At 42.0% G+C, this 144179-nt stretch overlaps 1 protein-coding gene across 5 annotated transcripts; it reads right to left on the bottom strand.

The window, feature by feature from the left end:
* Positions 1-28896: 28896 nt before the first annotated feature.
* Positions 28897-92691, bottom strand: VEGFC (vascular endothelial growth factor C). 5 transcript variants are annotated; one of them, XM_077302383.1, is made up of 7 exons: positions 91832-92691; positions 51384-51603; positions 48742-48932; positions 42820-42971; positions 40468-40577; positions 39705-40038; positions 28897-29405 (listed from the first exon to the last, which is right to left on the bottom strand). In XM_077302383.1, the coding sequence occupies exons 1-7, from the start codon at positions 91979-91981 to the stop codon at positions 29291-29293; spliced, it is 1272 nt and encodes a 423-aa protein (XP_077158498.1). In that variant the 5' UTR covers positions 91982-92691; the 3' UTR covers positions 28897-29290. The 5 variants fall into 5 exon arrangements, with proteins under 5 accessions (XP_077158498.1, XP_077158497.1, XP_077158500.1 ...); XM_077302382.1 differs by having other exon boundaries at positions 51384-51606; positions 91832-92690; XM_077302385.1 differs by lacking the exon at positions 91832-92691 and adding an exon at positions 91550-91682 and having other exon boundaries at positions 51384-51606.
* Positions 92692-144179: the final 51488 nt, after the last annotated feature.

The raw sequence follows: 144179 nt of genomic DNA, 5'->3' as shown, positions 1-144179 counted from the left end.
ACTCTGCAGCTGTATTTTTCTGGAGGGACTAAGTCTAGTCCAAAAGTCCCAATAATAAGAAGAAAAAGAGTTGGTTTTCATACCCTGCTTTTTTGCAATGAGCCCAAGTTCACCCATCTGGCCACATGTGCAGGAGTGGGGAGTCAGACCCAGTTTGCCAGATTAGAAGCTGTTGCTCTTACCCACGACACCAAGCTGGCTCTTAACCACTATACACAAAGGCATAAGGACCCACAAAAGGAAACAAAGAGCAATGGAAAGTACAGAAATTAGGCTCGTTTGAAATATTAGCTTTTTTTTTTGCCAAAACTTGACTGGCTTCACCATTTTATTAAAGGTATGCATATAAGTTTGGACGATCCTTTAGAATTTCAGAGTTTGGTGGTCAAATCTGTTATTTTTATTTTTAACTAAAATATAATTAATGTGGAAAAGTTGTTTAGTATAAAAATACTCCTAAATTCTCCTAAGTTCCATGAAATATAGCTATGTTTTATTTACAGTTCTTAAGGTTACTCCAGTTTTATTTATGAAGGTAAAGGTCAGAACATGCTATATATATATATATATATATATACACACACACACACACACATACATACACACACACACACAAGTTGTTCTAAGATAAACTATCTATGAACTGGTGATCAGGGTGCATAAAAGTAAATTCAATGTATAAGAAGGATTCTGATGAACTATCCCACTATAGTCTTGTGCCCTTACAAATTCTTGAGCTTTAGAGCTGCCAAATCCTTCTCTGATCCATGGATTTGCAGACAGATTTTGAAGCAATGTCAGATGATGACATACAAAATGGAAGGTTGGTTATTGAAAAAAAAAATACTAAACCTTTAAAATTTTAGGATATGTTTTACACTGCAATATTAAAGCTAACTTTTAGTGCCACCTCTCATTTGATGCTTGATTTTGTTTTCTCTCTTGTTTTCAAAAAAATGTTTCCCCAGGCTTATTTTGTATGTGTGTGTGTAATGTACTCATACATGGCAAAAATATCAGCATCCTTCTTATTGCACAGTCACTTTCAACTTTTGTATTTGGCTTTCTTCAATTGATTAATTGCCTGTTTTGCTTGGTGTCCTGCCATGTGCCATACAAGAACCAACTCTTCTTCTTTCTGTAAAGAATATTTGAAAAGTTGGCCAATGTAGAAATATCACAACATAGTCCTTCTTCCCTGAGTGATGGAAAATTCATAGCAGCCTTCATCAGAGTAAGTATTCCCTAGATTCAAGACCAGTCAGAGTTATCTTTTTTTTAATCAACAGGTGTAATTAAATTCCATGGACACACATTATTGACTTAATCCAACCAAACTATTTAAAACTCTTATACTAGCAGGGGAGTTGGACATCACTCAGGTGCTTGGATGGTGCCATGGTTTCTATTGTTCCTTGTGGCCATACCAAAGGTGGCACAGAAGGAGAACCGTTTTTTCCAGTCTATATGATTTCCTTCTCTTCTATGTGGAGGTGTTTTGTACTGGGAGGGTGGTTGTAATAGTGGAAGAGGAAAAGTCTGAGAGTATGTGTGTTTCTTTTCTGTAATTTTCTGTGGGGTTTTATAGGTGTGCTGCTGTGGGTTAGAATGTAGACCTCTAGCGTAAGAAAGAAGGGGCTGAATGAGTGATTGAAGTTTGTTATGACTAGATGGTAGCTGTACCCTAGGGCAGCTGTCCCCAACCCCCAGTCCAGAGACTGGTACCAGTCCATGGAACAGTCGGTACCGGGCCGCAGCTCCTCCTTGTCCTCATCCCCAGCTGCTGCCTTGGGGGCTGCCCTGCTGATCTGCTGGCGGGTCACCTTTGGTGTTCTCCGATAGCTGCCATGGCTGGGGCTCCCCCTTGCCATGGCACTGCGATGCTGCTGTTGGCAGCACCCCCCAGTGGGCAGCAGGAAGTCAGGGGCACCAGCGGGAAAGCAAGCAGAGCAGGGGCTCAGGCGGTAGCAATGGTCCTTGGCAAAAGACTACCCCCGACCGGGGCCTCAGCAAAATTGCCAAGCGTTAACTGGTCCCTGGTGATAAAAAGGTTGGGGACCACTGCCCTAGAGGGCAGAGTTGACTGGTTTTTAGAGAGAGCATTTAGTTCAATGTGTGTATGGAAGAAAACTGAGTGCATATGAAGAGCTTTAGTGAAGTGCTATGTGGAAGCTATGTGGGAACTTGCCTAAGTGGCAAATAAGGAAATAAGTCCTTGTGACTACATCTATTTAATGGACTTTAGAGAAAGAGAAACAGCACCTATCTGAAACCATCACACTTATGAATGCTACCAAAACAGGTGTCCTGCTAGACTTCTAAACAAATGCTACATTTAAGAGAAAAAGCTGTTTTATTTAGAGTATAAGGGATCCCATTTTATCACAGAACCACCCGCCAATGTTGACTGCTTTATCATTCTACCAAATATAACATAGCCATCCTGTTCTTTGGGCTTACAAGGCAAGAACCTTTGGTGGCTCAAAGTAAGAAGTGCTAAAGAAGGCAAAGAGGCAACATAACCCATGTCACCTCAGAATTTAACAGAGGCTTTCAGAAAAGGCCAGAACATTCACATATATTTAATGCTGATTGGTCTATGCATGTGGATCAAAAAATCCACTAAATGTGGCCAGGTACAGAAACAAGGAAATGTTTAATTTAAATGAAAATTGGATTGAGGTTACTCTTGTGGAGAAGTTATACACATGCCTGTGCATGTAGTGTAGCTGGGGGGAAAAATGAACGCTAAGATTTCTGTTTAGAGATATAAGATTCCCGTCTGCTTTATTACTCTCACTGCTATCAGAACTCTTTAACTTGTCAAACAAATTATTACTAAATAAATAAAGTACAATAGATAATGCTGGGGTACTGTTGATATTTAAAACCAGAATTTCAAAAGACTGGAATTATATGAGTAACATGGTGGTATTATTTGTTATAAAGTTAAGAAGGAAAAAACTCTGGATCAAATGGGCACAGTATTTTCTTAATAGTTACAATTACTTTGCAAATTGTGGTTGCTTTCTTACATTTTCAGCATATTATTATTATTATTATTATTATTATTATTATTATTATTATTATTATTATTATTATTATTATTATTATTATTATTATTATTATTATTATTATATTTAGATTTATAGGCCACCTTCCTCCAAGGACTCAAGGCGGTTTACATAAAACAATCCCCATAAAAACCCTACTCCCTGAACCAACTCTATCCTCGACATACCAAGATTGTAAAAACCCTCTGACCTCCCACAGAGGGGTTTGCCTGGTGATACAGTGAAGCCTGGGGGGGGGCATTGATCTTAACCTGGCCTCACCAAAGACCTAGTGGAAGAGCTCTGTTTTACAGGCCCTAGAGAACTCAGCTCTCTTGGAAGCTCATTCCAGGTCAGGGCCAGGTCAGGGCCAGGACCGAAAATGCCCTGGCTCAGGTTGAGGCCAGGCATACTTCTCTGAGGCTAGGGACCTCTAACAGATTAGTACCCACCGAGTGAAGAGCCCGGCGGGGAGCATAAGGAGACAAGCAGTCCCTCAGATAGTCTTGACACAAGTTGCAAATGGCTGGGTCCAAATCATGAATGTGGAGAAAACTTTGTTTTTCTTCATGGTAATTTCATGAGTAAGGAATTTTATAAATGTTTGCAATGTCATGAGGAGAAAGATGATACTTTTAAAACAAGTTTTCTAATTTGGAGATTAACAGAACTTAGAGGGCCTTTGGGAAATAGAAAAAGCTCCACAAGAATTTCATAATGACTGTCTGCATATTTTTTCACAACTTGACATGTTCAGGGTAGCCACACTTATGTAACTCTGTTAACGTTCCCAAAGAAAGAAAATGTAATGGACCTAGTCCAGAAACATAGACATTAAAATATTTCCCTGTATCATGTGCATGCTAGCCAAAAACTTGTCCCAATCTTCAGACCCATCAAAGCAAAAACTGAGGTATAAGTAGCACCTGCTAGAGAAACTTGCCAGCATATTTGATATATTTTGTGGAATAAAGGATTAGACTGCAGTGAATTTGCAAACATGAATGCAAATTATCAGAATGGTTAAAAGTTATCCTCTTGTCTGCTTAGGACTGATTAAAATGGTTTCTACAAAGAGAGACTCTTCTTTCTGGATACATCAGTTCCATTTACAATAGATGGCATTAAATGGATATCTGGTAAATCTGAAAACGAGAGAGCAGAGGACAATCTAGCAATGCACTAGGTGGTGCTGTAATCCTAAAAGGACTCTTGCAAATTGAAATTTAATATCTAATGCACATTTGGAAAGACACCTGCTTGTGTTGCATTATTCCAGTGCTGTATTTCAGTATAATAATGGGTAGTATAATTTCAGGAGCAATAAGTGTCTGTCAGGAATCATTGCCTTTGCATTACCTCCTTTACTATCATCTTCATTTATATAGATTATGTTTGAAAGTATCTGAAATAAATAAATATTTTGTGCATGTGTTCACCGGGGACCCATTTTGGTTGAAAATAGAGGTAATATATAAGAAATAACAATGTTGTCATCATGATTGGAAGTCTTGCTTTCTTCTGGCTTGACAATTTGTAAGAAATACAGATCCCATAACGTCTAGAAACAAAATCAGCAAGCAGCCCTAACATTTTGTGCTCAGATGTTTCTTTCTTTCTTTCTTTCTTTCTTTCTTTCTTTCTTTCTTTCTTTCTTTCTTTCTTTCTTTCTTTCTTTCTTTCTTTCTTTCTTTCTTTCTTTCTTTCTTCTTTCTTTCTTTCTTTCTTTCTTTCTTTCTTTCTTTCGCTACAGTTTTTAGCATGGTGTAGCATTTAAGAGCAACGGCTTCTAATCTGGCAAGCTGGCTTTGATTTCCTGCTTCTGCTTCTGACCTAGGATTCATCAAAACACTAATAGTGCTGTTTTGACTAAGCAGTCCTGACAGAAGGTCTCACAGCCTCACCCACCTCCCAGGTACCTTTTCTGCACGGGGAAATCTGCTTGGGCTGGCATTCAGCTGGCTGCGTGGCTAGTCCCCGCTTCCAGATGATATTGGTGCCGGCCTGGAGCTGGCCCAATTCAGGCCCTCATTTTCCCTGCAGCAAGGGAATGTGGATTCTTCCACATTCCTTTCTATGCTGTGGACACCATCAGGGCCTATGTCAGGCCAGGTTCATCTGGCAAGGAAGAGTCTGGCCATCCAGGCCTGGCTCCTCCCCCCAACCTGGGCTGACCACAGGGTCCTGAAAAAAAACACAAAATGCCCTAGGTGGATCCATGGCACTGTGTGTTTAGGAATGTGGTATTGCTACTGCTTTCCTAAAAAGAAGAAATGTCACGCACCCCTCTACCCACAAGTGGCATAACCTTTCTACCCTGGCTGCCTTGTCAGGAGGTAGAAATCCAGGACGGATAGGGTGTGCTGCTGAAAACAATTCCCCGTGGGGATGCAGAAAGCAACAGGGCAAACTGCCCTGGCACAAGTATCTGGCAGCAGCTCGGTGTGGTGCCATTTGTGCAGAATAGCTCAGGGTGTCTGTTGTGGGGAGAGGAAGGGAAGGTGATTGTAAGCCGCTTTGGGACTCCTTTGGACAGTGAAAAGTGGGGTATAAAATCAACTCTTTTTCTAATTTATTTATACCTTGCCTTCCCCAATGGGGACACAAAGTAGCTCATATACATAGTTCTTTCCTCTCTGATTTATCCTCGTAACTACCTTGTGAGTCAGGTTACAGAAAGAGTGTGTGTCCTAATGTCACCCATTCATGGTAGAGTGGAAAATTGAACCTGCATCTCCCCCAGATCACAGTCTGACACTCTTACCACTATAACACATGAGCATTTCTGCAGCAGCTGCTGTTGAAGATTAGTGAAACACCAGGTAGTCCCTGCTGGGCCTGTTGTACACATTGTATAGTAGTGAGTCACCTGGTGGTTGCTGCCAATGAGTCCTCCTACCAGGGCAGATGAAAAAGAAGCACAGGTGTTCTGCAAGGCCTAAACTGCCCTAGAAAGGGCAGCCTAGAAAGGGCAGTTTACTGCCAGTATTGAAGGCTGGCAGTAATATTTTGCTTGCCTTGGACTGTCACAATAGCCCAGCCTTTTCCAACTGTTTGACCGTGGAGTAACCTTGGAAATATTCTTCAAGCTTTGAGTAACCCCAAAAGCAAAATGGGTTACCTGCATGTTGATATGCTAGAAGGAAAAGTGGGCTAGGCTATGCCAGGAGGTGGTTCTGACTTACCGAGGTGGGGTCGGGGGCAGCTTCATCCTCTGCTCACAGAGAATGTGTACATTGTGTGGTGATGCCCTAGAAAAGTGTTTAGAAACTAGATCTGGTGCACAATTGCTTCAACTAGGATGTTGACTGGAGTGTGTCATAGGGGCCATATCATTCCTCTCTTGACTCACATAGACTGGCTCCCAGTTTGTTTGCAGCACAATTCATAGTATTGGTATTAATCTTCCAAACTCTATATGGCTTAGGACCAACATACTTGACAGACAATCTATTCCTTTATAAACCTACGTGACCACCTTCAGAAGTCATGCTTTGAGTGTCCCTGCCCTCTGAGTTTAGACAGAGGGCAGTCTGGGGAAAGACCTTCCCAGCAGTGGCACCAAAACTCTGGAACTCTCTTCTGAGAGAGATTTGCCTGTCTTCTTCTATTGCTGTGATCTGCTAGTAGGTGAAAAAATTGTGTTTTGCTTCATATTCCTTCAGTGATCCAGGATCCTTCCCCCCCCCCCCCGGCATTCTAATTGCTTTTTGTACTTACTCTCTGGTTTAAACTTCTTTTAATGATGCATCTCTGTGTTGGTTTTAATGGCTTTTAAGATGAGATTTTTATTTGCATGTTTTAATTTGTTAGCCCGAAGAAGAAGAGTTGGTTCTTATATGCTGCTTTTCTCTACCAGAGGGAGTCTCAAAGCAGCTTATAGTCGCCTTCTCTTTCCTTTCCCCACAACAGACACCCTGTGAGGTGGGTGAGGCTGAGAGAGCCCTGATAATACTGCTCGGTCACAGCTTTATCAGTGCTGTGGTGAGGCCAAGGTCACCCAGCTGGCAGCATGTGGAGGAGGAATGGGGAATCAAACCTGGCTTGCCAGGGCTGAATCTGCACAGAGCTTTTATTCCAATCCCAAGTAGATTCAATCTCTGCCATCTACATTGAATATGATTTCCATTTTGATTTTAGGTGATTTAAATTTTCCCTCTGCAACAAGCATGATTGATCTGGAGTGATCCTACCTTTCCCCCGTGATATCCTGAAGTGGATAAAACCCTCAATATTTGAAAAATTGGCATGACTAAGTCTGTCTGTTTTCCCTGAAATAACTTGCTGCCAAGCCTCCAACACTGTAGAAAAGCCCTGATTGGCCAGGGCATCAGTTCAAAGGCTTCCTCATTTGCAGATTGCAAGGCTTCCCTTAAAGGGGAAGCCCTAACTTCTCTCAGCAGAAGCTCCAGAAGCCTTAACTTCTCTCGGCAGAGATTTGCCTCTTGGATTTATTCCCCCTCGTCTGCTGTCTCCAACCCTCCCCCTTCAAGAAAAGAAAGCAGAAGAAGAAGAGTTGGTTCTTATATGCTGCTTTTCTCTCCCTGAAGGAGTCTCAAAGCAGCTTACATTTCTGTTTCAATGGGGGACAGGGGGACAGAATTCAAATCTATCTTAATTTAGCAGGATCCAAAATGGAATAAAGAAAGTAAGTGCAGAATCAGCCCAGGTTAGAAGTCCATGCTCCTAACCACTACACCAAGCCGGCTCTATGAAGATAGGAAGGCAGGGTAAAAATCTTTACAACAATGATAACAACAAATGTGCCCCTTGTGCTGCCGGCCAATCTTGTCAGTACAGCACAGAATGCAGAGGTAAGCTATAGCTAGCCAGTATTAGCAGGCAAGCTGAAAAGAAACAATCCTTCTTGCTTCCCTTCAGCTCAAAGTAGAGAGCATTGGCTTTAGAGAACATTATTGTTTAGATATGCATCATTTAAGGTCAGACTTCCTTCCTGAAACTCTATAAACTACAAGAGGAACTTCCCCTTTCTAGTTGAGACGGGAGCTATGTTGGCTGAGTCTATGGAAATACAGCTCACTTGGCCTCATTCAACATGGCGACTCTTGGTCCTCTTATACACAGGTTCTGCAGAACTTCTAAACAACAGAGCTTTTTACCAAGCAGCGCTCTTTACCAAGTGTCCCAAGTAGTGCTGCCAACTTCCAAGTAGGGCCTAAATTTCTCTTAGAATTACTGCTGATTTCCAGAATTCATAGATCAGTTCCCCTGGAGAAAATGACAGCGTTGGAGGCTAAACTCTGTCATTATACTCCTCTGAAGTTTCTCCTCTCCCTAAATCTTCCCCTCCCCAGTATTCACCTCCAGATCTCCAGGAATTTCCCAACCCAGAATTAGCAACCCTGTCTCCCAAACCACCTCAGCAGGGAGCTGCCTAGTTCACCAAGGAAACAAGGAAGTCCACTAGGTGGTTATTACAGAATAGCTATGTTAGCCTGTGGCTGCAAAACACAGACACACACACACACACAAAGAGAGAGAGAGAGAGAGAGAGAGAGAGATCCAGGAGTCTTCTGACATTTTGATGAGTACAAAATTTGTATCCTATCACAAGCTTTTGTGGACTAGAATCTACTTTATCACAAACACCAGACAGAGTGGGTTGTAGTCTGCACAGGCTTCTGCTAAGATTAAAACTTTTTAGTCATCCATGTGCCAGAAGATTTCTGTTTGCCATAACTGTTTAGCAGTTCTTTAAACCTGCAAAGGGACTACTTCTGACCTTCAAGGGGAATATGATTTGCTACTTTCCCATGTTAGATTTTATACTTTCTGAGTACTTTTGCTTTGAGGAATATCATTAGCTCACATATTCTGGAAATTATATTTGCAATATTAGATTTAATTGAATAAGCCTTCTAGCATACCAGCAGCATGTGGGAATAGATCTTTTCAATGGAAACTGTATTTGTTGGTTTTACAAGCCTGCAGTGCTTATTGCTCAGAGACAACTGAAAAAGCAGAAAGACACTGGAAGCCAATGAGGATCTTTCCTTCTTAATTCAACATTAAGACAAATGTAGAGTGAGGACGATTCCAACAGGAATTTGTCAAATCCAATTGGTGAAACATTTTGTAAACTGGTCTTTGAAAAGTAACAATTGGCTGCAGCTCATCACTTTTTGGAATCTGTTTTACAATAGCTCACAATGTGGAGACAAACGGAATGCCAGAAATGATGGGCCAAGTGTGACTATTTCTATATAAATGGATCAGGGTTTATAACAACTGGTCTTTTTATTGTGCCTCATGGAATTATCTTGCTCACCCCACCTGATCTATTTGGCATGTGATGGAAACATTCCCACTCAAGTGAAACATGTTTTCATCATGTGTATCCTGTAGCAGGCTCCTTATCACAGACCTCTTTGTCACATTAAGTGCTCCAGCAGCTGTGTTTATACATGGGCATGTGACCAGCTAATAGAGGATACCCTGTTCTTTTTATTGGTTTCCATCCTCAGCTTCATGTAGGTGAAAGGAATCTCAAAGAGAATGGGGAGCTATTCCAGAATATGGTGGTATGAGGCAGAATGGAGGAACATTGGAGTTCAAAGAGCATGGAAACATTCTAATAAATTTATTTGAGGCCCTCAGTCCTCTCACAGGAAAGAGTTATTTTGATCGGAGAGGGGAACGATCTTCTGTTTCCATATTAACTCTGATGGATGTGAAATGTCTACTCTGTAAAACTATATAAAGAGAAAAATTAGATATTATGCAGAAGGGCCAAGAGAGGAAGAGTGAATTAGTCATAATTCTTTTTCTTTTCTTTTTTCTTTTGCTCTCCTGGAGTGACATGTAAATGGTACAACACTATACAAAGACATGTGAGCTGAATCCACAGTTGTAACATATACAGTTCTCTCTTGAAGAGAAGCACTAGTTCTCTTTTGGGAGAAGACTTTAAAAGCATGAAGAAAACAAGCACTTCCTCTGTTGGTGCTTCTGTGTAATATCTTAAGTCACTCAAAAATTCGCAGACAAGCATTAATCTTTGTGGATCACAGGAAATAGTGCTAAATGCTACTGTATACTTATAACTTTCCTGCATAGCTATTGTAGCTTTTTGTATGGTTAGCTATTTTTAATGGGTATTTGCCAAGCAGCAGTATTACTTTCAAGATGGACCTTGTTGACAGATCTCATGCCCTCTGCTTCTTCTCCTCTTGTTTTTTTTTTTTAGCTTTTACCTCTTCTTAGCTATCAAGGTGACTAATTTTGTCTTTGTTGGAATATGTAACATCTGTAACATGAATGATTCAAAAGCATAGAAAGAATATTCACTGGGGACATTGAGAGATGTAGTTAGCATAGAATAGGAAATTCTGGATATTTTTCAAATAATCTCCTCCAGCATACTGACTGGCTCTTTTGAGTACACCAGGGGTAGTCAAACTGTGGCCCTCCAGATGTCCATGGACTACAATTCCCATGAGCCCCTGCCAGCAAATGGGAATTGTAGTCCATGGACATCTAGAGGGCCGCAGTTTGACTACCCCTAGAGTATACTTCTTTCCTACGTGCCTACGGAGCAGAAGAATGACTGCAGATAACAGTTAGACAGTTAGATCTTTCCTTGCAATCCAAAGTTGTTTTTCTTCACAATCAAACTATTTTACTCTTTAAGCAGTCTGGTGCTTTAATCCTCTTTGCATATTCAAACTCTGCTAACAGTCCTTACATTTAGCATCAGTTGCATTGTATTTTAATCCTTTTTATTAGGAATGCTATTTCCCAATATAGTATTTAAAATGAATTTGCATTGACATAGTGTTTGGCCTTCACTGAGGTGATTTCCTGCAGCATTCAGCCATTCTGAATACATATTGATGACTGTAGCATCTTTCTTCTCCCCTTCCCTTAATTTTATTGGAATATCCAGAAACAAAGGAAACACTTCTAACACTTTCTTGAATTAATGTACCAGTTCTTAAAGCCTGACTAATCTGACCACTTTTGTATAATGCCCTGCTTGCCTGTGAAGCCAGACTTCTTGTTGTTTCAGCAGTCTTCAAGAGTGTGATAAATACATTTCCACTGGGTTGGCACTTCCTCTTTTTTACTTCCTTGAGGCAGGACTTGATTGTTCTTTGGAACTCTCTTGAGATTTCTGTAAGCTTTCTCAGAATGACTAAAACGGTCAGAAGATTCAGTCATCAGATTTCTCATGCCATTTTCACACAGAAAAGCCCAGTGAACACATTTTATAGAACAATAGATTTAAGACAGAGCATTGTGATCAAATGTAGTCTCAGGTATAAAGGAGGGAGAGGTAGAATAAATTCTGAATGTTGTCAGGCATGTGCTTATTCTGGGACTTATCACCTTACCTTTTAGAACTGTTTGTGAATTCATAAGGATGGCTTTGGCCGTCAGTGGGTGAGGGGTGGATAATGAAGGGATCTGGGCTGCTTTGGAAAGAGGGGACCCAGTGTTTGGAAAGGGTTCAGGGTTTCCACCTATTGAAGGGAGAGGGGATGGCTGGCAAAAGGGTGACTGCTCTGACCTGCCAGTATACCTAACAGGTTTAACATACTGTAATGCAAGAAAGGTTACAAAGGTAGAAGACTTTGCATTGCCGTAAAAAGGGGTGCTGTCTACAATAAGGATTGCAATGGCCTACAGCACTATCCTTATACTATGGTTCTGATCCTTTCATATGAATCCTTCTTCAACTTTTCTGCTTTGTACATTCTGTAAAATGAAAGGTGCTCAAGGGGCTTTCTTGGTAACTTCAGGCAGGCTGTTCCATAATGTGGAAGCCATCACTGAGAACACACATTAATGTCAGTTGCTGATTTTACCTGCTTGCATAGCAGCCCATTCAAAAGGTTCTGCTCAGATTAGCACAGCTGCCATGCTGGAACATGGCAAGAGAGGTGGTCTTGCAGGTACGTCAGCTCAAAGGCATGAAATGCTTTTTTTGGCAATAGACAGAATCTTGAGTTGAACCCAGATGAAATGAAATCAGTAGCTTATCATTAGGAAATGGAATGAGGATAATATGTTTATGATCTGGTAAGTTGTCTTTAAAAGCTGACCTATGTAGAATATATTAATCTAGCCTCAGGGTAACCATTGCATTGATCCATTGATCAGCCAAATCAAGAACAGGGGGCATCTTCCAAATAATGCCTTTTTCACAGTTGCTTTTGCTTGGTTATCCAGTAGTAGAGATGGATCTATTCATACATCTTGGCTGTTAACTCAGTGTCCATGGATCCTATGAAAACTGGGAACACAACATTCTTCAGGATCTTGACCCCCCCCCCCACAGTATCTCCATCTTCTTAGAATTCAGTTTCAGCTTTCAACCTTGGCCATTTAACCACAACAGTAAGGTATTCATTCAGGACCTTTATAGCTTCACCAATTTGGATAAAGAAATGCTGAGCTGGGTGTCATCACCATATGGATGACAGCCTAATGATTTCTTTTATAGCAGGGGTAGTCAACCTGTGGTCCTCCAGATGTCCATAGATTACAATTCCCATGAGCCCCTGCCAGCGTTTGCTTTACACAGAGATTGAATAAGACTGGATAATGCAGGTCCAATACTGATGCCAGCTGGTCTCCAAAGCAATCATCTGAGTATTGTCCATGACCAATTCTGCATGGGGGGAAAAGGCTGGACCGGCATTCATATGGCAGTAGAGCTAATCCCCGCTTCCACATGATGTTTGTGCCATCCTGGCCCCATCCCATCCCTGGCCTGCTTTAGGCTCTCAGTTTCCCCACAGCAAGGGAATATAGATATCTCTATATTCCCTTTTTCACTGCAGGTGCCAATGGGGCCTATCCCAGGACAGGCCTGTGTGGAAGGGGAAGAGTCAGGCCTTCCAGGCCCAGCTCCTCCCCCTCCTAATAAATTCCGGAAGGGACAAAAATGCTCCAGTTGGCTCCATGGTGCTTCATGGCAGCACAGGACCAACTGGAGCATTTTTTAATTTGCACGAAGGTGAGATTGTGTTGTAATGGAATTCCACTTTCCTGCAAATAAGCAAACACACCCTGCGGCCGCAAAGCATGGCAGAACCCCTCCTCCCCAGCTGCCTCATGTAGGGGCAGTAATCTGGAGCAGATAGGATCCAGTAGGGAAAATCTTCCCCTGTGAAGCCCCAGGAAGCGATGGGGCTAATGTTGCTAACTCCCAGCAGTGGCCTGGTATGGCTGCCGCCATGCAGAATTGGTTCATGAGAAACGATTTAAGCCAATCCAAAGCTTAAAATGTTTCAATAGGTTGGCAGCATCCACGGTCCCAGAGGTTGCTGATAAATTTAGCCAGAACAACAGAGGGGCAGAGCCCTTAGCTACGTTCAGACAGAACCTAGCCACTACCAGCATTGGTTATGTATAAATTAATATTTAAACAGTTTAATGTATACAATTTAAATTTTAAAAGGTACTAATTAAAATCCTACATTGAAAATTGATCCAGCATAACGACTTAGACCATAAACACAGACATGTGACAGGTTAAAATAACAGTTTCTAGACTGTTAAATGGCTTTAGCCCAGCCTGAAACAAGACTGAAAGGGGTCTATAGAAAATGAGTTATCCATGAGGACCTGGAATTGTTCTGCTACTGCTTTTCCTTTCACCTCCCCCTGGAAGGGCAATTTAGAAACATGGCAATAACAGGTCATACAATTCTTCTTCTCTAGGAATCGTTAAGTAGTGGATAGACCATCATTTATTTTAGGGACCTAAGAAAGGGGCTCAAAATCTGTGATTGACTAATATTGGATATTAGGAGCCCGTTGATGTGATACTTAGGTGCTTTCAGTAACCAGGATGACCAAATATCCCAAGAGGTGGCATTCACCGAATGTAAGACCCTTTCACCATCCATCATAATCACTTGATCAAAGTGAAGCACAAACAGACTGGACAGCACAATGGGATTTTCTAGAACCTCAGGAGGGGTGATTGCTTGCAGCTTTTTGTAACATCTACTTTCATCCAAATCAATTCAACAACAATCAGTTACAAGAACCTATATAAAGCTGTCCATGCTACAGTAGCTTCTTGCACTTTGGAGTCCAGCAGATATAGGTAGCATAATCCTGGGACTGGCATGACTATGTGTGTGTGTTAATTTTGCAACAGTGCTGGTAAGTAAGACAGCTTTTGATGTCAGCAACTAAGAAAAGATGAAATTAATATTGTGATATTTCACTCTGAGTACGTAAGGTCCACTAAAGTAAATAACAAAACTGCTGGATTTGAATTTATAGCCTCATCAGGCCAAAACAATTAGAAGACATGCCAAAAAGTGTCCTTCCTTGAGAGAGGCTAGTGGCAGAAGAAATGTTGAGTACTGCCTGCAGAATAAAATTAATTGCACAAACACAAGCAAGATGGAAAGCATTACAGAAAGCGCATCTGCTTGCTCATATGAATCAGTTCTTCCAAAACCTTTTAATTGCTGAAAAATTCTATTTCTCTCTCTCTCTCTCTGCATGTACGTCCATATGCATGCAGAATTTGTACAGTGATATTCCTTGTCTGGAATAATGGTGTGGTTTAATAGGGCAGAATATAGGAAATATAGGAAATACAGATTCAGATTCAATTCAGATTCAGATTCAATACAGATTCAAGTACCAGTCATAGTACTTGTGGGTTGGCCTTGGGCAAATTGCTGACTCTCAGCCTGATTTATATTACAGAGCTGTGAAACAAAAATGCTGCTCTGAGTTTGTTCATGGAAACAAGCATAATAACAAAGAAATAACCCGTGGTTGAATTAAATAATCCAGTTGAAACAGGGGAGAGATTGCATTCAACACGGAAAGAAAGCATAATGGCAGAAACAATTTTAGTTGTGTGTAAGAATGCAGCAGAGCAGCTAAACACACAGAGTGGTATAATATAGCTATCTTTCCTTTGTCTATTGTCTAGAAACCAGAAAACCTTGGGCCAACCTTGGCTTGAAAACACACTCCTGAATTCATACTTATTGCTGCACCAGGAATCCAGGTGCTTGGGGGTAGGGTGACATGCCCTAAGCATTAACAGACGGGTTTTTATGAAGGATTTGCTGTTTTATTGTTTTATTGCTCATTATGTATTGTTTTTAAATGTTGTAAACCACCCCAGGCTAACAGGGATTGTAAACAGGGTTTACAAACATTTATTTATGATTTTATTTATTATATAAAACTCCAGGAGACATGGCTTAATTTGCACAACCACCGATGGTTCAGAGCCAGGGCTTTTTGCCTGTCAGTGATCATCCTTCTGGCTCAAAGTTTTTTATCCTACTTAATGTCTAACTGCTGATAAGTAAATAACCAGTTGCTCTTGCAAGTCACTTCTATTATGGGTATTTATAGAAGTGTAGCTGGGTAGAAGCAAGGAAGAGACAACAAATCAAAGGGCACCTGCATGAAAGCCAAAGACACTGATCATCATTTAGATACAGGAAACACTTCAAGTGCAGAAGCCAAGGGATCTGCTGAGCACACTCCACTCCATTCTGAGGCCACTGCAAAGTCAAGTCATTCATGGGTCTACTTTCTACTTTAGTTAGTAACTAGTCATATTTGTGAATCAGTAAGTATTCAGTGCATGATGGTTGGGCATTTCAATTTCACACAGAGGAAATATTATTCATGGCATAATAAAAGTATGAATTTATTTTCAAAAGAATGTGTACTTTACTATGAAACAATGAAGGCTTTGTCTTAAACCAAAGCATTTGAAATACCTCTTTGACTTTCTTCCAGAAATATTGGGTTTTTTTTCGTTCAGTTTATATATGGCAATAACCAGCTCTGCCCATCCAGATAATTTTGAAGTAGAGCAATAGCTGACTTAATGTTAAGAGTTAGTGTGCAGAAAAGAAACCTGAAAAATGCATTTTGTGCTGTTTGACACTCAGTCTTTTTTTTTTTTTTGAGTTGTGCAATTGGAATGCAATTTGTAATAACTCTTGCCTTTTTAAGTGCATAATTCGTATGACTGACTGGAAGTAAAAACATATATTTCTCTACGCTGAAAGCATGATCATTATTTCCCAAGGGAGGAGATGCGCACGCGTGTGTGTGTGCATGTATGTATACATAGAAGAATTTATTGAACTAGTTCCTTCAGAAGAATAAAACAAATACAATCCAATTACTGGGATAAAAATGAAAACATCTGGCTTCTTTCAAGTATCTAGAAATGACAGCATTTTTGTATCTTCTTCTAATAACAGGAAATGTGAAGTTTGTGAATGCATTCGAACAAGACACAAAATAAGACATGAGATCACATAACACATTATCAGACCAACTGGGTAATAAGTATTATTTGTGCTGCTTGTTTCAATCTATCTTTACACATTAAAGGTTCTGGAACCAGACCACATAACATCTCAGCACCCCATCAAAGCATAAATAATTTTAAGAAATTGGGTTTTGCCAGTACTTACCACCAAGTAATATTTGAGATTCCACAGTCATTTCCTGCTTCCTAGTATGTGGTGTATTTTATTGGGATGTGTGGTAAAGCCTGATAAACTTTGCCATGAATACATTGACCACTAACTGCATTGAATGGAGACAGAAAGTCCATTTTCATAACATGGGGATTATTCTGATTATTCTCCATATAAAAAGAGGGAAAATGTGTATTTTGTAATCAGTACATAATGATGAAAGTATTTTTGAGCTACAGATTCACCAGCAAGGGAGTTAATTCAATGTGGTTTTGTACATTGTGGCCAAAGAGGCACTCCAATGCATGATTTTTGCATTTCTTTTCTTTTGTTTTACACAGCAACCAGTCTTTTGGGGAGCAATAATGTGTGAAGAATCCTTGACTTTAATGGATGCAATGATATCACTGGGACTGAATATCTTAGATACAGCAGTATCTTAAAGACTAACAAAATGTTATGAGTCAAAGCTCAAATTTCAGAGACCATTTATGTTATACAAGAATAGGTCAATGATAATCATAATTGGCAACAGAAGAGAAGTCCTTCTGGATCTGACCAATGATCCATCTTGCCAAGGATCCTGTTTCCCACAATGGCCAGCTAGATATTCTGGAAGGTTCACAACCTAAGCCTGGAAGTTAAATCCTTTCCTGTTGCCCACACAATAACTGGACTTAAGAAGTAGATTGTCTGTGATCATGGAAGTTCAACCATTTAGGCTAATAGAAACTGATGAATCTAATATGAGGCATGGAAATATAGATGCCATGTCTAACCCTGTTGCTAATAATTTCTTAATATGTCTTCAGAAATAGAAGCTGCAAGTGCATGTGGGAAACAGGCATGTATGCATGTCGCAGATATATCATATAAGGCAGCTGAAAACCAAGGCTGGCCCTTGAACAGATTGTTCCATTCCAAAATGGCACATGTGAAGTGCTGTTAACCTGTCTGTGCAGTCAGCTTCTTCTCCCCCCCCCCCAAACGAGCAGAGCATGATAAGTGGAAACAGCCCTGAGTCAACCAAGGATGGATGAATCTGATGAGCCTGGGAAAAGGGCAACAAAGACATCAACAAGAAACATCTGGTACTGAGCAAGAACTGGGCTCACCCACATTTGGGAGAATGAGGGAGAAAGATTAAGGAGGCGAAGAAGAGGAAATTCGGCATGATATAATCAGCCCTATAAAACAAAAACGGGTCCAGGCAGTGCTCTCCTGCTTGAGTGGTCTGAAAACTAGTCTTGGGTACCACATCAGGTCTAGCTAATATAGTTCAGCGAAGTGGTAAGTGTGAATGAAGTTAACATTTCACAGGCATTATCTATAACATTTAACTGAAATGTTAATGAACTTAGCAGTCATCTCTCTGTGCAATGGGTTCTATAAACTCATTCTGTCATTTAATTTGCATCTTTTTAAGAGCCCCTCGTAGGGCCATCCTAAGAATATATTCCTGGGAATGAGTCTCAGTCACTAGGACAATTCTAATGAGATCTCCTAATTGCATTGTATCTAACCTTATACATTTCAGTTAATGACCCTACATTTGTGAATTGCTTCTTTCAGAACCTGGCAATGCCTCGGCCCAATTTTGTTGTTTAATTATTATATTACATCTTGTGCTTCTTGCAAAGGGCTCACTGTAGGGGTGCTTCATTGAGTTTGGCTCACATCCTGTTCACTGGTTATGATTTATTAATGAGTGTTTGGCAGGTTGTTTCTCTGTAGTCCTTCCGAGTCATTCAGTACTGTGCTATTGGCGTTTTGTGCCTTCTCTTGTAGCCTGATTGAGTTTTACTACCCCGCATGCTTTTGTGCATAACTGTACTACTGAGCAGGGACGTTTTTAAACAGACAGTTAGTTCACTCACAAATCATTTAAACAACTCATCAATTAATGCTGTGTTTCAATAAAACCAGACCCTTCAGTATTTCTCTAAGTAGTCCTTAGTGATGCTAACATCTGTCAATTAGTTTGAGCTTGTGGCTATGCATGCACAGTTTTGGGAAACTGGTTCAGCAGACATTTATAGGTACTTGGCGTGAACTGAACAAACAAAGTGCTTGGATCACGTCCCATTGCCACCTTCAAACATGTTATGTTTGAAAGCTGATTGTGTTCACAATGAAATCCATAGCTCAGAGTGACATTTTAGTCCTGTAACCCTATGAACTAGTGAGATGTAGTGACTTGCCCAAAGACACCCAGAAAACTTCAGGACAGAACAGGAATCTGAGTATGGGCTTTCCCACATGCTGGGTCAACACTCTAATCACTGCACATTGCTGGCTTCACAACAGGACCAGAGATCAGAATAATTAACAGGAACAGGCTTCTATGTCTATTTGTATTAATTTACACTAAATTACTATTATAGTAAATATGTAAGTCACATGGAAAGCTTTAAAAATATTAGCAATGTTAAAATTTGAAATAATTGTATTAGAATTACATTTTCAATTCTATAGGAGGGTATTGTCGTGGCCCTCAATTCTCTCTCTGTTTCTGGGTTTACAGATAAAGACTAACTGAATGAGGAATGGCTTTTAAAAACTTTAAATATAAATAGCCTCACTCTAGAGACAGTCTGGAACAAGCTAAGGTCATGTGATCTTATAGCAAATCCACAAATTTACAAGGACTTCAACTCTAAAATCTAAGAAAATGTATTTGAATTTCCTTATGTGGGGTGCCGGTCTGCTGACATGCTGTCATCTTCAAGCAGTCATTTTCTGCTTCTCTCTGTTTTGGACATTTTTCTCAGGGTTTTCTCCTCTGCTTTATTTCTCTGTTTTGGGCACTTTTCCAACTGCCCTTTTCAAGCCTCTCTTTTCCAAATATGTCACAAAGGTCTCCCCACCCTATTAGCTCTCAGTATGTTCTTGTGTTGGTTTAGACCAAAATAATCTTCAGGTCAATAAAGCACCATTAGTTTATTCTGTTTTTTTTTTAAGGAGAAGGATAGAGTGTGGGAAAGGGAAAGAAGAAGAAAAAGAAGGTGAATTCAGATATCATGTCACATTATAGTTGGGGAGTATACAAACAAACCCACTCACTCCTGTCATCCTTGGAGATCCTGGCCAGCTTGCTCCAGCCATCTGATGCTAGACAGGTAGCAACTGGAGAAAGGGCCTTCTCCATTGGGGCACCAAAGCACTGGAAATACCTCCCCAAAGAGGTACTGTCTCCCTCTATCAGTGTCTCCCACTATCAGTGTCTTTTGCAAGCAGGTGAAGACTTTTTTGTTCTGTCTGGCAGACCCCCAGTAATTGTTACTGGTCCTCCTTCTTGTGTTATGTGACTTTGAATTTTATAATGTTAACTGTGTTTTTAATTGTTTAAATGCTTTAACATTTTTAGGTTTTCCACCTTGCGAACTCTGATTGGATGGGAAGATGGCACAAATATGTAAAAAATGCATAAGCCTCAAGTCTAAACACTCCTTTCACTTCCCTCCCACTAATACACAGTGATTCTTTACCTCCCTTCAAGTGGTTTCAGTTATATCAAAATACAGTTTATGGTGGGTCTCCTAACTGGCACTAGGTAAATTTTCCCCACAGGCCCAACCTGCAAATGAATCAATATGTATAATTTTCAACATGGCATTGCAACAGAAGTGTAAAATCTTACTAGGGCTCAAGTTCCACCTAGCGCATCTGGGATCTTGGACTCCAGGGGATTGCAGTACAATAGCTCATACCTTTCCAGTCCATGTTAGACCATCCTGCCAGAGAATTCATTTTGGATAAAAGACAAATCTGTTTTTGGCCACACCACCTATTTGTCATGGAAGTTCAGGGCCACTATCATATGTTTGAAGGAGTGGGGCTGTCATTTTATAAGCCTCTGCTTATAGTAGCCTCTGGCATCCTAGATGGAGCTTTGCATTGGCATTGGCTAAATCAGCTCATCATCCTTACAGATCTAAGGCTGGCTTAGATCTTCTTACACTGACCATAAATCACTGGACATTTGGGCTTTTCCCTTGTCTTCAGCAGAAACTGGTGCCCACAGTAGGTTCGGCAGGGGTTAAAGACTCCTCCAACATTCTTTACTACAAAGCACTTTGTACATGCTCCAGAGAACTTGCTACAGCCTAGGTAAAGTGTACTTAGTTGAGTTTATTCAACTATGTTGCTTTTTATTTTCGCATTCTCTGTGTTGTGTTTTTGTGTGATTTCTCCCTACTTCAATTTGTTTTGCCCCTTTCCTATTCCTTTCTTGAACCCAACCACCATGGCCCATATTCCCTCTGTCTTTCATAATAAACTAAAAAAAAACCTTTTGGGATCTAGTTTAAAATAATTCATTTCTCTGGGATATTTCTCTGAATTTCTTCTCTATGGGCTAGAATGCTCTGACAATACATAGCTGGTTACCGGGTTTCTACCCTAGCAGTTCATTATTGTTCTAGTAATGCACAAGAAGGATACCTTCTTGGCAGGTCAGTCTAGAATATTCTCAGGAGATGTTGAAGTAGTAGCAGCCAGTTACCAGGGTTATTTCTACGGAACCCTTGTATGAGCATCTCACCCTGTCCCCCCCCCTCATGCACATGATCTTCCCATTTCTCGCTTCTTCCTTCCTTCCTTCCTTCCTTCCTTCCTTCCTTCCTTCCTTCCTTCCTTCCTTCCTTCCTTCCTTCCTTCCTTCCTTCCTTCCTTCCTTCCTTCCTTCCTTCCTTCCTTCCTTCCTTCCTAATCTATTTTTTCATATTCGTTGATCTATGGCTGTTCCACCCTGTCATTATTTAGGCAATTTAAGGCATATTTGATGTACATCTAGGCCTGAAGCCTGATTGAAATGTGTTGAGAGCGGGGCAGAGTCTGCACTTACTTTGTTTATTCCATTGTCAATCCTGTTGAATTCAGATTGCTTTGAACTCGGGTCTTCCTCTCCCCCCCTCCTCCCCATTGAAACAGGAAATTCTTCTGCACGTGGTTAGGGAGGCTCAGAAGGTGGGGGGGAGCCAACCTCTTTCTTTCTTTTCTTGAAGGAGGGGGGGGAGAGGAGCCAGGCAGGGAGCCTCTTTATTTTCTTGGAGGGGAGGGGGAGAGGATCGAAAAAGGCAGAGGAGGGAGAAAAATCCAGGACTGACAGAAGTTGAGAAAAATTAGGGGCTTCTCCTTTAAGGCAAGCGTGTCACATGACCAGGTGTAGCCTATCAGAGGTTCTCTACCACAGAGCTTTCTTTCCCAATCTGGATATTGAGGATTAAAAGCACTCTAAGATATCGCACAATAAAGGTAGGGTCACTCCGGATCAATCCTTCTTGCTGCAGAAGGAAAATTTAAATCACCCAAAATCCAAACGGAAATTGCATTCTGTGTAGAGGGCAGAGACTGAATCAATCTGGGGTTGGAATAAAAGCATGCAGTTTACACCCAGATGTGCCACCCAGGAACCTCTGGAACTTTTCCATCCCAGAAAATATAAATTGGAATGCATCCTATAATTGATAATCCGGAGTTATGGGCTGGGTTGTCACCAATATGTGGACACCCTCTCCCCCAAAACATCTGCCTGATGTTTGGAAGCAGTGGCTGGATGGCTCAAGCAGAGCCACCTGAAACTCAACCCCTCCAAGACGGAGGTCCTGTGGCTGGGAAGACGAGGGCAGGACCAGGAAGTGTGTCTCCTATGCCTGGAAGGGGTGCAATTGACACCTGTACCAACTGCCAGGAATTTGGGGGTGATCTTCAATGCCTCCCTTTCCATGGAGGCTCAGGTCACAAAGGTAGCCTGAACTGTGTTTTTAAATCTGTACCAAGCATGGCTACTAGCACCCTACCTGTTCTCTAAACATCTGGCTACAGTTATCCATGCAACAGTCACTTCAAGGTGGAACTAGCAAGTAATATGAGTAACTCACTCTATGTGGGCCTACCTTTAGCTCTGACCCAGAAATTACAGCTGGTACAAAATGCGACTGCGAGCATCCTCATAGCTACATCTTGGAGGATCCACATCCAGCTGGTGTTACATCATCTGCACTGGTTACCAATCTGTTTCCGATCAAGTTTAAAGCATTGGTTTTAACCTTTAAGGATATACATGGCTTGGGCCCTGCATATCTGTGGGACTACTTGTCTGACTATGCCACCCACAGGGCACTCCACTCTGTGGGTATGAATCTGCTGGTTGTCCTGGGCCCCCAGGACATTCACCTGGCCTCAACCAGGGCCAGGGCTTTTTTGGACCTGGCCCCAGCCTGGTCGAATGAGCTCATGGAAGAGCTAAGGGCCCAGCCGGAGTTGTCAGCTTTCTGCAGGGCCTGCAAGATGGAGCTCTTCCACCAGGCATATGGTTGAGGCTGGCCTGTGGTCCTGGAGTTACCATCAGGGGAGCCCCTAGAACTAGTGAGATCAGGACCCTTGCTCCTAATGAAAGAGCTCCTGACTGCAGCTGGATGGGGGGGGGGGAGGGAGATGGGGAGTTAATTCTAATGAATAGCTATTTTTAATATACTGGGGGATTTTTTAAAGGTTATGTTGTTTTTATTTTTTTATTGTAAACCACTGCAAGTCTTTGAGAGTGGTGGTATATAAGTTAAAATATTAAATAAATAAATAAAATAAATCTCATTCTTAGCCAATAAAGGCATTTAAAGCAAAGGTCTAATAATTGAGGCCAGAATGGAAATCGAGTGATTTTTGATGAAAATATTGTTAGGTGTCATCTCAATCTGGATTTCCAAGTGAAGTTGCATGAACCAGGGAGGGGCAAGCAACCATGTGACAATTTCTTCCGTTCCATTAATCTGTAGTTTCAATGATCGCTGGGCACCTTCATTTCAGTCTTGCTGGACTGGATAGCAAATTATGTACTGGCAGGCAGTCTTCAATTACTGCCAGGTGTTGACTGGACTGCAGGATTTGTTCATTTAAAAATGCCAGCAAGATGGCTGAAGATACTTTTCGACTGGCTTTTCTTTTTCCTCTGATCAAAATTACTCTCTCTAATAACAGATGAACCTGCTTTATGCAGTCAGTCATCTAAACCATAATTTATAGCTCATGAATTCTTTAAGGAGATTCAGAAACAAAAATGGTGTGTTATAATGGTGTTCAACAATTATAAACAGTTATGACCTTGGATAATAATATCCCTCAAAATAATCTCGACTAATGAGACTTATTTCTAATGATATATTGACTTGGCACTGTATTGTATACATCTATAACTTAAAATGGGACAGGAATGTGTAACTTTTCATGTCTGCAACCTACTAGATACTCAGGAAAGCCTTTGTGTCTTTCAACTATTCTACTCTTACTCATATTTTCTCCTATGCTCTACCGTAAACATTTCAGAGGATGATTAAGTATACCGCTTGGTTTAGTAGTATTTGTAAATAATATGGAATGGGTAGCATCAGACTAAGCTCTTGGGAGCCCAGGCTCTGATCCCCACTGTGCCCTGAGTGTTTCCTGAGTGACGTTGGGCAAGTCACTCATGTTCAGCTTAACCGGCCACTCAGGATGGTTGTTATGATGATAAAGTGGGTGGAAGGAAGAATGGATGTGTATAGACCACTAGGATACTTCTTGGGGAGAAAAGTGGGGTGCCAATAAATTTTAAAAATCACCTGCTAGTAGAAAAGATGAGAGTGGCATATAAATGTGAGTGTTGGTTTATAGAAGTGGCCTATTCTTCCTCTTGAAGAAATGAAAGAGCCTCTTGTGGCGCAGAGTGGTAAGGCAGACGTCTGAAAACTTTGCCCATGAGGCTGGGAGTTCAATCCCAGCAGCCGGCTCAAGGTTGACTCAGCCTTCCATCCTTCCGAGGTCGGTAAAATAAGTACCCAGCATGCTGGGGGGTAAACGGGGAAGACTGCGGAAGGCACTGGCAAACCACCCCGTATTGAGTCTGCCATGAAAACGCTAGAGGGCGTCACCCCAAGGGTCAGACATGACTCGGTGCTTGCACAGGGGATACCTTTATTCTTCCTCTATCGTATTCATCTTCCTTTTCAGTGCATTTTAAAATTCTGCAACAAGTTATTTGACCTTGAAATATTCTGAAGCTAACAGATATTAAGAAACCGATGAGCTTTTTAGTGTTTTGCTTCCTTTGGACTTCATGTGTTTTTACTGTTTAGCTTGCTTTCCTTGCTATTGTCTCTGTTTGGCCAATGCCTGTTTTTCCTTTGGTTCTCTCATTGGGCTTCCAGGTTTCTTTCTCCATTATTGCTTCTGTTCCATGTAAATATACATAAATCTGATGTGTTTGTTCCAGTGTGATCCTAATTGTTGCTCAGCATTGCCAGCTGCCCCATTTCCCCCTCATGTTTTGCTTATGCATCACAAGACAGTATGACAGAAGTCTAAATATTTTTTTTTGCATGCAGAAAAATAAGATGCTGCATACACATGAAGGCTGTCTTGTGAATAATATTTAATAGACATTTAAATTAAAGACATGTGACATTACATGTATATTTGGTAATATTACAAAAACCTGCTAGATTTCAGTGGAAGGCAAGGAATTGACAGACAGCTTGAACCTTGCTTTCCAAGAACATGAAACTGAATTATTAAACAGTAAGTAAAATATAAATAACAAACCAAATAATAAGCGCCACCAGGGAGGCTACAGGAATTCCTTCTTGAAGCTGATGGACTTAGTTTGGAGTAACTTTGCATAGGATTGCACTGTTCAAGCAGAGTTTGGCAATAAAATACAAATTAAACATACCCTCTTACGTCAATAATTCATTGCTGAGGATTTTGTAATCCCTTTTAAAACATGAGCCTGGTTCTTTTCTTCCAGGCATCTGACCATCATTGCTGCTGTGACTTCTGCTCACTAGAGACAATGTGGACCTCTATGACGAACCAGCTATAACTTCCAGTCTCATGGTCTGGAATGCAAATTGAGTGGGTGATAATGTATGTGTGAAGAGAGAAATGGAGGGAAAGAATGAAGGGCAGAGCGATTGGGTTGTCCGCAGGCAGGATCCAAGGGGGTGGGAGAGAGAGAGTGACAGGGGTGGTAGAAGGAGAAAGAGAACAACAGAAGATTGACAGTAGGCATGGAGAGAGAAGAGAAAGACATAAATAAGAAAGAGGCACAAGAGAATGAATGGGAGAGAGGCTGAGAGAAGGAATAAGCACAGGAAGGGAAATGGGGATCTGCTGTCACAGCTTCCTTGCAGTCCACACTTGCCTATATACTAATAGTAATGTGCAACCCCCACCAGCAAATACCTAAATCTGTAGATTGGGGCCAGATGGACACTTAACAGGCTTGAAGGAAAATCTTAAATCAAAAATGCCCCCAAGACACTTAGGTGGCCACTTTGCTTTAGGCTGGCTGTGGCAGATGTTCCAACCTGCTTACAGTGAAAGATGGCACCTGCTTCAGGTTATCTGCTGTGAGCCCAGTTGCTGCAGAGGAGGAGGCTGGCTGCTGCTCCAGGGCCATGTGTAGTGAACGCAGATGCTGGCAGCAGCTCTAGGCATAGACACAGCGATAGTGGATGTCGGCAGCTGCTGAACGAGGCAGACCTTGTCAACCCAGGTATGGCAGACGGGAATCCTGACAGATGGACTTTATGATATGTGGTGGGACTCGGAGATTCACCAGGCTCAGCAATGGGAGAGATATGGGATTCCCTTCCACAAGTCTTGTGGCTCCCCACATTATTTTGTTAATCAAGAAAAAGAGACAATGAAGATTCTTGACTTACCTTTTTCAAGATTATATGATGATACATAGGGAGAACTCCATTAGAATGTTGTAAAGGCTTTTTTGTTTTCAGTGAAATCACAATGCCTTTCAGGGAACTCACAAACCTACTTGAAGTTATGAATAGCATTTCAGGTAATGTTGTTCTGAATTCCTGAAAGACAACCCACATCATAAAACAAGGAGTTAATATTTGACACTTACATTTCCCCATCATAACTGAGATTCCTTTTCAGTAAAACTGCAAAGGAATTTCAGGAACAGAATGGGATACTGTTGGAACACCCAGGGTTTAATAGAGATATTGGGTTCTTATCTCACTTAATTTGCTAAATCACTCAGTTCTCACACCCAGAATTAAACTTTGTTAATCTTAAAGGTGTCACCAGACTCAAATTTAGACCTCACATCTGTTCTTAAATCTTTTATTATCTATATGCTAATTTTCTGCTATTCACAGACTACAGAATTAGGCTTGAGTCCAGTGGCACCCTTAAGACCAACAGTATCTTATTCATGGTATAAGCTATTGTGTGCAAGCACACTTCTTCTGATACGGTGAAACAGAATTTCCTCAACTCTTACATGTATGTAGAGGGGGGCATTAGTTGGCAAGAAGGGCTTGATAGAATCATGATGTATAAGTAACTGGCAAAAAAAACAACAACACAAGAGTTCACAAGCAGGTGTGACCATGAAGTTTGAGTCAAGTGACAACTCTGAGTGTCAGAACTGAGAGACTTAGAATTTGTAGATACACACGCCTACAAATATATTGAAGGAGGTTTCCTCAAATGTGACATATAGATAGGGGAGGTTGGTTGCCAGGAAGGGCTAATTAGAGTCAAGATGCATAAGTAACTGATCAATAAATACAGCTAAGATTGGAGTAACATATTTGGTAAGACATGTGAGTGTGAATAGCAAGAAATTGGCATACAGAAAGTAAAGAACAACAGATGTGAGAATTGAGTTTGAATCTAGTGGCACCTTTAAGATTAACAAAGTTTAGGTTTTGGATATAAGTATGAACTGAATGACTTAGCACCTGCAATGAGATAAGAAGCCAATACCTCTGTTAAATCCAGGAGTTTCCATTGTCCTGAATGTTGTAATAAATTATAATTCAGCAATTTCCTGATAGTGTGTTTCTGAAATTCCTTTGCAATAAAGCACCTACTTTGACTTCTCCCATAGAGTGGCCTGGAAGGTTGAAATGTTCTCCTAAAGGTTTCTCAGGTTTGTGTTGCTTGATGTCAGATTTCCTCTAGTGTAAGATATCCTCTAGTGTAAGAGCCTCTTGTGGCGCAGAGTGGTAAGGCAGCAGACATGCAGTCTGAAAGCTCTGCCTGTGAGGCTGGGAGTTCAATCCCAGCAGCCAGCTCAAGGTTGACTCAGCCTTCCATCCTTCCAAGGTCGGTTAAATAAGTACCCAGCTTGCTGGGGGGGGGGTAGACGGTAATGACTGGGGAAGGCACTGGCAAACCACCCCATATTGAGTCTGCCATGAAAATGCTAGAGGGCATCACACCAAGGGTCAAACATGACCTGGTACTTGCACAGGGGATACCTTTACCTTTATCCTCTAGTGTAGGGTTCAACTTGTTTGACCTAAGTAAAGAACTAAAGAGCACTGTTGGCCTTTAATAGCATATACAATGGTAGAAGATAAGAGAATACACCTGAGATGGTGCAATTGATGTTGTCTGGGTGTATGTGATAGCAAAGTTGGTACCTGGATTCACTGCAAGCTGTGGTACCAGTGTTCATGCTCAGATTTATTGTTGTATTATTTTGGGTATTTGTTTCAGACTGTGTCTATGTGCAAGAAAAGGTTTGTAGCCCAGTACTTGTGAAAGAGAACTGTTGAACTGTTTTGAGTTGACAGCTGTATGTGACAATACAATCACTGCTGTTAACATGTCTTACTAAATGTGTTATCCCAATCTTAGCTATATTTACTGCTCAGTTACTTATACATCTTGACTCCAATTAGCCCTTGCCTTGTTCTGAGGTTGGCTGTGAATCAAGCTCCAACCTCATCTGCGTAATAGAAAAGTAAGATTTGATTTACACTATGAAAGTTGCTTTTTTATCGGTGAAGAATGGGGAGGAAATTGTTCCTACTTTAATACATTTAATTGTTTTTAATCTTTTCTTAAGGGAAGTCTGTACAAATTTGCAGAACTTGAGAAGACCCATTTATTAATTATTATTTTTTAAAATTTTCTGCATACTTGGAGAGTTCCCTAAAAATCCAGAGATGTCATCAGTTCTGCTTTTCATCTGCACAGGGCTGATACGTTTGCTATTAGAGGGAACACTGTGGATTAATTACATTGATATCCACCTATCTGACATCATAGATCTCAAAGTAGCCAGCCTCTGAACTGCCTAGTCTTAGCAATGATTCTTCACCACACACCATCCAACAATACCCTGAGAATACTGAGCTCTCTGTCAAATGGAATTGTGATGATTCATTGGGTATACCTTAACTTTTTTGAGGGTCTAAGAACATATTTGTTACAAAAAAAGTGTTGCTCTCTCCCATTAACTTCCTTTCATCCAGTCACTTGTTTTCACTGACTAACAAACCTATCTGAGTTTCTGGAAGAATACTGTATAATCATTATTCTTTTGCTTGAACTCTACAGACTGGGTAATGAGACAGGTCACTGAACAGTCTTAGCAGCATATAATACAATTTCATTTTATTTTAAACATACTTTGCATGATATAAAAATATTGATCACAGTGAGATTTAACAATTGTTACTGCTATAAACAGGAACGCAGAACAATATTTTTATGGAAATAAATTATATAGTCATTATCTTAAAAAAAAATCACAAGGAAGAAAACCTAGGTTGTTTGGTCATTGGCAAAAATCAAGTCCATAGTGAATTCTTTATATGAAGAAAGTCCATTTTTCCTACATTTGCTTTTTGTGGGTCTCAGAAAGAGTACAAATAAGTCTGTCTCTTATAAGTCCATAGTGTCTGTGGTGCACAGGAAGTTCAAAGTGTTAGAAGTCTTTTTTTTTAAGGAAAAAATTTCACCAGACAGCAGGTAATGGTTTCTTCACTAATTGATAAGTGGTCTTTTCCAATATATGGGGACACAACGACATACTTCTTCGCTGTAATAAAATCCAGATTCACAACGTTTCATTCGGACTGTACATGGTGGTCTATAGCAACTGAAAAAGATAGGAAAAGAAGAATGAGAAAGGTTATAGACATTACTAGAGCTTGGCAGTGAGATCACCACAGGATAAACTTTGTACATAGAGGGAAAAGATGATAAACCTTCTCAAGAATGCTCTGCAAGAACTCTGTAAAGTAGTATGGCTTCTGCAACTGGACACACTGGATGTAATAAGAGTAAGTCTGAAATTCTTTTTAGTATTGCATTGCAGGTGGGCAGGGTTGGACTGAAGGAGCACTCAGACACAGATATGGGGTGAAACAAAGCCACAGCTTTATTTATTTACATAAGCAGGGCACAGCGTGGGGAGGAGCTGCCTTCCTGCAGTCAAATAGGCCGCTTGGGCCATCAGTTCCCAGAGGCCTTCCTGCAGCCAAGGATCATACTCAGGCTGTGGAGCGCCCTCTGAGAACCACCATGTTGTGGGAAGGAAGGGTGGCAGCTGTTGGGTGCCAACATGTGCAGGCCTCTGAGTGGCAACCTCCACGTCGGTGCTAAGTCCCCAGGCTGTCCACACTGGAGCAGGCCTTGCTCAGCATGTGCCCAACCTCCCATTCCAGATAGTCAGTGGGCTGGCCAGCAGAAAGAGGGGATCTTCCATGCTGGACGACCTCACTTGTCACTTCTTTGGCCACAGGTGCCTTCGACAGGCTTCCAGTGGCCTCCTGCATGCCTGCTCTCTTTGGCCCTGCCCATCACATCTGTAATAAATTGGGGCCCTCCTTCTTACAGTGTCCTACCTTTCACTGGGCTATTTTAAAACACCTCTGTTATGTTAACGTGTGTTTAGGAATTGTGAGCTGGGACTATGGTACTGTAGTGAGAGTGCTTCATTAAAGGAATGAAAGCAAAACATAATTTAAAAGCCAAGTGAGCAGTTTTACAAAATTTGTTTTACTGACTTGCATCATTTCACAACTGCAAATGACAGCAGGGCACCAGACATGACTAGAGGTGTGGAATTCAACTCTACAACTAAGAACCACAACTAAGAACTATCAGCTCTCAGGGGATTTGGGCCCTGAGATGCTGATGGAGGGGGGAAGTGGAAGAGGGAGTTTCATTCTTCTCATTGCTGGAGCAGGTTGTTATTTGGTTTTTATGGTTGTTAATGTTTTTATCTATTGGGGTTTTATTCTTGATTGCAACCTGCCACGAGTCAGCTCTGAGAGCGGCAGGTAAGAAATGATGATGATAATAATAATATATCCAGGAAAAAGAACCTGAATCAATGCTGATTTAGAGGGGTTTTGTTGTTGCTGTAAAGTCAAACTCAATTTTCCTATTTGATTCCCATGCCAAATTGCTAAACCTGAATCAATTTGACTTTTGATTCAGCAAGATTCAGGATTCCTGAATATATATGTGACTTTGTTATAGAAGAAGAAGAAGAAGAAGAAGAAGAAGAAGAAGAGTTGGTTCTTATATGCCGCTTTTCTCAACCAGAAGGAGGCTCAAAGCGTCTTACAGTTGCCTTCCCATTCCTCTCCCCACAATAGACACCCTGTGGGGTGGGTGAGGCTGAGAGAGCCCTGATATTACTGCTCGGTCAGAATAGTTTTATCAGTGCCATGGTGAGCCCAAGGTCACCCAGCTGGCTGCATGTGGGGGAGTGCAGAATTGAACCCGGCATGCCAGATTAGAAGTCCACTCTCCTAACCACTACACCAAACTGGCTCTCTGAGTTTGAGTTTATACCATATGGAGTCATCAAAGTCAATGGGAAATCTAGCCTAAGTCTAATCAGTGGTCTGGTAATGGCAGCAAGACAGATATAAGACCAAAGAGATATTGAGTTTTGCAGACAGGGTACCACAGAGAGTGTGTTAGGCTGTTATGGCAGAAAGATACTATTTAACTGCTTAAACAAACTGTACAGAAAAGTCATTATCTAATTGGCCATGTGTGCAGGGGTGGTGGTGGTGGTGGTGGTGGTGGTGGTGGTTGTTTGAGCATATAAATTGAAGTGAATAATTATAACTAATCACCAATATAACTGAGAAAGATGTGCAAGTCTCCTCCTTGATTTAACTAAATACTACAATGACTTGACATTTAGCCAATGCTGCTTCAATGCTGAGTTTTAATCATGACACATTTTATATTTATGATCTTAAAGACCATTTTTGTACAATAAATGATTGTCCAGTAGCACCTTTAAGACCAACAAAGATTTATTCAAGGCATGAGCTTTCGAGTGCAAGCACTCTTCGTCAAACTAAGAACTGACCATCATAACAGTAGGAATATATAAGCAAAAGATAATCCTGTTACATTAGTAACTGTGTCACAGCATCCACACACAGCCACATGATAATTCCCTGCCAAACCAGCCAATCGGACCCCTTGAACCCATTTGTAGTTCACAAAGACATATCAGGAAAAAAAACTGTCAAAGCCAGTGATCCACGGCTCACACCCTACTATTTACTGCAGGCCCCATCTGTCTCCATACCAGTGTGAAACTTTCTTACAAGCAGAAGCTAAGCTGGCAGCTATGTTGTCCTGGGACCAGAAAGTAGAATTCAAACTTGCATTATATATTACTAACTGTCACATAATCCCAATTAAAATAAATTGTGAGGAATGTGGATACACAAGTTACATAAGGTTTGCATGCATAGTGAGATTAAAAAAAAACAACAACCTTTGTCCTTGTTGAGTCCAGGGTATGTCAAAGTATTGAGTGTTGTAATAACTTGCATTTCTTCAATCTCCCTTTCTAGCCTGTTCTTGAAGTTTCTTTGTAATACAAAGAATACTTTTAGGCCCCTTATAGCAGCAGTCCGCAACCTTCCGGCTGCTATGGACCGCTGTGCCGGAGTGAGGGGAGAGGACGGTCCGCGGCAGCCCCAGCACAAAAGCACATGCGCAGACTTGCCGCGCATGTGTGTTTGTGCCCCTACCGGGCACAAACGCACATGCGTGGCAGTCTGCGCATGCGCGTTTGCACCGCTGCCATGCCGGCGGCAGCGGCTCCCTCTTTCCACCCCTCCGGGCCGCCAGCTAATTGGCTGCCAAAGCGGCCGATTAGCTTGTCGCCCGGCAAGCTTCTCTTCCCCCCCTCCCAAAACAACAAGCTTGCCGGGCCGCAAGCTAATCGGCCGCTTCGGTGGCCGATTTGCTTGCGGCCTGGTGAGCTTCTCGCTTTGGGGGGGTGGGAAGAGGGAGCTGCGGCCCAGCACTGAAGCCTTCGAGGCCCGGTGCCGAGGCCTTCGCGGCACGGCACTGGGCTGTGGCCCGCGGGTTGGGGACCACTGCCTTATAGAATGTCCTGGAAGGTTGAAGTGTTCCCCTAAAGGTTTTTCAGTCTTGTGGCTTTTGATGTCAGACTAGTGTCCATTAATTCTTTGGCAGAGGGTTTGACCTGTAGGGTCAAACAACACTCAATACTTTGACAGAAAGTTTCTTTTGCTTATATATTCCTACTATTATGATGGTCAGTTCTTAGTCTCATGAAGAGTGCTTGCACTCGAAAGCTCATGCCTTGAATAAATCTTTGTTGCTCTTAAAGGTGCTACTGGACTCTGATTTTATTGTGCTACTTCAGACCAACATGGCTACTCATTTGGATCTACCATTTTTGAACTTAATTTTTATATTCATCTGCTATTTTAATTGTGTATTTAAACTTTTGTCTAAATGACTGTAAATAAAATTTGACTTTGACTTATATACCGCCCTTCCACAGAGGTTCAGGACAGTTTAAAAGTAAAGGTATCCTGATTTGGTCCTTAATGTGGAGCCAGTGCATCTGGGTTCCAGTAAACATGTTCATATTATAGGCAAATGTCCATAAAAACGTACCCAGATTGACAACATAGCATTTATTTCTTTGGTATTTGTGATTCTCTTTTCACAGTCTGCTAGTGGGAAGAGTCTGCTGGTATGTACACACATACACACATATGAATCTAGAATCGTAGAGTTGGAAGGGACCTCATAGGTCATCTAGTCCAACCCCCTGCACTATGCAGCACACTCATACCCTATCGCTCATCTATTGTAGCCTGTCACCCCCTTGAACCTTCACAGAATCAGCCTCTCCGTCAGATGGCTATCTAGCCTCTGTTTAAAAATTTCCAAAGATGGAGAATCCACCACCTCTTGAGGAAGTCTGTTCCACTGAGAAACTTCTTCCGGATGTTTAGATGGAATTTCTTTTGAATTAATTTCATCTCATTGGTTCTGGTCCATCCCTCTGGGGCAAGAGAGAACAACTCTGCTCCATCCTCTATATGACACCCTTTTAAATACTTGAAGATGGTTATCAGATCCCCGCTCAGTCATCTCCTCTCTAGGCTAAACAGACCAAGCTCCCCCAACCTTTCTTCATACTTCTTGGTCACCAAACCCCTCACCATCTTTGTTGCCCTCCTCTGGACTCGCTCCAGTTTGTCTACATCCTTCTTCAACTGGGGTGCCCAAAACTGAACACAGTACTCCAAGTGAGGCCGAACCAGAGCAGAGTACAAAGAAGTTATTTTCTTTTTTTAAATTTTCAAATAATTTTCTCTTGAAAAATCTTAGTTCTGTAATAAGGCCCTGAGCCTGTACTAAATACACATATTTTTCCTCATGCCGTGTTTCTGTGACATCAACAAGAGCATGTTTAGAATTGAATGGGTGTGTACTTTCAGAGCTTATATGCATGACAACTTGAAAAGGATGAAAAGAAAGCAGTAATTTATAGCACATCAGTCAAGAAAGTAATGAAATATTTCATTAGCCAGCATGCTTACAATATAAATATTTTGCATCAGTGGATAGTTTGTTTCTACAAGGATTGCAGAACAACAGCAATAAACAAATACGTCATACTCTGATAATTTCTTGTGGTTGTTTTTGAAACGGAGTGACCTCACGTAACCTCCCAGTAACAATGCCAAATAGCCTCTGGTGTGTAACATAGACAAAGTAATATTCTTTGTTTTTTTTCAAACACTGGCAGTGAATCAAGAGCAAAAAATACACATTTCAAGTTTCAACACAGTAATATTTTAAATTTCTATTTAAATTTGTCTCCCTGTTTTTATAAAGCATAGTATTATGTTGATGCTCTAGTGACATCCCTCATCCATTTACAAACAACGCATTTCAAGTGTGAACGTGCAAAGAAATGCAGGAGGGCGGGGGGGGGGGGCGGAAAAAGAGAGAGCAGAGCCTGGATAAAAGGGAGGATCTCCAGTGCTTTTTTATTCCTCCCGCTTTCAGCCTCTATCTTAATTGCAATTGAGAGGCAGTGAACCAGATCTACACCTTGAAAGATGTCTCTTGCCTATGGATCTTTCTGCCTTGCAGTTAAGTTAAAACAATTGAGGGGGGAGCTCAGGGGCTACTGACACACATCCTGAGGTTATCTATTTGCTTTTCTTCAGCCTAATTCTCAGCTCACTTAACTGAGACCCTGAGCCTGCTCCATGATCTCTAGTGCCAATGTCCAAAGACAGATAGAAGGCAGGATGAATGTGAAGTTCTTGACCTTCATTGTTTTGGGGGGAAGATTTTTATTAAACATTAGATATATGGGGGTGGACTCCTGGCTTGTCCTGTCTTTAGTTTCTTACTCAGCATGTCTGCACGCAGGATATTCACTTGACTAATATATGCAGCGATATTGTCTTAATCATAAAATAGGGAGTGATACTGGTTTACATCAATAGAAGAAAACACTCTTCAGCAATTTAAAAACATCATAAAAATGAAAAACGCCTACTACCAAATGAAGCCCCACCCACCTCCACCCATCTTCAATCTAGCCTGAAGGAATTGGCTGTAGACCAGATAACATACGTCCACACAAGAAGGGGGGAGAACCTAAAGGGACTGAAGAGGAGGAAGGCCCACATGATGTTAGGCCACCATGGCCTCAACCATAGGCCTGGCAGAAGAGTGTCATTTTACAGCCCCTAAGGAACTGTGATAGCTCTGTCAGGGCTCTAATCTCAGTCAGCAGCTCATTCCACCAGGCTGGAGCCAGAGCTGAAAAAGCCAGTGTTCTGGTTGAGATCAGGCAGATGTCCTTGGGGTCAGGGACCATCAACAAACTAGCATTTGCAGAATGAAGTGGTCTCCAGGGGGCATCTTGGGAGAGGCAGTCCCATAGATAAGCAGGGCTCAAACTGTGTAGGTCAATACTAAAACTTTGAACCTGATCTAGAACTTAACCAGCAGCTGCTAGAGGGCAGTTTGACTATGTGCCCTCCATAGAATTTTGTACCAACTGCAATTTCCAGGTCAGGCCCAAGGGGAGCCCTTTGTAGAGCGAGTTACTGTAGTCCAATCTGGAGGTGACCATTGCATGCATCACCTGGCACAGATAGTAAAATGCCTGGTGAGCTACCTTTGTGATCTGGTCCTCCATAGAAATGGAAGCATCAAAGATCATCCCCAGGTTCCTGATGTTACACAAATTGTCAGTTGCACACCATCTAGCCAGGGGATGTGCACTTCCTTTCCTGGTCCCTTCTTTCCTAGCTGTAAGGCTAACCCCCATATCCCCACATCAGCAAGGCAATGAGCTAAAAACTCATGGTTAACTATGTCAAACATGGCTTTGAGATCTAACAACACTAGCAGCGCTGACCCGTCTAGATCTAACTGCCTTTGAAGGTCATCTATGAGAGCGACCAGTGACATTTCTAACTCTTAGTTAGGCCAGAAACCAGACTCGAGTGGGTCCAAGCCTGATGTTTCCTCTAGGAATGCTTGTGATGATCTATGGCCACCTGCTCAGTCACCTGCCCCAGAAATGAGAGATGCTAGAGTAGTCAGTATTTGGAAGGGTCCCATGGATCAAATGATGGTTTCTTCAGCAGGGGCCAAGCCACTGCCTCTATCTGGAAATGTCCCTGAAAACAGGGACAGATTTATAATCTCCAAGAGGGGTTTCATGATCCAATCGTTACCCACCTTAATGAGCCATGAGGGACAGAAATCTAAGGGTTAAGTGGTCAGTCTTACCAAAGATAGCACCTATCCACATCAGTTTGACTGAGCCCCTGAAGCTATCAAAAACACCCTTGGAGATGGCCAGGGGCCTCCAACTCATCTGCTGTATCTACAGCTAAGTACCAATCTTCTTTCAGGGACACTCGATTGTTTTAAATAATTGAGCCAGGCATAAACTAACAGTCCAAATGGAAGCCTCTTTTCATAGCTTTGACTGCTATCTTATAGGCCTTCATAAGCATCCTATATGCTTTGCCATGCATTCCTCCAAACTTGCTTCAGAAATCTCAACTCCCATTTCATTTCACATAGCTCCTTGATATATCTGGTGCCAGTTTAAGCCAGGACTGTAGAGGATGTCAAGGTGCAATCTTGTCAATGGCTGTCAACAATTGTTGTTGCCAGTCATCAGCCAGCCCATCAACAGAGTTGCTGAGGGGCATCAGGTCCTGCAGAGCATTTATGAAACCAATAGATCCATAAGTCTTTGCAGGCAGGCATAAATTTCCCCCCTGCCTATAGAGGGTGGGGGTGGTATGCAGAGTTGGGCCTTCAGGACAAAGTGATCTGTCTATGGCATGCTACTTATGGCCATCAGATCCATGTATAACCCAGCACCAAAGATCAAATCCAGGGTGTGTCCTGCTTGATGGATAGGACCAGTAACAAACTGTGAAAACCCCAGTGCTGCCATGGAAGGCAACAGGTCTGGGTTCTGAATTAAGCCATGGTTTAGAATCCTGGTGTGTGTTTCTGTGTGGGAAATGCCAGTCACCTGCATTTGGACATCATGCCATGAGACTGACCCAAGCCCAGAAATCTTCAACTGTGCTCTTTGTGTTACAAGGTGAGGAACAAAGCAATTTCCCAAAAAAGGCAGCAAGCATGCCCATCATAAACAAACCACTGTTTGATGCAACACTGGCATGCAGTCACTGTGTCTGTTATAACCTCCAAGCTATAGCAGTAACAGGAACAGGATATCAAATGTCTTGACAAATTTAGGGAGCCGTTTGCTAAAGGTCATCTTCAGGAAGGATTGATATGAAAAGTGTGGAAGTAAACAACATTCCTTGAGAAAGTACCAGGGCAAAATGAACTACCAAGGTACAGAGTTCTTTGTTTATTTACATCCTTCTTTTTCATACGTTAAGATGGACTTGGTAAATATTATTAGTATGTAGTTTCCCAGGAACACCGGTAATGGAAAATGCTTGATACGTGACATAACACACACACACAGTTTTTGATCTGGGGATTATATTCTGCAAAAACAAAATTAGAAATCCATATTTGCTACAGAATTATGGTAATGTTACAGCCCAGTCTCTCAACAAATGTACACGTCTATGAAGAAATCAGCAAGCAATAGGGAAGATGCAAGAATTTACAATCTTTATGGGCCAGCCTACTACATCCTGTGTAAACTTCTCTGTATGACTTGTCAACTAGCTCGTTTCAACCATATGTTTGTACAGTTTTGAGCCTCAAGTTACATAATTCCTGTTAGAACTTTAACATAAAACTGTCTGGCACAGACATCATCCTGGAGCATTCATTAAAGTCTAGGCTGAGCGGAAAAAATAATCCATGATGGATTAATTGTTCAGCTATGAATATTTGTCCTGCAGATTCTTCCAATGAAATACTTCCATAGCATCCAATACAATGCTTTTTGTAACAGGTTTAACATACTACCTTCATCTGAGCTTTGGACAAGCTGGTTATTATAATTATTAATGATAGTTGTAAAATAAATTTGTAGTGCACAATTGTTTTTTTTTATTTGGCTACTTTACATATTTTCTGGTTGCACCTCCACAATTATGGAACAACCTCCTTAGGAGGTATATTTATTGTCTTACTCTCAGTCTTTCTGAGGCAGCTGAAAAATGTTTTATTCACAACAGGAGCTGATTACTGGATTAGCTGGCAGTCTTAACTATTTAACTAGCCATTTTAATGTATTTTATTGTGTTTAGTTATTATTTAAATTGTGAACTGCCATGAGTTCCTGTAAAGCAACTAAAAAATGTTTTAAATAAGTAATGAATCAACAGTGTCTTTGTTTTGTGGGTCCTCACAGAGGCAAATCCATGAGAGAAAATTTATTTTGTGGTGGCAACTTAGCTGTGCTATGCCTTCTCTACGAAGTTTTAAGGTTTTAGGCGCCGCACACAAAAAGTTTTCGTTGGCCTGTCAGTGCTCTCATTTTATATGTATTTTTAAATTGAAATTTCCAGCTCCAGGTTGGGAAATACTTGGAGATTTGGGGGGTGGAGCCTGGCAAGGGTGGAATTTGGGGAAAGGGGATTTAGGGAGGGTACAGTACCATAAGATAGGAAATAAGTAGTTTTGCTACTGAGAATATTCTACTGGAAATGAAACTTGCAAAAGAGCATACAGCAGAACAAATTATATTAAATAAAAAGTAAGTTTAGGAAGTGATTGTTGATTTGTGTTCCTGGTTTCAAGATTTATTTTGAGCTATGAATTGCATAACAATAAGTTCAGAAATGTCCTGACCCCAAATGCAGAGATTACATACAGTGGTAAATGTATCCATTTATTCCTTCATACAGTATACCATCTAAGAAATAGCCCTCCTGTCCCTCACCAACTCATCCCTGCACTGGTACACCACTGGTTTACTGTACACGTTGCAATGTACATTCACTGTAGGGTGAGATTCTCCCATCACTGATTGTATTGCATTGATTCACTCTTTCATTCATATCATTTTTGCCAACATAACTGTCCAATTTTGGTTAACCCTGTTTAAAAAATGCACAGTAATGACTTCATGAGCTGCCAACTGTTGCTTTAATTGACTCCATGTGGTCCTACCATGTGAAAAATCAAGCCTTAGATTTATCATGCGAGTTAAAGTCTTAGAACTGAAGTCAATATAATTTTATAAATGTTGTTGCTTTTGTATTTATGTTTCTGCAGTCTTTTTGTGGTAAGAGATTAACAAACTTAAGTTCTATAGGTTAGCGATCCCTAACCTGTGGGCCGCGGAAGTGGGCCCCGAAGGACGCCTTCTCCCCCCCCCCCCGGCCCTTTACAACATACTTCATTGTTGTGGCGTGTCTGTATCTTATTTTGAAGGGATGTTTAAACATTACCATAGCGATCAGAGAGCATTAGGGCAGTGGTTGAGAGTAGAGGAGTAAACTACCCCCCCCCACCGGGCCTCAGTAAAAGGTGTTGAGTGGTCCCCGGTGAGTGGTCCCCAACGTTGAGTGGTCCCCGGTGATAAAAAGGTTGGGGACCACTGCGGTCACAAAAGAAAACTATTCTTCTACTATACTTAAACATGTTTTTGTTTTTTATTTACCTGCATGTTTGCTGATGAAATCTTTTTCCTTTCAAGAAGCATTTGTTTGGAGATTCTACACATTCACAGATGCACTTTGCAGGATTCAGCGGTTGATGTTTAGGACATGTTCTTTTACATACACAGTGGCATCTTTCTTCGTCAAAATCTCTGTTGGGTCCACATGAGCTAGGCAGCAGTTTATTTTTACATGTACACTGGCAGGATGTTCTGTCTAATTCTTTGTGGGCTCCACAGCTGGAAGGTCTCACTCCGCCTTTGCAGACACACTGACATGTTTCTTCATCAAGCTCCTTATTAGGTCCACAGATATCATGGAATCCTTCTGCAGAGTCTATGAGCACCAGTCGTTGCAAAAAAATGGAACACATATATGCTAATTTCACATTTTTGAATCGAATCAATGAATTAATAACCTCATAGCACAGGCAGGATGGACATTACCTAGGTATACTGGACCATATTCTATAAACAAGAAGTTACAAAGGATTAACGAAGTCCTAATTTTATTTTTATTCATAATTTAACTTATAGGCCATCACTCTCGTGGTAGCTTGTGGTAGCTCACAATAAAACAGTCCCACAATAAAATCCCTCATAAAACATAAAACCAATAGCATATGTGGGCGGTGGACTAAAATCCCATCTCATCCCCACTCACAGAGAAGGCCCTTTGTTGCCATGTGTTTAATTTTTGTTTTACATGTATAAATCCTAATAACTGCAATAACCCAAATAAGTCCTCTAAAGCATATTTGCTTACCCGTATCCCCAGTGTGGGATGAGAAACTGAAGTCATGTTGTGCCAGACATCTGCAGATGCGGTTATTCCAGATATAGCTTTTTGGACAAGTTTTGTTTGCCACATGACACCTGGGGATAAAATATACTGTTGATTTATTACAATGATAATGCAAGACAAGTGCTTCTGTGCATGGGGCCACAGATGTTTCAACAGATAATACCAGTTTTAAAATCATTGATTACATACACATTTTATACCATTGTTGAAAACTGTGTTCTCCAAGTCTGGACAAAACTGCTATAAAGTTTAATAAGCTTTAAGATCCAGTTTAATCTAAACCAGAATCTATAATACAGCAAGGTCTGTGATTTATGCATTCCATAATGAAAATGCCATTCTCTGCTTTACTAAAAATGTCCAGTATAATATAAAACAATATCCAAACTTTTACAGCTACTCTGTAAAGAATAGAAGTATAAAAGTAAGAACTCAGGAAGAATAAGATTAGCATTAGCTGTCAGGTTGACAGTAGAGATTTAACATTTTATGCTAGCTCAGTTCTTCAAACAAACAAATTTCTAACTTCCTAATGTTTTTTGTTGCATTTTGGAAAACTTCCTTCACATTACAACCTTCACTGTAGTAAAAGAATCTTTTTACATACTATTGTTTTAAAGAAAATTAATCTTTTAAAACTTGATTCTGAGTATAGATTATTCAGTGCTAATGGTTCAGTATTCAGCTATATGTACATGGAAGAAGTCTTATCTACCTCTCTTAATTACATATGAAAACAACACAAGCCTATTCTTGTGATCAGCCAATATTTACATATTTTCTTTATCTGATTGAGGATGCTGAGAAAATATTGTAACAATGCAGAAAATAAAACTTTATTCTTACAGAGCATTCTTATATGATTAGAAAAGTTTATTAACAATGAGTAGCCTAAAAAAAAGGAAATGAAGTTTTCACATCTCACTGAGAATATCCCTAAATCAGGGTTATGAAAGAAATTGACTTAAAAATACAAAAACAAAAATGCCAATTTTTCATACTGGGTTGATCTCCTGTATTGCAGTTTATTGAGGGACTAGTAACAACTTAAGTGTCTAAATGCAAACTAAAAAGAAGGTAAAATGTTAACTGTGGCAATTTCTCAGTAGGGGCAATTGGACTGAATACATTTTCACATATGATAAAGAAGTACTGTAAATATGAGAGAGAGATGCATTTGGGTTGCAGAAGATGCATAGCATGACTGGAAACACTAGCATAAAATTTGCAGCATTAATTGCTTTGCAGGTGTCTATGTCGTCACCCCTCAATAAGTACACAACAACATAACTCTTTTTTGGCATAAAAGGTCACAGCCGCTTTATTAACTTGAGAGTGGCGTAGCCTGGAAGCGGAAAATTGCCTTCTTCTTCAGCCGACCACAAGGCAGCCCCTTTAACTCCACAGGTCTCCCTCAACGGGTTGTGCTGGCTCACATGCCAGTTTTCCCAGACCTCTGACCTGCTTCCTGTGGGAGGTGGCACCACTGCGAACCCATCGGGCGTCTTCTGCCTCTGTTGGTTTCGCCTGCCACCCGGAAATGCGAGCTCCACAAATGGGCTCCGCATCCACACAGCCCCTTAATGGGGGCCCCCGTCTCCTTAGGATGCCAGCGCGCAAGCTTGGCTCCCCTTTCAAAAACTCCGCTTCCAGCTCACCAACCGCCAGCTGTGACAATAGAAACACATAACTTTCAGCATCACCCTTTGCTCCCAACTTGCATCTTCTTCTTCTTTTCCTTTCTTTTTTTTTCTTTTTTAAAATAATTTTTAAACATCTCATATCATGCATCTCAACGTAAGTTACAAATTCTCAAAGGGAGGGAGGGCGGGTGTTCGCTTCGGCACTGCATGGAAAAGAGGCAGAGCGGGAAAACCTCAGCTCCCTCTATTGGAGCCCGTCTCTGCCTCCTACCCCGCCCATAGGGCTGCCGCCGGGAATGCTGAAACTCGTAGTCCCAGTCCCTTCAGCCTCCCTCTTCGGGGTTCCGTTGCCACCACAGCAGCAACGGCCCCCTCGCCGAATCTCGGGTGCTATTATCATTAAGCCACCCAGAGCTGCAAAGAAATGGGCAGTATAGAAATATATATAAATAAATAAATAAATAAATAAATAAATAAATAAAAGTCTTGTTGAAATATGGAGTGATTACAGCTAGGACAAGATTTTGGGTTTCCTGATGCAAAATTAATGAGTATTCAACATATACTGCTGGTAAGTGAGATAGTGTTTATACTCATTTTGTTTCTAGGCAAAGTGAATTATTCTTGGATGCCCTTTCTAATAAGACAGGAAGTAATATGTTGTACTTACTGCTGTTGTGTCAGTGGCAAAGAACGTCTAATGATGGAATGAACTTGTCTGTAGACATCCAGTTTGGACATGCATCGGCAAGACGTGTGATTGGCAAAACTGATTGTTACAGGTTTTGGACCATGAGACAGTGGCACAGTTATTTCAAACAACTACATAAAAAGAAAAAAGAAGAAAAAAACTCAATTCAACACAATGCTAAAAGCAAAAATGGGACTAATGATTCATCATGCAAATTATTCAACATAAATATTTCCCACATATTTGTTAGGCTTAAATCTTAAAAAATAAAATATTTTGTGACTACGTCACCTAAACTGCTCCACAAGCTATCTGTAGGACTGACAAGTCTCTTACAGTCCCATCTTAAGAACACTTTCCTGGGAGAAAATCCATCGAATACACCTATATATGATTCTAAGTAGACCTTATTTAGGACTGCACTGTTAGTCAAGGTGATACATTATCAGTTCCCGTTTTATGGATGGCACGGTATTATAACTACACCAGGATGCTAACATGGCATGGCTGTTCTCTGACTACTACAATTAACAGTACTTTCTCTAGCAGGAATCAATGGAAACAGTTAATTTATAAGGAAATATATAGTCAAGGCATTAAATCATATGAGACTTTGACTAAGGCCAATAGATGTAGCCTAGTCAACCCTAGAGGGCTGTGAAGTTATGCCTCAGAGTCTTACAGCCAAAGCAAACAAGATTAGCTTGCTGGCCTAGCAGGCATTGCATAAAGCTTTGGGACTGGTATAATGAATTCTAACAACCTTGACTGTGCCTAGTACTTTCTGCTTATTGTACAGTTTCTTCAAGTCATTATATAAGGTGATCACATTGGAACAAAAAATCCCCAACTTCAAATGTACGTTATTGGGTCTGAACTTGCTGAGACTGAGATGGAAAGAGATATTGTGGTTGTAGTAGATAGCTCACAAAAAGTGTCAACTGAATGTGCCACAGCAGTGAATAAGGTAGATTCTATATGAAGGATTATTAGGAAAGATATTGAATATAAAACAGCCACTATTATAATGTCACTGTATAATATCCCTATGGTGGGGCCTCATTTGGAATATTGTGTGGCTGTTTCTGTCACCATATCTTGAAAGGTACATCAGAGAGATGGAAAGAGTACAGAAGAGGGCAACCCAGATTATTGAGGGATTGGAGGACCTTTCCTTCTAGGAAAGGCTGAAGACTCTGGGACTTTTCAGTTCAGAAAAGGGATGACTGGGTACATGGGGACATAATAGTGGAAGAGAGAACTTTTTTCTCCCTATCCTGAACTAGAACTAGTACTTGATGGCATTCAATGAAGTTAATGGGCAGTAGATTCAAGATGGACAAAAGGGAATACCACTTTACACAACAAGTGACTAAAATATGGATTTTGGAACCTAGTGATGGCCACAGGCAAAGACAACTTTAAAAGGGGATTAGACAGATTCATAGGTGATACATTTATTAGTGGCTACCTGCTAGGGTGACTAAAGGGAATTTTTATATTTAGAGGCAGTAAACCTCTGAATACTAGAGCTAGAAAGTAAGATCAGGGGGAGGCCTCAGCATATATGCGCTATTATTGTTTGGGTGCTGTGTGAGACAGAATGTTGGACTAGATGTACCACTGGTCTGATCCAGCAGTGAGAACCACTGACTACTGTTCAAGTTGCTATCAGCATTTAGAACACCCTTTGTTACACTGAAATATGATGTTGTTGAAAGAAAGGGATTGAATTCTGGTAGTGGGCTTTTCTATACACAGACAAATAACATTTTTGTCAGTATGTATGTGGATAGAAGAACCTCTTGTGGTGCAGAGTGGTAAGACAGCCAACATGCTATCTGAAGCTCTGATCATGAGGCTGGGAGTTTGATCCCAGCAGCCAGCTCAAGGTTAGCCTTCCATCCTTCCAAGGTCGGTAAAATGAGTACCCAGCTTGTTGGGGGGTAAAACAGTAATGACTGGGGAAGGGAATGGCAAACCACCCTGTATTGAATCTGCCAAGAAAATGCTAGAGAACGTAACCCCAAGGGTCAGACATGGTGCTTGCCCAGGGGATACCTTTACCTTTTATGTGAATAGAAGTCCTCATGGGAAGAAAATGATAAAATAGATTATTTTAGCATGAGCACAGCTATGCACATGGAAGAATTTTCCTTTCCCAGTGCATTCAACTATCTATGCTGTCAAAAATCCAGGATAGGGACCAAAAAGGACCAGGACCAAAAGCAGAGGGTCCAATTGTTGTCAGAAAGAAAAATATTTTCTTCTTTTGATGCTATTCTTTTTCCTGCACAAACCCAGCATTTCCTTCCCTTTTACTTGAGTTCATTAATTCTTACTTACAGCAGATGAATCAAAAAGGCAATCCCAATTTTCCCTAAACTATTAGGTTTTACTTTATATGCTGCATGACCAATAGCATATCCCTTTGTATTTGAGTCTGAAGTAGATTTTAAACATGACTGTGTCAAAACACATGGATTAAATGTATATCATCTAATTTCAATGCAAACGATTGGATGATTTATGTTATTAAATTAAACCCTTCAACGTACATCCCAGTTTTAACCCCTCAGTTCAGTCGGTTTACCTCCAAGAAAGGTCAGCCCTAGACCAGATAATATTTCAGGCAAGGAATGTCTTCACTGTCCCTCTTTATTTCCTCATATTTTTGGTATATAATTTTTATTTCATTTTAGCCCATTTGATTCAAGTTTTCCATCCCTGTAAGATGATATATTTGCATGTTTGGATCTGTATTTATTCATGCTATGTTTATACAATTAAAATACTTTTCTCTAGGCTTACAGAAGCTTTGTGTTTTAGAACTATAACTTGAATTGTAGTAAAGAAAATATAAGATTAAGATTTAGTTGTCTAGCCTGATGAGTCTGTTTCTTATAAAAAGGTGTGGTGTGATACAGTCAAAACACAATTTTGAATTGTATTTACTTAAGTGTTAAAAATTTAAGTATGTGATTATACATATTGAACTTTGGCTGGTTTGTGTCATTTTTAAATGTATTTATTTACTGGATTTTTATACTGCTGCTCTCCCATAATTGGCTTCCAGTGGTGTTCTTAAATTGATTCTTTAGTTTATATAAGCACTGATCTCTAAATGAAATCTCTAAATGAAAATACTAATGATATATTCACTCCACTTCAGCTAGTTTGTTATGGTGCCACCTTCTCTCAGTGAAACCAAAGTGCACAGCAAAATATGGAGAAATGCTAGAAATATGCTAGAAAATGAAGGCTTACACTTAATATACATGCCAAATTTAGCAGCCCTTATGAAATCATCTAAATGAGCAAAAATGCATGGATAAACACAATTAGAAAATGCATTTAGAAAATGACTCAAGCATTCCACTAATGTATATATCTTTATTCATTAGTGACTGTGAACACAATATATGTATCAAAAGTTACCTGCTGCTTAAAACTGTTGATTTACTTCCCTTAGAAAATATTTCACATATTTCTTTAAATTTATTTTGAGAAGATGCTTTCCCCACAAAGTCTGAGATATACGATATGGAGGTAAGCAATTATGTCTTTACTGGGTTTTTGCGATGATAAAATCTGAAAATCTCAGTAGGTGAATGAGTGCTTGATGAGATTTGGGATAATAAAGGTTTCTCGCACACTTTCACAGCATTGCTGAAGTTGCTCAGCCTTGGTTTAAATTTTTTTTAAATAGTAGCCATAGTTACAGAAATAGCAAACATAACAAGTATGAACCATATATGCTCATAAAATCAAAGATGAGTAAAAAAAGAGTTGCTGAGATTCTTTGTAGTTTCTGATTCACCGGCTTCTGCAAACAGTGATGGAGTGATTTATGATTCTAAATATTTGAAGCAGGGTTAGAAAGTGTGTGGCCACTTCTATTGCTGTTTAATCTGATGTTGGAATTCTTCTGGATGGTAACCATATTAAATATTCACTGTGTACTTTTGTGTACTTAAAAGAGTGCTGAAGTCTAATAAAATGTCTCAATAACAGCCAAAGTAGGACAACAAGTTCCCCAGACACATCCTGGCATCCAGCTTGTTTATGGAAATTTTTATCCAAAGTATATTTGTAAATCATTAAATATAGCTAAAATAGCAGCAATTCTTTAGCTAATTATATACTAGACATGTAGTCTTCCATTCTAAACGGGCCAGCCTCTACCACTCAAAAGCAACATGCAGGAAAGTTAAGGGTTTATGTGCTAGCTACAAGCTGCATCTCTAGTGAAAACTTGTTTTGAAGGAAACTAGGCCTTTTGCTTGTTGAGGTTTTTCAGAATATGCCTTGGAGCATTGGATGGTCTTAGGTCTACTGTCATTTTGCCTTTGCTCATAATAAAGTTGCCCCAAATTTAAAAAAATTAACCTGTGGCTATTTGCTATTTCCTGTAGTATCTGCTGTTTTGGGGAAAGCTGCTGAACACTGTTGCTCTGTCAAGAAAAGCTTGAAACTTGCCAGTCTCATTACTTTGACAATGCTTGTGAACTCTCAAAACAATCTTCATGAATTTATTCATTGATTATAATTGAATACTATTATATATATTTTTGTGAGGATTTAACACAATGTTTCTCAAATTGGGGTTTTGGGACCACAGTCCTTTTCAAAGACAAAAATGAGCCTCTTGAATGTCAATTCAACTAATGTAACAAACAGAGTGTTCTTATCTTTTTAGCAATGGGGGCAACAAACTCTTTGGGGGCAAATGGGGGCAACAAACTCTTTGGAAGGGAAGCTTTCCCTAGCTTCTGGGTCACATCTGAGCACTAATCATAAAACATGCTGATTATTCTCGAGCCCCAAGAGGTGAATTGCCATAGGTGAATTGCTGCCTGACATGAAGCAGGTATAATTCTATATCAGTCATTTCTGATAGTCAAAGTTAGTTCATGGGAGCAGGGTTTTGCTGATGCACTACAATAAAGTCTGTGGCCTATTTTATGCCAAGATTTTTTTCTGTATCCTTTGTACAGTTTGGAACGTGGCCCACTGCCATGCTATCAAAGTTGCTTCTGGTCAAAATTGGTTTTCTTTCTATTTGTTATATTTCCCAGTCCTGAAGGCTTGGAAATGCCACTCAGCATCCACAGTCAGTTATGGCTGATGGCAGCTTTTAACTGAACACTGGACATTCAGTTTTTGTGTGATGCTGACTTTTTTTCCCATTTGTGCAAGCAGCTCTGAAAGTTTTCTAGGCCTCTTCAAACCCTGGCTGAGTTCAGTTTCATGCTGTCTTCAGTATGAAATCCCTCAAGTAGTAATTCTGATTAGAACGTTTCTATGTAGCCAGCTACCCTGTGAAACTTGATCCTGAAGGACATCTACAAACAATATAATTTACTTTTCAGGTGTAGCATATGGGGTTCTCATTGTATTGTTTTAAAGATGTGAAAGGATAGACATCTTCGTGGGCATGCACATGTTAAAGTGCACTTTGAAAGAAGGCTGCCCAGCAAATGGTAGACTCTAGCCAGAGACAACAAAAGGGCTCAGGGGAACAATGAACAATTTAAAATCAAAACCAGAAAACCTCTGGCTGCTAGAACCACATACATGGATTGTGGGATCAGAAGGTTGGTGGAAAACCTTGCATATCCTAAATATTGCACCTACTATACTTCTTTCTTTTGCCTCTATCAACTTACCAGTCCAACTGTGCCGTGAACACAAAGCATATCATACTTCTGCTATGAATTTTTTCACACTCAATTTTATAATTCAATAACAGAATTTATTTTCTTTAGAGTATATCAATTTAACAATGAATACAGAAAGCACATACGGACAGTACACATAGAAATGGAACCCAACATACGGATTGTACACATAGAAATGGAAACCAACTTTGAAAGTGCAGTAGCTGGTATAACTACCTACCGTTTTGCTGATGTAGCTTGTGCTGATATTCATACACTGCAGGCCCTCGCTATTGCAGCAACCTCCACATCTGTAGATGGACACACATGGAGGTTTAAAGAAGGTGTTTGTTGTTGCTCCAAATTCTTTCCCCACATCTACACATACCTCACGTGGCATGCATTGAGTTTTTCTCCACTCATTATCAATACCTGCCAAGTCACAGGGAAAGCTCATAGGTTACAAAACAGTTTTTAAGAGGGTTCAAAATCAGCTTCCTCTAAAATCAGTTAAAACCTGCTTATCTTATGAAATGGTCCATGACAATGCATAAACAGATTAGAAAGTGGCCATGGCCATTAGAGGAGGAATTTTATTCCCATAATCTAGCATTTTTAAAACCACACCAGCTGTAAAAATGGGCAAGAAAAATAAAGAGGTAACCAAACCAAACAAACAAAAATGCAAAGAAAGCTGCTATTTAATTAAAACTAGAAATGATATTTAAAAAGAGCTGTTTAAATGAAACAAAATGAAATCTACCCAGAGATGATTATAGAAAGGCAAGTGCCCTGCTCCAGGAGGTAAACATAAAGCTTATTAATTGAGGGAAAAGCCGAGGGTTATTGGGCCCACAGCATCCGAATACTCATGGCAGTTCTTCCGAATACTACTAAGAATTGTATTATATGGGATCTATAGACGTGTGTAGTCATATCATGTGCTTTATAGAGATGAACAGACCTACTGCAATACAAACAAAACACCAAAATTAAGTGTGTGCTAAACGTAAAATTTAGTTAAGCTATTAACACTTGATTATTTCCTCTCATTTCCAATTTACCTCTTCAATCATTACCCTCAAACATGAGCTAGTTGATGCTATGAGATTCTAACCTGCTACCCTGAGACCCAAAACCTGAGTCTCAGGGCCAAAGCTTGTTATCCTTAGAAGGGCACGAGTGCCATCTCCGAGGCTTCAGCTTTTGAAAGTTCACAAATGATGTTCTGCATAAATATGTCTGTCCAGACCATAAAGAAGAACATCAGAATGAAACTAATTTGAGATCCAAGCATGTTAAAATATTCCTTGTTTGGTACTTATTAAAGCCTTAAGCTCAGGTTTCCAAAAAGAATAGGATGCTACATTCTGCCCCTAGAACAGGAACAGGACCCACAACTCAGTGGCTTTATCTAAAGACTGCAAGAGGAGCTGGAACTGTCAGTTTGTATACATCGTGATTCTTAAGCATCAACTGCTTTGTGGTATCAGGTCTTCCAGCTCTCTTCCTCTCTTTCTAAGTAAAACGCAGCACAGAAAACAATGGAAGCCATCAAGAAAATTATCAAGGACAGTTCAACTGAAGTAAAATAAAACACAAGAAAGATTATTTTGTCATGGACCAATAATAACTACAAAACACAAACAGCCCAATGACACAAGCATAACTGATATGCAATTGAGAATCTGATGCCCAGGGAGGAAACAGTGAACTTCCTTTATCACTATAAGATGTCAAAAGATAAGTAAAGGTGTAATCCTGCTAAGAAAATATGTGATTATATTTCGGGAACATAAATTATTGCTAATATTAACAATGCTTACCCCTTTTCCTATGAAAGAATGGACATAGAATAATTTTTGTTCAATTCACACGTTTTCAGGAGATAAGAAGCAGCAACTGGATTCTCTCAGACCTCATACAAGTATTTTTTTCACCCACTGAAGACCATTCATTTATTGTTATCTATAGACTTGTGGTTAAAATGGATGCCTTCCCCATAGAGCTTTTGTTTTGTTCCATACAATATTGGTCTTATTTCGTGCTCTATGTATAGCTGTCACACTTCCCCCTTGAAACTGAAGTAAAACAAACAAAAAATCCCACCATTCTGCTGTGGTTTAAAAGCCCATTGCACAGCTGCTCCAGGAATGGGGTAGAACTAAGCTCCACTTTAACCCCAATTAAATCAATCATGGGCTTTTAAACTGCAGAACCATGGCTCAGATGTGAGTTGTAGATCAGGTGTCTTTATTCATTTAATATAATAAAATAATATTCTATCTTATTTCCTTCAACTCAAGGTTAAGGGGAAGGAAGAAATGGGGGAATTGCTGGGGTGGGGGTGGGGGGGATGGACCAGGATACAAACTAGAATAAACAGTGATTAGAATATCATATTAAGTGAAGAATAACATAAGCCAGCCTCGTAACTACATATGAGCAGATGTAGCTAGATACTGCATGTGTAAAAATGTTTGGGTGTAAAAGTGGAAAGCTCTAGAGATAGGCAACTCACAGAACTTGCCCTTCATGTGCTGGCATGTTGTTGGGAAAGGGGATTTCCTGAGTAGAACTCTGATTCAAGGAACATGGGTGTTTTAACTGCCATAACAGTGATAGGTTTCCTGAGAAACATCATAAGAAACTAAACTTGTCTAAGACCATGATTTGCTACACAAGTGTATCCCCTTATCAAAAATTTTTAGAAGATATTTCTTGTCATTACACAGGTTCTGCAAATAGTAAATCAAGAGATAATATCATGTCTCAGCAGTTTTTATTCTCATTGCATAAATATTAAAGCATACTTGACAGAACTGATATCTTCTAGCATTCTGATTTACAGCATTTGGAGGACACCAGATTTCCAACACTTACTTTTCAAGATATCTGCATTATAATGCGCTGCAGCAAATTTTATTGGATTTGAATCTTCTGATCGTGCATCGAAGCTGGACTGTTCCCTACTATGTTGCCAGCTCCCTTTTCTCAACTGACATTTGAACATTTTCCAGTATTCTGGATAAAGTACTGTCATGAGTTCATCCACACTGGATACAGATCGCAACTGTTCTTCCAGCTCTTTGCTTGCATAAGCCTGCTAAGAAAATATGCAAAAATAATTACTTATCTATTGCACAAAGGTTGCTGAGATTAATCTCATGAAATTTTCTATTTAAACCTTCCTCTTCCAAAAACACACCGTCTTCAGATTAAAGTTTCATATGTACACACACACACACATTCCTGAATTGTGTTTGTTGGCTTTGACATGAATGCTCAAGGAAAAATAAAATATGCTTTATGATAGCAACTGTATTGCATTAATAACCCTGAAAAACTGTCCACTACATCACTGATATCTAAGCATTAACACCTAAATTAATTTTAGGAACAAACATATTGTAATCTTCTAATGTATCGTAAGCTGCAATACTGTGTGCATTCCCTTTGAAATAAACTCCACTGAACTCAGCAAGCAAAACTCAGCTGAATTCAGTTTTCTTACAGGTAAACATAGATATATCAGACTGTGAGGCTTAAACTGTTTTTCAATTTCCAGAATGCTGTTTATGCGACTTTTTGTGACATGGAACATAGGGAACTTCAACTAAGGAGCTCAGGGCAGAATGAGGTTATCCCATTTTCCCAGCAACCTCATGAGGAAGATTATCAACAACCTATATTTGAACTTGTACATAAAAATAGTTCTTCCTGTCTACTCCACCCTTTATTATGAAAGACTCCGCTGCAACAAAAGTACCACCAGTGTCACAGACATCACACATTTCTCTCATTCTTGGTTAAGAACATAAGAATTCATGGACACAACTATGGGAAAGAGCCAAGCATATGCTCAAGCCTGGAGTTCTTTTTAGTACTGTACTACTGCTTGCTTCCTAGTTCACTGGATGTTAACACAGCAACTCTAAACAAAAGTACACATGTCTAAGTCCTTCCACTGCACTGTAAATTACTCTAAGGCCTCATGTACTATATATGTTGTACTATGAGGCAACTAAGACAGAAACAAAGTCAATGATCCAAGGTAAATCAATTAGCTGAACACAAGCTTTCCTATTCCAAGCCCACAATTCACATGTTGCCATTTTCTTTTGCTCAATGTATGATCTTAGGACAATACATGAAATACAAATCATGGGATTTATGATTTTTGCTGGATTACCAATTGGAAGATATCTGATTCCTTGACATCATTCTTGTAGGCTATATTAAGAGACTAGCTCACATAGTAGTCCCTTGTCTATTCAAGTACATTGGTTCAGGCATGGGCCTATCTGAAATTGTTAGAGCTTCTTTCTCTTGGAACTCACGGTCAAGGATGAGATAATGGGAGGCCATACAGCCACTGGACAAACCATTATGTCTAGCTTCTTTAAGGCCAAGGAATCTGAGAAGGAGTTTGGCCTATGCATTGCATCTCACTAGTGCAAGGACCCATGGGTGGGGCTGTGGGAGAAAATGTTTCCTTGATTGGGCCCTATACAGCTACAGAGTATATGGTCTCATTAAGGCAACTCACCTGATTGGTGGGTCACATAGGTAGCAACATATCTGATTGATGAAGTTACATCATTGACCATACATCTGATTGGTTAAGTGGACTCATACTAATGTGGGTTGTTAGACCTAAAGGAAAGATTCTTTAGGCATCTGTGGGGGTTTGGATAGTTTTCTAGGCATCTTTTGCCCTTTGACGGGATTATGTTTACCTTTAGCACACTTCATGATTCTGGGTGAGCCATGTTGGAACTATTTCAAACTTTGAAATTGTTGGATTCCATCCTGTGAAGTAACATCTGGATCTAGAACAATGCTTATAAATGCTTAGCTTAGCTATCTAGCTTTATTATGTGGCTAGTTCTATTTAGAACTTATGCCATCAAATTGATAAAACATTCCTCTCATGCTTGGAGGCTAGATAAATTGCAAAGTGCAGCACCAATTCTGCCACATTTCTGTACCTTCAACATAAAAAAATATAAACCCTATTCAAAATCACAAGAACAACTAACAGTGATACTATTTCGCCAATCTGATTATTGTTTTTTGTTATCAACTCAGGCAGTTTTGCTAAACTGAATAATTCTCAACAAGATTTATGCTTAACTGCAAGAAACCCATAAGACTGCCTATATTTTTTTTAAAATACTGTAAAAAAATACCACAATGTATAATCATGTTTGTATTACTTTTGGTATCTCTAAGCTCAAGAAAATTTATAACTTCTCTTTCACTGCAAGATTCCATATTATTAACAGCCAGCCTCAAGCATCTGGGTCCTTAGCTTCTCTCCAAGACGTGGTGTGCACACTTTTCCTGCTACTAATAAACATCCAAACAAATACCTTGAATACATCCTAACAAAAGATATTAGGAGAGTCAAGAAGTATATACATAGTTGTAACATGTATAACCTATAGAATTTCTTTAAACTTTGTTGCCAAACATGCTCCAAAGATTGTTTTTTTTATAGCTCTACTCTTAAATATCATCCCATCTATAAAATTTCTGAAGCCTATTCGAGTACAAAACTACTGGAATTGAACTTCTTTTAGATTAACACAAGCTAGAATACATTTTTAAAGATATAGTATGATATAGCCAATGGCTGACTCCTGACAGAATCATTCTACCTGAATCTTTTCCCTGTTCATATGCAGTAAAGCCATAAATAGAAACAGTATTTTTGATAATGTGACCAAGCATTTGCTTACTGAAAGAGATGATAATGAATTTCTCCAATGTGATAAGATGTATTTGTTTTCACTTTCTTTCATCTATTTCTGGTGGTTTTCATTAATTCAAAAGTCAAGAAACTTCGTATTTGGCTGAACTTGTAATACATAGTGTAACATTGAATAAAATGTAATTATAGTGACTAGAGCTGTTAGAATGATTCATTTTGGAAGTTTTATTGACATAGCTTTTAAGATAAAATATAAACAAAAAGTTTTAAGGGGAAAAGTTTGCTTATTTGTGTACAGGACACATTGGTTTATTAAAATGTGTTACGAGTAACTAAAGAATAGAATACACTGAACTCAATGGAATTAGAAGTGTGTAACCATTTAGGATTAAGCAGTAAATATTTGAAGAATACAAAAATGCTTTTTAAGGGAAAACATATGTTATTAAATGTTTTTATTTCAACACTTAAGCTTTTATGGTTAACAGTAAAATAATGACTGATGACAGTACAACTTCACATTGAATATAAGAAGAGGGGACTCTGCAGTTTGGAAATGAAAGATTTTGAACTGAGATATCAATGACAGGACTATAAAACTAATCTATAGTAATGGATGAATAAACATAAACACATCAAAAAGTAACAGTAGTTCTATGCAGTTACTCTAGTGTAAGCTTACAGATTTCAACAGACTGGAATACATACGAATGTATTGTGAATCTTTTAATACTGTAGTTATGCCTAGAGCTACTACTGCTGTTCATTTATGTATGCCTTGAAGAGTTTACAGTGGAAACTGATCTGTCATACAAAATAAACTGTTAAGAATGAAAGTAAATAAATGATACTCAAACTACAATATAATGCAAAAGAGCTGTATATGTTTTAAAATACAAATACGAAACATAGAAAAAAGAAGTGACAAGTGCAGAAAAAGAGCTTCCAGGTGGTCAGAGGATGGTGGGTGTTTCAACAGATAAAGAAAATATTAAGGAAATCATTAAATATCTTGCAAATCAAAGAAATAATGAAAAACAGAAGAGGTCAGCTTGCTACTTTCTACTCCTGTGGATTGGATAGTGTGTCTGCATACTGATGTTCACTAAATTATTACATCTGTAGATAAAATGGAATCTTGGACTGACTGAATGTTTCTTTTTCTCAAGGGCAAAGAGGACACTCTGATACCCTTGGGTTCCCACAAACCCTGGAGGCAGGAAATTATTGTACTTCACTTCTCCACTGGGGGGAGGAGGCAACCCTCTTGTCTGGAGACTTCTGCAGCTGATAACATTACACAATGCATGCTAAACTGACAGACAACAAGGTTTACAGAACCTTAAGATATTTGTCAGAACAGTGAAAGAACAATGATCATGGAGACTGGCATTCAGGAAGCTTTAGGGAGCTTAATAGACTCTCCAACTAGGATGAATCCAGAGTGTCCTCCTCACTTTCAAGAAGAAGGAACCTTCATAAGTCCAATGTTTCATTGGTTCTCAAGGGGAGGAGGTCACTCTGAAATGCTTGGAATGTTACAAAGCTCATCTGATCCAGGGAGGGGAAAATGAGGGGCAAGCATAAAAATAACACTAGGACTAGACCACAATGTAAGATTCTCTGTTCCAGTGCTGCTGCAGCAGGAGCAATAGAGTCCATTTTGTGATGCCTATTAAACAATGACACTGTAACCTTGCAGATATCTGTAATGGATGCATTTGTGTCAAATGCTTATGATATAGAAGCACTTCTTGCTGAATGAGCTAGGATCCCCTCTGGGACCTGAAGGGTTGCTTAGTGCATCCTTAGAAACCTCTTTCCCCTTGACTGATGAAAACCCCCCAGTGGGAAACCAACTTCCTAAATGGCTTGGCCCTTTTGACATAAATGCAAAATGCTCTGTGAAGGTCAAGTGGGTGCAAGTTCTTTTTCCAATGATGAGACAGCTTAAGGATGGCAAAAATAACTCCTGTGAGCTGTGAAAAGGTCTGTTGACCTTGAGAATGAAGGTGGGCTCTGTGTGCAGAACCATCATAGAGAGAGTACCTATCTCTAGTACTGAACTTACTGAAGTTTTTATGGTGATGGCAATGGACTCAAGGGTTCTGCAGAGAGCCAAGCCATTTTTTTTTATCACTGAGATCTTTAAGCATGCCTTATCCCTCTTGTAGAAGAACCATCCCCGATGCTAAGCTAGCCACAGGAGCATCTACCACTGGATAATTGCTCCTAATGCGGAAGGTGCTCTTACAGGCAGCCTTTGTTGGCCAAGAGGAGCTGTGGCATTTCTCCAGAGGTCTTTAAGTAGCTAATTTTTGGAAGGCGTTTGACTGGAGAGGGAGGGATAAGAGGAGGATATGTCCCACATTCTCTTTTGTTGGGAGGGTAAAGAGGTTCTTTTTGCTTTTGTAACTGATTGGAAACAATTTGGAAGCCTGGTGGGACAACAAAGGGCTTCTTCCCTGGTGGGCAGCTATTACCTTCCTTAGACTCACCACTCCGATAGACACAGAAGACTGCATTGAGCAGGCCTGATACAGACCGTCCAGCTGATCAGTAGAGGGTGCAGTTGTGATGCCAAAAGCCTGCTTATTCATGATCCAAGATATGTGATTTGCATACTATGGCTGTCTCCAGGAGCCCTGCTGTGGCAGGACAGCTGTGCAGGTAGGTTTGCAGGTATTTCTTACTCTGCTGCTTGGGGGTCACTTCCTGCAACATTCCCTCAGAGGAGATCCCAAGGTCAGAGACCTCCGCTGCAGACATCACTGTGACTGAAGCAGCAGTTAAAAGGAAAACTGTCTCAGGAAAGATGTCAGAAAAACAAACAAGGTTTGTTTGTTTTTAAACAATGGGAAAGGCATTTTGCAGGCGCTTGTTTGGCATCCATGGCCTATAAATTAAGTTTATCTATACTAAATGGATCACTAAATAATGATTATCTGGGTGAATTTACATTTATGGCTGGTACTAGAGCTAATACAATTGACTACATGTTGCTCGAGGGAGCCTCTCTTAATCAAGTCAGGGGGTTTCAGGTTCTCCCTTTCTTGGAGGGTGACCATTTCCCACTTCTTTTGCAACTATGTCCCTCCCGATACTCGTCGTTTCCTTAAAGTAGAGCTCCCCATTCAGATTCTTCCAACAAATCGGGTGTCAGATTGACCGTTTATGCACTGGGAACTTTACCGCCCCAGCTCTTGTGCAGGAGCACAAATCGGGGGCAGATGAGGTGCAGCAGGCCAAATGCTCTCCCATGTGGGTGCAGGAAGAGGTGGGGCAACCTGCCATGACTAAAACTCCAGCCTGCAGCACAGCATGAAACCTCCACTGCATAAATGGTCATTAACTGATCAGACCAACTAAAGACTAAAACTGAAGGAAATCATACCTGCAGAAGATCTGTCCAGCATCTGTAAGGCCTTTTCAAATGTGAATGTCTCACAGAATCCAATCTCTCCTTATGACTTATTTGTGAACAGACTAAAACCTGTCCTATTTAAAGATTCTTACTCAGATGGCAAGAAAATGAACAAAGCAAGAAAGCCATGGTTTGACAAAGAATGTGTCAAAGCAAAAGGGGATCTGTCTAGAGCAGTGGTCCCCAATCCGCGGGCCGCGGGCCAGTGCCGGGCCGCGAAGGCCTTGGCGCCGGGCCGCAGCTCCCTCTTCCCGCCCCCCCTGAAGCGAGAAGCTCGCCAGGCCACTTCGGCGGCCGATTAGCTCGCAGCCCGGCAAGCTTCTTGTTTCGGGAAGGGGGGGAAGAGAAGCTTGCCGAGCCGCAAGCTAATCGGCCGCCGAAGCGGCCGATTTGCTGGCAGCTCAGAGGGGCCGGGAGAGGGAGCCGTGGCCGCCGGCATGGCGGCATTGCAAACACGCATGCGCGGACTGCTGCACACGCGCGTTTGCACCCCTGCCGGGCGCAAATGCGCATGCGTGGCAGTCCCTGGGCCGCCCTCTCCCGCCACTCCAGAGAGCGGTCTGCGGCAACCGGAAGGTTGCGGACCACTGGTCTAGAGCCTTTAGTCTGTATTCTAAGGTAGGACTAGATTGTAGGAGGGAAACATTTGACACAGTTCTAGAATTTAAGAAAAAGTACAAAAAAACGTCTATATCAAAAAAAGATCCAATACAGTAATGAATTGTGGGAAACCCTCATACAATCTGTAAAAGATAAAAATGCTCTCTCTTCTAGAAACTGACCTCTGGCATTGATTCCAGAGACAGATCTCTGATTGACGTCCATATTTCTCCACATACGTGGGTAGCATATTTTCAAAATCTCTATAAAGATCGAAATTGCCATTATAGTCCATGTTTATTAACGGGCATAGCAGAGTGGCCTCCAGTCTCTTTCTGTGAAGTAAAGTCACTCATCCAGCAGCTGAGGTGCAGAAAGGCCCCAGGACTAGATGGTATTCCTCCTGAATTAATTAAAAACAATGAAGATTGGTGGGCTCCACTTTTGGCAGCCTTGTTTTCCTATATCAACACAACAGGATGGATCCCCAAGAGTTGGGAAACAGCAATTATAGTACCCTTCTATAAAAAAGGAAATCGGAAGGACCCAACAAATTATCGACCAATTAGTGTTCCTAGTGAAATCTATGCTAAACACCTTTTAGACAAACTATCCATCTGGCTAGATCAGGAAAAGCTTATTGGGAGGGAGCAAGCTGGATTTAGGGAAGGGGCATCTGAAACATCTGGGCATCTGGGCATTATTGTTTAACTATCCAGCATCTAACAGAGAAATATATTTCTACTAGTTCCGCCTCTCTATATGCTGTCTTTGTAGACTTTAAGGCAGCACTTGACTCTGTTTCCAGAACTCATCTCTGGGAAAAGCTAGAGCCCAATTGATCGAAGGCTTCTCATTCTTATTAGATCTTTATATCAGAAAACAGCTCTTAGAGTAAGATGTAGCAAACAAGGACATTTAACTGACCCAGTTAATACTTTCAAAGGGGTCAAGCAAGGCTGTGTCTTAGCCCCTGCACTTTTTAACTTCTATATAAATGATTTGATTCAAGTGTTTCAAGATTCAGACTTGCATCTCCCAATATTAGCTGGTTGCCCAATCCCTATACTGCTTTATGCCAATGATGTAGTTCTTCTTTCAAGAACCCCCATAGGGATTAGGCAAGTGCTTAAAAAACTTGCTCTACATTGCGAAAAAGAACATCTTGAAACTACAGAAGACCAAGGCCATGGCATTTCGCAAACGTCCAAAATCTAGAACATGGATGCTAAATGGGCACAAAATTGAACAAGTAACCAAATTTAAATATTATAGGTGTATATATTCAAGCCTCTGGAGCAAAGAGCATCCATTATTCATATACATCAGAACTAGGGCAAAGATCACCAAGTAACATATTGAAATTTTATCGAACAAAGGGCAGATTCTTTATACCAGCAGCCCTGAAACTATACTCAAATCTCTAGCCTAACTCACTTATGGTGCATTTTTGGGTGCTCCAATATCAGATACTATCAAGTTTGAAAGGGTCCAGTCTAAATTCCTTTGGGCACTCCTCCAAATTCCATGCAGTGTAACTAACTCCATGGTGCGCCTGGAAACAGGAATGTTAATGGTCCAAGACAAAATCTGCCTGTCAGCAATAGGAATGTGGCTGAAATTAATACATATCCCACAGGGTATAGTTTCTTTAAACCTGAATGACAACTTACAGTCATCTTGGACTAAGGCTGTTCACAGAGGAATCCAAAGTCTGGGCTTCTCCATACACTTATCCAAATTAGCTCATGATCATGCTGCATCATTAGTTAAGCAGTGGATATGGGACAATCAACGACAACTGGACATGAGTAAAGCTCCAACTTTTTTGGCCCCAGTTAAAACAAGATATGTTCTGGCCCCTGCCACAAGATACTCCTTCTTGCCTTCAGCTCTTGTAGAGGGTCACTATAAGAACATTCCCCTTATACTGAGACAATGTTTTTGTGGGAGTGGTGAAAATGATACAAGAGAGCATATATTGTTCCACTGCCTTGCTATTGTAGACATTCGTAGCAACTTGATTGAACCACTTAAAAAGTTGCCAGAACATCATGATGTAGATGGAAATGAAATGTGCAGTTTCCTGCCTCCAGGGACAGTGAGAAGTGGAACCCAAGCATATCAGAGTACCTTCCTCCCCTCAAGAGAGAAAGAGTAATAGAAAGATTAGGGACACAGAGTATCAGCAACTTCTCTCCATCTTATCTGTCCTGATTTTAGTCCTGGTCTATTGGTGCTATTGGTCTCACTTTAGTTGATGTTTATCTTCTCGCTCTTGGATTATTATTTTTTTATATAACTGATACATAATGCAGACAGCCTTCAACATTTTTCTCCTGATAGCTATTGAATATATAGAGATGGCTTCCTCCTCCAGAGATGAGCATTCTTTTCAGTCACTCACAAATATTTTCTACAGATACTGGATCACTTCTGAGTATCCCTCAGTCTGCAGAGATACTCAGGTAAAAATGTGTTACAGTCTGAGCTGTCAGTAAAAAAATCTATTTGGTTTAGTTAATGAGATGGATTATTCAGACAATGAGATTGATGTCTCAAACTCAGTCACATTTTAGTCACAAATTGCACACAAGGTGGCCTCCTTACATATTGGCCAAATTGCACAAAATTACTTGATGGACTAAAATATACCTGCTTGATGGAAAATGGTATTCATATATAGCTTGAACTTTTCAACCAGTGGCTTGGGGAAATGAAAAAGGGCTGCCTATTTTTGGCCAATTCAAATATTGAGCACAATACTAATAAAGGTAAAGGTATCCCCTGTGCAAGCACCGAGTCATGTCTGACCCTTGGGGTGACAACCCCTAGCATTTTCTTAGCAGACTCAATACGGGGTGGTTTGCCATTCCTTTCCCCAGTCATTACCGTTTTACCCCCCCCCCCCCCCAGCAAGCTGGGAACTCATTTTACCGACCTTGGAAGGATGGAAGGCTGAGTCAACCTTGAGCTGGCTGCTGGGATCGAACTCCCAGCCTCATGGTCAGATCTTCAGACAGCACGTCAGCTACCTTACCACCCTGCCCTATAAGAGGCTCACAATACTAATATTTTATTTTAATGATGACAACAGCTTTATTCCTTGTACACATATATAATATGTTATAGTTAAATTTTGTTAATTTAAAATTTGAAATTGCAAACAAGAATCCTGTCCTTAACACTATTTCACTCCCTTATATATTTGTGAAACAGCCTCCTGGGAGGAGACTGTCCAGGGTCCTGTCCATCCAGGTCCATCCTGATTGGCCCTCCCCCTCCCCCTCCAGCTCCCACCCTCCCTCCTTGCCTGCTAAAAGCCTTGTGGCTGCAGCCTCCATTGTTGCCCACGAGGAGAGAGGCAGCAACAGGGCTTTGTGGCCTGCAGGTACGCACCTGCTGGGAAGGAGCCCGGTGGTGGTGGGGGGTTGCAGCCCTCCTGCCTGCTGTCCCTTTCAAAGCCCATTTTGAAAATGGGCTTTGATACTAGTTGATTATAATCATGCCACTCTGAGTATCTCTCCATTGTCACTGGGCTTTGACATCCCGAGCATTTTTAAATTATAGAAGCAATTGAGTAAACTGATCTCACTACTTACCTCTGTTTATAATATGTTCCCGATTAATAAGCAACATTCCTCATCTTACAAATGTTTACACATTATTAGCTTGAACTCTGAGTAAACAAAAGTAAAATACTATCTAAATATTTAATGAAGGAAACTATGTGATCTAGTCATATATAAAGAACAAATTTTGAGAATAAGTAATACTCCTACTATACATGAAACAACATGCACTAGTGATGCATACAAATGCTAAATTTTATTGCCAAAACTAATGGCCTAAAGTCAAAGCATGAATTCAGAACTGTTAAACAATGATGGTACAGTTTACAGACATTCAACAGTAATATTAGTTAGAAGACCACCTACCTTGTTATGTTGTCTATTCTAACAATAATTCAATTTTAAACATATTAGTATTAGACTATGAATAAAAACACTTTTCACTGCTCAAAAGAGTCTCAATCTGTCTTACAATTGCCTACCCTTCTTCCCAGACACTCCGTAGAACAGACACTCTGTGAAGTAGGTGGGGCTGAGAGAACTATGACTAGCTCAAGGTCACACAGCTGGCTGCATATACCAAGATGGCTCTTAAGAATTAACAAATAAATAGGTCCATTCAAACAAAGAGGATTTGGTCAAGGCTAAACATTTATTCACATTCTTCCAAATTATCCAGTGTCCAATTAAACAAATAATAAATAGAAATATAAAGTAAAATGATGATACAGCTATCATGAACAAAAAGGCAATAATATGTTTTATTTGGATTACATTTTACAGTAAATTTTAATACCCGAGCATCCAGAATTGTGCACTAGCCGTACCATGAGTGTTCTATATATCTATCCAGCCATCCAATTTTTATACTGCTCATCCCAGTAACCTGGCTCTGGCTGATGTACAACATAGCACACTATTACACCTAAAATTCAAAATTTAGTTAAAACAATTTAAAATACAAAATAATTAAAATAGGAGAAACAACCTGAAGTTAAAAATCTAGCATTGGGAGGTATATGGGATATATATGAGAGGTATATAAGGGACAGGAAACCGCTAGGAGGCACCTGCCTCCCTTAGTTCAGGGAGTTCAAAAGTAAACTATTCACAATACCATACATTTCAGGAAAAAAAATTAAAATGACTATCAACCCAAGATGATCAACTACTTGCGGAGCGAAGAAAGAGCTGACAGTGTATAAAGCAGGTAGTGCTAATACTACCTGGTCAGCTAATTAGGACAGGGAAATAATGCCCATAATAGCTCTTGAAAGAAGGATATTAACATCGTCCAATGTTCCACTCACAGGAATAGGGTATTCTTGATGCAATAAACATACAGGGTATTAACTTCTACTGATGGGAATTGTAGTCCATGAACATCTGGAGGACTACAGGTTGACTACCTCTGCCCTATAGAATATGATAAAACAACTTTTGGTCAAAAGCCACGGCAACTTAGATTCTTATCTATTGAATACCTATGAGGTTTACCTCATTTTGTCTCCACCTCTGAATGTCTCTTGCTTTGAAAACTATATGGGGTTGTTTTAAGTCAGCTGCAATTTGATGGTAGCGGAGAAGCAGATTGATCCTGTTTCAATATCAACAGGTTGCAGCTTGGCAGAGTGTTTATGATATTAGTGTTTATTACCATAGACATACCTATTTTGGTAAAGGTAAAGGTATCCTCTGTGCAAGCACCGGGTCATGTCTGACCCTTGGGGTGACGCCCTCCAGCGTTTTCATGGCAGACTCAATACGGGGTGGTTTGCCAGTGCCTTCCTCAGTCATTACCGTTTACCCCCCAGCAAGCTGGGTACTCATTTTACTGACCTCGAAAAAATGGAAGGTTGAGTCAACCTTGAGCTGGCTGCTGGGATTGAACTCCCAACCTCATGGGCAGAGCTTTCAGACTGCATGTCTGCTGCCTTACCACTCTGTGCCACAAGAGGCTCTTACCTATGTTGGTAGACAGACCTAAATGAAAATAAGTCCATGGGATACAATCTGTTTAGGAGATAATCCCTTGTAAGTGAGCTATCAGTATCAAGTCACTGTCTTTGAAGAGCCTAGTTTTCTTTCCAGTTTCTTCAGTTAATATTTCCATTAGAAATGTGCATTTGGACATATCTGATCAAAATATATAAACAATACCTTATGGCTATTTCACAGATATATTCAGGTGTCTGGATGGTATCCAGGATTTTCCAGGATACCAGGAAAAGGGCCATCCAGAATCCTGGAAATATTCATAAGTAACCATGAATATGTGTTTTAAGGGTCTCAGGGCAATTCTTCCTGTGTGCCTGTGTCTTCCTGGAGCTTGGTATCAGCTCTTCATGTTAGTTTGACTTTAATTCTGTCATTTTTAATTGGTTTTGTTGGACCTACAACAATGTATTATTTGGCTGTGTTTGTGGTGGATTCTCAGGTTAAGTATTGCTTTTAATTCTTAGGTTGTACACTAATTCAGATTCTCCAATTTTACAGTTGCTGGGTTTATAACAGTGTTCCTATTTGGTTTGGCTTGAATAATTCTCTGCTTGCCACATTGTCCTGCACTGCTACCAGAACTCTCTGGTTCTGCATTGGTTCTTTAGACTAGTTGGTTCTGTCTGCTTTGCAAGGCTTTTGGTCAGGGGCTGTTTTGCTTGCTTTTGTGTCTTTGGCTACTCTTTGCTCCTGAGAATCTCCCCCATTAAACAATGGAGGATGGTCAGAGGCAACTTGTTCATGGGCCCACAGAATTAGGCCTTGGTCCAATTTGCTTGAAATTTGGATGTTATTTAAAGGACAGGCACCAGTAGCTTCAATGTAATTTATTATTATTTTACAATGATGATGATGATTAGATGCTTATACTGCCTCTCTTCCATAATTGGTGGAATTTGCTGAAAGGCTCCTCCAGCCCTCTTGAAATATTTCCCACAGGAATAAAGGAGCCAAATAATATCAGAATCCACCCCTCCCAAATAGAACTAAATACCTAATCAGTGTTTGGAACCTTGATAGCTAGGGATATTTATACTATGGGCTTGTTTGCCCAAAGCCCCCCCCCTTTTGGGGACTCCCTTAAGGGGTATGGGTGGTTTGAACCACCAAGGGGTTTTTCCACTCAGGAACTGTAGCCAGACTCACTCCAGGTGTAAAATGGTATCCTAGCAGCCCTTGCGATACCACTCATATTTGTCACTATCGGGGTGATTATGCACCAGCGGCACCACTGTGGGCTGCCGCCAGTGTGTTGTGGCAGAGCTGCATGCTCCACTGCTTTCTATGTCCCCACAGGAGACACATTTTGGCGGCAGACCTGATCCACCCTGGTTTTGTGCATCCTGACAGACACAGCCAGGGTGCAATGATTCCACCATGTGGGGAGGGAGGAAGGTGAAATTGGATGAGAAAGCAATCCTACTTTCCTGGAAAAAAACTGCCCCATTTGGCCCCGCAGTAGGATGAAACACCACAGAGCTGTTGGGGGCATTTTCTTTCCCCTACAGGCCTCAATAGGACTAGGCCCTGGGCCTCCGTAGGAGTAGACCTCCATAGCAATAGGCCCCATTGGCCCCCGGGGCCTAACATGTGCCAGGTCTAGGAGAGGCCCGCTTCGGTGGTGGCATCATGTGGAAGCAGGGATTAGCCCTGCTGCCATATGACTACTCTCCCAGCCTTTTCTGCCCATTCAGAATCGGCCTCAGGGGTTTTCCCCAGCAGACGGGCTGTAGGCTGTTCATCAAGCAGCAGGCAAGTTGCTAGATGTTCCGGGATTCACCCAAATGCTTCTCCAATGCTCTTTGGACTGTAATCAATAAATGGTGTTTATTCCAAATTTTTTATTCCAATTTTTTTATTCCAAAAAATCATCATCTGGTGTATTTTTTGGTTCTCCAAGAGACCTTCCTTTAAAGGGTCCTGAGTCTGCAGTGTAGTCCATATTTTAAGGCTTTGCTTGAAATTTCTGCAGCCTAAAGGGACATAATTTCTCTTTAAGATAAAATACAGAAATGTTAAGTGATCTTATTTAAGCTGTGCCATAGTCAGGAAACAAAGCAAGGAGCTGATTTAATTTTCACGTTTCATTTCTTGTTCTAAATCACCACCAATAAATCTAATTCTCAACATGGCTAAATCTGTGGATAATTAAATTCGAAAACTGTAGCCATGGAGAGACAAGACAGATTTGTCTACCAACTTGAGAAAAGCCTCAGGTTTGTAGAAAAATATGAAAACTTAAAAAAAAAACACCAACAACAACTTGGAGTGGTGATGGACCCCCCCCCCAAAAAAAAATAGCAGCAGTCCTTATAGCTTAAGAAGCAGATACCCTCAGTAGCCATTGTGGGGTAGCTAAGGGACTACAACAGAGGCTATAGAGATCTCCAGGGAAGGAAAATGAGATTCTTTCTCCCCCCCCCCTTGCAAGTCCATGTGGTTCCCCTGCTTTTATATTTCTATGTGTGTGACTGATAACTAACATTGTCACATTTGACTATTTTTATAAAGGAATTTTTTTTCAATTATGTCTGAAAATTTGTTTGGATTTTCAAGTTTCTTCCACAGATTTCTGAAAGTTCTAGGTATATGTAGTATGCATTCATCCCTTATCCCCAGACATAAATTATCCCAACACCAAGTCTTAGACTCTTTATTGACAGTACTAAGAAAGCAAGTCTAAGCAGGGCTTTCAAGGAAAATTTTCTTAGAAATACAGCATTAGGCTCTAAATCTGTATCTTTTAAGAAGGTTAGTTCAAACTGGGAACAGGCTACTTAATTTTATTTCATTCGTTTTTATTACTTTATTTATTTTATTACTTTGAACACCACACTCTCTTTCACATATAGCCTTGTCCCTGATCAGAAGAGCATACCACCATACAGGTGACCTAGATTTAGAGAGCTTACCAGAGTAGACAAAAAATTCTCATCTTAATAGTACTTAACCATAAAGGGCATCGTTCTTTAGAATACCCGTCCTCAACCTTTCTCAGGTCAGGGACTGCCTCCGGGGTGAGGGGAGAGCCGATGGCCTGGGTGCTGCAAAAACTTGCATGCGCAGTTGCTGCGCATGCACGTTTTTGCCACCCGGTGGCGCTAATGCGCATGTGCAGCAACTGCATGTGCACATTTTGCCACCAAGGGGCGCTAACGCGCATACGCAGCAACTGCGCGCATGCGTGTTTGCGCCACCAGCATGCTGGCGGCTGCACCTGCCTCTTCCCTTCCTTCTCGCTGTGGGCGGGGGGAGGCAGGCGCGGCCGCCAGCAGCCCGGTACCGTGGCCTTTGCGGCCTGGCAACAGGCCGCAGACCGGGGGCTGATGACCCCTGCTTTAGAAAGTTCAAATAAATATTTTTAGCTATATGATATGTGGTGGGAACCACATAAATGTATTGATGCTTTGTATACATGTATAATACTCTGTCTGTTCCCCTTTCATTTTTAAAATTATTCTTACCATTACTACTACTACTTTTGGATATGTATCCCGCCCCTCACCAATGGCTTGGAGCAGCTAATAACATAATTAAAATACAACACTGGATTACCTTAAAATACAAAATCAAAAGACTGGAGAACCAAATCTAACTCCTAATGGCCATGTAAATTCACCCGGTTGGTTTATGGAGCAATTTCCAGTGTTGTAATGGAAGGTGGGGGAGTGTGAAGGGGGAGGTCTATTAAGTGTACATTGTGCAATGCACTTAGTAATTATGCTGGCCTCAACCAAAGGTTTGGCAGAACCTGACCCCCCTCCAATATACACATAGTTCTGTTCATACAACTCATATAAGGTGTAATGTACACACTTTAATATCTGTTTATAGGCTTTGTGGGCTGATACTTTTTTGTTGACTTCTGCACATAATAAACTTACCAGCAGTTAAATTAGTAACAAGAGTACAAGATTGTGCAAGTTATTTAAATATTGTGAAATCAGAGCTTTCTCATCTATTTGTGAGTGAATGTGTGCTTGTGGGGGGGCAGTGTATTTAATCATACTGTATGTGTTTACTTCAAATGTCTGTCTTTCACAAATCTCCTTACTAGGGAGAAATAGGTGGAAACACTGCTTTTCTGCAAGCATATGCTTTAATCTGATTTAACTACACAGTATTTAGTTTGTAAAGAGAAAGGCCAATGTTTATAACACAACTTATCTCAAATACCAAATCAGAATGTGAGTTATTTAATATGAACTTCATACAAATAACTGTATCAAAAACCATTTGTTCTTCACTTGTTATATACTGTCTCCTTGAATCCAAGTTTGTGTATTTGTAGAAACATGCTTACCAGAAAATATTTACAAAAATGGTCAAAGTCTAATTGCTCTATAAGATTTTGGTATCCATTTATTTCTCTCTTAAACACTGAAATAATTAAATTATCTTTCCAGGATAATGGAAAATTATAACTTGTAAAGCAAAGTGAGACCTTTGGGTTTAACATGACTGTTCAGCATTCCAAGTTGATAATGGATAATTCTATGCAACACTGAAATATATATTAAAAAAGAACACACGCTTGCAGCATAATTTTATAATTTGAATTCAGATAGCAGGTCAACCCTGCACATGTTTTCAAGTGCCATAAAAACATAAGGACCATAAAAACATAAAATACATATACTTATAAACAACTGAATATTATTCATATTCAGGACAATATTCTGCATTTCAAAGATGCAGCTTCATCGTAGTCAGATTTAAAGGGAACTCCCATCAGTTCCCCCGACAAACTCTTTGGGAAAAGGAATCTCCCTCCCTCCCCATTGTGTCTTCCTTCTACCTGCTGCTCTACCTGGCTGCTTGCTGCTTTCTCTAGTTCATCCACTTCCCTACAGCTCAGCCTGCCCCCCTGCCTCTGTCATTCTGCTCACCTTTCTGACCTCCTCCACTCTGCAGGGAACAGAATTAGGGTAGCACCAATGACTCTGTCTTCCTTTTCCTATCTGCCTCAAGCAGTCACTTCCCCTCCTCCAGTATGTCCTACACATGGCAAAGAGAGTGGATGCCACTGGACCATAAGCAGAGATATCTTTGTTCCAGGGAAGTCCTCCCTTTTAAGTTTTTAGAATTTTCTGCAAACCTGGTGGATCTTTCAAGATTGCAGAGATATTTCTGTTTTCTCTTTATGGCCCCAATCCATAGATTTAAGTATCTACAGAAGTAGTTTTCTTCCTTTTAACTGAAAAGGTAATTTACATTTATCTTCCCCTCTGTTCTGCTCTCTGTAGGCAGGCCAGGCAAGTTCCCTCTGGAACAGTGCCTTCAAGCTTAGATAACAAGGCTTCAGAAAAGTCAGGAGCTAGATAGCAAGGCACTGGAACAGGGTCACAGGTTTATGCCTAGTTGAGCAATTGATGTAGCAAGGCAGTATCTTCAAGCCTCAGCCTAATTAGGCTTGAAAGCAATTAGAGTTAACTGCCCTGGGGGCCCGTGTTGATCACCTGCTGCTGCACTGCACCTTGGTCAGAATCCTGCAAAAATTATCATATTCACTGCCTGGGAAAAAGTTGTGGGCCAGAAGTTAAGCACTTTGCTTCCTTTGAGCCCCCTCATTCCATGCCTTCTGCTGCCATCATTCCTGCAGACTGCCATCTGATAGACTGTGGACTGTGTCCATGTCCTTCCCAGCAGAAGCCTGGTGATTAGTTCAGGGGCTGGTGTCATGACTAGGAGGAAAAAATAAGATGGTTTCAGATTCATCCTGTATCAATTCAGGTCAAATTTGAATTACCTGAATCTCCCTTCACTGATCTGGATTCAAACAAATTGATTCAGACAAGTCCAAAGTGGTCCATTTCCCCTCTCTGCACGCCTCTCTTCTCCCCCATCTTCTCAGGCAGTAGAGTCGCTCTCTGCCACCTGAGAAAGTAGGCAATACATTTAAAGGGTGTGCCAAGCAGCTGATCTGTTAGGTTCTCCCTAGTTCTACTGGTGGCCTTAGCTCCCTGGGATCTTGCTCTGAGGACTTGAGTCTGATTCATGGAGCTGGTCTGATTCATGGAGCTGGTCAGAGATCAGGACACCCCTGTTTTCGGCTTTCCTGCCTTTCCCCCCTGAGAGCTTCTACCTTTTGAAAAACAAGAACTGGGAATTTAGATAAGTTGCTACATCTACAGCTACAATGGCATATTGAAATAAACATATCGTAGTGTGATTTTTAAAAAATCCAAAAGCCTTGGTGATCCAGGAGACGAGAATGGCTACTGCTGGGGGATTGGGACAGGGAGATCTTCCTTGTGGAAGTCTGTTGTTACTGCACTTTATCTGTAGCTGCATGAATAACATGGAAACTACAAAATTCCATTCTCATGTAGAAGGCACCCAGATGAGTATTTTAGAGCAGCGGCCCCCAACATTTTTAAGGCTTGGGACCGCCTGTGGGGGTGGGGAAGAGACGGTGGCCCAGGCACTGTGCATGCACTCAAGGCCCGGCGAGCTTCTCGCTGTGGGGCGGGGGTGGGGGAGATGGTGGTGCGGCCGCCAGCCGCCCGGTGCTGAGGCTTTCACGGCCTGATACCAGGCCATGACCCAGGGGTTGATGACCCGTTTTAGAGCATAATAGCATTGCTGAAGATGAACTGTAAAGTGTTTCCCAAGTAGTCCTAAACCAAAATGTTTTCTTAGTGCGAGTCCTAAAGAGAGTTACAAGCTTCTAATCTGTTGAAATAAATGGGCTCAGAAGGGAACAATCCTTCTGATGACTGCAGTGTGAAATAAAATTGTGTAATGCAGAGAATTATGAAATATGAAAGCAGCAGCTTTTATGGCTGCATCTAGAGTATATTCCTTAAGGCTTGGTTCATATACCATGACACCATGTGCAGTAGCTAAGTGAAATTTATGGCTTACATCCAGGATACTAGATTTTGCTTTGAAGGTTACCCTAGCAGCTGCTACTTACCCTTGATACAAACTGTTCAGGTACATTATAAACAATCTTAAGAAGCAAAAGGTTAAGAAGGCAACGGTTTCAAGATTCAGGAGATAAGACTATTATTCAAGAATTATTTAGAATGTATGCAAACCCTAACAAGAACATATATATGAACATATATATGAACAAATCGCCAAATACTACAGTTTGCAGGCAATTAACCATTCAAAGACTGAGAGTGTTCATGGCCTAATGGTGGCACATCTACATTTGCTAATTTCCTACCTTATTGGGGCTTCCTCCAGTATATTAAATAACACTTTCATTTCAGAACACAAGTCAAATACTGTGGGAAGGGAGTACAGCAGAAGGTACTGTGCTTCCTGATGGCCTCTATTCTAGTTCCACCCTACAGGCATTCCAGAAAAACCCTGCCTACGGGGGGGAGGGGTAGACAGATACTAATCAAAATCAGCCAATGAAAGGCTGTGGAACTTTGGTGTAGGTGGTGGGTGGGAAGAAGAGTTATTTGGAGAGAAAGTTTGTCTTGGGGAAGAGACAGAGAAACAAGGAAAAAACACCAGATGTTAGGTAATTAAATTTTACTTAGTGAAAGGAAAAAATCCAGGCATATATAGGAGAAATACACAGGAGCCAACAAACAGGCAAGAATAGAGCAAGTATTCCATATTACCTTAGGGCAGTGGTTCTCAACCTTCCGAATGCCGCGACCCTTTAATACAGTTCCTCATGTTGTGATGATCCCCAACCATAAAATTATGCAAGTGTTTTTTTCACAGAAATTAAACCAAAACTGACCAATCGCATGAAGATCCATTATTCATGACTAGGAATAAAGCCTATTTTTTAAAATGGGCGAAAAAAGGTCAGGGTGCGCAGGAGGCGCGGTGCTTACCGGGAGCGGAGGGCGGAGTGTCGCAGGCGGTGTCCGTGGGGTCCCGTGGTGGCTAGTGGTATGTGTAGGACTAGGGGCGGCGGGAGCTGTTTTGAGGGGGGGACGGGGATGGGAACCAGGCATGCGCGGAAGGTCGCACATGCGTGGTTTCATTGGGCATTGTTGCAGCGACCGTAGGGCCGTGGGGGGGGGGTGGCCAGGGAAAGGTTAGCAGTGGGGAGTGTGTGGGTTGAGCGCGGTGGCATCTGTGGGGGGGTGGGCAGGGAGAAGGGGGTGTCACCTGGGACATTGGGTCAGGGTTTGGGGGTGGCGGGTGGTGGGAAGGAGTGGCGGAGAGGGAGATTTTATTTTGGGGGGTCTGTGGGATAGGAAGAGTGGCGGGGTGGTGGTGGTGGGTGGGTTGTTGTGGGGTCGTGGGGGCTGGGCTACCTGGGAGGGCTAGTCGTGGAGGGCAGCTGTGGAGGGGCGCAAGGTGGCCCTCCCTGGGGCTGCGGGGCCAGCGGCTGTCAGGGGCATGGTCGGGGAAAGGCAGTCTGGGAGGTGGGGGAATACTTTCCCGCTCCCCGGGCAAGTTGGGAGGCTCTGCGGCTGGGAAGAAGCAGGGCTACTGTGTCCCGCAACAAGGCTCAGATTCCAGGACGGGGGAAGGAGGCAATGGGGAGGCGCACGAAGCGCACCTCCCAATTGGCTACTTGGGCCCCGAGTGAGTGACACTCACTTTGCGCCTCCTGATTCGCCCCTCTGAGTTTTTTATCACGGATGGCGCCCGCCCCTTTCTCCTCCCAACTTGCCCTTAGGGCTTTATTAATACCGCAGAGTGGTTACAGATTGTATATAAATTGGCGGGTATCTTCAGGAGGAGTGGCAACAGTGCTGGTACCCCCTCCAGCCAAGCTGCTTACCCTGCTGTGAACCCTGTGAAAGGGTTGTTTGATCCCCAAAGGGGTCCCGACTCCCAGGTTGAGAACTACTGTTTTAGGGAAATGGTAGGTTAGGGACTTGTGAGGGGAGAACGAAATATCCCAAGAGACAAGCCAAACCTGTTTCACTATATGCTGAGATTCTTGAGTTTATTTATATTTGGATTTGTACCCTGTCCTACCAAGCAGGCAGACTTGGGGCAGCTTCCAGCACTTTAAAATCACATATATAGCTATGCAGTAAAATTTATCTTTAAATTAACATTAAATTAAGATATTAAAACTTAAAACCATTAAAACCTTCAAAATTGATCATACCAACTGACTCACCTGCATACATTACTGCAGCTTTCCCCAACCCACAGTCCGGGGACCAGTACCGGTCCATGGATCAGTCGGTACCGGGCCGTGGCTCCTCCTCATCCTCCTCCCTGACTGCTGCCTCAGGGGCTGCCCTGCCATTCTGCTGCTGGCTAACCTTTGGTGCTCTCCAGCGGCCACCATGGCTGGGGCTCCCTCTCAGCATGGCACTGCGCAGCTGCTGTTGGCAGCGCCCCCTAGTGGGGGACAGGAAGTCAAGGGTGCCGGCGGGAAAGCAAGCAGAGGAGGGGCTCAGGCGGCAGTGGTGATGTCCCTCGGAAAAAGGCTACCCCCCCTGGGCCCCAGTAAAATTGTGAAGCATTGTCCGGTCCCCAGTGATAAAAAGGTTGGGGACCACTGCATTACTGCATTCAATTTTCCGTTTCAGGGGGGTATATCCATATAGAGGAAGCCCGTTGGAGTTTCATCTCCAGGCATCATGATATTCACTGACTCTAACCAAATGCCTGGTGGAAGACTCCATCTTTCAAGCCCTTCGAAACTGAGCCAGCTCTTGGAGGGCTCACATCTCTTCCAAGAGCTCATTCCACCAGGCCATGGCTGGACTGAAAAGGCCCTGGCCCTGGTTGAGTCCAGATGTACTTCTTTAGGGCCAGGGATCACCATTTTGTTGGAACTGGATGATAGTAATGCCGTTCGGGAGGTTTAGTTAGCCAAGTGGTATCTTAGATACGCTGGGCTCAGACCGTGTATGGTCTTGAAAGTTAGCACCAAATATTGAGCCATTCTAAGGATGAGACAATACACTTGGAGGCAGCAATAAAAATTACCTCATATTCCTATTCTACCTCCCCAGGCTCTTATTAGTTATTAGCTAACATTGCAACCCATGCCAGAAGTAAAATCAACTTCATCTCACCTACTCAGACATGTGGGGAGCACCTGACTGTTGTAGTTCCCCACTATGAAATTGGGCCCAGGCTGGTGGGTAATATCACACAGTTTTCCCAGGGAAAGGCTGCCAGAGAAGAAGGAAGAGGAAAACCTGAAGATAGGAGGCAGATATAAGTAGGTTGGCTGGTAAGGAGCAGAAAAAAACAACAACAGAAAAATGGGAGAGGCTATAGGGGAACTGAGATGCCCTTGTAAATCTTTGTGACTCCCTGCTTGAGTCTATATAACATACACACATACATATATAAAACTCTCCAATCTCAATGGTCTTTATCAAAACTGGCAATCTTATACTGGATCAGGATAGAAGTCTTACACTTGAAAAACTTTCTTTAAGCCCCTACTTCTAGACTACTATTGGTTCCTGAAAAACTCTGTGTAGGTGGATTGATCTCTGACTGTGCTAGGCAGAATGAGATTTCTTAGTATTGCTAGGCAAACACAGGTAGAAATAGGTATGGTCCCTGTGTTTCTATCCTTTGTTACAGGAATCCTCTTAAAAACATATCCCTCTTGCAACTTCCATCCTATACTCACAGAAGAAAAATCTAAAGCTTGTAATTCATGCCAATCAATATATTGTTTTAAGAGCCTCTTGTGGCGCAGAGTGGTAAGGCAGCCGTCTGAAAGCTTTGCCCATGAGGCTGGGAGTTCGATCCCAGCAGCCGGCTCAAGGTTGACTCAGCCTTCCATCCTTCCGAGGTCGGTAAAATGAGTACCCAGCTTGCTGGGGGGTAAATGGTCATGACTGGGGAAGGCACTGGCAAACCACCCCGTATTGAGTCTGCCAAGAAAACGCTGGAGGGCGTCACCCCAAGGGTCAGACATGACTCGGTGCTTGCACAGGGGATACCTTTACCTTTACCTTTAATATATTGTTTTACAATAAAGGCTCAAAGGGTACTTAAGTTTTATATGAGCCAAACATTCTTAGTTGAACCAACTTGTAATTGGTTAATATTTATATCAGATAAATTTCCATGGTCCTTCTGAGTATGGCATCATTTCTTTCCAATTTGATCTTCCCATGGGTTGGATCCAGCGATACATTAGCAGAAATACAAACCTGTTTCACACTGTACCACTTGTGCAAACAACAGTGTTAGATATACTGAAATAACAACTGAGCATGTAATTACTTGCACAATACTCTGGATACAAAGTTCAAGTTAATGCAAGCTGCCAGTGCAGCCTTCCCTGTACATTTTCACCTTTTTTTGGCCATGGTCCTTTAGGAGCTCTTCTCAGATTCTGAGGCCCCTTTAGTAAACTGATCATTTGTACAATGAGCTAGGCTAAAAAAGGCCACAGCTATGGGCAAACTAGCCTATATTCAATGTACCTCATCTAAAATATATATATGACAGATTTCTAGAACATGCAACCAAGAGAAGCATGTGAATTCACTTTTTTCCTTGAATGCATGAATTCAAACTCACATAAAGGAATGGATAACATGATTTTCTTTTCTTTCCCATGATGAAGGTCAAACTTTCTTGCAATTAACATCATATGTATTGCATCAGATCAGTTGGCTGCAGAGGAGAGGACACACAGTAATGGGTTTAAACTTCAAGTACAACGATATAGGCTAGATATCAGGAAAAAAATTTCACCGTCAGAGTAGTTCAGCAGTGGAATAGGCTGCCTAAGGAGGTGGTGAACTCCCCCTCACTGGCAGTCTTCAAGCAAAGGCTGGATACACACTTTTCTTGGATGCTTTAGGATGGTTAGGGCTGATCCTGCATTGAGCAGGGGGTTGGACTAGATGGCCTGTGTGGCCCCTTCCAACTCTATGATTCTATGATTCTATGAGTTACATAGGTCTCCAATAAATGCTTTCAGCTCCCCTTCTCATATTTTCACTGTGGTCCCCTTCAAATTTGCCAGGGTTCTCCAGTGGACCATATGGTCCCCAATGAGAATGGCTGCTCACTGAATGTGGAAATCTTCTGCGGGATCCAACCCCCTTCTTTTGTTCCAAACCTATGTATATTCATTCTCATGCTCTTATTGAACTATCCTTATCCATGGTTCCTCTTAATATTCGTGAAACTAGCTGGGGATGGAGCATGTCTGGGGTGTCTGAGTTGGAATAGGACCAATCAGGGTGTGGCCACCTGATTGTCCCACCCCCTATAGCTCCCATTCTTCCTTGCCCCTTGGCTCACACATGGTGTGCAAACAGGAGGACAGATGGTGGCACTGCCACCCACCAGCCTGCCCAGCACTCCATGGGACTCTGCAAGGTGACGAGGGAGGGAGAATGGCCACCGCCTTCCCCCACTCCCAAAGCCCCACCACTGCCTCTGCGACACTCTGTGGGGCTCTCTAACGTCACACTGATGGAGCCACTGTCCACTGTCTCCCCCCCTCCAAAAGTCCCACAGCTGCCTCCACAGCACTTCATGGGGCTCTTGAGTATCACAGAAATGGAGGCATGGTGGCTACTGCCTCCCACCCTCCCAAAGCCCCACAGCTGCCTCTGTGGCACTCTGCAAGGCTCTCAAGCATCGCACGAACTGAGGGGGAATGGCCGCTGCTTCCCCCCTCCCAAAGCCCCATGGCTGCCTCCATGTTGCCATGCAGGGCTCTCCAGAGGGCCGGAGATGGAGCGGGGAATGGCTGCTACCTCCCCGCCCCAATGTTTTGTGGCCCCCTGTGTTCTTTGTGCTGCTGCCTCTGCTGGGGGAGGGCTAGAGCCTGTTGTATTTCGCATACAACAGGCTTATTTGCTAGTTTTATCATATTTATATGTTCTTTTAAGTTACTCAAATTCACCTTGGGGACTGTCAGCAGGTAAAAAGGCAGCATAAAAATGTATCAAATAAAGTAAATATCCTTATTTAATTCTGATTTTAATGTTGCTCCTACCCCAAGAAAGTGAGAGATCTTGAAACTTAAACCATATACAAAAATAAAATAATCCAGAATGGATTTAATTCAAGTGTCCCAGAAGTGTACAGAGATTTCAAGTACAATAGAGAGAGAAAACTAACTACACTTCATTGCAACCATATAACATAAAAATCCATTTAGTAATTTTCCAGAATCATGTTTGAAATATCCTTCTTTCATGGGCGGCACCATCAACATTGTGACAGATATTTTCCTCTCTTTTAATAGCACTCCAAAGAAGACATAGTGAAATACATCAAAACAGAAGGGAAGAAAAGGAAGTCTCTGTTACCAAGAAAACAGATTTGATTCAGCTACTATGTAAGGTTTATGCCACTCATCTACTGACATATGCTTGGCATATCTGGTGAGTTTAAGATTTCTAGCTAGCAAGGATTTTATACAATGCCAAAATAAAGGCATCATACACACTTGTAATTTTGCATTACTTATAACACTTAATTTTCATGGCCCAAACTTTCAATGCCTCATGTTCACTGAACGTTGTTCTAACCAGTGGTTAACAGCCTGAGCACTAAGTTGGGAACCTCAGCTTATTCATGTGTTTGCTGTCTGGACTTCATTAGTTCACTGCCTCTTAAAACCTCAGATCCTTTATATGAAAATAATCCCAACCACCCTTTAAGTTGCAGGATTACTAAAGTAATGTGAAATCCTTTGAACACTTAAGGAAGCCCACCATACAAATATTTAGGACAGGTGAAGCACTTGCAGACCTTTGTAGGAAGTGCAAAGATCATAAAAGCACTTGATACATCACTGAACCACGCAAGTTATTTGGCATAGACAGGAACAGCTGGATAACACTACAGAAAGTATGGCCTGCGTGTGCAGACAGGAAAGGAGAAACTGTAAAGCCACTTGCATGCCTCAAGCAATATATTTTTAATAAAACTATTTAGCAAGTTCTAATAATAAGTGTACTATAAAATATGCAATAAAAGGGGGAAAACAGAAAGCATTTTAAAATGGGCTTTAAAACATTTAATAATAATAAATATGCTGTCATTCCAGCATTTCCAGAGGGGACTTGATGTTTGGCTATAGAGCCGCATTTGTTTTTATGATGTACTTCCCTGCTGTGCTGGTGAATATATTTCCAAATCTGGTCAAGTTTAGAGGCCAATATGAAATTCAAAATACTACATTTAAGAGATAAATTACAGTGCCAGATTATGATTATTTTATTATTTTAACTAAATGAGAGTGGAATGTTTCACATAATTGTCAAAACATATTATTAATGTTAAATATCTTGAAAGACAAAGAAAAGGTTCCTAAACAAGACTGTATAAGGACAGACAAGAATAGAATCTTGGAGGAAAAGTCATCAGGTTCTTAAACAAGTCTGGGTTTAAGGTAATGAAAAATTAAAGAGAATGGTTTTGTAGATGTGATGGCATTGTGGGGGAATTTGTTCTGACCACAGATTGGGCTAGCAAAGTCCATAATAATAGCAGTGCCACAAAGTGGGCACAGCGTACAAAAGTGAAAAGAATATTTTTTCCTAAAAGCGCTTGAGACTTTTGCAGACATAGATAAACAAGGATTTATTTCCTGCAAATAAAGGTTTTAACTTCCTTTGTTTTTGATTAGGTAATAATGATACCCAGGTAAGTCAGATCTCATCAGCAGCTAAGCAAGGTCGGCCTGCTTAGACCACAAAGGAATACCAGGCTCATGATGCAGAGGAAGGCAATGGCAAATCACCTCTGAACCTCTCATGCCTTGAAAACCCCACCAGGGATTACAAAAAGCCAGCTGTGACTTGAGGACAACAAATAAACAAAAACAGATGACTAGATCTATGCCTTGCACAATTTTCTTTATATATTTTTTTAAAATTATATGCTGTAAACTTTCAACTGCCCAATAAACAATAAATAGAACATACGTTGATCTCTCAACTTATCTTGTTTGTGACAACGCTGAATTCCATAGTATGACAAAAATTTACATTAAAATTCCAGACATTTCATCCAATATCTGGAAGTAATTAGTTTGCTATATCTTTAGGTTACTGAACTGCATTTTTTTGTTATTTATAGGAACTGGGGGGGGGGGGAGAAAGATAGATGGGTTTTGCTTTCATGTTCTTCTGTTCTCAAAACTTTGACAAACTATTCAAGATTCAAATGCATATTAATGATAATAATAATAGCAATAATAACAATAATAATTCTATTTTTATGCTGATCTTTCCTGAAAATTCAGGAGAAGAGCAGCATAAATGTAAGCATTAAGACTTTTTGGTCTGCACAGATATTGTGCATTATTAAATTATTTCAAGTACTGAATTTGCTTGCTAGAAGCTACCCATGTAACCAGTCCAGATCAGCCAAATCAATCCTGGTGATCAATGGGGTGACAGATGTCACGACTGGATCACCCTCAGATCTTTAAGAGCTAGCCCATACTGAAAACATCCATAGAAAATTCAGAATGAACCACAGTTATATTTTGAATAGTTCCACCAGGCTTGCCACTCCTTTATTTCATTAAATTACTCCTTATTTATGTGTCTTAGAGACAGTAGGAAAGAAAACACTTTAAAGATGAGATGCTTTAATACATTATGAGGAGAGCCTCTTGTGGTGCAGATTGGTAAGGCAGCAGACATGCAGTCTGAAAGCTCTGCCCATGAGGCTGGGAGTTCCATCCCAGCAGCTGGCTCAAGGTTGACTCAGCCTTCCATCCTTCCGAGGTCGGTAAAATGAGTACCCAGCTTGCTGGGGGGGGGGGTAAACGGTAATGACTGGGGAAGGCACTGGCAAACCACCCCGTATTGAGTCTGCCATGAAAACGCTAAAGGGCGTCACCCCAATAAAGTATGGGTAGTGTTCTGATCCATCCAACTGAAATATAATTTTCTTACACTCTTACAATGCATTCCTCATTTTTGAGCTTTTCAAGTGGCAACTCTATATTACAAAGCCTGAAAGATAATGATATTCAGTGTGAAAGAAACCAGTTGCACTTTTAATGGGAGGGAATTTCTTTGAACTTGAGCAGTATTAAGATTTAGAGACTTGCCAAAGAAAAGCTGTGTCAAAAGTGAGGAGATCTGCCTCATCACATATCCAAAACCGTTTTTTAAATTACAATTACCCAATAGAGATTCCACACATGTCAAAAGAAGGAAAGATTACATGTACACATGTAAATGCTTGGGTACACACAGAATGTACACATCTTTAGACATATGCATGCTTGTGAGAGAAAGCGGGATGGCATGGCTGTATATGTGAAAGTCAGATCTGTTTTCCTTGGATAAAGAATGCTGTCTACCTCAAACCTAATGAACTTCTTGGACTTGGGGAGATGGTCCTCGTGGTCATATACTATTTGCTTCAGTATATATTCATACTACTTAAAATCATATATGCTATTAACAAGACACTGTACTGAAGATAAACTCCAACCAGTATATTTACAGGAAAGCAGAATTAATTAATATTTTTATGAGTGGGCATTGTAAGGTGATCCATCCATTATGGAAGTGATGTTGTTATGTACATTACTTTGACTCTTGCAAAATACTTGCATCCTCAGGGGTCTTCCATAGCACAATGGTTACAAATTGAAATCGCTACTGTTTTGCTGTTATGCACAACTTCGTTGACAATCTGCAACACTCCTGAAACCGATCTGCAAAAAGCGCTTCGTTGTAGCGCTTTCAGGGAAATCCCAAAAAGTGGATTCACCCTCCGGAAAGCGCTACACTCTTGCAACCAAACTGAAACACTAGCGGGAAAGTTCTGTGCGTTACCATTGTTGCGGTTTCTGCAAAGTCCCTCCCCCTAGCTCTCTCCTCTGATCTTCCAGCGAAGCGATCGCCATTTTTTTTTTCTCGGAGTGAGAGGAGATCAATGCACCGGCAAGCCTTCGTTTACCCAGCGAGGCTACCCTGGCTGCAGTCCCTCCCCAGAGCTGTTTTAAGTCACCAAGCACGAAGCAACACACAGCCCCGTTTGCTGGTTTATTTTCCCTTTATTTTTCACTGTATTTTCGGCCAAAAATCACGCCCGTGCGGGAGGGGGGGTTATTTTTTATCACTTGGGGGGAGCATGGCAACGATGAAACGGCAACTCAAACACCACCTGCTAGCTAGATGAGTCTCTCCGTTGCAACAAATCAACGCAGATTCGTTGCAACGTATTTTTTTTTAAACCTTCATTAAAGGGAAAGGGGCTTTTTGGGAGCATGATAACGGCCTCCCATTGGCTGCTTGACGGCCAGGGGCGGGACAAAGCTCGGCAATATCGCTTCCTGGCTAGCGATTTTTCCCGAGACCGGAAACCTGAGGGAAACGATAGAAACGCAACTGGATTCCACTACAAAGCCAGGTATGCATAACGATTAATTCCACTATTTAAAATGGCGTTTTTTCGTTCCGCAACCAATTTGCTACATAGATCCTGGTGCGGAATGGCCCTCACATTTTAGCACTTGGTTGTAGGTTACAAACAACTGAAGCTTAGAAAGGCAGCAGCAATTTCCATCTCAAGCCACTCTGATTGACAAGAGTCTAACCCACCCTTTCTTAACTTTTTTACCAGTTTTACCAGTTAACTTTCTTAACTGAAACATTCTTCAGGCTTCAAGAAACCTCCAAAATGATATGATCATGCAAAATATGGTTGGGAAGCATAGCTGTGTACATGCATAACCATCTTTCCCCTCCCCACCCCTCCTGTTCATCACTGGCCAACTTGGGATGGGGGGGTAGATCGACATGACCATATATGGTCATATCACCAGATAAATGTTTAACAAAGTTTTAAAATATATAAAGATTAATTCTCACCATTTGGGAAACTCTTCCACGGCCATAAAAAAAACTCTAGGGTTTCACGAAGGCCTGGTCTACACTTGAAATCTCAGTATACTTTGACCGTTCAAGAATACTGCTAAAAGGAAAGGCCTGTTCTGAAAACTCCTTGTCAACAAAATAATTTTAAAACAAAATTTCCTCAAGTCCTCCTGAGAAAAAGGACTCATTACTATCACTTTAGGATGGCATGCATCTTCAGAGACAAAAACCTATTTAATCAATTCTGTTCATTGCCTCAGTTCATTAGTAACTATCACAAACTGCTCTGTTATGACAACAAGCATTTGAGATAAATTGTATAGGCTTTACATTCATTTGGAAACATCCTTATTTGAGAATAAGGCAAGATGTCTATCAAACCGTAAGGAATTCCCAGTCAGGATCATAATTTAGTTTAGACAACACAAGGTACCACTGAGTATAAACTGTCAACTGACAAAAATGTACACAATGTAATACAAAGGAACTCAGAGTCATAACATTTTAAAGCAAGTTGTATTTATACTGGACATCTGGACCAAAAATAGGTAATCTCTTAACCAAGAAGCCAACTGGGAGGGGGGAGGGTCTTGAGATGAAGTGATTTCATAAATTTGTACATCTGTAATCCCAACTAATCCACAAATGAAATTTGTATTATGGGATAGAAAAGGAATCCATCTGAGAAGCCATGTATACAATCCAGGACATGACTGAAATGTTCCAACTCCTCTTCTTTATTCTTAGCACCAGCTATGTAGCTGTGCATCAGCGACCGTTTACGCACTGGGAACTTCACTGCCCAAGCTCCCATGCAGGAGCACAAATCGGGACTGGATGAGGTGCACCGGGCCAAATGCTCCCCCATGTGGGTGCAGGAAGGGTGCAACCTGCCACGACTAAAACTCCAGCCTGCAGCTCAGCATGAAACCTCCAGTGCATAAACTGTCAGCAAGAGGACTACAAAGGTCAAAGTGGCTGTGGAACAGCAAGACATGGATTGGTTTCCATGGAATATTTCCACTCAAGCAAGAGCTCTAGATGTGAAATAAAAGACAACCCATACTTCATTACTGCAAAGGCTGCCAAATATATCCTCTAAACACCACTAGTCCAATCAAAGTAATCATCTGAATATTGGGATCTTCTAAGTCCCACCTAGGATAAAAAATAGCAACTTCTCTTGTAACATTTACAAGCTTCAAATATTCCAGAATGATGAAATGGGTTAAAAAAGTTACATTATGATACAAATCAAGGATAAAGCCAAAGCAGAATATTAGAGACAAAAAAGCTACAGGGAATTTCATTCTGAAATATGTACAGAGGTGCCTCGTATTATGAAGCAATTTCCCCTTTTTTTTTAATTGTGGGAAATTCTGCTATTCCTAAAGCCACACTTAGTAGAACAATCTAAAGATACAGCCTCCATAGCTTGATCAGCCACTAGGGGGCGCTCCAGTGGCAAGAGAATATTCTATGATAGCAAATTAGCTAAAATAGAAAAGGTGTTTGATGCCAAACTTTGAAAGCTGCTAGACATGTGGCAACTTGGAATTATTTAAATAGAATAAAAGGCAGTTCCAGGAAGAATCTGGTATGTATTTGCATGTGAGAAAAGCTCTCAGAAAAGGACCTAAAGAGTCCTGGTCTTTCCATTTTGTTAGTCTGTATGGTGTTACTGGGTTTATGCACAGTTTTGTTGCAGTAAATTAACAGGGCTATCTCTGTGGGATTATTATAACAGAAAATACCACACTTATCTTATTTAGACCAGAAATCTGAAGAGATAAGCTCTAACTAATGACAGTTCATGCCAAAATAGATTTCTTTACAACTTTAAGGTCCAATCGGACTTTAGTGTAATTCTGTTTTTCCATTGGCAGAGGTTGGTTGGAGCATGATTTGTTTATACTTCTGATGATCTGAAAAAGTGTCATGGACAATGATGATGCTATATATCATCACCACCATTCTTATTCAGAATGAAGATGCATGTAAGTAATTTTGCAGCGAAAAGGTTGCCATAGTCTTTGTTAGCAAGAATGACAGAACAGAAATAAGTGAGAAATTGGATCTGAGAATGAATAAAGGAAAGCAGGGGAAATCGTGCTAAATTACAGCAGCACAATAACATCTCACTGAGTCTGGACACAGGTATTTAACAACTAGGCAAGGACTATTTTCCTTTGGTTCTAAGCTTGAATGTCAAAGCCTGGAGCTCAGCAGAAGACTAGCTTAGCAATTGGAAGCTTCCCCTCCCGTTCTTGTTTCTTTTGTTTTATTTTTCTTCCTCAGAATTGTTGGCTGTTTTGGGTCCTCACTGGGGAGAACACAGTGACATCATCTAGTATGAGGCAACCAAGACACATGCCCAGGGCACCATTTGATAGATGCCACTGTTCACAAACCTCCCCACACATCCACTGTGGCTCTCTGCTTGAAGGCCAGACCTAGCAAGAGAAAAGGAAGAAGAGCAAGGAGCATGCCCAGCAGCCCACCATGCCAACAGCTGGACCAGTCCCAGAAGGCCAGGCCAGGCCAGGCAAATGGCCAGCCAACCTCCCCATCCCTGATGGAGAGCTGCCTACCAGCTCCCTGGCCAAGCCACTTTGTCAGTCCCAGAGTGAGTCAGCCAGCCAGTCTCTTCTTCTCTCCATGTTGACTGTGATGGGAGGTAGGCAACTCTGGTGACAGGCCCAAGGGGAGCAGGCGCCTTCCAGCCAGAAGGGGAAAGTCTGGCAAGGGCCTTGGCACTTGGTAAGGGCAGAGAGAAAGAGAACAGGCAGCAGTGACTAACTTTCACTATCATTACAACAATCTTATATTGGAGGTATGTGTATTTGCAATAATTCATTGTTTCATTGTTTGATCTGACTTATTATGATTAACTAGAATTAAAGCCCATTGTAGCTGATACAACGGGCACTAGCGGGGGGGGGAGGGGGGAAATAGCAAAGAGAGAGGGAGATAGAAACGAAGAGAGTGATTAAGAGAGAGAGAGCTTGGCACTGTGCAGAGTAAGGGGAAGGGTTGTCCAGTCTGTAAGGGCATGAGGTTGACTATGTGTGTTATATGGGGGGTTGTGGTAGTGTGGTGACAAATGAGGCCATGTGTGTGGAGAGACAGGTGTCAAGAACCAGTGGTTTGGAATGTTAGTTGAGTGTGGGAGAGGACTGACCTTTGAGAATTTTGGCATAGTGGTTACAGATGAGCTATCAAGAGCCACGTCTTCAGATATGTGAAGGGAAAATCACACTGGAGACTCTTCTTAGTGGGAGATTACAAGGTAACCAATTCATCCCAGTTCTGTGGCTCTATTCCTTCTGTCTCCATTTTTTTACTTTTGATATAATGTTCTGTGCCCACATGCTTCTTTAACTGTTGCCCCTTAGAAGAAGAGATGGATTTTTGTACCCTGTTGTTTAATACCAAAAGGAGTCACAAAGCAGTTTACAAACACCTTTTCCCTTCATCTCCCCACAATAGACAACCTGTGAGGGATGTGGAGCTGAGAGAGGTCTGAGAGAACCGGGAATGGCCCACAGTCTCCCAGCAGGCCTTAGGTGTCTCTAAGCAGATTAAAATTGCATTCCCTTTCTCTCCCCATACCAGACATCCTGCAAGGGAGGTGGGGCTGAGAGCTCTGAGAATGGCCCACAGTCACCCAGCAGGCTTCAGGTGTCTCTAAGCAGTTTGAAATCACCTCCCCTTCCTCTCCCCTTAACACAGTGGTCCCCAACCTTTCTGAGGCTGGGGACCGGCAGGGCATCGGACTGCGGCCACTCATCGGGCTGCGCCTGCAGGCCGCGCCCCCGGGCCACGCCCGCACATTGGGCCGCGCCCGCACGGCCGCGCGGCCTGGTCCTGATTCCCTCTCCCCGCCCTCCCGCAGTAAGAAGTTTTTTACTGCGGGGGGGGCGGGGAGAGGGAGCCGCGGCCCGGCGCCATGGCCTTCGCGGCCTGGCACCGGGCCGTGGCCCGCAGGTTGGGGACCACTGCCTTAACAGACACCCTGTGAGAGAAGTGGGGCTGAGAGCTCTGGAAGAACTGGGAATGGCCCATAGTCACCCAGCAGTCCTCGGGTGTCTCTAAGCCTTCCCTTCCTCTCCCCATAATATGTCCACTGTGAGGGAGGCGAGCATAGGGGCCAGCCCAATCAGGGTGCGGCTGGCTGCACCCTGATTGGCCAATATTCAAGGCCAGACACCCCGGACACACTCCTCCCACGGGGGCGTTTCACAAATATATAGAGGAACCATTGATAAGGATATGGTATGGACATTAATTTGTACAGTTTGAATTTAGGACTCAACCACTGAAGAAACGATATTGAAAATAGAAATTATCTAGAAACCATTATGGTTGATTCTTTTATGTATATAAAAATTGAATTAAACTTGAATATATATTGTTAGTGCAAGTTAAACAATAGCAGGCAGCCAGTCCTGGGTGAGACATGCAGCTTGGCTGGTAGCAAATCACCTGGTAGTTGCTGTTGACCCAAGTCCAAAGAACTGTTTTTTTATTCCTGCTTTTTACTACCTGAAGGAGTTTCAAAGTGGCTTACAATTGCCTACTCTTCTTTCCCCCTACAACAGACACAGGTCAATGGGGTCGAGAAAGCTCTGAGAGAGAACTGTGACTGCCCAAGGTTACCCAGCTGCCTGCAAGTGGAGGAGTGGGGAATCAAACCCGGTTCTCTAGATTAAAGGCTGCCACTTTAACCACTACACCAAGCAGAACCTCAAAAACCAAAACAAAAAAACCACTGTCCTTTCCTGATGGAAACAAATGATTGAATACTATTGTGATTGCTGAGTGATGGCAACGGAAGGCATTTGTTTCTTAAGGCTGCAGGTGTTCCTTTAATCATTTTAAGAACTTCTGACCTCCATGTTTTTTTTTTTTAAGATTTCAGACTTTGGGTTTTTTTGCAGATATGGGGTTTTTCTCAGGTGTATAGAAAGATCTGTCCTCTATAGCCCTGGCTCCAATCTCTGCATTTATGTATCCATGGATGGAGTCACACATTCCATGTTCCCTTGCCGCAGGTCTTCCAGGACACTGTGCCTGGCCAGGGCTGAGATGGTGGCAGTGTCATGCACAATCAGGGCTGCCCTGCTGCAGCCATCCTGGATTTCCTTCCCCGTGCATAATTGGTCACTGCAGTGTTTGCACTACAGAGTTTGCACTGCAGTATCTCATGATTTCCTCTAACCGATAGCTAGAGATAAAATATATTTCCCTTTTATGAAACAGATTGCTATGAAAGAGAACATCTGAAATTGCTCCCAGTTAGTTTAGTGTAAGACTTGGAGAACTTGGACCAATTACCAAAAATGAGTCCAGAACAGCATATTCAAGTGGGTCCAATCTTATCTATTCAGCTAGTAGCAAAAGTTGGGGCTGGAGAACTAAGACTTGAAGTCAAGTTCCAAAGTATTTTACAAGGTTTTAACTTGTCCCCTATTCTGCTCAGCATCTCTAGGAAATCACGGAAGGAAGTCATAGGATCTGGAGAGAAGTGTCATTAATACGTTGTTGAAACTTTACTTTTCCTTTCCAGCAGGTCCGATAGTGACCATTTTGAACACATATCTGGAGGATGCCTGAATTGGATAAGGGCCAATAAATTATCTACTGAGATACTACTGGAGACAAGCATCAATGAGTAATATTTTTCAATTGCTGTGCCCTTTCTTTGAAAGGTAAAAGTTGCATCTAGATCAATTGCTCCGAATGTACATACAGGTTTCATGATGGTGCAGCCATTCTGATCATACTCGGACTTAATTACTGCAGTTCACACTGTAGGGAGCTGCCACTGAAGACTGCCTGTAAACTTCAATTACTGCAAAATGCAGCAGCAAGATTCCTTGCTGACTGATAAGTTGGGCTGAGAACTCATCTCACCAGTCTTGCAGGCCTTGCACTAAGTGCTACTTTATTTCCAAGTAAAATTTGATGCACTAAAAAGTGATTTTAGTCCTAAATGGTATCAGCTTTTGTACATTAAACCAGGCTTTCTCAAACAGGGTTTCATGAAACCCTGGAGTTTCTTGATGACCCTGGAATGGGTGGAAGTTAATTAATTTTTAATATACTTTAAAATGTGTTAAACATTTATTGGGTGATATGACTATATATGGTCTTGTCAACCTGCCTCCCTTCCCAAAATGGCCAATGATGGGCCTGGAGGGGGTGGGAGGGGGTGGAAAGGGAGGGGCCCAGGTTGGGCATGTACACAGCTATGCTTCCCAACCATATTCTGCATGATTGTGCCACTTTGGGGTTTGTCAAGGCCTGAAGAATGTTTCGGGGGGTTCTCAACAGTAGAAAAGTTGCCTTAAGCCTTGCCTTCTACTTCCAAAGATTCACAGTGATGTACCTTATCTTCTAATCAACATCCCCTTGTAATAAATTAGATGAAGAATCTAAGTACATGCTACAAAGTCCTTGGTTTGTGCTTTGGTCTGCTACAAAAATGTGCAATCAGATGTTGCAATTTACATGCAATTTTCAACCATACAACAGCTTCATGAGTCCAGCCCCAGGCCGAAAGAGGAATAAGACATGAATGAAACCTTCTTCAACTGATGCTATAATAAACAGAAGCTGAACACCAGAAGCTGAACACAGTTAATAGGAGAGTTGTGAAAGAAGAAAGAAAGAAAGAAAGAAAGAAAGAAAGAAAGAAAGAAAGAAAGAAAGAAAGAAAGAAAGAATATTAGTTTCACGAATATTAAGAGGAACCATGGATAAGTAGCCAGGGACCTAATCAGTGCCAGGATGGGAGACCAGTATGAAATGTAAACATGAAAAACAAATGCAAGCTAAATATGTTGTTTTATAACCAAATATTCTCCCATGGAATTTGGGAATGCCACTCAGAAGGGACAACAATTTTTTTATGTTCTTTTTAACCCTGCCATTTGGAGTACCTCCTCATAAGGGACTGTCTTAAGTTTTCAAAATGGTCACAGGTTATCTAGTGAGAACTGACAGGTTTTTGCCCATGTCTCCCCATTCTCTTCCAGCCCCTGTCCTGCATGGGTTTTGCCCATGAGCCTCATCCCTATAAACTTTTTGTGGTCAAAGGGATCCCTATCTTTCCTTTTCAAATTGGTTAAATTAAACCCTTCATTTTGATGAATCATGCAATGATTAGGAAAGCAGATCTACATTGCATCATATTTTTAAAGATGCACCTTTGGTACCATCCAGGATGCTTTTCAAGCTCCAGCAGCAGATAATTCTAATGAATAATGTATTTATGAGACAGAAGAGGGCTTGGTATAGCCTGATGTCATCAGAGGGTAAGTAGGGTCACTACTTGGAAGGGAGACCACCAAGGAGGACCCTGAAGAGGAAGGTAATAACAAACCACCTCTGCTTCTCACTTGCCCTTGAAAGCCTCTTGCAAGGTTCCCTGCAATTTGACAGTACTTTAAAGGTAAAGGTATCCCCTGTGCAAGCACCGGGTCATGTCTGACCCTTGGGGTGATGCCCTCTAGCATTTTCATGGCAGACTCAATACGGGGTGGTTTGCCAATGCCTTCCCCAGTCATTACCGTTTACCCCCCAACAAGCTGGGTACTCATTTTACCGACCTCGGAAGGATGGAAGGCTGAGTTAACCTTGAGCCGGCTGCTGGGATTGAACTCCCAGACTCATGGGCAGTGCTTCAGACAGCATGTCGGCTGCCTTACCACAAGAGGCAGTACTTTACATACACAATATATTTACACCAATACACCTCTAATCTGGAGATTTCCGACTCCTCTACATGAAGCTTGCTGGGTGACTTTGAGCCAGTCAGAGTTCTGCCAGCTCCAACTACCTCATAAGGTGTCCATTGTGGGAAGAGGAAGGGAATGTGATTGTAAACTACTCTGAGACCCCTACTCTTCTTCTGCTTCCTTTAGCACGTTTTACCTTGTTCTTCCTCCAAGAAAATCAGGACAGCATATATTTTCACAACAACCCTGAGAGGTAGGATAGGCTTAGAGAGTAACTGACTCCAAGACAACCGGTGATTTTCATAATTATTGGGGATTTTAGCCCACATCTCCACAGTCCTAATTCAGCACTCTAATTCCTGCATCATACAGGTTATATGCTTGCAGATATCCCATTCTATTTCAACCGCTAAAAATATGACACGAGGAAAATATAGTAACAAATACTATATACCATGATTTCAAGCAAGCCTTAAAGCCCTGCATTCTAAAGCCTAAACTGAGAAAAGTGATTTTGATGTTGACAGCATGATTACATTTTCCTTGAAATGAGTTTACTTATCTAATCTTTTTTTTTAATTCCAGAATCTCCCTCCAGTCTCTTCCATCACACTGGGACAATATGTAGAATAAACAGAGGCAAAATCCTTCCAATTGTTTTCACTTGAATTGTTCTCCAAAAAAACAGTTATGCTAGCCACACATGACAGCCAGACCTGAACAAATATGTGTATCTCCTCATACATATACCGAACACCGATTTCTCACCCCAAAGAGAAGACATTCAGTGTATTTAATGCCCAATATTCCACTGCCATCCTGGTTCACATACATTTCACTTCATTTGCTTCATTATTCCAGGTTTCTCATAGTCTCTCTGAATTTCAGAAAAGGATAGAGCATAGCATGGTGGACAAGTTCATACATTGCTGCTATATAGGCATTACTGCAAAAAAACACTTGCAAATTGCATCCTGCCTTATACTCCTTGGTTCTTGCCAAGAGCTCTGTAAGACTCACAACACCATAGTTTAATGTATTTATCTTGAAAATTACTTAGAAATTATTTATAGCTAAAGTAATCAAGTTCAGTCTCTGCCAACAGACATGCACACTTCTGGGTAAGGAGTTTCTGTAGGTTCTTTCTGTTCTTACATTTTGGTAAACAGTTTGGCAATAGCTCTCCATGGGAAGCTAGCTGGCTGTTCACACACACACACAAGAACTGCAGAAAACAAACACCAAACACATTTTTATTCTGCTATGTGGGGTTAAATTTCAAACCAACAGGAATAGCTGGAAATGTCCTGGAGCTACACTTTGCATAGAAACTTATTTTATAAACTTTTTTTCACTTTGATAAAATTAAGTTAAAACTGAAGTTTACAATATATAAAATGCTCAAATCTCGCTGCGCTACACATACATTCTGAATTAAATTGAACATTCAAGAATTTCTTGTTGGCAATTAAGAATCTTCTGGACAGCACTTTCAAATGGGAAGGTCAAGTCAATTTCCTGAAAACCATGTTGCTCTTTAGAAATTACGACTGCTTTCAGAAACACCAAAGCAAACGTTGGCAAATGGAAACACCCTCTGATCTTGTTATTATTTCTCTTTGCGAATCTTCACTACAGTCACACTGTCAAACACACCGGTTTCCCAAAAGCCTTTCAAAGCTTTTATCCAACAGCTATTCAGAACCAAACTGGAAAGTTTCAGCAATGCACGCTTTCCACTCCCAAGGACACAGAGCTGCAGTTCCACATTGTTGCCCTTGATAAAGAAGCCGGGAAGTCTGACTACCTTACAGCCTCCCAGACCAAGTCCCTCCTTTGCTAGCTTGTAAGCCAGACCGGGAAGCAACGGAGCTTCAAGTCCTTATCTGTCCCTGCAGTACTTTAAAATCCAATGCAAACATTAGATAAGAGAAATAACAACAATTCCTGATCCGCACATCCTCGGGAGCCGACTGGCTTGCTTCAACTGTGAATGTCAGAAGTCACCTATTGCATTTGTTTTATCTCACGACAGAGACAGGGCTGTACGGACCGGAAGACAGAGTATAAACTTTAAAAAGAGAGCGAGCGAGCGTGCAAACCCAAATCAACCTCCCTGCAGAAGGCTCAAACGGCCCAAAGCTCCAGAAAACAAAACTTTCGCAGCCCCCCCCCCCCAACCGCGTGCGCTCATACTTCTTGCCTTAACCTCCAGACCCAGGCACCCTTTGCAGTACAAAGCCACATCTTGGGCTAACCTACACACTGCAAGGGTCAGCCCTGCATCGGCCAACCTGACCCCTGTCTGCCAAGGCCGAAGGCGGGGAGTGGACGGGACGTCTCCGGGCCACACGCGAAAGGTGTTGGTGGACAGGTACCTCCCCCCCCCGCCGCCGCTCTTTGATCCCCCAGCTATGACGGCGTGGGTTGGGGTGGGGGGAGAACTAATCCCCATCCAGTGATCCGGTCACATGACGCCCGGGGAGCTGCAGCGGTGGGAAGGCACCCTGGGGCCGGCTCCCGCGGGCCGGGGCGCTTGCTTACCTTCGCCTCCGCCAGCAGCTCGGGCTCCTCCTCGTAGTAGCCCTGGCCGGACTCATAGGCAGCGGCGGTGGCCGGCTCGCGAGCGCCCAGCAGCCCCAGAGTCGCCGCCGCCAGAGAGCAACCCAGCGAGAGGACTCCCAGCAAGTGCATCGTGCAGAGCGGGCTGGGTGGAGGGGGGGCCGGCCGCGGCGGAGGGAGGCAGCCGGCGGGGTGGGCGCCACGGTGGGGCTCCCTCGACAGCCCGGCCACTCCGCAGCAGCAGCTTCGCTTCCGCGCGCTGGCAGCGCCGCCGAGCCCTCCCGCCCCTCCGCTCGCCCGTTAGGCGCTCGCGGGACGGGGAGTCGTCGCCCCCAAGTTCACTTCGGGTCTGTCAGGTGGAGTTTGAAAAAGAGGGGGGGGGGGAAGTGTGTGTAAGAGGAGAAGTTTTCGAAAAAGAAAGCCCCCGGAAACCGGACATCCGAGCCGGGCTCCCTCCGGACTCCAGCGGGGTTGCCGAGCCCACGGTGGTGTGGAAGTGGCGGGCGGGCGGGCGGGTGGGGGGAGCTGGCTTCCTCTTCAGGCACCGGCCCCCCCGGGTGGTGGTGGTGGTGGTGGTGGTGGTGGAGGGGGGGACGGAGACGACGAGGACTAGATGCCAATGAGGAGCGGAGCCGGCGAGGGGCAGCCGCGCGCTTTCGCCTCCCCCTGGCTTCCCTGGGGGTCTGGAAGGGCCAGCGGCGCCGGCAGGGGCCGGGGAGCGGGAGCCTCTTCAGCGCGTGGAGCTGAGCAGCAGCGGCAGCGACCGCGGGGAGCGGGCATGGCTAAAGGCGCCCTCTGCCTGCACCTCAGAGACTAGTGGCTGGCGAGGGAAGGAAGAGGAGGGAGGGAGGACGGAGGGCGCCCGGGTCGATGTCGTCTCCGCAGCCGTCCCCTCCCCTTCCCTTCCCTTCCCCTCCTCCTTCCCTCTGGCATCTCTCCCTCCCGCCCCGCTTCCCCAAAACTCCCTTCGGAGCGGCAGCAGCAGACAGCCGCGCTCCGCCGGCGCTGCTTGGAGGGCACCCGTGGAAGGCGCGTGAGCGAGCGGCTGCCGCACTTTCCCGCCACGAAGGCGTGAGGCAAGGAGGAGCGACTCCAATTAAGCCGGCCTGCACCCTCCACGACGGATGGGTGCGAGAACCCCCCCTCCCACACACTTTCAAATTGCCGGGGGAAATTGGGGGGGGGGGGGGTTGTTATTAGCCACCCGGATTCATTCCACCATGCAAGAGGCCAAAGATTCCCCAGACTACCAAGACGTGGGGCAGCTTGCCGTAGCTACCTTGCTAAAGTACTTGCGGACGGGCAGGAGGCATATTATGCCTCTCACTGGATTGCCGGCACCAGAAGAGTCTGTGGGGATATATTGTGCGCTGATTTCGACCACCTGCACAGCTAACATGTGGTGAAATGGTCCAAGGGAGACTTTGTAAGCAAGTTATATTTACAGGGAAAGTTAAGTCTTCCTGGCTACCTACTGCAACAAAATTTGAGTCCAGTGGCACCTTTAAGACCAATAAAGATTTATTCAAGGTGTGAGCTTTCCCGTGTATGCACTCTTCCCCAGACAAAGGAACAAGGATCATGAGAGTGTAGATATGAGGAAAAAGTAAATTAGCAAATTAGTAAACTGTGTCATAACATCCAAATTATGCAGTATGCTAATTCTTTGCTAAAAATGCTAATCAGTTCTTTGGGTTCAATTCTAGTTCACAAAACACTGGAGAAATAAAAATGTCAAGGTTAGTCAATAATGGCAGACATTTTCCCACTTGTGAATAAAAGTAATTAAAAGAGACTAGTTGCTTGCCCCATCCATCTCCACCCAAGCATGATGGAAGCATCCTGACAAGTGACAAGCCCTGTTGAGATGTTATGCCCACCTATCTACCTTGTGCCTACCTATGGTTGAGGATTTCCAGAAATGCCAATGGTACAGTAAATTATTTTTAAAGAATGAATAGGTGACTTTGTGGTTTTTAAATGGCTTTTCAAATTATATTCCAGTATACCAAACGTAGATTAGTTAGATCTGTCATGTTTCCGATAGCCCCTTATGGCTGTGAAAGTTGGCCAATGAAAAAAATCAAGCAAGAGAAGAATCGATCAATTTGAACTCTGGGGTTGGAGAAAGCTCCATGGACAGCAAAAGTCACAAACAAGGAAATACTACAGCGAATAAATTCTGATATATCATTGGTAGGCAAAATCATGAGACTGCCCCACTTATTTTAGCCATATCATGATGCAACTCAATGGAAAAAGCAACTATACTAGGATTGGTCAGTGGCAAAAGGAAACCAGGCTGACAAAAGGTGCAGTGGTAAGACATGATTGATTGAAATGGACTCCACTGTACAGCTGAGGTGGTGTGGGATCCAGGATCATGGCAACAGCTGTTCCATGGGATCATCAGAAGTTGGACACAACTCAATGGCTGAAAAAAAACAACAATATAGACTTGTCAAGAACTATACCTACTTCTTTATAGGCTCCTTTCATGCACCAAAATCTATGCTGAAATAAAATGTTATTCTTAAATTTCCACAGTATCTTTGAGTTCATTTTTCCTACAACAGACTAACATATCTGTCTACCTGGAATGATCATGGAACATAGGGATCTATTCTGTGTAGAGCTGTCCTTGAAGACAGGTCAAAGTTGCAGCTACCACAAAATTCTGATACTTTCCTAATGAGCAAGTAGGCTACAGAAGCACTTTGAGTTATTTGCAATATTTGTATAATAATTGTGCTTCTGGGCCCTATGCAGGGTTACAAAGCCAGGTATACCTTTGGGATCAGTTCCTCCATATGTACTTTTAAGATAGGCTAAGTGAACTCTACTATGTTTTGGTTACTCAGGAGGTAAGACCTATAAATGTCTTGAGACAGGGCTTTCTTAGTGGTAGTACTACAATCATACAGTAACTTCTTAGGAAGGTTTACCAGGCAACATTTAAAATTGAAGTGAGACATTTAAAATGATGCTTTTATTATTTTGTTGTATTTCCTTTTGTCATTTAAGATTTATTTTGCAGCATTTTTGTACAATGCTTGTAAATTTTTAATAGAAACAGTTACCACACCTCATAAATAAATGATCTGCGTAAATTGGAATCCTACATAAACATCCTAAAACAGGGCTTAGCAATACTAACTAGGTGCAAAATATCTATTTATTGTGTGCTTGCAGATGGTCAACAGGTCCATCAACTAAACATACAGACTAATACCAGCTATAAGTGTTAAGAACTTTATAGATTCAAATGAGTAGCTGTGCTGGTCTGAAGTAGCACAATAAAATCAGAGTCCACAATAAAAACTTAGTTGGTCTTAAAGGTACCACTGGACTCAAATTTTGTCTTGCTGCTTCAGACCAACATGGCTACCTATTTGAATCTATCCAATTGGTATAGTTTCATTTCATCCTGCCTCGTTGCCACTTTTGCTAGGTAGAATTTATTCTCTTCCATGCTCAGGGATGGTTGGGACAGATAATTAAATAACATGGTGAAATGGAAAACTATGACTCCCATAAGACTGAAAACACGTACAAAATAATAATAACATGGATTTAGGCAAACACCAAAAAGAAAAATGTTTTTACAAATACCCTAGTGCAGTGGTAATCAACCTGTGGTCCTCCAGATGTTCATGGACTACAATTCCCACGAGCCCCTAGCAGGGGCTCGTGGGAATTGTAGTCCATGAACATCTGGAGGACCACAGGTTGACTACCCCTGCCCTAGTGTGTGTTTTTAAGTGTCAGAGTGGCTTGATTATTTATCTAAATGATCTTAGAAGAGTGAACAACAAAGAGGGGTCTATGGGGAGCAAAACAAGGGATCCCACTTGGCTGCGTGATAGTACACATGCATGAAATATGGCTGATGGCACAGTAGTGGGGTGGTGTTTAAGATGTGAAAAGTCAATTACTGATCACTTCAGGTAGAACTGTTCAATGAAAAATCAGGTTCTCTGCTCACAAGCAGAGAGCAAAGTAGGAGCCAAACCTAAACTTTTAAAAATGAATAAGTTGCAGTTGGACAAGGTTAAAGACTATGAACTGGGGTGATGCATGATGCTGAAAAATGTTGTGTCCCTTGTCTTGTGGAATCACCTGTCTGACAAGAAGAAGAAGAAGAATTGGTTCTTATACGCCGCTTTTCTCTACCCTGTTAGGTGGGTGAGGCTGAGAGACCCCTGATATCACTGCTCGGTCAGAACGGTTTTATCAGTGCCATGGCGAGCCCAAGGTCACCCAGCTCGTTGTCCGCACTCCTAACTACTACACCAAACTGGCTCTCAGGGTTAGTATGGATCCAGTGCTCTTGTCATTTTGCAAACTGTAAAACAGAGTTGTCAAGGTAATAGTTGACATACCAAACTTTTTTTCTTGCAACGTTTTCTTGAAAACGGGAAGTATAAAGTACAAGTAAATAACTGCAAAGTAATGGTGAACATATGTTATTTTATAACTGAAAATGAACATTTTTCACAAGAGCTCTCCCAGTTCTTCATAAACTTATTTTCAGAGTACAGGCTCAGTAGTTGGTTAATCCAGATAAACCCATTTCTAGAAAGCATTTCACATTATATTATAGATAGGAATATTAGATCTTAAATAGAAAATTTTCAAGCAGTTTTCTCAATGGAAACTTGAAGCACTGTTACTAAAATCCAAGTCTCAATCTCTTAATCATGTTTGTGTTGTAATATACATGGTACGTCTATCAAGCACATTCCTTTGTGCTGTCTAGACACACCTGATATGGCCACATGTTTTGTACAAATGCATAAAGACAAAAAATGATTGTTAAGACACAGCCATTTCAGAAGCAGGATATATCAAAGATAGGAAATGTCAGATGGGCAAAGAAATAAGGAAACATGAGCTGAAAGGGCAAGGGTTAGATGTGAGGAGACATATCAACCATAGCAGTGGCACCATTATTGCCTTTACATTTGGAATATGTGGGACAACATTCCGAAAAAATGAAGCCGTTAAAAGAGTCCCAGATGGTGCCAATTTAAATTTGTTACATACAAAAATTTGAGCTTTATTTGAGTTTCCTATGGATTATACATAAGATAATTTATAGAGCAGTTATTCACTTTGCAGCTCAGTTCTTAGGATGCTCTAGAACCCTATGATCTCTTACACACATTTTAAAAGTGAATATAAACTCCACAACAATATATGCTAAAGTAAAAAAAAAATGTTAATCCCCCCTCCCTGCAGACTAAATATAACTTCTGCTTTTAGATATTCTGGTTAACTGTTTGGTTATTTAGAAAACTTTGAAATATTTTTGGGAGCTTACAGATGGAGGAATCTAAAGATGTAAGCTACATAAATTCAAAACATCTGAAATGTTTATGTAATTTGTCAAATGAATAGTTTATGTGACAGTATCGGAGCCAATGTTTGTGGCACAATGACTGTGGCAGTAAACCAGTGATAATTCCAACTATTCTCACAAAAAGGAGAGTAACTTTTGAGTATGTGGAAAGTGCTATTGCCATCACTAGAAAAATGGTCATTTGGAAATCATCTTTTGCATGTTACCTCCAGTGGTTCTGTTCTTGATGTACTCTGATCTTTAAGGGAAATTATTTTGAAAACAATTACAAAGGACTTTATTTAAAATAATAAATGGAAAAGGAAATAATTTGCTGATGGTTTGTCGCAGGGAAAGGCATATTTGTCCTAATACATTTTTATATATGTCATATGAGCACATGAGTTGAATGTTTAAAAATGATGTCAAAATTTACCGATGAGTCTTACCTAAAGAATAAAGTACAAAGAGCCCCGATTAGGGTTGCCAACTCCAGATCTGGTGGGGCCTGGGAAAGGTGGAACCCCAGCAAAACATAGTCCCACAAAACCCACCCTCCAAAGTAGCCATTTTCTCCAGGGGTTCTGTCATCTTGAGATCTCTGGGCTCCACCTGGAAGCTGGCATCCTAGCCCCATCAATGTTGGCACTAAGGATGGGCGATTCGGATTCGGAAACGCCCGAATCGGCCGAATCGGGGCCGATTCGGGCGTTTCCGAGCCAGAAACGGTCCGAATCGGACCTCTGGCGCCCCCTAGCGGTCCGAATCGCCGAGATTCGGCGATTCGGGCCGAATCGATTCGGCAGGCCCGAATCGATTCGGCATGAGTCGGAGGCTTCAGGCAGCCGTTGCCTGAAGCCTCTCTGCTGTTTGGCTTTTTTTTTTTTTCAAACAGTATTTTTTTGCCGCCTAAAATGGCGGCGGGGGGGAGGGGGGGAGTGAGTGGCCAATCAGAATGCCTATAGCTTTTCAGCTCAGGCATTCTGGCCACTCACAGAAGACTTTTTATTTTTAAATCCCCTTGCTTTGTAGCCTGCCCGGGAGGAGGCTACTTAAAGCAAGGGGCTGCTTGCTGGAGCTCACTTTGAGCTCTGGCTGGCTGGCTGACTCCTAAGCTCTGCTTGGTTGAGCAGCCTGCCTGCCCTGCCTGCCTGCCTCCTCTCCTGGGTGGACTTCTGGACCTGGCTGTGGACTCTGCGCTGGACAAGACAGCAATAGTTTGTTTTAGGGGTTTTTTTCTTCTGCTTTTCTATTTTTCTCTATTTTCCCCTCTCTCTCTCTCTCCCCCTCTCTCTCTCCTCTTTTCAAAAGTTTTTTGCCTTTGGGTTTCTGTGGGTGGGGGCCTGGGGGGGTTGGGGAATTGTGTTTGCTGTTCATTGTGTTAACTGTTTGCTGTGTTGTTTTTTGTTAAAGTATTTTGGGGGTGGGGGTTGGGGCTTGTATTTTAAAGTTGCCTTGCCTTGTTTCTGATTGTTTTTTTTTGGGGGGGGGTTGGTTGTTTTGGGTTTTTTTCTACAGGTTTCCTCAGTTGCCACCTTTGGGCTTCGTGCCCTGGGTGGCAGCTGGTTGTTTGATAGGTGTGTAGGTGTTTTTTTGGTGGGGGGCTAGTTTTAGTTTAGTTTGTTCTTTAGTTTAGTTTAGTTTGTTAGGTTGTGTTTGTTAGGTTGGTTTAGCTTAGGGCCTTGCAGGGCCAGTTTTTGCCAGCCACCTTTGGGGGAGTGCCCTGGGTGGCTGCTGCTTGTTTGTTGGGAGCTGTTTCTTTGGTAGAGTTAGCTTGTTTGGTTAGGGCCCTGCGGGGCAAGTTTTTCTTGGTGGACACCCTTGGGGGAGTGCCCTGGGTGGCTGCTGGTTGTTTGCAGAAGCTGTTTGGTTGGCCTAGGCTAGGCTTGGTTTGATTTAGCAGTTTGGGCCTTGCAGGGCCACTTTTGCTTGGTTGCCACCTTTGGGAGAGTGCCCTGGGTGGCTGGCAGCTGGTTGGTGTTTTGGGGATTGTTTGTTTCCTTCCTGGGGGGAATTGCTGCGTTCTTCTTGGGGTGTCCAATTAGTGACCCTTTAAATAGGCAGTAAAATCCATAGTGTTAGGAGAAATTATAAAGTGCAAATAATTTTTTAGAATAGATAGTTTCTTTCCTAAGTAGCCAGATAGGATTTTTATAAGAGAACAGTGATTTGGGTTTTAGGTTAAAATTGTATTTTCTTGATAGTTAAAAAAACATTTAAACCAGCAGGGGCTGTGCCTTATTGAAGGCCAGCTTTCCTGGTAGAGACAGGAATTGATTTAGAGGCCAACAGGTTTAGGGGTTCTTCTTAGCAGATCAGGTGGGGGCTTGGTGCACAAATCTGCTCCAGCCTTCCTTCTAGCTAGTAACACTCAGGTAGTTTAAAACACTTTGAAAGTCTAAAAAGGTTTTTTTTCCTAATTTTTCCCTGCTGTAGGTTAGGTAGGGACAGTTAAACTTAGCTAGGACCAGACAGGTTCCTTTAGTTTAACAAAAAAAAAAAAAAGGAGAGAGAGAGAGAGAGAGAGAGAGAACAGGAAAACTCCATAGAAGTTAGGTCAGCTTAGGGTCTAAAAAAACTAAACAGGTAGCTGGTGGGAGGGTTTTATAAGTTTCAAGGTTTCCTTAGAAACAAGTGTTAGGGCAGTTAGTGGTAGGGCCTCAAATTTCCCTGTCTCTTAGATTACAGACAGTTAGTAGGAAAAGTTTGTCCAAGGGAACATGAGTGGGAAGAAGGAAGGTCAGGCTAGGGGCCCTGGGGGAAAGGCCCTACAGAAAACCAGAGGGGTGGAGGGGAGTGAGAGGGGGAAGGAAGCGTCCTTCCCCCCACCTGAGAAGAGGCCTGTCTTGGGTCGACCTTCCACCACTCCGACCTCTGGCCGGAGTGGTGCAATAAAGAGTGTCCGCAAGGGTCTCTTTATTGAGGCGGCTGACGGGGCGCCCCCTTCTAAGGTGCGGCAGGCAGGGGTCTTTGCTGGCACTTCTGCGGGGCCTGCTGATCAGGCAGCCCCTCGTGCTGCTCCTTTTGCTAGCGAGGCATGGGGGCGTCAGGAGGAGTTGCCTGATCTCTCCCTCGGGGTGAGCCTTGGGGACATGAGTGGCTTGTCCTTCATGTCCCCAGGCATCACCTCGGGGGTGCAGAGAGCCCTGGAGGAGATGGGTGAGGGACTGGCCCGCCAGTCTACTCCCCTTTCTCCTCCAGGATCCAGCAGGCTTCAATTGGGGGGGGAACAGGAGCAGATGGTTGAGGTGGTGCAAGAGGGAGAGATGGAGGTGGCACCCCCTGCCCCACCATCTCGACCCCTTCCCCCTCTCTCACCTCTTTCTGTCCCCACCTCAGGACACGGTGTGTCCGGCCCGAGCTCCTCACAGGAGGCAGCTCAGAGGACTTCGCAGGCTGCAAGCCAGCCTGCGTCGTCCAAAGGCTCCAAAGTCTGGAATTACTTCCAGATAGTGGAGGGAACACACCTAGCAGAGTGCCAGCTCTGTAGGCAGAGGGTTAGTCGTGGAAGGCAGGAGCGCCACTACACGACTAGCGGCCTCATGAACCACCTGAAGAGGCACCACCAGGCTGTCCTGCTTCAGGGGGAGAGACAGGCTGGCAGTGGGGTGCCTGCGCAGGCACAACCTACCAGCACGGGGCTGGAGAGTCTCCCTGGGACCTCCACCTCGAGAGCTCTCCCTAAGAGTTCTGCTCAGGGGGCGGGTGGAGTTAGAGGGAGGCAAGCGACCATGGTGGAGATGCTTGCCCGGGCTGGCAGTGGCATGCCAAAAGGGGGGTTTGAGGCAGGGTGTAGGGCCGCGAACCATGACCTAGCTGCGCTCATGGCCGTGGGTGGGTACCCCTTTCGTCTGGCCGACGACATGTACTTCCACCGACTATGCCGTCGCATATCCACCTGGTACACGCCTCCTAGTCGTACCACGATTAGCAGGACAGTGTTGCCCTCTCTTTATAGGGCAGCCAGGTGCCGGGTGGAGGTAGAGATGTCCCGAGCTTCAGGGACCGTACACTTCACCTCGGATATATGGACGTCATGTCATGCGCAAGATGCGTACATCTCGCTGACTGCGCATTGGTGGGACGTACGGGAGGTGCTGGGTGGGGTTGAGCCTGTTAGGCAGGGTGAGGGCTGCCGGGCAGGCTATCGCCATGCCTTGCTGCACATCGAACCCTTCGATGTGCGGCACACGGCAGACAACATCGAGGGCACCATTCGTAGAATGGTAGATGGCTGGGTAGGCAGTGGGACGGGGGTCACCAAGGGCTTCTTGGTGACAGATGGTGCCCTCAACATGACCAAGGCGGTCAAGGGCATGGGCCTGAAGCACATCTCCTGTGCGGCCCACCTTCTCCACCTCGTGGTTAAGGATGCCCTTGGGATCGGCTCCAAGGGAACCGGTTCATCCGCCGAAGCCATTGACTTCAGGCATCTCATCGAGAAGTGCCGGAAGATCGTGGCGCATTTCTCTCACAGCTCGTACGACGTCTCGAGGCTGGAGAGAAAGCAGGTCCTGATGGGCATGCCGCAGCACTGCCTTATCAGAGACGTCAGCACGCGCTGGAACTCCACCCGCGCCATGCTTGAGCGCTTGGTGGAGCAGAGGAGAGCCTTAGACGCCCTTGTCCAGGAGACGAGGATGTTTATGCCTGGGGAGTGGCTCACCCACCGAGAGTGGGAGATCATTTCTCAGACCGTGGAAGTGCTTGCGCCCTTCAAGACTTCCACGGAGATGCTCTCGTCTGACACGGCGAGTTTGGGTCTGGTCGTGCCCATGGTCCACAAGGCCCGTGTGGTGCTGGCCCCCTTCCTGGACCCGGCTCGAGGACGTGCAGACGTTGTTCCAGCCGTGCGCGCGCTTGCGAGGAGGCTTCTGAGAGGGCTTGAGAGCCGCTTCGAACCCCTCTGCAAGTCTGTGACATACAGGCTCGCCGCCATGTGTGATCCGCGCGTCAAGGGCAGCTTAGCAGAGAGGGAGAGGAGCCTTCCTGAATGGCGCGAGCTGCTCATTCAGAGGCTTGCCTGGTGGAAGTCCAAGGAGGCTGAGGTGTCAGGCCAGGCAGGGGAGGAAGGAGCCAGCACGTCCGCTGCTCCTTCCCCCCCAGCCTCTGCTGGCACATCAGCCACTGCGGGCCACCCTAGCGAGAAGGCTGAGCAGGGCAACTTCTTGCTGGGGTTCCTCCAGCCCACTCCTTCTCTTGAGGGCAGCGGGTGCCCGAGGGAGGACAGTGCGTCTGGGATGGTGAGGGCTTACCTCGGTGAGCCCCAGGAGTCCGAGAACGCCTGTCCCTTGAGATACTGGGCCAGGATGGAGGCGGTCTGGCCGGCCCTCTCCCGCCTGGCCCGTGTCTACCTTTCGTGCCCGCCAACGAGCGTCCAGAGCGAGCGGGCATTTTCTCATGCTAGCAGCACCGTCTGCGAGTATCGCTCCCGCCTGGCGCCCGAAAGAGTCCAGCAATTGGTCTTCCTCAAGGTCAACTTGCCGGCTCTTGGCCATCCAGAACTATTCTTGGAGGAGGACTGAGGTGAGCACAGAATTGCTGTGACTGCATCCTCTCTGAGTCTGTTCTGGGTGGCGGGGATGAAAAACGCTCGCCCAAGGTAAAAATTCAGACAGGACCAGTGCCCTGGCCAATCTAAATTGCCCCCCCCAACCACACAAACAGAAATTCTGCAATCACCAGAGGGCCAGAGATTAAATCTGGGTCCCTCAGTCATGCCACCCATTTGGAAAACTTTTCCCAGTCCCAAAGTGAGCCTTAGAGCTCAAGGTAAACCCAAGAAGTAACTGAGCATTTCTCAGTGGGTGCCCAGGAGGAGTTTGTTGTTGTGCGTGCGCCGATTTGTCTTTTTGCTGCTGCCAGGGCTGTTCTCCCAGAACAGCTCTGCCAGGGCTCTCTCAGGATGTGGCCTGAGTAGAGCAGTTGGGTTAGAGGTGGTTTGAGGCGGTGGCCTGTTAGGTTGTTGGATTCCCCACCAGTGTCCACTGCGCCGTGTGTGGACTTCTGGGGGGGGGAATGTGTCTTTTTGCTGCTGCCAGGGCTGTTCTCCCAGAACAGCTCTGCCAGGGCTCTCTCAGGATGTGGCCTGAGTAGAGCAGTTGGGTTAGAGGTGGTTTGAGGCGGTGGCCTGTTAGGTTGTTGGATTCCCCACCAGTGTCCACTGCGCCGTGTGTGGACTTCTGGGGGGGGAATGTGTCTTTTTGCTGCTGCCAGGGCTGTTCTCCCAGAACAGCTCTGCCAGGGCTCTCTCAGGATGTGGCCTGAGTAGAGCAGTTGGATTTGTGGTGTTTGAGGGCGGTGGCCCAAGCGTAGGAAGGGAAAGGTGAGTGGAAGCTGCTTTGATACACCTTTGGGTTGTGAAAAGCAAGTCTTCCTCTTGCTTTGTATTTGTTAGAGGGGGGAGGCTGGATGGGAGAGCCAGTGATGAGTCCACAGCATGGATGGAGCATCCAGATTCGCCTCTGAGCTCCTCCATTTGCTTTCTGAGGCTCTCCTGGGTTAGTGCGTAGGCGCCGTGAAGCTTTACAGCTTCACTGGGGGTTTCTGGGGGGATCTCCAGGTCTCCCCTGGAGGTTGACATCCCTGAGCCACTAGTGTTCCTAGTGGTGCAGGGATATCCCCCCCACAGGCCAGTGCAGGGCCCCCCTCTCCTCTGCAGGGGAACCCAGGTGAGAACTCAGTGGACCTTATTGGTTCTGCAGTTCTCACCTGGAGGCTGCTTAGGCTGACAGCCACAGGTTCCCCTGCACCTGGGAGAGAGAGTCCCTTCCTGGCCTCTGTTTGGAGCCAATGCAAGTCAATGTCTCCATTGACTTGCATTGGCAAGCCTTCCCCCGCCTTCCCCGGGGGCTGGGAGGGAGGGGGTGCAAGTTGCACCCCTGAAACTTCTTGGGGATCTCAGGGAGGGTCTTCCCTGAGTCCCCTAAAAGTTTCAAGAAGATTGGACCAAGGGGTCCAATGCTACGGGCTCCCAAAGAGGGTGCCCCTATCCGCTCCATTGGTTACAATGGAGCGTCAGGTTCTCTAGGCTGAACATGTTTCTCCATAGACTTCTATGGGGGATGTTCCTTGGGAGCCCCCAGGATGGGACCCCCTGGTACAATCTTCCTGAAACTTGCAGGGGATGGAGGGAAGACCCCCCCAGAGATCCCCTGCAAGTTTCATGAAGATTGGACCAAGGGATCCCCATCCTATGGGCTCCCAAAAGCGTGAGAAAAAAATGATTTCAGCAGGTAAATTGCCAATTTCCTTGTTCTGTAATCATTTTTTTCTCACGCTTTTGGGAGCCCATAGGATGGGGACCCCTTGGTCCAATATTCATGAAACTTGCAGGGGATCTCTGGGGGGGTCTTCCCTCCATCCCCTGCAAGTTTCAGGAAGATTGCACCAGGGGGTCCCATCCTGGGGGCTCCCAAGGAACATCCCCCATAGAAGTCTATGGAGAAACATGTTCAGCCTAGAGAACCTGACGCTCCATTGTAACCAATGGAGCGGATAGGGGCACCCTCTTTGGGAGCCCGTAGCATTGGACCCCTTGGTCCAATCTTCTTGAAACTTTCAGGGGACTCAGGGAAGACCCTCCCTGAGATCCCCAAGAAGTTTCAGGGGTGCAACTTGCACCCCCTCCCTCCCAGCCCCCGGGGAAGGCGGGGGAAGGCTTGCCAATGCAAGTCAATGGAGACATTGACTTGCATTGGCCCCGAAACGCCCGAAACGATTCGGGAGGCTCCAATGCAAGTCAATGGCTTCCATTGACTTGCATTGGCCCCGAATCGGCTCGGACAGCTCCGAATCGATTCGGGAGCCTTTCAATGCAAGTCAATGGCCTCCATTGACTTGTATTGGCTCCCGAATCGATTCGGACCGGTCCGAATCGGTCCGAATCGGCCGATTCGGATCCGAATCGGTCCGAATCGGGCCGGTCCGAACCCGAACCGGTCCGAATCGGGCCGATTCGGATCCGAAACGGTCCGAATCGGGGCCCCCGTGCACAACCCTAGTTGGCACCTTTGTTTTATATTTGCAATGATATGTCAGTCTTTACCAAGAGCTTGCTCATATTTTCCTCATTTTAAAGAGTGAAAAGAATACTGCAAATGCAATGCACTTTCCAGAAGATTCAGACTATTTTAGATTTGGTTCAAATCAATTCAGATAAAATCAATTCATCCAAATCACCTGTACTTTAATTTTCTTTTGGCTGAATCAATTTTATGGGGATTTCCCCCTTTCTGTCTTTTCTGGGCTCTCGGGAGGGGTTTGAGGTAGAGGCATGAGATATGCAGCATAGCTGCAGGAGCCTCTCCTTAAAAGAACCCTCAAAATTGCAAAAAGATTGAATGAGGGGGCCCATCCAATCACCATTATTTCCTTTGAGGAAAAGAACCCAGATTCTCTGGTCTGTTCTTAAGATATGAAATAATATATGCTGGATGGTGTTGGGGGGGGGGGGCTTGCAACTTGGGGCTTCTTTTGAGGAGAGGCTCCTGCAGCCAAGCAGCAGATTTGCTGCCTCTGCTTCAGCTCCCCCCTCCCCCCGCCAAGGAAAATATCTTTCTCTTTACCTTCAAAGTTTAAATGGCCACTTGCTCTAATCACTGAATTGGGCTGAATTATCATTCAGCGATTCGGACAAGGTTGATTTAGCCATTTAAACTTATTGAGAAATGGCAATTTGTCTGATTGTTTCCAAATCAAGTCTGATTTGGATACTTATTTGCCAGATTGAATTGCACATGCCTAGCAGTTAGACATTTTTAGTTAGGGGTATTATTCTGACCCTTCACTGTCTCTTATAGTTTATAGACATTAGAGATTTAACAGATTTATGTATTATTATCAATTGGACTTTGTATAATGCCAATAATGGTCTTATGCATGTATGATTTAGCAGAAATGTAACTGGTTACCAGCCAGTAGTTACACACATATCTGACCACTGTTGAGGTTTACACTGAAGAGTCTACCTTTCCAGTGTGCTATTTTCTCCAAACAAATGGCTGACTCACTTTCTTGGGCAGCAAACTTTGAACTGATTTCATATAAGCAGTGGCTCCCATTGGGCTTGTACACAGTGGTATACAACACAGAGACAGGAAGTAAATAAGAAAAATATTTCCTTTCATGGCAAAAGGCAACATTGTTTCTCTGGTGGACCAACACATATGCCACTTGTAGCCTATTGCTATTCAAGTAGATAGAGCTTGCAGACTGGATACCAGGCAGCATCTGCTGTGAAGTGTTAATATACAGGCATGGCAATAAGTGACAATAACATGAAAGACAGAGAAAGGGGTGGGGGGAGGGAGACAGAGAGGGGGGGGGATTTAGGCTATATTGAGGTGTCATATTCAGTTACCATTAACTGAAAATATAAAAACCCAACTGGTAACAGGACCTACAAAGTTTGACTGTCTGTATTATTGTTAAAATTATATTACTTTTATTGTGCACAGTTTTTAAAAACAACTTTCAGAATTAAAAACACACAAACATATATATAGCCCATAGGCTATTGTAAACCAGTAAGCTATGCACTATGTGAACCAATAGACCGACGCGTTTCGGCCCTTATAGAGGGTCTAGTTTTAACACTCACCAGTTCTTAACACGTTGCCATTAAGCCTGAATGTGCTTTAATCTGGAAACTGCTCTGTGTGGATGCATATTTATCTCTTCCCTCCTCTCTCCCTTCTTGCTCAAAGCATAATGAAGAAATTTCGGTTTAGAGCTAACAGTTAGCTAAGCTCACACCTTCAATAAATGTTGGTCTTTAAAATGCTACTAGACTCTGATTTAGTTAGCTAACAATTAAGCTATGTATCCACCTTGTGCTCTGCGCTTGAAAGGAAATGAAAGGAGCAGAGTATGAATATGTGAGCTTAATCTCATCTAGATGTGATGTCTGACTGCAGCCTTTGGGCCAACCCAAATAAGATGCAAAAACTTAATGAGAAAAAGCTAAGATTTTCCTTAAAAGTAGCTGCTGCAGGTGGTAGAAATGCATTTCAGAACATAAAATACCTTCTGTCCATCACTATTAACCCTGATAGGGGAGGAAACATGGCAAACTTTTTAAGCTAATTAAAATATGAGCCCAAATTATATATAATGTGGGAAGGAAGGGGCATCTACATGTAATTAAGTTTCTAACTATTCATGTATAACATATGTGAGTGTGGGGGAATAGAGCATACAGGATACATGTCTTAAATACTGTAATCTGATTGTTTCAGTAATCTTCACTCTCAAGCGCTAAATACACTGAAGTAAGCTTTAGGAAGGGCCAGCGTTTACCCATACATTTCATTTTTTGGTTAAAAATAGATTCTCACCTACCTGCCTTCATTAATGTCAATGGGCATGCTCATGTAAATACAAGGATGTGTGTGGGGCAAAGCCCCACCAGGTATCAGCCAGGTAACTCTTTCAGACTGACTATGGTCAAAATATAGTATCAATACCTGTAAGGAGGCTGGAGGAGATAGGGAAGAAATAGTGTCAGGGCGGAAAGAAGCTCACAAGGGCCCATTATGCACAGCCGCCAAAATGGTGATTTCGGGTCACATGGAAAACGCGGAGGGGGAAGAAGCGAAGCAAACCGCTTATGCATGGGACGGGACGCAATGGCGGCAAAACCCAGAGTAACCGATTATGCACGCGGCGCCCCCGGTGCCGCTTCTGGTTGCGCCCTGGTCACCTGGAAGCTGCGCTTTCTTCTGCGTTTCGCTAATGCAGCTTTTTCGGCGGCATGCACCGAATCTGCCGCCGGTTGCAGCTGGCACCGTGCGTTATCGGTGATTTTAGTCGCCGCCATTCCACCCTGAATGTGCGCTATTCCCCCTGTGCATAATGGGCCAAGGAGAAGCAAGGACATACTAGGAGATCTCATTTTTGCTGGAAGGCTCAGCTGACACATCAGGGGAGTTCTGGACCGAAAGGTGTCACATCAGTCCTGAGATGGGTAGGTACCGCTGAATAAAATGAGAAAAAGAACTGTGAAGAAAGGAGTTGGTGAGGGATGATGGGTGCCTAGGAAGAGAAAAAAGAGGCTTACAGTGTGAGGCTCCACAACAAGGATTCCCCTTTATATTATTATATTATTTGTGCCATCTAATTGCTTTCCTGGGTTGCTAAATTGCCTATAAAATGGGGCCTTTCCCCCTATCTCTTGGCAGAGTGGATGGTTTGGATGAGGGGTACAATTTCATCCAAATTAGATAGAGACAATTAGCTACAGTTGAAAAATGTTTTCCATTGAACCCAATGGAAACAAAAAGGATCATTGAAACAAATAATATTAACTAATAATTAAGAAAACAAACTGAAAATGAAACAAGATATTGTCTCTACTATTTGTACTGCATAGCATCAGTTGGCCCACGATAAATATGATCAGATGTAGGCAACTGCTTCTGATATATCTGTCATGGAGTTTGCCAAAGATTCTATTTTATTGGCCAGTATACAATTGACTTTTGTGACATCGGAAAATATCCACAGGCATAGGCTTTCCCTAGTGAAGTAAGAATCACTGTACAAGTCTTGGTATGCTTCTTGAATAGTTGGTTTCATTTCCTGAAAGCCAGTTAAATTTTTTACATAGTGCTGGAGTTCAAAATCAAAATTCCTGTATAAAAGCAATAAAACCAAAGCTTGAAGTATTAGTTCTTTTTGCTGAAAAGATATGCACAATCTCTGCAGTCCATAATCAGATCCATACAGTTATAAATAGCTCCAGATTCCTTGGAAAAAACATTTTAAGTCAATGTAACAATGCACGTTCTTCCAGAACATTTTACTACTATTCAAACATACAAATTACTCATCTGAAGATTATTTTCCTGCTAGCATTCATATTTTATGAAAATCAGGAGACTGAAGATAAAATACTCATTCAGTTATTAAACAAAATACTAAAGCCAAACAACCTCAGGAGATGACAAAAGCTGCTTATTTGGTTGCCAACTGCCTGGAGAAAAAAATGTCCTGGCACTTTAATAGAGGCTTAATGGATGTTATTTACCCGGACTCATTATTTATTTCCATGTCATGAAAAGCTTCTGTTGACATTTCACACATGAATCCTCTATTCCGTGCCTGCTAACAATATTCTCTCATTCTCTTCCCATTATGTTGTATTGGCTGGTCATAAACCAGCATTTAAATATTGTTTTCTTTGGACCTTTTCTATTTATAAGTTTTAGCTTCAATCCTAAGGGCAGTTTCCTGAGGGTAAGACCTAATGATTAACATGGAACTTAGTTTTGAGACCTACTTAGGACTGGTCCTTCATATGCAGTAGTAGTCTTACTAAGGTACTATCAAGGGAAGCAAGTTTGCTGGGATCCAAGGCAGGCTCTGGGAATCCCTGCACACATCCCTTGTGTATGGACCTACCTTCCTCTACTGTGTGTGTGTCCTGAGTGCTTTGCATACACCCCTACTTGTGTAACAAATTTAGAGTCCAGTGGCATCCAGTCCAACAATTTTTTATTCAAGGTCTGAGCTTTTGTGTTCACACACCCGTACACAAAATCTCATATACCTTGAATAAAAATTTGTTGGTCTTAAAGGTGCCACTGGACTCTAAATTTGTTCTGCTGCTTCAGATCAACGCAGCTACACACTTGAACCCTACTTGTGTGTAGGCTTTCTTCCTTCGTTCTACCAAGCACTAGCCATTTTACTGCATCCGTGGACTTCCCTCTTCATGTTGTGATGGTAAATATTGCCTCTTTTCCCCAAATTATTATTTGTCTTCACCTCTTGTTTTCCTTAGATTTCTTGAGTGTGTTTAAATACTTTTGTGTGTATGTATCTCTTTAAATTCCTTCTAATAAAGTACAGTTCCAGTTAACACATGACTGGATTATGTAGAGTTTCTTAAGGCCATATTCTGGTATACTTAGCTGTAGATCCAGTAGTTACTCACCCATCACTACTTTCCCCAATTAAATTCAGGATGCCAGTGATTTGGGTAATCGTTTGCTGGTTGTTTGTCTCCCATCCAGATTTTCTTGAGAGTTTATTGTGCTAGATTTTAGAAGCTAGATTTTGGACTCACGTATTCATCAGATTTCAAAGATTGTTTTTTTTATTCCTTGACCTGTGTTGTGATTTTCACATGTTCTCCATATGACAAATCTAACATGGGAACTGATTTGGATAGCACTGATCAGGAGGGGAAAAAATGTCCTGTCACTTTAATAGAGGTTTAGTATATGGGACTAGGCAATTGAAACTTTTCATGGTATAAAGCTGAATAGCTTCATCTGATGATTGCTGCTGTGCAGATCAACTTAATATTGAAAGGACAGCTACAGGGAACAATTTAAAAGCTGGCAATCATATGTATGCATAAAAGAAAAACGTGAGGCTGTTTACATTTTTTGCCTTCTAATAGCCACTGTTTCCCAAAGACAAGCAGCTTTTAAATCTGAATGATGGCCTCTCTCTTCTGTCATGAAAACTACTGTGCAGAAAATGGCACGTAGAGAGCTTCATTCACATGTGCAGTTTTCTCCATGCATCTGTATCCCAGCTTGAGGTCCCGGCTTTTGTTACTGTTGTCTGGTTCTATTCTTGGATAACACTCCTTTTCATTAGTGAATATTTTAGTAGTCATTGTTTAGCAGGAAGACACTGAATGTTAAATAATGTTATCCTTAAACAATATGCCATGCATAGTCAGAACTGTAAAGGAACAATTAAGATGTCATTCTTACTGAAATAATTCATCAGAGATTAAGTTTTAGTTTTTTTTTAAAGCAAGTTCATACAGATTACTAACGAAGCCACTCCTTACATTGCAATAAAGATGTAATGAGCTAATGCTTTGACTACTGTGTTGTGGCTCATGGACAAAATACAAAAGAAATAGCAGGAAATTAGCTAACCTTCTGTAAATGGAAACATGAAATCCTATACAAACTGTGCAAAACCCACTGAATACTGAGTCAATTGTGCCATAACCTGCATAAATATTCTCCATTAAACATACAGTTTAATATAGATACTAGATGTATTAGAACAAACCTTTGCTCCATTGAATGTTTCCTAAATCCATTTTTCATGCTTTATCTCCTTGTTCATGTGACACAAACATATTAATTAGGATAAGAGATGGAAAAGAGGAAAATAAAAGCAAAATAAGGAAGAGGAGTTTCCCTCCAAGTTTCCTAGAATTTTACATGAATTAATTTATTCAATTTCTGAAATATCCTGTAATATAATTTTCAATACCTTAGTCAAATTTTCAAATAAGTGTGTACATCCTATTAAAAAAAATAAAAATGAGCTATAAATAAATTATTTCTAATTTGTCTTCTTTATAACCTTTGTTCCTTTTTATGTAACCTGGATTGATGTCCGCCTTGTTTGCTCAAATCAGGCAACCAGCAGAAAGGAGGCTTCCTGAGGGATATTATAAATCTCTCCGTGACATCTAGGGAGTTCCCTGGGGATCTGAAGGAGGCAGTGATCCACCCTCAGCTGAAGAAACCATTGCTCGATCTGCATGACCCTGCTAGCTACCGCCTGGCCTTTCACCTTGCATTTCTGGGGAAGGTAGTTGAATGGGTTGCCACAGATCAGCTCCTGGCATTCATTGATGACGCTTTGGCTGGATCATGGAGGTTCAACGATCCTCATGTTATTAGAGCTGTCTTGGGTTGGGAGGGACAAAGAGGGATTATGCTGCCAGGGGGCTTGGTGATGGTTAATTGATTAATTAATAAAATGGATTATCAAACCTTGCAATAAAAACATCCCTCATTAAATACATTATAAAAATATTTCAAATTATCTTAAAATCAATTTTTTTTCCTCCCCTGAATTAATCTAATCTTCCATGTCAATTTATTGATTGTCACTATATTCCTTAATTTGGCATGCCACGTGCCCAAGGAAAGCCCTATATCATTCTTCCAACATTGGACAGTAAACAACCCAGCTGTGAAAATTAATACATCTGACTGCGTAGTTACTAAACCTGGACTTTGCTGCTGCTAGGTCTGCAGAACAAATTGTCTGTGCATGTGCCACCAATGCTGTTTTATAGGGGAGGGGGCATTTAAACCCCTAATGAACTTTTTAAGTTTTCAGATTTTTCTGATTTGTATGTCCATTCTCTTTTCTAAATTCAGCTGTCCAGTCCCTTTACTACATTAAACCTTTACTAAAGGAGCAGGACATTTTTTTTCTCCAGGCCCTAAAATATGAGAGGCATGGCCAGGTTAGCCAGTATGTTATGTTATCCCCAACATAAGGAGATTCTTATGTTGTGTAATTATATGTGAATTGAACTTCCTTTAACTTCTAGTTAAAAGTACCAACAAAAATAAAAACATAGAGAATGAGCTACTTATTTTATTTATTTAATGTAATATTTATTCAATATAATGATTATTTAATTATTTAAATAATAGAATGCACTTAGCAGTCCTGGTAGATAGTAGAGAGGAGGAAATCTTTACTGACTCTGCTCCATGCATGGTCTAGGTCAAACAGAACTGTATCTTAAACAGAGCAATTTTTTAAAGTACCTTGTCACTTAATATAGGGTTCAATACTAGAGGAAGATGTCCAGCATTCCATTGCTTATTCAGTTTGATATATTTCTGGTGACGGGGTTATTATAATAGCACTATTCACTTCTTCAGGTTGCTTTGGGCACTTAACCTCGCATGAGGGTACTAAACCTAATTATTGTAATTTTAGCAATATCAGTTTAATTGCTTAAAAAAACTGTAAAAATCAAGACCCACTTCAGAGCATATTTAACCTTTGCCCTTCACAGAGGGCAGAGTTGCTAACAGAAACACAGAAGGAGGTTTACCATGAGCACAGAAAAATCTAATGGGTTTCTTTCTTTCCATCTCAGCACAACAATATTTTCTCAAGAGAGAAAATATTTCTTATGAAGATTCCCCCCCCCCCCCGGTGATTCCCCAAATTTTCCAATTTTTCTGCTGAAAATATTGAACAAAATGTTCTATGGAATATATAACTAAAACCAAAAACACTTCCCACCCAACATTTTCTGGGTGTTTCTACTGGGATTTCACATCGCTAGACTGTACCCCAAACCACCAAATCCAGGACTAGAACTACCAGAGTGCTTTTAAATGAAACCACAACCTGTCATTTTAGCTTCCCTCTCTCTTGGAAGACTAAAGAAGATTGATAAGACACAGCTCTTTCATAGATGCCACCACTTACAAGCCTGCTTCCTCTGAAGACAGATTTTCTTTTGAGACTGTGGATTCCCTAATGCACCTTACTGAGTGGCTATACCCGGTCTCTTGAGACAAAGGAGACAAAGACTTGCCTAACTGGCAGCCAAATGCTGTCTTTTTGCTCCAACTCCCTTCTCCTGTCTGTTCTGACAATGTTCCCAGGGCTCTGACTGGATGTTACCTGCTTAATGAACATTCCAGCCAAGTTTAAAGGAAATTGGTAGCTTTGAGGAAATGAGCATTATTTCAACCTGTCCATCACGACTAGCTGCCTGAGAACTTGAATCTAAGCTTCTTTGATCCCCCAATACCACCTCCCATCCATATCCATAAGAAATGATCCAGGTTTGCAAGACAATATAACTTTTAGGATTTCCCTTGCAGTACACTTTTCCTTGATAAATTAATTATAAGGTGATAGGTGCTCAGGTAAATCTCGATGCATTAAAAAGCCAGTTTTGCAGTTGGTTGACTACTGACCTTAATGCCATCACCAGAGTCTTCTACACCATTAGACCTTACCTGTTTAGACAGGCAGTATATGCTTTTCTTTCCCCTACTTTACTCAATATAATTGTTATCAGCCAAGGTGGACTCATCATAATCCATCAGACACCAGGATCCATCACACCTGTGGAGAGAAGAGAAAGCAGCAAGTCTGACCTAACAGGATGGACGAATACATCAGCAGAATCCCCACCTTGTTCAGGGGCACACACTCGAGACTAGGAGACTGCTGCAAGAGGCACCTTGATAGTTGGAGACCACTGCAGCTTACCTCCCTGTCCCCCAGGCCTAATCTGCTGCTGTACAGAGAAACCTTTATGACAGAGCTGGGTGAGATGTATACATCCAGCCTCATCTAATGAGGTCTGTATAATACATAACTACATCAGCCTGCTCATCCAAAATTAAATTCTGAATAGCAGTAGTTTTCTCATTTAGCAGCAGTATCTTAAGACTAAAGTGTCCATCCTCCACGTTACCAGGTCTCCACTGACTACAAGGCAGACAAAATGGAATTTGCCATCCAGCAACCAGGCCTCCTACTATTAGAATGGCCAGTTTGTATCTCATCACTGCATCTTCCTCTGCCCAGGGGAATGGCAATCCTCCCTAAGGCACAGAAACAATATCTCCCCAATAAGCAAGCAGCCGAAGACTAGGAGTCCCACTCCCCAACCATCTCACAAGCCTTTTGGCCCTCCTAGTATGATTGGGTCTATGAGGGAGTGGGAGTGGGTTCAAGACCTGTGCCTCTGAGTTCCTCCCTGAATCGGTAACTCCCTTTGGAGTCCCTTCAGAGATAGATCTGCCCCTGCAGGAATCTAGACTATATCTCAGAAGCCCAGGGAAAGATGATTATGCAAACCTGACCTCTGTGCAGGAAACTGCTGACTCCGGTGGCTGCAACAGCAAAGAAGAATGGACTTTAAGCACGAATCCCACTGGTAAAGATCTAGGCAGCAACTGCAGGCAACTGAATTATCTACATTTTTCCCCTTCTGGGCAAGATTCTGATCTCCTTCTCTTGGCTGAGGTGTTCCATTTTTGTACCCACTCCCCAATTCTTAACTCCCTTGCCACTCATTCCAGACCTCTACTGCAAATCAGACCACTTCTGCCACATGGACATTCTTAAATCATAAATGTTTGTAAAACTTTCCACAATTTTTGGCTGATCCAGGTATAGCTCTGGATTTACTGGATTGTTAGCTTCATTTTTCTGGGCCATTCCACACCCGTTACACGTAGCTTACCTTAGGTTGTCTTTATATTCCAGCCACTACCCATGACGTCACCAACATTCAGTGTCCAAGCAGCAAACTGCTCACTATGTTGTCCATTATGAAGTGCTAGTTGGGGAATCGCATAAAGTGCATTCCCCAACCTAAAAAGTGTGAGCTACAGGAGAGTAACTGCAAGGCCACCAGTCAAAGAAATGTGTGGAGGCAAAGAAGTGCTACCTCCACCTCCAATGTCCTGCCCTCGCACCCGCCTCTCTCTCCCTTATTCTGGGGGATGGGAAGTGCTTTTTAAAAATTAAGAACAGCCTGGAGCAATGAATAGGTGGACAAGCATGCAAGCGATGCCAGAAATATTTTTTTCCCAAAGTTGTGACACAAAGCATGCCTCTCTAAAGTCCCCCTCCCCAAAAAATCATGGTCGAGATTATATTTTTAAAGGATCAAGACTCGTGATTCCATAAAGGATGACATTCAAAAATAGGCTAGTGCGATTCGGACGCTTTGGCGGCTGTTCCCTCCGGGCGCAGCTAGCGCCACGCCGCGGGGAGGGGAGGGCGGAGCCGGCAGCAGCGTGACAGCGGGCGCAACCACGCAGGCATGGAATTCCGCACCTGCGTGGTTGCGCCCGCTGTCACCCCGCTGCCTGCACCGCCCTCCCCCCCCCGCGCTGGCTGCGCCCGGAGGGAACGGCTGCCAAAATGGCTGAATCGCACAACCCTATTCAAAAAGCATGATGCATCTATGATTAGATGCACAGGCATTTAAATGGAGAAGTATTTAATTTAAAAAATTGGTGGACATCGCGAGCCTTTTAAAACATTGAGCAAGGAGACTAGTTGCCAGGATTGATTGACAGGTGGAAGACAGTCGCATGTAAAGTGTGTTGCTCTCATCTGCTATTTCCAGCAGGTGATGTGGAGTATAAGAAGCATAAAAAGGCAGCAGACAATAGCAACACAGAAAGATGGTGAGGAATGGCCGGAGGTGTGATAATTTTTAGCACTATGCCATTCCGCTGGCATAACGCTATTTTTTTCGATGTATAGGAAAGTCCTCACATCTATTTTCCCCAAAATTTATTTCCCTCAGGTATTAACTTGAGTTGTCAAGTATGGAATTCCTGAAACGGAATGTTTCCAACCATCCTTTGATGATATCATCATTGTATTGTTTCTTCATGCCCTTCAAACAAATGAAAATAATGGAATTATATAATTGATTTGAATGGATGCATCCAGTTCAACAATTGTGAATGGAATACTATTTACATTTGTGTGAATTTCCGCTGACCATTATCTTAGTTGTCGACTAAGGGGGAACGGGAGCCCTGTAAAATGGCAGCAACCATGCTTTCCTTCATGATGCATCTAGCTAGCCATGAGGTTATAACATTTATTTATTTATTTATTTTATATTTATATTTATATTAATACATATTTATAGTTATACATTACTGTACATGCACTAAATGTACATGATGACACATTTAGCATGCTTCATAATTATTGAATAACACTGTTATGAATTGATGAATCCAGTTTGATGATCACTGGCCATGGTGGCAACTATGCTGTTCCCCACAATATAACCAGCCCTTGTTTTTACAGTGTTATGTTGCTATAACGTTACTATGTATGCAAAAAAAAAAGAGCATCCATCACTGACAAAGTACATGACAACACAGTTGCACAACCCCTTTTCAAAGGAAGTGAGGAATTCAAGTGAGGAACTCAAGAAAAAAAATATTCCCTAGTTAAAATCCATTTTGAGGAAGGGGCGCTGCAAAGTCAAGCATCAGTTGAGGATTCAACTTGCCAAGAATACGTGGCAATGCTGTGTGAAAAAGTCAGTGTCTTCTACAGCAGCTCAGGTGGTGGCGGCGACATCCCTCAGCAAAAGACTGCCCTCCACCCGGACCTCAGTAAAATTGTCAAGCATTGACTGGTCCCTGGTAATAAAATGTTGGGGACCACTGTTCTACAGAATTTCCTTCTTCTTTGATAAGAATTCCTACCTGCCTGGCTAAATATCCTTTCCCCATTTACCCCAGCCTGCTTTCTACTCCCTTCAGGGTAAGACATGTAACTATTAAGGGTTTTTTTTCTCTGGACGAGCCATGTGGAAGGCATACACTTTGAATTAATTGGCAATATGTCTTAAAGTAGTACAAATGAACACCAGGAAATTGAATGGCTTTTATAGATTTACCACATGTAAATTACTGCTAAATTTTTGCCATTGACTAGTTCAGTGTTCACATCTTCTGCTACTGTCTTATTCTTCTGTTCTACTTGGTTTCCTTGTTCGAGCAATGAGGTTAATTGCTGGTTAAATGCTTGCTCTTCTATTACTCTCATCTCAGAGCTTTTATCTCGCCATCCTTGGATTCATGTATACAATAGAATCATAGAATCATAGAGTTGGAAGGCACTTCCAAGGTCATCTAGTCCAACCCACTGCAAAATGTAGGGAATTTACAACTACCTGCCTACCCTAAATGACCCCAATTCCATGCCCAGATTATGCCCCTCCCCTCCAAAACCTGGATCTCCGGCCATTCTGGCCTGGAGGAAATTCACTTCCCAACCCCAAACTGGCGATTGGCATTTCCATGGGCATGAATAGACTGAAAATATCCTTTTTGCTACAGGACTTGTGTTAGCCATTGCTATACACATTTTGGTGAAAGTACATAAATAATTGAGAACCACTTACTTCTAATCTAAATAAATATATAATTGGGCTGCTACTGCATCACTTTGGTTTTGGAAGTTGGACCTGTGCCACCCACAAGGAAATTTGGGGATTTTATTCTAAAAAATCAAATAATCTCTTAAAGGTAAAGGTATCCCCTGTGCAAGCACTGGATCATGTCTGACCCTTGGGGTGATGCCTTCCAGCATTTTCATGGCAGACTCAATACGGGGTGGTTTGCCAGTGCCTTCCCCAGTCATTACCATTTACCCCCCAGCAAGCTGGGTACTCATTTTACCAAACTCGGAAGGATGGAAGACTGAGTCAACCTTGAGCCGGCTGCTGGGATCAAACTCCCAGCCTCATGGGCAGAGCTTCAGACTGCATGTCTGCTGCCTTACCACTCTGCACCACAAGAGGCTCTTAAATAATCTCTTACTCCTGTTTAATCAGCATTGCAATTCAAACAACCTCTTTTGGCAGATAGTGGTACTGCAGTGGAACTGTACTGGCAATTAGTGGTAGTTTAGTGTACAGAAATGGAATTTAATGAAATTAGTTCTCTTGTTGATTTAATTGATCAAAAATTATATACTACTCATTATGCATTCAGGACTGTGCTTGCAATAGAATATGTTTTCTAACATGGGGAGTGGGGTTGGCCATCAAGTTGAAGTTGATGACTCCATAGAATTTTTAAGGCAAGAGATGTCGAGAGATGTTTGCTGCTGACCTCTGCATAGTGATGCTGGTATTCTTTGGTACTCTCTCACCCAAACCCTGGTTAGCCTCTGAAGTCAGACAATATGGGGCTAGCTGTACTATCATAACAATTACCAACGGGAAAATTATTCAGTATGTGTGTTGTGTTATGCGTGATTAAATATATCATAAGAAGCAACGTCTTATGGCATATCAACAAATACAGTGTTGGCTGGATTGAGATGTCAGATGCTGGTGGAGAGTAGTGGATGGATGATGGATGGATGAAAAGTTATTTGATTGCACAGGCAAAAAGTGAAATGAAACATAACTGATTAACTTTTCTTCCTTGCATTTAGTAAACCACTAGGACTTAATCTTCACAATTATACACCCACCAATATAACTCTGCTATTGCCATGACTTAAAGTCTAACCCATAAATCACTGAAGTCAGAGTACTTGGATAGAGGCAAATAATATCAGATGGGGCTAAATGGAAATTCAGTGGGTGAATGCTAGAAGGTAATCAGCTCTACAACCTGTAACAAATGAATATCACAAAAGTTAACTATAATTCAATAATAATTTGAGTTGTTTTTCAGCTCATGTTGCTTTGATTGAAATAATTCATGTGTTTCTATTTACAACCTTAAGTGTTTCAGAATTTGTTTTAAGCTAAAAACACAAAGGAGGAGTGATGTTTTGTAATGTTTGGAGACCGATGGTGTCTGCAGTTTTCTCAGCACTTAATCAATTATGACCCTCCAGTCCTAATGGAATATGCATGTTAGATAACGGGTTGTGATTATTCAGTAGGTAAAACAGAGCACATACTTAGGAAATTTCTACATAGTGATCACCTTGTAATGTTCTTTATTCATTGCATAAAAAAATCAAATGTCACATGCTATTAATCATAGGGACTCTAGTCTTTCCAGTAACCAGAAGGAGTTGATAGGGTTGGCAGACAGCCATTATAAACTGCAAAACGATTAGTGAGGCCTTAGCTATTCAGTAGATACATGTAATAGAACTTTTCACATAAGACTCAACTTAGCGGAACCATGGAAGAATAAAAGGGCCATAAGGCCTACGGCCTCTGCTCTCTGATTCAGTAATGCCAAGATAAAGCGGAATTCACCAGGACTTGTCAGCTTTGAAGCATCTCAGTTCAACTTTATTTCACCAAAGATCAAGTGAAAAAGGCTAATCTCCTTTTCTAGACATTTAAATCTCATTTTCCCAGGCAGCTTTGCCTCCTGCTTTGCTTAAATAGGTCTAATATCTTATTCTATTTTTTAAAAAAGTGTGGTAAATATTACCAAACTATGCACATCAATGTCATGTTTACTATATTCAACAAACACAGCATAACATAATTCTTTTGTGAAATGTATATGATAATTTATTGTCAGTGACCTCTCTGTGAAATTATGCACACATCAGATAATGCACTTTCAATATGCTTTTGCAGCTGGATTTTCCTGTGCACAAAACAGGAAAATCTGCTTCTAAAGTGCATTGAAATTGCATTACCCTACATGTACTTAATGATCCCAGATGTCTGTGGACTACAATTACCATGAGCCCATGAGACTCATGGGACTTTTAGTCTGCAGACATCTGGACAGCCACAGTTTGGCCACTCCTGATTTAGTATTCTGTTTAAGAACATTTCAAATTTCTCTACTTAAGAAATGCTATATTTATATCTGGATGTTTGAAAAGAGAGCCACCTGGATTAAAAAGTCACTTTGTCAGCCTAATCTACTTTACAGGTTTGTTGAAATCATAATAGAGTTGGAAAGGGCCAAGCCTCAATGCAAGATCAGCCGAAAGCATGATAAATGATAAGACAGAGGAACTGTGCTTCCCTTTAGTTCCTCACAGAAGGATTTGTGATGATGATGATGAGGAATAGTAGTAAAAGAAAACCCTCATGTATATAGGAGATGCAAATTACAGTTCAAACTTGACTCATGGCTTATGTGCAATCAGCAGTCCATGTATTTTTGTAGTTTATTTAGTCATATGGTGTTAGACCAGAATACAAAAGATAAAAAATATATAAAGGATAAACGGATACAAACATAATGCATGTGATACTCAATCATTTGAAACAGTTTATAAAAGATATAATTATAAAATATATAATTATAAAAAATCAGCAGGAAGAAAATAATCAAAAGTTTAAGAGATTAAAAGTTCAGAATCATTCAATATATTTCTTGCCCTTCTGGCAAGTTTGAGTCACAAACACACAGAATTTTTCTGTCTGCAGAGAGATCTGAGGCTTTTGATCTAGAAGAATTTCCCTAATCTGCTCTGCATTGGTTTGATGTGGCATCACGTCAATTAATGGCCAAATAAGTTTGCAGCATGCTTGATCATAAAGAGGGCAGCGGAGTAAAATGTACTCTATTGTCTCAACTTCTTTAAGAGGACAGAGTCTCTCTCCAAGAGTTCTTCTGTATCTGCCCTCCAGGACTGCAGAAGGCAACACAGAACATCTAGCCAAGGTGAAAGCTCTTATAGAAGTTGATAGTTAATAAATAGGCAGTGGTGTTAGTGTATGTCTTGAAGATGTTGGTACTAAGAAGGTAGAAGCACTTGCAATGTCCTTCCATCGTTCAGTATCTTCAGTTCTTTGTTTGATGAGTTGCCTTGCCCATGCCTCACCAAACCTAAGGAGGTAATTGAGAAAGGGTCCCAGGTTTGCCAGTTTGATCCTACTATCTTTAAGCCAGCTTGATTGGAAGGAGCCCTGGGGTGCCAGGAGTAGAAGGCTTTGTGGGTTCAAAATTGCTTTAAGCCAGATGTGGAGTGGCCTAAGATGGGCCCTTGCCTTGACCCTTATCATGTCATTCCCAAATCTAATAATTTGAGACACGTCTGGGTGTTTGTAATACAGCTCTCGGGAACTTAGATTGAACTTTCTCAAGGGACTTGAAACAGGATTCAGGGGGACCAAGGAGGGACCCATAAATCAGTTGAGCCAAAGACTTGGCTTTAAACAACTTTAGTGCCACTAGGACAAAGTAGCCTCCCCTAAAGGAGAAAACATTTGTTATACTGAGAGCCGACTTGCCTCTTTAATCAGTGCCACAGGTGTTGTGTGCACTCCTAGAGCTGGAAGCCTGGGAAATCACCCCTTGTTATTTAAATTTATGGGCCTGTTCCAGCTTATGCACATTCAGTGTCTATTTCCTAATTTTGGGGTGTCTTCCAAAGACCATAATTTTTTTATTTTGTATTGCGTCTGCCATGAATACGCTAGAGGGCACCACCCCAAGGGTCAGACATGACCCGGTGCTTGTACAGGGGATACCTTTACCTTATCTTGGACAGACAGATGTGCATAAGGACCTGCATAAGGACCAGTACATTTACTTCAAAGGGACAGATAGATGTTCCACATAGCTGTTTCAAGTCAAGAACTGGCATGGATGGATAGACAATCCTACCCCATGCTGCAGTCCCAATTTGAATGTACCTTAACAAAATGATTAGGAGATCATTCTTGGAATTCACTGTATTATTTCTGTTTTGGCTGACTGAGCTCAGACTTGGAATAAACTTTTGGTTCCAATAGCCATAGCAATAAGAATGAAATGAAAATAATGAAATGAAAATAAAACTCTGATCAACTCCCCCATTTCTCCCAACATCTTTGGTGAGCTACAAAATCTTCCAATAAAGTGTGAGGCTTATTGACAGGCTCAAGGCTGCGTAACTCTCATTTTAGATGCTAGGTACTGGTCCTCACTTTAGTAACAAACAATATCACGGTGCATATTTTACATTTATAAGGGCCCAGTTTTAATCTCTGAAGTTTACTTTTAGGTTGTGAGACTCTTGAAAAAAATTCTGTATGAGATATTAGAGAAGTACTGTTAGAGACACTAGTTGGTATTCATATGAACTAATTGTAGTTCAAACACTATGAGACAACTCCGTAAAAAGGTCCATATCAATATACTATAGCAGGGGTAGTCAACCTACGGTCCTCCAGATGTTCATGGACTACAATTCCCGTGAGCCCCTGCCAGCTACAATTTATTCATGGAATTGTAGTCCATGAACATCTGGAGGACCACAGGTTGACGACCCCTGCTATACAGTTAAGTCTGCATGCAACAAACCTAGCTTTGGGTACTCCAGTAAGGTATCTTGAAACTATACTGTGGGGGGGGGGGGTCACACAAAATATGACTTCAAGATATCTATGAACTGAAACACTTCAGGTTCTTTTTAAAGAAAAGCTTTGGAGGTCCTTCATTCATACTGGGAGTGAAACATAGAAGACGTATTTTCTCTTCCTCCAATCTGTTTTCCCAACCTACATCATTCCTTTTCATTTTGAGCAGCTATTTATCCATTCAGGGAAGATGTACATTATATTTGGATACCTGAATGCTTCTTCTTGCAGGGCAAATGAATTTCGGGAAGGGGAGTTGAAATCTGACTGTGGGGAGAGGAAAAAGAACTGCGAGGGAAGGAAAAAGAACCATGCACAGTGTACCGTTTAGAGATGATATAAAGCTGTCTTCATGGTAGAACCCTAGGGAGATAAATGGTCCTTGTATGATGTTTAGATGAACTATCAGTTAAGAACAGGAGTACAGGCTGTGCCGGGGGTTGGTTTTAGATATTTAAAGTCTCCTTGAAAGGAAGAGTTTTCAGTGGCTTGAAGCAGATTCCACAAAGTAGTTGTAATGTATAATTTGGCCCATGCATCAAAATGAAACAGAAATTAAAGTATCCTAGATATTTATTATACTGTGATAATTAGCCTATGTTTTCTTATGCCTATGAGTTCTACTGTACTATGAGTGTCTATTGTGGGCTTTGATTCACTGAAAAAGACATTTAAGACTTTTCAAATAAACTGAATTACTACAATCATAACCACATTCAAAATTACAAAATCTGAGTTGGAAAACGTTCCATCTGAAAGCAATGGCATTTGAAACTCTTGACAAAGTTAACGGAAATTCAACTTAAATTAATATGGTTGACTTCACATTTAAGCCTCTTCCTTGACTGTAGTGTGTGTGTGTGTGTACTATGAAGCAAATAGTAATGCTCCAGTCCTTGGCATTAACAGGTCATTCTTGATTCCTAATCAAGTTTAATTTTGTACATTTGAAAATTGTATATATTTCTCTTTTCCAACTTGGCACTATTTGGCTGTATAGTTTTCAATATGTTCCAGCTAACAAAGAAGAACTTTGCTAAGTAAAACACTGAGGTATGCTCTCATGTTAATAGGCTGACTTCTCTTTTACATCAAGAGTCTGAGTTCTTTATTTGGATCAGGAGGACTAAGCCAAGAATATAATGAGGTTCTCCAAATATTATAACTAGCATCTTCCATAATATTGTTATTTGACCTGTGGTAAATGAGGAATTTATATAAAGGTCTGTCTTTTGTGATCATGCTGAAATCTTAAAATAAACACCACAGTTGGACGCAAATATATAGTAGTTCTTCAGAAGTACATTTAACATTCAGAAGCACCTTTTAAAAAGAATTATATTGGATTAGTTAACTGTACAGTGTATATTTTGAATTATTTAAACTGAATAATGTGGGTCAGATCAAGATATTTGCTTAAGTGCTAATCAGCTCCATGGAATAATCTGCTACATCTTTCAGAATAGTTTCAGTAATTATATTTATACTCTACTTTTTCCCAAAATGGGGACCCAAAGCAGTTTACAATGTTATTCTCCCATTCTTCATTTTATCCTCTCAATAACAATCCTGTGAAGTAGCTTAGGCAAAGAGGGAGTAACCTGCCTAAAGTCACCCCACAAGCTTCCATTGCTGAGTGAGGATTTGAAGCTGGATCTCTCAGATTTTAGTCCCTCTAAACCAGCCTTTTTCAATGTTTTGACTGTGGAAGAGCCCCTGAAATAAATTTTCAGGCTTCAAGGTCCCCCGGAAGTGATGTCAGCTGGCCATGCCACCCTGCCATGCCCTTGGAAGTGACATGTCACCAGAAGTGACATCAGCACCCGTCCCCTTTGCCCTCCTTTCACTCCCTTCCCCCTCCTTTACTATTATGGCAGCTCTGCCTCATGGAGGCTGGAAGGAAGGACAGGAAGTGAAAAGATGGTCCAGACCCCCTTACCATGCTACAACCAACTCCCCCACTTTGATTTTTACATTCATGGCCTACCCACCAGGCCCTCTGGACAGAGGCAGCCCATTCCTCAACTTGTGGCCAAGTCCATTAAGATACGAGAGGAAAGGCCATGGACCCCTGTTTGGAAACCCCCTGCTCTAAACACTATGGCATGCTGCCTCTCTACATGAAGCATTACCAGGGAAATTTACATGACATTTACATTCATTTACTGTGGAGGAAGACATGAGAATTCCTTTGCAACATTATATCTGTCTCTAGTGCAATTAAATTACATGTAGTATCACATGTTTGGACTAGGAGGAGGGAGCAGCAATGTCTCTTCTGCACTATGTACTCTTTCCCTCTTCCTGGCAACCTTCATATTATCTGTCCTTTCCCTGCCTCATTCTCTTCTTCTCAGCCACTCATAACCTGCCTCCCATCTTCAGTTATATTTATTTATTTACTTAATCTATACAAACTTTCATTTATAAGCCAATTTGTGTCCATTCCTAGTTGTTGTTTTATAGAATCAGAAAAGCTAACACTAGGCAACATTGCAAGAGGGAGTTGCATAACAATTGCTATGGCATGGTACTATGCACATTCGTATAGTTACAAAATCCTTCTAACCATGTAGATATTTTTAATACTCAGCAGTCATTTTTCTTGGAGATTTGTTATTTATTTTTGTAAAATTAAATATGCCATGTGTATGAATGTATATAGGATCTAGTTTTTATAGACAATTGCTGTTTGTTCCTTTTTAATATATGAATGCAACATCATTCATTCCTGCCTTTCAGAAAAGTCATGAACACCTTTATTGCAATGTGCCAAAAGCACCTTGTGGGGTCGGGTGGGATATAAATGTAATTATAAAATTTAATGCAAATAAATATTTAGCTTTGTACCCTCAAACATAGCGATCCCCAACCTGTGGGCCACGGACCACATGTGGTCCTTCAACTAATTGGAGGTGGGCCCCGAAGGATGCCTTCTCTCCCCCCCCCCCGGCCCTTTACTTCACCTCCCTTCCCGGCCCTTTACAACACACTTTGGGTGTCATTGTCTCCCATCACTCCCAGATAGGACTATCTCGTTGCAGAGAAACAAGCTCATGGTTCCCATTAATTTGTCATTGTCATGAGTTAAAATTTCCATGAAAATAAAATGTTCCTTATGTTCATTGTTGTGGCATGTCTGTATCTTATTTTGAAGGGATGTTTAAACATTACCATAGTGATCAGAGAGCGTTAGGGCAGTGGTTGAGAGTAGAGGAGTAAACTACCCCCCCCCCCACCGGGCCTCAGTAAAAGGCGTTGAGTGGTCCCCGGTGATAAAAAGGTTGGGGACCACTGCTCTAACAGACATAGATCCTAACAACAAACACAAAACTCATTCATATCTCAGTGGACACACTTGAAATGTATTAATTAACCACAAAGCAATATAGTGAAATGTCACCTTGCTTTGATGGTTTTGGCATGTGAAATAAACCCCACAGTACATGCCACTTTGAGCCATTTACTCCAGAGTGAATTCACTTCTGTCCGCATAAGTAGTTCTGTTCTGGCATAAGTAGTCCAAGGTTTGCAGCCTTTGACTTGAATATGCTTTAACAATCTTCAGTGGGATTTGGTGCATAATTGTGATCTTATTGGAAAGATAAAATTCCTTTAGCGACTGCACTGGAAGCAATTTGTAATTTTTCTTTAAACTGTTCCAGAGAAGTTAGGCAAGACCAGCACAGTCTTGAAGTCATGTGCCATAATACCCTTTAAAAATGGCCTTCAAATCAGTTTTTTCAATCTGTCTAAAGAGAAATGCATCTAACTATTTTTAAACTGAAATATCTGTTACGAAAGGTCTTTGGAACATTGTTGCACACCATTGCGGGGGGACCTTTGTCTTAATCCAAACCATATGTTCATAATAAATAAGCAGTTGACTCTGTATAGACATTTTACAATATCTGTATCGACAGGAGGACATTCTATATTTCAGTAGAAGAATTAACACTCAGTTTTCACTGCTATAGCAACACAGTAGTTAAGGTTGTTCCAGCACTTCCTCTCAAAGGACTACACTTAATTCCCAGTGAGATTGGTGAAAAGGCAAACTCTTCTGTGAAGAATGCTGTAGATGCCAGGTTCTGCAATGTCAAGCATAGACCTGTTAGCATTAGAAAAAAAACTCAGATCTATTTCTTTGCTTTCTCTCTCTTTTACAAAACCGTCATTTTTGTGTTTTGAGAAAGTTTGGGTCTCAATAGCTTGTGAATATGAATTCCATGATTGGAACTCTAGATGGGTAATTAGCCCATTAAAAAAAAAAGTTAGGGGAAAGGGGGAATTCATCTCAGGGTCATGGTGTGGGGAAGGGAGAATTTAACCTCTTCAACATTTCCCTGATGGAAATTCCACCCATGTTGATTTGTGCCCCATCAGAGGAGGAGGGGAACTATGCACTTATATTCTGCTAGTCTCTTTTCTATGTTCCAGAGTTTAAAGCAGCTTCATGTGCAGGTGTTTGTGAGATAAAATTCCCCCTTCACTATTCTTGATTCCAACTGGGCCCCCTATGGGTGGTTTTTAAGGCCAAATTATGTACCCAGACTACCACAGATTAATATGTCTGTATAACAGACAACATAATTTTTCAAAACTTCTATTTTCAAACATGCATCAGAAGTCTGAGTTTTCAATTGTTACCATCAAGAAATGGTAGAATATAAAATTATGCTGATGAAAGAGCTCGGCAAAGTCCTCCTTACCCTGAAGCAGCACTGGTACAGGGAGTCATTACCTTTAATTTTTTATAATTTGATTTATACACCACCCCTTACTGTGAATTCTCTTGCCACTGATATGGGTGGGACTCCTCAATACCGAACACAATTCCTTTGGTAAATATCAGTGTTAAATACTTTGCTTCCTTGCTCAGAGACAAGGTGGGTTGCGTTCATCAACAAAGCTGCAGGACTCTGCACAACTTATACAAAGTAGTTAGTGCCTGATTACTTCACTTGCAGTACAAACCATGGGCTTTTCATTCAAGACAAGAAAAATGCTGCTAAATATAATTTTTAAAAGACATGCCCCTAAAATTTAGAACTCCCACAAGTGTGAGATTGCACACTCTTCGCCCAGCCCAGCTTGTTTCTAGTGCTTGATTGATTAAAGACTTGAAAATTAGTGTGCCAAGTGCTGCATTGCGAAATGAATTTGCAATGACCTAGTACGCACTAAGCGCCAAGCTCACTTGGAGGGGAAGTGACAGCTTAACTTTAATTGCCCCTAGCATTGTTTACAAAGCCCCAGTAAACATGAGGCTGACTGGAATAGAGTCAAAACACATTGGATTTGAAAATGTTAGAGAGGGAGATCAACCCTAACTTTATGAACCCATGATGGTACAGTGGGTGTATGAGAATGATGGGTCCAAGGACAGAACCAGTGGACTAGATAGTACTGCTATTTTGCTTCAGCAAGCACATATTGAATATATGTCAAAGTGATATCTAGGAGGTGACAATGATAGGTCTCTTTTTTGGAGTCAGGGATATTCTATGCATTTTATTGAGCAGCTCCAATGAAATAGTGGCTAATTAAGTATGAAAAGGGATGTTAGGAACATTGTTATTACAGAAATCCATGACTGAATCTCCTAAATATCAGTATATCTAATTGTCAATGCAGCCCTATGTACAGATAATTAAATTTATGGATCGGGTCCATGTACACAAAGATATTTTATCAAGCTTTGGGAACATTCCCCCAGCTTTGTATATTAATCTGAACATTTACAGATAATTAAAGGAGGGAGCTTAAATCCTCCCCCAAAGACAGGAGTATTTTCTGGGTATGCATTGACAAAGTTCACTTGTGATGAGTCCATGCATATGGACTCCTGCCACTAATGGCAGCCATCTCCTCTGCAGGCTAGTGTGTAAGGAGGCAAAAAGGGAATTATCAGAGCTGCTGTGCCCCTATCACTAAGAACCAGTGGTAGACTATGACCAAGGTGATCCAAGTTTGAATATCCACTTCTGCCATGGAAGCTTGCAGGATGACCTTGAACTCATCACAAACTCTCAGGCTGGCCTGCCTCAAAGGGGTGTTATGAAAAAATGTTGGAAGGGAGAATGATGTTCTAAGCAATTTGACTCCCAATGGAGAAGAAAAGTAGGATATACAGAAATAAATGCAAAATGCATGCATGTACTTGAACCAGGTAGGTGGAGGTGGAGGAGCTGCTTCTCCTCCCTTCAGCTGCCAAGTCAGCAGTACTGTGGTTGGGTGGGTGAAGACCAGGAACCTCATCAACACCCTACCACTAACTGAACCAATCATGTGGAGATGACAGTGGCAGTGCTACAGCCTGCCAAGCGTGGGGGGGGGGTAATGGGCTGCAATGATGCAGGAAATGGATGGCCATAGGTATGAAAGGGACTGGGGTGGGCTAACCAACAGTGGGGAGAGTATGAGTGACTGGACAGCCAGAGCACTGGCAGGACTGAGAAGGGAGAGTAGTCAGAGTGGCAAGGAGGAAGGACAGTGAGGGCATCACTGCTTCCAGGGTTCTCTCTTCCCTTGAAGTTTCTTGTGGCTCCAGGCTTGTAACTATAGAAAACTCTCCCTATCTACTCATACCACTTCAAGGACAGAAATTCTCTCACCTTAGCTACTACCAAGTCTGGTAGAATGTGCTCCCAATGGAGATCAGGGACCTGGAGGATCTTAATCAGTTCAGCAGGGCCTGTAAAATGGAGTTATTCCACCAGGCTTTTGGTTAAGGCCCAAAATAACAACTACCAATAAATACTGACCTCAGTACTAGAAAGTGGAAATATCAGCTCCTGATGCCAAACCCCCCTGTCTGTAAATATTAATTGGGAATATATAGATTAATAATGTTTTAACTTATTTTGTATATTATGTTTTATTAATGTTGTTACCAGCCCCGAACAGCACTGGAAGGATGGGCTAAAAATAAAATTTTATTATTTTATTAGATTTATTTTATTAAAAAGAAACACATTAGTCTAAGTAGAACAACAGATATGGTGGCATTTAAAATATCTATATGCCTTTCTGGTGGCATCAAATGTTGGCCATATCTGCTAATGAACTGTCTTCTAGAAGACAGTTGAAGTGTTCTCTCATATGTTGAAATGGGAATAGCCATTTCCCTACATTATAGTGTCTACCAGATGCCTCAAATGTGTTATGTGGCTGTTCAGTTTTCAAGGCAATATTTTCTTGTAAAAGGATGGCTGAAAGTTAATCTGAATTGCTTTTTTTCTTTTTCTTTTTTACTATTACAACCACCTCCTTAACATCATCTTAGCCCAGAAGTTCCAAAGTGAGGTAGTCCACAAAGATTTTATAGACGAATCATCTGTAGTCTTTATTTATTTGCAAGACTGTAACAGAACTGCTGCTTAGGAGCAGAGCATGGACAAGGCTACTGCGTGATTGCCTGGGGTCTCTGCCAACATTAATCAGCATATCATTTACCTCAGAGATCCCAAAATGCTAAGCTAAACATGACATTTATTTCCACATTACTGCATCTTGAAAGGCACAAGAGCCTCTGAGAGGGGCTCTTAAAAGGGGATGTTGAGGAACAATTATTATGGAGACAGCACAAAGCTACAGAGGCCCTGGCACGTGAATGATTACTGAAAAGGATTTGAAGTGGCCAAACTTTACACACACACAAAGGCTGAGCATTTCTTGTTTCTGGGTCACAGGCCAGCAGGACCTTTAACCTACCAGCTATAGATCTCTTACCCAAGCAAATTACTTACACTGGACTACTTCGTAAACAATAGGCGCTTTAAGTGCCCCACCAGGCATTACAAATAAGGTGTGGGTCTAGTGCTGCAGAATTTGTGCGGTGAATGAAATAAGACCCCTTGCATAGTCAGTTTAGTCAGTTTAAACCTTTTAAACAATGCTTGAGTGGTGACCTTTGAGCTAATGTACTTAATTTGAGATGAGAAAGATAATTTCTTAGCAAAACTATTGAGAGTATCCTGAAATTAAATGGCTGCTCTAAAAATGGATCGGAGTATGTTGCAGCCCTGGTAGGAACCAGCATTGCATTATGTGGTCATGGGCTAGATGGCTTTCCAAAAGATTTCTTGGAATAAGATTTTTTTTTACAAAATTATTTGAACAATAGACAACAAAGAAAATTAAAATATATCTGAGGTGCTCTAGCTCTGTCAAGCTGATTAATACAGGTCCCAGGCTCTTGCCCTGCGTCTTCACCCAAGGTCTTGGGTCTCTGTTCCCACAGGGGTTAAATGCCTGTAGGCAGTTATTGCTTGACAGTGGTGGCCGCAAGTGCATCTTTTCTTATTCTAGAAGTAAACATTTCTATACAGCATGAATAAAACACCAAGCAGTGATATCAGGGCTTTCTCAGGCTCACCCACCCCACAGGGTGTCTGTTGTGGGGAGAGGAATGTGAAGGCGAATGTAAGCCGCTTTGAGACTTCTTCGAGTAGGGAAAAGTGGTACATAAGAACAAACTCTTCTTCTTCTTCTTCTTCTTCTTCTTCAGTAATATCAGCCTCACCTCCCTCACAGGGTGTCTGTTGTGGGGAGAGGAAAGGGAAGGCGAATTGTAAGCAGCTTTGAGACTTCTTCGGGTAGAGAAAAGTGGCATATAACAACCAACTCTTCTTCCATTCAGTAATTTTCAAACTTAGATTTCCTATTTTTATTTATATTTTGTGGTGGGCCCTTTCCCCCTTTTTTCTCTAACAGAACAGTTGGTTGGATCTAACTCAGTGTTTCCAAAGGGGAAAAATGAAGATAAAAATGATGTGTTTACAGAGTATAACAAAATGCCATTCTTTCCCAAAATAGTACTCATCCTTTTTGTTATTCTGATGTGCATAAATAAACTGTGACTGTATTTTCTTTTCAAACAGGAGAGAATGGTAAACCTTTTTTTTTTTTGGTCACCTTTTCTTTCAGCATCATCTCCTTTTTTCTCTCCTGCTTTCCTTGCTGTTGCTTGCCATCTCCTGCTATAAAGTGTGCTACCAGCCTGCATGTTCTTTGGAGGAATGATTTATTGTATGAAAAAGGCAGACCATCGGCAAGCATCAGGAAGAGGTAAAGCAGACCACGAAGGGCTTTTAGAAACTATAAATACTTTATAAATGGGAGAAAGAGATTAAGGGAATAAATTCTTCGGAGATTTAATGCTCAACAGATCTAAAACCTCCAGTCTTTGTGGACAAATGGCCTTAGTCTGACACCACACCATCCCTTTTAAGCCATCTTAGTGACTAATAATTTTTGCTGATTTGTTATCTGTTTCATTTTTCTTTATATAATATTTCACTGTGCACAGCCTCCCATTTTCTAGCATGGGCCAGACGCACTGAGTATTTCTGTTAATTATTTCATCTATTTGATAATTCTACAGCTGATTTCCCACCTGGAGTTCAGTTCACTGCATAATATAATACATTGTATGTTTAAAAAAATGGTAATTTTCTCCTCTAGCCAAAATGTGCTGTAAGGCTGGAGGCTTAAAGCTTGAACCAGCCAGAGTTGGGTCATGCTACATGAATGAATTCCTTCCAGCAAGCATCACCCAGTAAAATATGATTAGCGCATTTTAAAAATAAAGTTTTGTATTTTTAAGTCCCACAGATTTCCAATGGAAGGATTTCGATGTGAACTTGTGGTTCTCCTTCAAATAGATGAAACCTGGATGTGCTTAACTTTGCCTCCACTGTGCTCTTAAGTCTTCAAGACCAATGCATAATTAAAGGATGTATTTGGTAAAAATAAATGAATTTCAAAATCTCCATATATTTGCATGAAGTATACAAGAACAGTCCTGCTTGATCAGACAAATGCTCCATTTTGTTCAGCATCAAGTGTTCATAGGTTACAGTGGCCAGCCAGGTGACTATGGTAAATCTACAAGCAGAGCACGGAGACCAAAGCCCTACCTGTTGTTGCCTCCTCAGCAACTGGTTTTGAGGAATGCATCTGCTGACCATGAAGGTTCTATTTAGCCATCCTACCTAACAGCCAACAATGAACTGATCCTCCATGAACATGTTCAGCATATAGACATAGAATTACTTGGGCCCCTAAAGAATTGACTACAGAAATCATCGTCAATCTCTTAACAAAGAAATTCTTAGTTCTGTTCTCACCTAGAAATTTCTGACTAGAAACAGTAGTTATATCCAGAGATACCTATTTTCTTAGGGCATGACCTAAACATTCGATTGCCTGTCTCAGATGAGGCACTCATTAATTTTATGCAAGGCTTTCTCGAGCAGGGTTTCATGAAACCCTAGGTTTTCTTGATGGCCCTGGAAGCGTTTCCCAAATAAGTGGAAGTTATTTTTTTAATGTTTAAAATGTGTTAAATATTTATAGGCAATATGACCAAAAGGGCCATTGATGGGCCTGGAGAGGATGGGAAGGGGAGGGACAATGGGTACCTCCCTGCTATGCTTCCCAGCCATATTCTGCATGATTGCACCACTTCTGGTGTTTTTCACCAGAATAATGTTTCAGTGGTTTTTCCTTGGGAAAAAATTGAGAGACTGTTCTAAGCAGTACAGGTGGGTAGTTGTGTTGGTCTGAAGTAGCACAACAAATTTTGAGTGCAATAGCACATTTAAGACCAACAAAGATTTATTCAAGGTGTGAGCTTTCAAGTGCTCTTTTCTAAGCAGTGTCCTTTAAATGCTTGTTATTCACCACATTTACAAAGAGACAATTCACAAAGCAACTAATAATAAATTTTGCAGCCATCTGCTTGATCCAGTGATTAATTAATGATAATCATCAGTTTGATATCAGTGGAGATTTTGCCCCTCTCTCCTCTAGAGGGTCCAGTCTTAGCGAATGGAATGGCTACAGGGATGACAAATATTTTGGAATATAGGGAATTGCCTTTATGACAACTTTTTCAAGCTCTCCTTCTGCAGTGACTAGCAGTGAAATCTTAGATAGAATTACACTCTTCTAGGCCCATTAATGTCAATGGACTTGGAAGGGTATAACCCTGAAAGATCCTATGAAAGGCCACCAGTTAAACTCCTATAAAGCCTTCATGTGGCTGTTATTAGCTTTCGTTTATCTGTATGTTTTTGGTGTTGTGGGGAAAGTATCTGCCCTGTTGCACATTAATGGCTTGGGGGAGATTAATGACCACTGCATGCTCATTCAGATAGTAAATGACAATTTGACACTATCTATCTTCGTCTCTTATTTGGTGTCAAGATTACACAACAGAAGGGTGCTGGCACTGCTTGTAGAAACATGGAAATCTGCCTTTCTTAGCAAATGTCCTCACTTTCTTAAGGAATTCTACTTGACATTTTTAGAGTCATGAAGACGGTGCAGAAGTTAAATTTAAAGATGTAAGCAGAAAAAGAAGGGTTGAGCCTGACAACTTTAAACCTCTGAGTACAAAAAGGGCATGTCTGTATTCTTAAACGGAATCATCAGATAGGATGTTTAAATTATAGTTCTTTGACAGAGATACAAGTAATGCCTTTGTTTTTGAGACACAACCCTGAGAGCTTCCCCATATATGCATTTTTGTACACACAGTCACACCTTGCAGGAAATGGCATGAATCCTATGTGTAGCTGTGTCTTTTGACAGGCAGACCCGTATGTATTTGCAGCATATGGACAAGGAAACTGTTTCCAAGTACAACTTGATGCATACAGATGGCTAAACAGATACCCATGCCTATGTACACATCAGAATCATCCTCGTTCCAATATGGAATTGACCTCTGAATCGCATTCTTCCTTGATGCAGTGGTTAAGACTAGCAGCTTCTCATATGGAGACCCAGGTTTGATTCCTCACTCCTCCACATGCAACCAGCTGGGTAGCCCAGGACTAGTCACAGTTCTCTCAGAGTTCTCTCAGCCCCACCTACCTCACAGGGTATCTGTTGTGGGGAGAGGAAGGGTAGGCAATTCTAAGCAATTTTTACACTCCTTCAGATAGTGAAAAACAGGGTACAAAAACCTAGCTCCTCCTCCTCTGACCTTGAAGAACAAGGCTTACTACCTTCTCACTTCTGACAATGACTTCTTATATAATTTGGGATTGGGAAATGATTGTCTTCAGTGGATAAACTTTTGGAGAATAACTAGCAATGAACAGAATACTTTTTGATTTATTACAAGTCATTTTATCCTAAGTAATATATCAGGCTTTTCCCCTTTTTGTATAATTTGTAAGTACATTCAGCATTTATTTTCATAGAAACTAGCACAGTTTTTCCTTTGTGTGATATAAAGAACAAGGATACTGGCATTTCAACAGCAGCTACAATCTTGTTAATTTTGCAAATCTGTTACCAATCACAGACTTATGAGGCAATTTGTAGAAAAATCTTAAAAGGACCCTTTGACATCTGAGGGACTTGAGTGCCTGGTACTCTTTGGCTCCTATGATATATCTAAACTCAGCTGCTAAACACTGAACTATAATTTGCTGCTTATCCCAGATTTTAAGCACCTCCAAGTCCCTGATAGGCTTGGGGCTTTGAATTGATCAGTTCTTTCTAAGCTAAACAGGAAGGATTTGTTCAGGGGAATTTTAGAACGTTGAAGAGACTTGGCTAACAAAATGACCTCACAGGTCATATAAACCTCCTTTAGGACCATGCAAATGGACAGTGAACACAATCAGTAATTGTGGATTAACTACTATGAATTGTATTCATAAGCCAAACTAGAGCGTACATTTAAGAATATGAATGACTGCCAATAATCATGAGGTCCCTGCTTGCTTGCCCCACACTAGTTCATGCAAGAATTGGAAGTTTTTGATCTTTTACATCAAATAAAGAAAGTCATAATCCTCAGGCATGTCTTAACTCAAAATACTTGTAGGCATGTTTCCTTACACATACTGAGGTGAAAGCTGCAGAGACCCATGCCACACGTCTCTGTGTGAAAACATCCTTCAATAAAGCTCCTGCACAAGCATTTTCCCCATCAATGTTTTGGCTCTTTTGGTATGGTTCCATGGGATTTAATTTCAAAACTAGGAAGAGTGAGGTTACCGCCTTCTAACATTTCAAGAGAGTTTTGCAAATTTTGAAAGAGTTCCACTACATCCTGTATATAATGGCTCAGTTTTAATGTTAAATATAAAAGACAGATGCAAAACATGTTCTTAACTCAACTGCCATGCTATAGTCCAGGGGTCATCAACCCCCGGTCTGCGGCCCAGTTTTGTTTAGTTTGGGGTATATCAAACTCAAAAAATATTTGTATTTCCTGATATTCTGAATCCCAGTACTGATATGGCATTCAGATCTGATAAATGTTTGGGAGTGTTTAAGTTTTTCTGGCTCATTTATAGCCTACATTAATATGTGTTAGTTGTTCTGTTATATACCCTGGGAGCAGTGGGATTATTTGGGGGACTGGAGTGGCAAGGGGGCAGCAGGGGGCACTGGAGGTGAGCCCTTTTGACTTTTCACTTATTTTCCCTTGATTAGACTATGGTACCATGCCAACAAATGACACTCCAAATTTCTGTCTCCGCATAGTGCATAGTGCAGAAATTTGGTAGAAACTATCCAGATTTTTAGTAAGTACATCACCAGTGCTTTAATCAGACTAGTACACCACGTTATGAGATACTTTTGTAAGCACATGTGCTTTTGCCTTTTGTTGCTTTTGCTAGTTAATCCTTAGCATAGTAGTATGGAATGTGGAATTTATTTTCCTGTGTTCTCTGAACACAATTGATTATGAAGTGGGTTTTTTAGATAAATGTCATTTTTGTTGCATCCCACCCAATATTAATTTTTCAAGAGTATATAAGGATTTTAAATTTTTCAGTAACTGTTGAGCATCACTGGATTTAGTTAATCAGTTTTGTTGAATAAATTAAACGAAAACATTACAATTATATTTTAAAGAAATGTGCAGTTTATTTAAAATATTATTATATATGTTACTGTTTTGAATTTTATAGTTATTATTTCTTTAATGCTTTTTAAAGGGGAGGGGAGGGGACACTGGGAATGAGTTTATGAGTTTATGGAATCAAGGAGGTAGTGGCCTGAAAACATCTGGGAACCACTGAAAGAACAGAGTCAGAAGTACAGATCTGAAGATTAAGGGCAAGGCTTTTCTTTATTCCTTAAAAAAAAAACAGTATTGTTAATGAGCCCAAGCACCTTTTCAGAGTCCTGATTCCTGTTTGGTGGTCTGCCCTACTCAGCCAGAGAAAGAGAGAATAGATCCTCATGAACAGCCTAGTGGGGGTCTGCAGAGGAGTGGGGAATTGGTAGAAATCAACACAATCTCATGTACTAATATTGGTACGTTTTCAAACAAGCACTTGAGAATGGCAGTATGCATGAGATAGCAGACCTTTGGGTTGAGTTCCCCTGCTTGGGGACCTAAGGTGTTATAGTAGACTAGCAAGGTTTGGAATGTAAATTAGCTACAGCAGAGAACAGTGCTGATATGTTATAAACCAGCCTTAGCAAGGTTTCTTCTTATAGCATACAATATGCAAAATCCAACTGCAATGAACTATGTTCTTGTTTTGCCCCAGTAATCACTCCATGCTTGTATGAGTTATACTTGGGCCCATATTCCAGTCCTGGCTTTTTGTTACTTCACTTAATTTAAAAAAAAAGACTTGCAGAGTGAGACCAATATCAATATAGTCTGCATCTAGTTTCCCAAAATGGCTGATAGGAGTTTCTATAATAATCATAGTAGGTGCACAAAAGTAAAAGTCTTTGCACTTTACATTATCACTGAGGAAAAGGTTTACAGTTCCAAACCCTGGTTCACAAAATAATAAGAGACTATATGTATTTCCTTACTTCCTAGAAAGAGCTGTCATACACTGACATTTCAGATTATTCCAGGTAATTATTAACAGATTAAACAGTGCCTGTCCTAGAAGCATTGGTTGGGACTCAGCTACTTACTTTCCTGCTGGCAGGTGTTCAAGTGCTACCTGGCCGAGGCCTAGCAATTGACTCAGGAGCCTGAGGTAAGGCTTTCCTTGCAAGGTCTGACAGCATGACTTCTGTTGTCACTGGTACATCTGTTAACAATCAGACCATTACTCTCACCCAGGGGCAGTTTATTGCAAGAATAACCATTAACACCCTTCTTAAAATACTATCTCAAAAATCATAGTGCAAGACACTGCCTGGCCCCAAATGACACATAATAGATGACAGCAAGAAACAAGCTTGAACATATAGCTTAGAAGTGTGAATAAGAGTGGCTGATGGTTTACTGTCCTCTTCACATCCCATAGATATGCATAATTTTGGGACAAAATTTCAGGATGTAGTGAGTCACCTTTGGCATAGACTCATCTCATCAAGTGCAGCCTTACTTCCTTTGCACTCACTTACTCTAAGCAACAGTTTATCAATGCTTAATCCTATTACCTTATCCACTAGCTTTCTTGCTTGGCTTTTGTAGGGTCATCAGATCTCTCCCACATCATTGTTCACTTCAGGGAGTTATTGTTTTTATAGTATATGCATTATTTCTGCCAGAGGACACATTTTGCCCTATATCAGAAGCACTCTGCTTCCAAGTAGTATATGTAAATCTGGGATTCCCCTCATCCGCCCCCCCCCCCACACACATTGAACAGAAAAAATGCTATCCATTCTGCTTTTATTTTGCTGCTTCCATGGACATCTTCAATATTAGGAAGTTACCCTTCTCCAAAAAAGCTTTCCCTCTTTCCTCCTTGATTTCCTATTACTTAGCTCTGTATGTGTTTTTAGTGTATGTTTATGCCTTTTGGCCATTACTGTTTTCTTTTTAATGAAAACCTTTCTGGTTGAACACCTGCCTGGCTCATTTGAGAGTTCGTTTAAGGGAAAAGTCATGGTAGACATTGGTAGAGAATCCCAGCTGCCCTCCCCATTTCCTTTGAGTTAAATGTTGGCCCAGGGATAATTGTATGCCCAGTCCAATAAACTCAGTTTCCATGATCAAACCACAAAGCCCTGAAGGCTCAGATTGACATACTGTCCCCTCCCTGTATAGGCAGAGAGCAGATTTACACTTGCCGAAGGAGACTTATGGATCCTTTTGGATTCTGGAATGCTCTGCAGGATCCTATCCCCTCCAGCAACTCAGTTGATCAGCTAGTGGAGGACTGGAACTGCTGATTCTTCAAAGCCATTGATGATATAGCTCCCCAATACCCTCTCATCTCCTGTCCTAAGCCAGTTACTTGGTACACACCAGAGAGTGAACAGAAACAGGAACTGAGATGGCTAGAGCGGGTCTGGTGGAAATGTCATGATGAAGCATCAAGAATATCCTATAAGATGCTTACGAGATGGCAGTGAAGGCCACTAAGAAGGAATTCTATGTGGCTTCCATTGCCTCCATGAGCTCACGCTTGGCACAATTGTTCAAACAATTAGATCATTGACATGCTTAGGATCGTCCCAGTGTCTTAAATAAGATATTAACTGTGAGACTTTTGCAAGCTATTTTGCAGTGAAAATCTTGTTGCTCTGCCAGGACTTCTACATTAGGTTTGATGCAGAAAGTGTACTCGAGGGCGCTTGACTGTCTCAGAATCCTATTTTGGACCACCTCGGTCTGCTCTCTTTGGCTGAAGTAGACAAGGCCTTGACAGCTGTCTGGCCAATCACATGTGCTCTTAACCCATGTCCCTCGTGGCTGGTAAAAGCCAGCAGTGAGGAGATATAGGGCCCTCTCCAAGATATTATCAACTTGACCCCGACATCAGGGACATTCCTGGAGAGTCTGAAAGAGACTGTGGTGAGGCCTTTATTGAAAAAACTAGAGCTAAATCCCACCGACGCAGCCAGTTACTGCTCAGTCTTGCATCTAGCATTTCTGAGCAAATTAACTGAATGATTGGTGGCAAGACAACTCCAGGGATTCTTGGAGGAAATTTCAACACTTTAGCTTTTCCAGTCTGGTTCCTGACTGGAATGGAGATGGCTCTGGTCACCCTGAGAGATGATTTCCAGAGAAAGCTGGATCTAGGTGGGTCAGCACTGCCTCTCTTATTAGATTTGACAGTGGCATTTGACAGTTCTGTCATGAACATATGACCCATTGCATAGCTGACATAGGGATTAGAGACAAAGTCTTCAAAAGGCTGGAGTCCTTCCTGCAAAGTTGGGAACAGGTGGTGTCACTAGGTGGAAGTATATTTCAGTGTAGGGCTCTCAACTGTGGAATCCATACTCCCCCTGAAGCTATTTAATATCTAGATTTACCCCCTCACCCAGCTGGCTATTTCTGGTCGGGTATCTGAAGGCCATGACCAACTGGCTCAAGTGGTGTTGGCTGAAACTGAATCTAGTTAAAATGGAGGTCCTCAGGCTTGGCCAGAAAGCCCATGTATCACCAGTCAGGTGATACAGCTTCCAATGCTTGACAGATTGCAGTTAACACCAATACCTTCCACTAGGAGTTTATGTATGATTTTGGATTCCATCTTATCAATGGAGAGCCAAATCATGAAGATAACTCACCTGGCATTCTTCTATCTGCTCCAGGTGAGACAGATTGCACCTTCTCTCAGAACTGAACTAAGCCAGAGTGATCCATGCAGTAGTCACATCTAGATTAGACTTCTGCAATTTGCTCTATACAGAGTTGCCCTTGAGACTACTTCAGAAACTCCATATGGTCCAAATTGCAGTAGCCCAAATTCTGACAGGGGCTCAGTGGAAAACACATATAACCGCAGTGTTCTCCCAGTTGCATTGGCTCCAGATTGGACAGTGAATCAGGTCCAAGGTTGTGGAGTTAACCTTCAAAGCTCTAAATGGTCTGTGACTGGCATATCGACAGGACCATCTTTCCCCTGATATCTCCCCATGACCATTAAGATCTTCAGAACAACATCTGCTCAAAATCACTGGCCCAAAGGAGGTGAGATTGGCTTCATCCAGGGCCAGGGTCTTTTTGATATTGGCCCAAACCTGGTGAAATGTACTCCTCAGTGAGATTAAGGCCCTGAGGGACCTCAACAAGTTCTGCAGGGCCTGTAAGATGGAGCTATTCCAGCAAGCTAAATAACAACCAAAATAACAACCACTAATAAATGCTGGTCTCACTGCCAGAAGAGAGAAAGGCCAACTCCTTATGGCAGCCTCCCACCACCTGGTCTGGAAATATCAGTTGGGGGCATTTAGACCAATAATATTGTTACCCACCTTGAGCAACACTGGAAGGGTGGGTTAAAATAATTGTGTATTATTATTATTATTATTATTATTATTATTATTATTATTATTATTATTGTCGTCGTCGTCGTCATCATCATCATCATCATCATCATCATCATCATCATCATTAATTCCGGCCTCCCCCTGAAGGCTCGAGGCAGCTCACATAAAAACATTAGCAATTCCCCCACCTAATTAGGAGACCACCTATTTGGGTAACACATCCTTGCCTGGTGCTGATACATTCCTGGAAGGCACCGATGCACTTCTGGAACCACCTGGTCATTCAGGTCGTTCTCAGTCCCTGACTTTGGTTGCTCCCCTGAAGACTCTAATTCAGCTTCATAAGGCTGGGTCAGAGGGGGTCATGCTATATGTTTCATAATCCTATTTTTAATATGAGCTTCCATCTATTACTAGAATAGATGTTAGGTTAAGAGGTCTGTACTTTCTCAGTTCTCCTCTATCCCTTCTTGAAAACTGGCATTTCATTTGCTACTTTTCTAGTAGAGATGCTGATTTTACTAAGAAGTTGTTTATTATTGGCAGGAGACCCAATTTTCACATTAAAGTTTTTTCAGAATCATATATCTGTAACAGACTCGATTCACATGTACATGTGAACTTAGTATACTCATGTGAACAAAGGCATGCACAGGACTGTCCATAGGGAAGTCATGAATGCACAGGCCCAGACATATACATTCCCACCTAAAAGCAACATTTAAGGAAATAGTTCAACATTTCAAAATAGTTCTTTCCCACAAAGGAAATATTCCTGGCAATAAGTACCATGCCTCAATATTCATAGTTCTCCTTTTCCTCTGTTTTGATGGTTTAAAATATATGTGGGTTTACATTAATCAAGTGACCTAATGAACAATGAATGGCATCTCAGAGCTGGTTGTAAGAGTTGCTTAAGATACATAACCTCCCATTTGAACTACATCCAACCATTTCAGCAAGCCTAATTAATTACAGCTTTTGTTTTGGTTTGGAAATAACATGTGATTCTTCCTATGTAATTTCACACATCAGTTTTTCTAAAGCATAAAAGTATTCTTAGAAATTGCAGTGTCTCCCAAAGACCCATTATGCACGGGGGTTTTAGCGCACATTCGGGGTGGAATGGCGGCGACTAAAATCACGGATAACGCACGGAGCCGGCTGCAACCGGCTGCAGCTTCGGTGCATGCCGCCGAAAAAGCCGCGTCAGTGAAACGCGGAAGAAAGCGCAGCTTCCGGGTGAGCGGGGCGCAACCAGAAGCGGCGCCCGGATCGGCGCGTGCATAATCGGTTACTCTGGGTTTTGCCGCCGTCGCGCCCCGCCCCGTGCATAACCGGTATGCGTCGCGTCTTCCCCCTCCGCATTTTCCACGTGACCTGAAATCGCCGTTTCGGCGGCCGTGCATAATGGGCCAAAGAGAGGCATTTTGTTTATATAATACTGGGAGAAGGTGATTGATTTGTTAGATAGAAGAAAGACTATAGAGGAAAGCACACACACGTTAGAAAGCACAGGAAGGTTGGGATGTGATTGCAAATCAGCTTTCCTTCATGACCAGCAATTTATTCAGAAACTGATACAAATATACTTAAAACTGTTCTTTTGAAATGTATACCAGGAATAGGAAACTGAAGAACTGCTCTAGTGACCAGAGTGAATTGGGCCTCATGCCTGCCTAGTGTATAAAGAGTAAAGGTATTTTCATACATCAGACTTAAAGTATGGCTCTTATTACAATTTGCTTCTAAGCAGAAAATAAAACCAACATTGGCCCAAAGATTTGTTTGCCTCTGAAAATCCATCTCCTTTTCTTCCCCTTCTGCATTAACAACAAATAAGACATGAACATAGAAAATGCGTAGAAGCTAAATGGTAATGTATGGAGATCTCGGCACATAACAGTAATTTTACATATTGAGTAAATTCTACTTCCCCTTCTGGATCCCATTTTTGGTTAAGGATCCATTATGCCTTTTGTAATTATTTTTCTTCTGTAGGATTGCCAACTCCTGCTTGGGAAATCCCTAGAGCTTTGGCAGGGCTCATTCCACACACACATCAGATAATGCACTTTCAGTGTAGTTATGCAGCTGGATTTTCCTATGTGCATCAGTGCCTGAAGAGCTCAGTGGAAACGTAATGCTACAGAATTTGTCCTCCAAAACTCCTATTTTCTGTAAGGGAAATTATCTCTGTAGCACATTTGGAAGAACTCCAGGCCCCATCTTGAGGCTGGTAACCATAGTTTTCTTTTGGCGAAAGGATCTCTTCAAACTAGATTAATAGGCAGTAAAAGAGCAACGAGAATTGATAATTCACATCAGAACAAATACATGTGAAGCCATTCACGTAGAAACTGATGGGGTCAGAACTGGCAGTACCTAACCAAGGAAAGGGTATTTGAATCGTGGTGGAGAGCTCCGTGAAAACATTAGTGTGTAAGCAGTGGTAGGAACCCCCACACACGTACTAAAACAGAATATTACTAAGAAAGGAAAAGGGAATAGAAATCTATCATGTTGCCACACTTGAAATGTTGAGTACAGCTTATAAAAAGCTATTGCAGAGCTGGATGCAATGAAGCATGCTTGGAACACTTTTCTTAAAAACTTAGAAAAAAGAAATAAAAAGAAAAAGAAATAAGAAAAATTTATTTAATTTGGAAATAATTATGGAACGGGGTACAAGATAAAAGTTTATAAAAGGATGGAAGGGGTAGAGGGTCATTCCTCCTTCTATCTCCCAGCACTTATAAAAACCCATTGCATGTAGGAATACAATGGGCACTAGCAGCCCCCAGCAGTCAGAGCAGGCATGGTACCTGAGTAAGTGATGGTGTCCCAGGCATTGAGGCGGTGGTGGGACATGCGTTCAGTTCGCTGGGCCAGCACGTGGGGTCAGAGGCCACTGGGATGCGGCCATGTGGGGTGACAGCCTCTCTGCCACATGGGGTGGGCTGGCTGCTGCTGCATGGCTGGACAAGAGGTGTGGGCTCGGAGGCGGCTGTCACGCAGGTTGGCTAGGCAACGGGCTCGGCAGCACATCTACTGTGGCCAGCAAGCCTCTGGTGGTGAAGGCGGGTGAGCGCCTCACTGCCGGGCAGACTGCTGGCGAGCGGCTGGAGTGGCTGTGGTCGGTCGAAGGCTTGCTGGCTGCCGTGGACATGGCGCTGAGCCTGTTGCCTGGCCAATCTGTGCAGTTGCTGCTTCCAAGGCCA

This window comes from Paroedura picta, chromosome 10 (assembly GCF_049243985.1).
Source record: "Paroedura picta isolate Pp20150507F chromosome 10, Ppicta_v3.0, whole genome shotgun sequence".
Lineage (NCBI taxonomy): Eukaryota > Metazoa > Chordata > Lepidosauria > Squamata > Gekkonidae > Paroedura > Paroedura picta.
This window is presented reverse-complemented; position numbering and strand designations above follow the sequence as displayed.

Bases quoted from the DNA above. Each gene is read 5' to 3' on its own strand.
- VEGFC (XM_077302381.1), bottom strand. From the start codon at position 71,771: ATGAAACCACGCATGTGCGACCTTCCGCGCATGCCTGGTTCCCATCCC. The intron at 42,972-48,741 runs GTAGGTAGTTAT...CTTTTTATGTAG, and splicing joins CAAGCTACATCAGCAAAACG to TTGTTTGAAATAACTGTGCC. The intron at 40,578-42,819 runs GTAAGTACAACA...TTTTATCCCCAG, and splicing joins TTGCCACTGACACAACAGCA to GTGTCATGTGGCAAACAAAA.